Source organism: Miniopterus natalensis, chromosome 5, assembly GCF_054644295.1.
Source record: "Miniopterus natalensis isolate mMinNat1 chromosome 5, mMinNat1.hap1, whole genome shotgun sequence".
NCBI classification, from domain to species: domain Eukaryota; kingdom Metazoa; phylum Chordata; class Mammalia; order Chiroptera; family Miniopteridae; genus Miniopterus; species Miniopterus natalensis.
The window spans coordinates 60,873,161-61,011,446 of NC_142085.1; positions in this window are offsets into that span (position 1 = coordinate 60,873,161).

Consider the following 138,286-nt stretch of genomic DNA (forward strand, 5'->3'; position numbering starts at 1 on the left):
GGGACCTCGGGTTAGGGTTATGTTGAGGGCCAGGGTTAGAGAGGCGGTTAGGTTTCGGATGGGACCTAGGGTTAGGGTTATGTTGAGGCCTAGGGTTAGAGAGGCGGTTAGGGTTCGGATGGGACCTAGGGTTAGGGTTATGTTGAGGGCCAGGGTTAGAGAGACGATTAGGGTTCGGATGGGACCTAGGGTTAGGGTTATGTTGAGGGCCAGGGTTAGCGAGACGGTTAGGGTTCGGATGGGACCTAGGGTTAGGGTTATGTTGAGGGCCAGGGTCAGAGAGGCGGTTAGGGTTCGGATAGGACCTAGGGTTAGGATTATGTTGAGGGCCAGGGTTAGAGAGGCGGTTAGGGTTCGGATGGGACCTAGGGTTAGGGTTATGTTGAGGGCTAGGGTTAGAGAGACTATTACGGTTCGGATGGGACCTAGGGTTAGGGTTATGTTGAGGGCTAGGGTTAGAGAGGAGGTTAGGGTTCAGATGCGACCTAGGGTTAGGGTTATGTTGAGGGCTAGGGTTAGAGAGGCGGTTAGGGTTCGGATGGGACCTAGGGTTAGGGTTATGTTGAGGGCTAGGGTTAGAGAGGCGGTTAGGGTTCGGATGGGACCTAGGGTTAGGGTTATGTTGAGGGCTAGGGTTACAGAGGCGGTTAGGGTTCGGATGGGACCTAGGGTTAGGGTTATGTTGAGGGCTAGGGTTAGAGAGGCGGTTAGGTTTCGGATGGGACCTAGGGTTAGGGTTATGTTGAGGGCCAGGGTTAGAGAGACGGTTAGGGTTCGGATGGGACCTAGGGTTAGGGTTATGTTGAGGGCAAGGGTTAGAGAGGCGGTTAGGGTTCGGATGGGACCTAGGGTTAGGGTTATGTTGAGGGCCAGGGTTAGAGAGGCGGTTAGGGTTCGGATAGGACCTAGGGTTAGGATTATGTTGAGGGCCAGGGTTAGAGAGGCGGTTAGGGTTCGGATGGGACCTAGGGTTAGGGTTATGTTGAGGGCCAAGGATAGAGAGGCGGTTAGGGTTCGGATGGGACCTAGGGTTAGGGTTATGTTGAGGGCTAGGGTTAGAGAGACGGTTAGGGTTCGGATGGGACCTAGGGTTAGGGTTATGTTGAGGGCTAGGGTTAGAGAGGCGGTTAGGGTTCGGATGGGACCTAGGGTTAGGGTTATGTTGAGGGCTAGGGTTAGAGAGACTATTAGGGTTCGGATGGGACCTAGGGTTAGGGTTATGTTGAGGGCTAGGGTTAGAGAGGAGGTTAGGGTTCGGATGGGACCTAGGGTTAGGGTTATGTTGAGGGCTAGGGTTAGAGAGGCGGTTAGGGTTCGGATGGGACCTAGGGTTAGGGTTATGTTGAGGGCTAGGGTTAGAGAGGCGGTTAGGGTTCGGATGGGATCTAGGGTTAGGGTTATGTTGAGGGCAGGGGTTAGAGAGAGGGTTAGGGTTCGGATGGGACCTAGGGTTAGGGTTATGTTGAGGGCTAGGGTTAGAGAGACGGTTAGGGTTCGGATGGGACCTAGGGTTAGGGTTATGTTGAGGGCTAGGGTTAGAGAGGCGGTTAGGGTTCGAATGGGACCTAGGGTTAGGGTTATGTTGAGGGCTACGGTTAGAGAGGGGGTTAGGGTTCGGATGGGACCTAGGGTTAGGATTATGTTGAGGGCAGGGGTTAGAGAGAGGGTTAGGGTTCGGATGGGACCTAGGGTTAGGGTTATGCTGAGGGCTAGGGTTAGAGAGGCGGTTAGGGTTCGGATGGGACCTAGGGTTAGGGTTATGTTGAGGGCTACGGTTAGAGAGGGGGTTAGGGTTCGGATGGGACCTAGGGTTAGGGTTATGTTGAGGGCAGGGGTTAGAGAGAGGGTTAGGGTTCGGATGGGACCTAGGGTTAGGGTTATGTTGAGGGCTAGGGTTAGAGAGACGGTTAGAGTTCGGATGAGACCTAGGGTTAGGGTTATGTTGAGGTCTAGGGTTAGAGAGGCGGTTAGGGTTCGGATGGGACCTAGGGTTAGGGTTATGTGGAGGGCTAGGGTTAGAGAGGCGGTTAGGTTTCGGATGGGACCTAGGGTTAGGGTTATGTTGAGGGCCAGGGTTAGAGAGACGGTTAGGGTTCGGATGGGACCTAGGGTTAGGGTTATGTTGAGGGCCAGGGTTAGAGAGGCGGTTAGGGTTCGGATAGGACCTAGGGTTAGGGTTATGTTGAGGGCCAGGGTTAGAGAGGCGGTTAGGGTTCGGATAGGACCCAGGGTTAGGATTATGTTGAGAGCCAGGGTTAGAGAGGCGGTTAGGGTTCGGATGGGACCTAGGGTTTGGGTTATGTTGAGGGCTAGGGTTAGAGAGGCTGTTAGGGTTCGGATGGGACCTAGGGTTAGGGTTATGTTGAGGGCTAGGGTTAGAGAGGCGGTTAGGGTTCGGATAGGACCCAGGGTTAGGATTATGTTGAGAGCCAGGGTTAGAGAGGCGGTTAGGGTTCGGATGGGACCTAGGGTTAGGGTTATGTTGAGAGCTAGGGTTAGAGAGGCGGTTAGGGTTCGGATGGGACCTAGGGTTAGGGTTATTTTGAGGGCTAGGGTTAGAGAGGCGGTTAGGGTTCGGATGGGACCTAGGGTTAGGGTTATGTTGAGGGCTACGGTTAGAGAGGGGGTTAGGGTTCGGATGGGACCTAGGGTTAGGGTTATGTTGAGGGCAGGGGTTAGAGAGAGGGTTAGGGTTCGGATGGGACCTAGGGTTAGGGTGATGTTGAGGGCTAGGGTTAGAGAGACGGTTAGAGTTCGGATGGGACCTAGGGTTAGGGTTATGTTGAGGGCTAGGGTTAGAGAGGCGGTTAGGGTTCGGATGGGACCTAGGGTTAGGGTTATGTTGAGGGCTAGGGTTAGAGAGGCGGTTAGGGTTCGGATGGGACCTAGGGTTAGGGTTATGTTGAGGGCTAGGGTTAGAGAGGCGGTTAGGTTTCGGATGGGACCTAGGGTTAGGGTTATGTTGAGGGCCAGGGTCAGAGAGACGGTTAGGGTTCGGATGGGACCTAGGGTTAGGGTTATGTTGAGGGCAAGGGTTAGAGAGGCGGTTAGGGTTCGGATGGGACCTAGGGTTAGGGTTATGTTGAGGGCCAGGGTTAGAGTTGCGTTTAGGGTTCGGATAGGACCTAGGGTTAGGATTATGTTGAGGGCCAGGGTTAGAGAGTCGGTTAGGGTTCGGATGGGACCTAGGGTTAGGGTTATGTTGAGGGCCAAGGATAGAGAGGAGGTTAGGGTTCGGATGGGACCTAGGGTTAGGGTTATGTTGAGGGCTAGGGTTAGAGAGACGGTTAGGGTTCGGATGGGACCTAGGGTTAGGGTTATGTTGAGGGCTAGGGTTAGAGAGGCGGTTAGGGTTCGGATGGGACCTAGGGTTAGGGTTATGTTGAGGGCTAGGGTTAGAGAGACTATTAGGGTTCGGATGGGACCTAGGGTTAGGGTTATGTTGAGGGCTAGGGTTAGAGAGGAGGTTAGGGTTCGGATGGAACCTAGGGTTAGGGTTATGTTGACGGCTAGGGTTAGAGAGGCGGTTAGGGTTCGGATGGGACCTAGGGTTAGGGTTATGTTGAGGGCTAGGGTTAGAGAGGCGGTTAAGGTTCGGATGGGACCTAGGGTTAGGGTTATGTTGAGGGCAGGGGTTAGAGAGAGGGTTAGGGTTCGGATGGGACCTAGGGTTAGGGTTATGTTGACGGCTAGGGTTAGAGAGGCGGTTAGGGTTCGGATGGGACCTAGGGTTAGGGTTATGTTGAGGGCTAGGGTTAGAGAGGCAGTTAGGGTTCGGATGGGACCTAGGGTTAGGGTTATGTTGAGGGCAGGGGTTAGAGAGAGGGTTAGGGTTCGGATGGGACCTAGGGTTAGGGTTATGTTGAGGGCTAGGGTTAGAGAGACGGTTAGGGTTCGGATGGGACCTAGGGTTAGGGTTATGTTGAGGGCTAGGGTTAGAGAGGCGGTTAGGGTTCGGATGGGACTTAGGGTTAGGGTTATGTTGAGTGCTACGGTTAGAGAGGGGGTTAGGGTTCGGATGGGACCTAGGGTTAGGGTTATGTTGAGGGCCAGGGTTAGAGAGACGATTAGGGTTCGGATGGGACCTAGGGTTAGGGTTATGTTGAGGGCCAGGGTTAGCGAGACGGTTAGGGTTCGGATGGGACCTAGGGTTAGGGTTATGTTGAGGGCCAGGGTCAGAGAGGCGGTTAGGGTTCGGATAGGACCTAGGGTTAGGATTATGTTGAGGGCCAGGGTTAGAGAGGCGGTTAGGGTTCGGATGGGACCTAGGGTTAGGGTTATGTTGAGGGCTAGGGTTAGAGAGACTATTACGGTTCGGATGGGACCTAGGGTTAGGGTTATGTTGAGGGCTAGGGTTAGAGAGGAGGTTAGGGTTCGGATGCGACCTAGGGTTAGGGTTATGTTGAGGGCTAGGGTTAGAGAGGCGGTTAGGGTTCGGATGGGACCTAGGGTTAGGGTTATGTTGAGGGCTAGGGTTAGAGAGGCGGTTAGGGTTCGGATGGGACCTAGGGTTAGGGTTATGTTGAGGGCTAGGGTTACAGAGGCGGTTAGGGTTCGGATGGGACCTAGGGTTAGGGTTATGTTGAGGGCTAGGGTTAGAGAGGCGGTTAGGTTTCGGATGGGACCTAGGGTTAGGGTTATGTTGAGGGCCAGGGTTAGAGAGACGGTTAGGGTTCGGATGGGACCTAGGGTTAGGGTTATGTTGAGGGCAAGGGTTAGAGAGGCGGTTAGGGTTCGGATGGGACCTAGGGTTAGGGTTATGTTGAGGGCCAGGGTTAGAGAGGCTGTTAGGGTTCGGATAGGACCTAGGGTTAGGGTTATGTTGAGGGCCAGGGTTAGAGAGGCGGTTAGGGTTCGGATGGGACCTAGGGTTAGGGTTATGTTGAGGGCCAAGGATAGAGAGGCGGTTAGGGTTCGGATGGGACCTAGGGTTAGGGTTATGTTGAGGGCTAGGGTTAGAGAGACGGTTAGGGTTCGGATGGGACCTAGGGTTAGGGTTATGTTGAGGGCTAGGCTTAGAGAGGCGGTTAGGGTTCGGATGGGACCTAGGGTTAGGGTTATGTTGAGGGCTAGGGTTAGAGAGACTATTAGGGTTCGGATGGGACCTAGGGTTGGGGTTATGTTGAGGGCTAGGGTTAGAGAGGAGGTTAGGGTTCGGATGGGACCTAGGGTTAGGGTTATGTTGAGGGCTAGGGTTAGAGAGGCGGTTAGGGTTCGGATGGGACCTAGGGTTAGGGTTATGTTGAGGGCTAGGGTTAGAGAGGCGGTTAGGGTTCGGATGGGATCTAGGGTTAGGGTTATGTTGAGGGCAGGGGTTAGAGAGAGGGTTAGGGTTCGGATGGGACCTAGGGTTAGGGTTATGTTGAGGGCTAGGGTTAGAGAGACGGTTAGGGTTCGGATGGGACCTAGGGTTAGGGTTATGTTGAGGGCTAGGGTTAGAGAGGCGGTTAGGGTTCGAATGGGACCTAGGGTTAGGGTTATGTTGAGGGCTACGGTTAGAGAGGGGGTTAGGGTTCGGATGGGACCTAGGGTTAGGATTATGTTGAGGGCAGGGGTTAGAGAGAGGGTTAGGGTTCGGATGGGACCTAGGGTTAGGGTTATGTTGAGGGCTAGGGTTAGAGAGACGGTTAGAGTTCGGATGAGACCTAGGGTTAGGGTTATGTTGAGGTCTAGGGTTAGAGAGGCGGTTAGGGTTCGGATGGGACCTAGGGTTAGGGTTATGTGGAGGGCTAGGGTTAGAGAGGCGGTTAGGTTTCGGATGGGACCTAGGGTTAGGGTTATGTTGAGGGCCAGGGTTAGAGAGACGGTTAGGGTTCGGATGGGACCTAGGGTTAGGGTTATGTTGAGGGCCAGGGTTAGAGAGGCGGTTAGGGTTCGGATAGGACCTAGGGTTAGGGTTATGTTGAGGGCCAGGGTTAGAGAGGCGGTTAGGGTTCGGATAGGACCCAGGGTTAGGATTATGTTGAGAGCCAGGGTTAGAGAGGCGGTTAGGGTTCGGATGGGACCTAGGGTTTGGGTTATGTTGAGGGCTAGGGTTAGAGAGGCTGTTAGGGTTCGGATGGGACCTAGGGTTAGGGTTATGTTGAGGGCTAGGGTTAGAGAGGCGGTTAGGGTTCGGATAGGACCCAGGGTTAGGATTATGTTGAGAGCCAGGGTTAGAGAGGCGGTTAGGGTTCGGATGGGACCTAGGGTTAGGGTTATGTTGAGAGCTAGGGTTAGAGAGGCGGTTAGGGTTCGGATGGGACCTAGGGTTAGGGTTATGTTGAGGGCTAGGTTTAGAGAGGCGGTTAGGGTTCGGATGGGACCTAGGGTTAGGGTTATGTTGAGGGCTACGGTTAGAGAGGGGGTTAGGGTTCGGATGGGACCTAGGGTTAGGGTTATGTTGAGGGCAGGGGTTAGAGAGAGGGTTAGGGTTCGGATGGGACCTAGGGTTAGGGTGATGTTGAGGGCTAGGGTTAGAGAGACGGTTAGAGTTCGGATGGGACCTAGGGTTAGGGTTATGTTGAGGGCTAGGGTTAGAGAGGCGGTTAGGGTTCGGATGGGACCTAGGGTTAGGGTTATGTTGAGGGCTAGGGTTAGAGAGGCGGTTAGGGTTCGGATGGGACCTAGGGTTAGGGTTATGTTGAGGGCTAGGGTTAGAGAGGCGGTTAGGTTTCGGATGGGACCTAGGGTTAGGGTTATGTTGAGGGCCAGGGTCAGAGAGACGGTTAGGGTTCGGATGGGACCTAGGGTTAGGGTTATGTTGAGGGCAAGGGTTAGAGAGGCGGTTAGGGTTCGGATGGGACCTAGGGTTAGGGTTATGTTGAGGGCCAGGGTTAGAGTTGCGTTTAGGGTTCGGATAGGACCTAGGGTTAGGATTATGTTGAGGGCCAGGGTTAGAGAGTCGGTTAGGGTTCGGATGGGACCTAGGGTTAGGGTTATGTTGAGGGCCAAGGATAGAGAGGAGGTTAGGGTTCGGATGGGACCTAGGGTTAGGGTTATGTTGAGGGCTAGGGTTAGAGAGACGGTTAGGGTTCGGATGGGACCTAGGGTTAGGGTTATGTTGAGGGCTAGGGTTAGAGAGGCGGTTAGGGTTCGGATGGGACCTAGGGTTAGGGTTATGTTGAGGGCTAGGGTTAGAGAGACTATTAGGGTTCGGATGGGACCTAGGGTTAGGGTTATGTTGAGGGCTAGGGTTAGAGAGGAGGTTAGGGTTCGGATGGAACCTAGGGTTAGGGTTATGTTGACGGCTAGGGTTAGAGAGGCGGTTAGGGTTCGGATGGGACCTAGGGTTAGGGTTATGTTGAGGGCTAGGGTTAGAGAGGCGGTTAGGGTTCGGATGGGACCTAGGGTTAGGGTTATGTTGAGGGCAGGGGTTAGAGAGAGGGTTAGGGTTCGGATGGGACCTAGGGTTAGGGTTATGTTGACGGCTAGGGTTAGAGAGGCGGTTAGGGTTCGGATGGGACCTAGGGTTAGGGTTATGTTGAGGGCTAGGGTTAGAGAGGCAGTTAGGGTTCGGATGGGACCTAGGGTTAGGGTTATGTTGAGGGCAGGGGTTAGAGAGAGGGTTAGGGTTCGGATGGGACCTAGGGTTAGGGTTATGTTGAGGGCTAGGGTTAGAGAGACGGTTAGGGTTCGGATGGGACCTAGGGTTAGGGTTATGTTGAGGGCTAGGGTTAGAGAGGCGGTTAGGGTTCGGATGGGACTTAGGGTTAGGGTTATGTTGAGTGCTACGGTTAGAGAGGGGGTTAGGGTTCGGATGGGACCTAGGGTTAGGGTTATGTTGAGGGCAGGGGTTAGAGAGAGGGTTAGGTTTCGGATGGGACCTAGGGTTAGGGTTATGTTGAGGGCTAGGGTTACAGAGGCGGTTAGGGTTCGGATGGGACCTAGGGTTAGGGTTATGTTGAGGGCTACGGTTAGAGAGGGGGTTAGGGTTCGGATGGGACCTAGGGTTAGGGTTATGTTGAGGGCAGGGGTTAGAGAGAGGGTTAGGGTTCGGATGGGACCTAGGGTTAGGGTTATGTTGAGGGCTAGGGTTAGAGAGACGGTTAGAGTTCGGATGAGACCTAGGGTTAGGGTTATGTTGAGGGCTAGGGTTAGAGAGGCGGTTAGGGTTCGGATGGGACCTAGGGTTAGGGTTATGTGGAGGGCTAGGGATAGAGAGGCGGTTAGGTTTCGGATGGGACCTAGGGTTAGGGTTATGTTGAGGGCCAGGGTTAGAGAGACGGTTAGGGTTCGGATAGGACCTAGGGTTAGGGTTATGTTGAGGGCCAGGGTTAGAGAGGCGGTTAGGGTTCGGATAGGACCTAGGGTTAGGGTTATGTTGAGGGCCAGGGTTAGAGAGGCGGTTAGGGTTCGGATAGGACCCAGGGTTAGGATTATGTTGAGAGCCAGGGTTAGAGAGGCGGTTAGGGTTCGGATGGGACCTAGGGTTAGGGTTATGTTGAGGGCCAAGGTTAGAGAGGCGGTTAGGGTTCGGATGGGACCTAGGGTTAGGGTTATGTTGAGGGCTAGGGTTAGAGAGACTGTTAGGGTTCGGATGGGACCTAGGGTTAGGGTTATGTTGAGGGCTAGGGTTAGAGAGGCGGTTAGGGTTCGGATGGGACCTAGGGTTAGGATTACGTTGAGGGCTAGGGTTAGAGAGACTATTAGGGTTCGGATGGGACCTAGGGTTAGGGTTATGTTGAGGGCTAGGGTTAGAGAGGAGGTTAGGGTTCGGATGGGACCTAGGGTTAGGGTTATGTTGAGGGCTAGGGTTAGAGAGGTGGTTAGGGTTCGGATGGGACCTAGGGTTAGGGTTATGTTGAGGGCTAGGGTTAGAGAGGCGGTTAGGGTTCGGATGGGACCTAGGGTTAGGGTTATGTTGAGGGCTAGGGTTAGAGAGGGGGTTAGGGTTCGGATGGGACCTAGGGTTAGGGTTATGTTGAGGGCTACGGTTAGAGAGGGGGTTAGGGTTCGAATGGGACCTAGGGTTAGGGTTATGTTGAGGGCAGGGGTTAGAGAGAGGGTTAGGGTTCGGATGGGACCTAGGGTTAGGGTTATGTTGAGGGCTAGGGTTAGAGAGACGGTTAGAGTTCGGATGGGACCTAGGGTTAGGGTTATGTTGAGGGCTAGGGTTAGAGAGGCGGTTAGGGTTCGGATGGGACATAGGGTTAGGGTTATGTTGAGGGCTAGGGTTAGAGAGGCGGTTAGGGTTCGGATGGGACCTAGGGTTAGGGTTATGTTGAGGGCTAGGGTTAGAGAGGCGGTTAGGGTTCGGATGGGACCTAGGGTTAGGGTTATGTTGAGGGCTACGGTTAGAGAGGGGGTTAGGGTTCGGATGGGACCTAGGGTTAGGGTTATGTTGAGGGCAGGGGTTAGAGAGAGGGTTAGGGTTCGGATGGGACCTAGGGTTAGGGTTATGTTGAGGGCTAGGGTTAGAGAGACGGTTAGAGTTCGGATGGGACCTAGGGTTAGGGTTATGTTGAGGGCTAGGGTTAGAGAGGCGGTTAGGGTTCGGATGGGACCTAGGGTTAGGGTTATGTTGAGGGCTAGGGTTAGAGAGGCGGTTAGGGTTCGGATGGGACCTAGGGTTAGGGTTATGTTGAGGGCTAGGGTTAGAGAGGCGGTTAGGGTTCGGATGGGACCTAGGGTTAGGGTTATGTTGAGGGCTACGGTTAGAGAGGGGGTTAGGGTTCAGATGGGACCTAGGGTTATGGTTACGTTGAGGGCAGGGGTTAGAGAGAGGGTTAGGGTTCGGATGGGACCTAGGGTTAGGGTTATGTTGAGGGCTAGGGTTAGAGAGACGGTTAGGGTTCGGATGGGACCTATGGTTAGGGTTATGTTGAGGGCTATGGTTAGACAGGCGGTTAGGGTTCGGATGGGACCTAGGGTTAGGGTTATGTTGAGGGCTAGGGTTAGAGAGGCGGTTAGGGTTCGGATGGGACCTAGGGTTAGGGTTATGTTGAGGGCTAGGGTTAGAGAGGCGGTTAGGGTTCGGATGGGACCTAGGGTTAGGGTTATGTTGAGGGCTTCGGTTAGGGAGGGGGTTAGGGTTCGGATGGGACCTAGGGTTAGGGTTATGTTGAGGGCAGGGGTTAGAGAGAGGGTTAGGGTTCGGATGGGACCTAGGGTTAGGGTTATGTTGAGGGCTAGGGTTAGAGAGACGGTTAGAGTTCGGGTGGGACCTAGGGTTAGGGTTATGTTGAGGGCTAGGGTTAGAGAGGGGGTTAGGGTTCGGATGGGACCTAGGGTTAGGGTTATGTTGAGGGCCAGGGTTAGAGAGGCGGTTAGGGTTCGGATAGGACCTAGGGTTAGGATTATGTTGAGGGCCAGGGTTAGAGAGGCGGTTAGGGTTCGGATGGGACCTAGAGTTAGGGTTATGTTGAGGGCCAAGGATAGAGAGGCGGTTAGGGTTCGGATGAGACCTAGGGTTAGGGTTATGTTGAGGGCTAGGGTTAGAGAGGCGGTTAGGGTTCGGATGGGAAGTAGGGTTAGGGTTATATTGAGGGCTAGGGTTAGAGAGGCGGTTAGGGTTCGGATGGGACCTAGGGTTAGGGTTATGTTGAGGGCTAGGGTTAGAGAGGCGGTTAGGGTTCGGATGGGACCTAGGGTTAGGGTTATGTTGAGGGCTAGGGTTAGAGAGGCGGTTAGGGTTCGGATGGGACCTAGGGTTAGGGTTATGTTGAGGGCAGGGGTTAGAGAGAGGGTAAGGGTTCGGATGGGACCTAGGGTTAGGGTTATGTTGAGGGCTAGGGTTAGAGAGACGGTTAGAGTTCGGATGGGACCTAGGGTTAGGGTTATGTTGAGGGCTAGGGTTAGAGAGGCGGTTAGGGTTCGGATGGAACCTAGGGTTAGGGTTATGTTGAGGGCCAGGGTTAGAGAGACGGTTAGGGTTCGGATAGGACCTAGGGTTAGGATTATGTTGAGGGCCAGGGTTAGAGAGGCGGTTAGGGTTCGGATGGGACCTAGAGTTAGGGTTATGTTGAGGGCCAAGGATAGAGAGGCGGTTAGGGTACGGATGGGACCTAGGGTTAGGGTTATGTGGAGGGCTAGGGTTAGAGAGACGGTTAGGGTTCGGATGGGACCTAGGGTTAGGGTTATGTTGAGGGCTATGGTTAGAGAGGAGGTTAGGGTTCGGATGGGACCTAGGGTTAGGGTTATGCTGAGGGCTAGGGTTAGAGAGACTATTACGGTTCGGATGGGACCTAGGGTTAGGGATATGTTGAGGGCTAGGGTTAGAGAGGAGGTTAGGGTTCGGATGGGACCTAGGGTTAGGGTTAAGTTGAGGGCTAGGGTTAGAGAGGCGGTTAGGGTTCGGATGGGACCTAGGGTTAGGGTTATGTTGAGGGCTAGGGTTAGAGAGACGGTTAGGGTTCGGATGGGACCTAGGGTTAGGGTTATGTTGAGGGCTAGGTTTAGAGAGGCGGTTAGGGTTCGGATGGGACCTAGGGTTAGGGTTATGTTGAGGGCTAGGGTTAGAGAGACGGTTAGGGTTCGGATGGGACCTAGGCTTAGGGTTATGTTGAGGGCAGGGGTTAGAGAGAGGGTTAGGGTTCGGATGGGACCTAGGGTTAGGGTTATGTTGAGGGCTAGGGTTAGAGAGGCGGTTAGGGTTCGGATGGGACCTAGGGTTAGGGTTATGTTGAGGGCTATGGTTAGAGAGGGGGTTAGGGTTCGGATGGGACCTAGGGTTAGGGTTATGTTGAGGGCAGGGGTTAGAGAGAGGGTTAGGGTTCGGATGGGACCAAGGGTTAGGGTTATGTTGAGGGCTAGGGTTAGAGAGACGGTTAGAGTTCGGATGGGACCTAGGGTTAGGGTTATGTTGAGGGCTAGGGTTAGAGAGGCGGTTAGGGTTCGGATGGGACCTAGGGTTAGGGTTATGTGGAGGGCTAGGGTTAGAGAGGCGGTTAGGTTTCGGATGGGACCTAAGGTTAGGTTTATGTTGAGGGCCAGGGTTAGAGAGACGGTTAGGGTTCGGATGGGACCTAGGGTTAGGGTTATGTTGAGGGCCAGGGTTAGAGAGGCGGTTAGGGTTCGGATGGGACCTAGGGTTAGGGTTATGTTGACGGCTAGGGTTAGAGAGGCGGTTAGGGTTCGGATGGGACCTAGGGTTAGGGTTATGTTGAGGGCTAGGGTTAGAGAGGCAGTTAGGGTTCGGATGGGACCTAGGGTTAGGCTTATGTTGAGGGCAGGGGTTAGAGAGAGGGTTAGGGTTCGGATGGGACCTAGGGTTAGGGTTATGTTGAGGGCTAGGGTTAGAGAGACGGTTAGGGTTCGGATGGGACCTAGGGTTAGGGTTATGTTGAGGGCTAGGGTTAGAGAGGCGGTTAGGGTTCGGATGGGACTTAGGGTTAGGGTTATGTTGAGTGCTACGGTTAGAGAGGGGGTTAGGGTTCGGATGGGACCTAGGGTTAGGGTTATGTTGAGGGCAGGGATTAGAGAGAGGGTTAGGGTTCGGATGGGACCTAGGGTTAGGGTTATGTTGAGGGCTAGGGTTAGAGAGGCGGTTAGGGTTCGGATGGGACCTAGGGTTAGGGTTATGTTGAGGGCTACGGTTAGAGAGGGGGTTAGGGTTCGGATGGGACCTAGGGTTAGGGTTATGTTGAGGGCAGGGGTTAGAGAGAGGGTTAGGGTTCGGATGGGACCTAGGGTTAGGGTTATGTTGAGGGCTAGGGTTAGAGAGACGGTTAGAGTTCGGATGAGACCTAGGGTTAGGGTTATGTTGAGGGCTAGGGTTAGAGAGGCGGTTAGGGTTCGGATGGGACCTAGGGTTAGGGTTATGTGGAGGGCTAGGGATAGAGAGGCGGTTAGGTTTCGGATGGGACCTAGGGATAGGGTTATGTTGAGGGCCAGGGTTAGAGAGACGGTTAGGGTTCGGTTAGGACCTAGGGTTAGGGTTATGTTGAGGGCCAGGGTTAGAGAGGCGGTTAGGGTTCGGATAGGACCTAGGGTTAGGGTTATGTTGAGGGCCAGGGTTAGAGAGGCGGTTAGGGTTCGGATAGGACCCAGGGTTAGGATTATGTTGAGAGCCAGGGTTAGAGAGGCGGTTAGGGTTCGGATGGGACCTAGGGTTAGGGTTATGTTGAGGGCCAAGGTTAGAGAGGCGGTTAGGATTCGGATGGGACCTAGGGTTAGGGTTATGTTGAGGGCTAGGGTTAGAGAGACTGTTAGGGTTCGGATGGGACCTAGGGTTAGGGTTATGTTGAGGGCTAGTGTTAGAGAGGCGGTTAGGGTTCGGATGGGACCTAGGGTTAGGGTTACGTTGAGGGCTAGGGTTAGAGAGACTATTAGGGTTCGGATGGGACCTAGGGTTAGGGTTATGTTGAGGGCTAGGGTTAGAGAGGAGGTTAGGGTTCGGATGGGACCTAGGGTTAGGGTTATGTTGAGGGCTAGGGTTAGAGAGGTGGTTAGGGTTCGGATGGGACCTAGGGTTAGGGTTATGTTGAGGGCTAGGGTTAGAGAGGCGGTTAGGGTTCGGATGGGACCTAGGGTTAGGGTTATGTTGAGGGCTAGGGTTAGAGAGGGGGTTAGGGTTCGGATGGGACCTAGGGTTAGGGTTATGTTGAGGGCTACGGTTAGAGAGGCGGTTAGGGTTCGGATGGGACCTAGGGTTAGGGTTATGTTGAGGGCAGGGGTTAGAGAGAGGGTTAGGGTTCGGATGGGACCTAGGGTTAGGGTTATGTTGAGGGCTAGGGTTAGAGAGACGGTTAGAGTTCGGATGGGACCTAGGGTTAGGGTTATGTTGAGGGCTAGGGTTAGAGAGGCGGTTAGGGTTCGGATGGGACCTAGGGTTAGGGTTATGTTGAGGGCTAGGGTTAGAGAGGCGGTTAGGGTTCGGATGGGACCTAGGGTTAGGGTTATGTTGAGGGCTAGGGTTAGAGAGGCGGTTAGGGTTCGGATGGGACCTAGGGTTAGGGTTATGTTGAGGGCTACGGTTAGAGAGGGGGTTAGGGTTCGGATGGGACCTAGGGTTAGGGTTATGTTGAGGGCAGGGGTTAGAGAGAGGGTTAGGGTTCGGATGGGACCTAGGGTTAGGGTTATGTTGAGGGCTAGGGTTAGAGAGACGGTTAGAGTTCGGATGGGACCTAGGGTTAGGGTTATGTTGAGGGCTAGGGTTAGAGAGGCGGTTAGGGTTCGGATGGGACCTAGGGTTAGGGTTATGTTGAGGGCTAGGGTTAGAGAGGCGGTTAGGGTTCGGATGGGACCTAGGGTTAGGGTGATGTTGAGGGCTAGGGTTAGAGAGGCGGTTAGGGTTCGGATGGGACCTAGGGTTAGGGTTATGTTGAGGGCTACGGTTAGAGAGGGGGTTAGGGTTCAGATGGGACCTAGGGTTATGGTTATGTTGAGGGCAGGGGTTAGAGAGAGGGTTAGGGTTCGGATGGGACCTAGGGTTAGGGTTATGTTGAGGGCTAGGGTTAGAGAGACGGTTAGGGTTCGGATGGGACCTAGGGTTAGGGTTATGTTGAGGGCTAGGGTTAGACAGGCGGTTAGGGTTCGGATGGGACCTAGGGTTAGGGTTATGTTGAGGGCTAGGGTTAGAGAGGCGGTTAGGGTTCGGATGGGACCTAGGGTTAGGGTTATGTTGAGGGCTAGGGTTAGAGAGGCGGTTAGGGTTCGGATGGGACCTAGGGTTAGGGTTATGTTGAGGGCTACGGTTAGAGAGGGGGTTAGGGTTCGGATGGGACCTTCGGGTTAGGGTTATGTTGAGGGCAGGGGTTAGAGAGAGGGTTAGGGTTCGGATGAGACCTAGGGTTAGGGTTATGTTGAGGGCTAGGGTTAGAGAGGCGGTTAGGGTTCGGATGGGACCTAGGGTTAGGGTTATGTTGAGGGCCAGGGTTAGAGAGGCGGTTAGGGTTCGGATAGGACCTAGGGTTAGGATTATGTTGAGGGCCAGGGTTAGAGAGGCGGTTAGGGTTCGGATGGGACCTAGAGTTAGGGTTATGTTGAGGGCCAAAGATAGAGAGGCGGTTAGGGTTCGGATGAGACCTAGGGTTAGGGTTATGTTGAGGGCTAGGGTTAGAGAGGCGGTTAGGGTTCGGATGGGACGTAGGGTTAGGGTTATGTTGAGGGCTAGGGTTAGAGAGGCGGTTAGGGTTCGGATGGGACCTAGGGTTAGGGTTATGTTGAGGGCTAGGGTTAGAGAGGCGGTTAGGGTTCGGATAGGACCTAGGGTTAGGATTATGTTGAGGGCCAGGGTTAGAGAGGCGGTTAGGGTTCGGATGGGACCTAGAGTTAGGGTTATGTTGAGGGCCAAGGATAGAGAGGCGGTTAGGGTTCGGATGAGACCTAGGGTTAGGGTTATGTTGAGGGCTAGGGTTAGAGAGGCGGTTAGGGTTCGGATGGGACGTAGGGTTAGGGTTATGTTGAGGGCCAGGGTTAGAGAGGCGGTTAGGGTTCGGATGGGACCTAGGGTTAGGGTTATGTTGACGGCTAGGGTTAGAGAGGCGGTTAGGGTTCGGATGGGACCTAGGGTTAGGGTTATGTTGAGGGCTAGGGTTAGAGAGGCAGTTAGGGTTCGGATGGGACCTAGGGTTAGGCTTATGTTGAGGGCAGGGGTTAGAGAGAGGGTTAGGGTTCGGATGGGACCTAGGGTTAGGGTTATGTTGAGGGCTAGGGTTAGAGAGACGGTTAGGGTTCGGATGGGACCTAGGGTTAGGGTTATGTTGAGGGCTAGGGTTAGAGAGGCGGTTAGGGTTCGGATGGGACTTAGGGTTAGGGTTATGTTGAGTGCTACGGTTAGAGAGGGGGTTAGGGTTCGGATGGGACCTAGGGTTAGGGTTATGTTGAGGGCAGGGATTAGAGAGAGGGTTAGGGTTCGGATGGGACCTAGGGTTAGGGTTATGTTGAGGGCTAGGGTTAGAGAGGCGGTTAGGGTTCGGATGGGACCTAGGGTTAGGGTTATGTTGAGGGCTACGGTTAGAGAGGGGGTTAGGGTTCGGATGGGACCTAGGGTTAGGGTTATGTTGAGGGCAGGGGTTAGAGAGAGGGTTAGGGTTCGGATGGGACCTAGGGTTAGGGTTATGTTGAGGGCTAGGGTTAGAGAGACGGTTAGAGTTCGGATGAGACCTAGGGTTAGGGTTATGTTGAGGGCTAGGGTTAGAGAGGCGGTTAGGGTTCGGATGGGACCTAGGGTTAGGGTTATGTGGAGGGCTAGGGATAGAGAGGCGGTTAGGTTTCGGATGGGACCTAGGGATAGGGTTATGTTGAGGGCCAGGGTTAGAGAGACGGTTAGGGTTCGGTTAGGACCTAGGGTTAGGGTTATGTTGAGGGCCAGGGTTAGAGAGGCGGTTAGGGTTCGGATAGGACCTAGGGTTAGGGTTATGTTGAGGGCCAGGGTTAGAGAGGCGGTTAGGGTTCGGATAGGACCCAGGGTTAGGATTATGTTGAGAGCCAGGGTTAGAGAGGCGGTTAGGGTTCGGATGGGACCTAGGGTTAGGGTTATGTTGAGGGCCAAGGTTAGAGAGGCGGTTAGGATTCGGATGGGACCTAGGGTTAGGGTTATGTTGAGGGCTAGGGTTAGAGAGACTGTTAGGGTTCGGATGGGACCTAGGGTTAGGGTTATGTTGAGGGCTAGTGTTAGAGAGGCGGTTAGGGTTCGGATGGGACCTAGGGTTAGGGTTACGTTGAGGGCTAGGGTTAGAGAGACTATTAGGGTTCGGATGGGACCTAGGGTTAGGGTTATGTTGAGGGCTAGGGTTAGAGAGGAGGTTAGGGTTCGGATGGGACCTAGGGTTAGGGTTATGTTGAGGGCTAGGGTTAGAGAGGTGGTTAGGGTTCGGATGGGACCTAGGGTTAGGGTTATGTTGAGGGCTAGGGTTAGAGAGGCGGTTAGGGTTCGGATGGGACCTAGGGTTAGGGTTATGTTGAGGGCCAGGGTTAGAGAGGGGGTTAGGGTTCGGATGGGACCTAGGGTTAGGGTTATGTTGAGGGCTACGGTTAGAGAGGCGGTTAGGGTTCGGATGGGACCTAGGGTTAGGGTTATGTTGAGGGCAGGGGTTAGAGAGAGGGTTAGGGTTCGGATGGGACCTAGGGTTAGGGTTATGTTGAGGGCTAGGGTTAGAGAGACGGTTAGAGTTCGGATGGGACCTAGGGTTAGGGTTATGTTGAGGGCTAGGGTTAGAGAGGCGGTTAGGGTTCGGATGGGACCTAGGGTTAGGGTTATGTTGAGGGCTAGGGTTAGAGAGGCGGTTAGGGTTCGGATGGGACCTAGGGTTAGGGTTATGTTGAGGGCTAGGGTTAGAGAGGCGGTTAGGGTTCGGATGGGACCTAGGGTTAGGGTTATGTTGAGGGCTACGGTTAGAGAGGGGGTTAGGGTTCGGATGGGACCTAGGGTTAGGGTTATGTTGAGGGCAGGGGTTAGAGAGAGGGTTAGGGTTCGGATGGGACCTAGGGTTAGGGTTATGTTGAGGGCTAGGGTTAGAGAGACGGTTAGAGTTCGGATGGGACCTAGGGTTAGGGTTATGTTGAGGGCTAGGGTTAGAGAGGCGGTTAGGGTTCGGATGGGACCTAGGGTTAGGGTTATGTTGAGGGCTAGGGTTAGAGAGGCGGTTAGGGTTCGGATGGGACCTAGGGTTAGGGTGATGTTGAGGGCTAGGGTTAGAGAGGCGGTTAGGGTTCGGATGGGACCTAGGGTTAGGGTTATGTTGAGGGCTACGGTTAGAGAGGGGGTTAGGGTTCAGATGGGACCTAGGGTTATGGTTATGTTGAGGGCAGGGGTTAGAGAGAGGGTTAGGGTTCGGATGGGACCTAGGGTTAGGGTTATGTTGAGGGCTAGGGTTAGAGAGACGGTTAGGGTTCGGATGGGACCTAGGGTTAGGGTTATGTTGAGGGCTAGGGTTAGACAGGCGGTTAGGGTTCGGATGGGACCTAGGGTTAGGGTTATGTTGAGGGCTAGGGTTAGAGAGGCGGTTAGGGTTCGGATGGGACCTAGGGTTAGGGTTATGTTGAGGGCTAGGGTTAGAGAGGCGGTTAGGGTTCGGATGGGACCTAGGGTTAGGGTTATGTTGAGGGCTACGGTTAGAGAGGGGGTTAGGGTTCGGATGGGACCTTCGGGTTAGGGTTATGTTGAGGGCAGGGGTTAGAGAGAGGGTTAGGGTTCGGATGAGACCTAGGGTTAGGGTTATGTTGAGGGCTAGGGTTAGAGAGGCGGTTAGGGTTCGGATGGGACCTAGGGTTAGGGTTATGTTGAGGGCCAGGGTTAGAGAGGCGGTTAGGGTTCGGATAGGACCTAGGGTTAGGATTATGTTGAGGGCCAGGGTTAGAGAGGCGGTTAGGGTTCGGATGGGACCTAGAGTTAGGGTTATGTTGAGGGCCAAAGATAGAGAGGCGGTTAGGGTTCGGATGAGACCTAGGGTTAGGGTTATGTTGAGGGCTAGGGTTAGAGAGGCGGTTAGGGTTCGGATGGGACGTAGGGTTAGGGTTATGTTGAGGGCTAGGGTTAGAGAGGCGGTTAGGGTTCGGATGGGACCTAGGGTTAGGGTTATGTTGAGGGCTAGGGTTAGAGAGGCGGTTAGGGTTCGGATAGGACCTAGGGTTAGGATTATGTTGAGGGCCAGGGTTAGAGAGGCGGTTAGGGTTCGGATGGGACCTAGAGTTAGGGTTATGTTGAGGGCCAAGGATAGAGAGGCGGTTAGGGTTCGGATGAGACCTAGGGTTAGGGTTATGTTGAGGGCTAGGGTTAGAGAGGCGGTTAGGGTTCGGATGGGACGTAGGGTTAGGGTTATGTTGAGGGCTAGGGTTAGAGAGGCGGTTAGGGTTCGGATGGGACCTAGGGTTAGGGTTATGTTGAGGGCTAGGGTTAGAGAGGCGGTTAGGGTTCGGATGGGACCTAGGGTTAGGGTTATGTTGAGGGCTAGGGTTAGAGAGGCGTTTAGGGTTCGGATGGGACCTAGGGTTAGGGTTATGTTGAGGGCTACGGTTAGAGAGGGGGTTAGGGTTCGGATGGGACCTAGGGTTAGGGTTATGTTGAGGGCAGGGGTTAGAGAGAGGGTTAGGGTTCGGATGGGACCTAGGGTTAGGGTTATGTTGAGGGCTAGGGTTAGAGAGACGGTTAGAGTTCGGATGGGACCTAGGGTTAGGGTTATGTTGAGGGCTAGGGTTAGAGAGGCGGTTAGGGTTCGGATGGAACCTAGGGTTAGGGTTATGTTGAGGGCCAGGGTTAGAGAGGCGGTTAGGGTTCGGATAGGACCTAGGGTTAGGGTTATGTTGAGAGCCAAGGATAGAGAGGCGGTTAGGGTTCGGATGGGACCTAGGGTTAGGGTTATGTTGAGGGCTAGGGTTAGAGACACGGTTAGGGTTCGGATGGGACCTAGGGTTAGGGTTATGTTGAGGGCTATGGTTAGAGAGGAGGTTAGGGTTCGGATGGGACCTAGGGTTAGGGTTATGTTGAGGGCTAGGGTTAGAGAGACTATTACGGTTCGGATGGGACCTAGGGTTAGGGATATGTTGAGGGCTAGGGTTAGAGAGGAGGTTAGGGTTCGGATGGGACCTAGGTTTAGGGTTATGTTGAGGGCTAGGGTTAGAGAGGCGGTTAGGGTTCGGATGGGACCTAGGGTTAGGGTTATGTTGAGGGCTAGGGTTAGAGAGGCGGTTAGGGTTCGGATGGGACCTAGGGTTAGGGTTATGTTGAGGGCAGGGGTTAGAGAGAGGGTTAGGGTTCGGATGGGACCTAGGGTTAGGGTTATGTTGAGGGCTAGGGTTAGAGAGACGGTTAGGGTTCGGATGGGACCTAGGGTTAGGGTTATGTTGAGGGCTAGGTTTAGAGAGGCGGTTAGGGTTCGGATGGGACCTAGGGTTAGGGTTATGTTGAGGGCTAGGGTTAGAGAGACGGTTAGGGTTCGGATGGGACCTAGGCTTAGGGTTATGTTGAGGGCTAGGGTTAGAGAGGCGGTTAGGGTTCGGATGGGACCTAGGGTTAGGGTTATGTTTAGGGCTATGGTTAGAGAGGGGGTTAGGGTTCGGTTGGGACCTAGGGTTAGGGTTATGTTGAGGGCAGGGGTTAGAGAGAGTGTTAGGGTTCGGATGGGACCAAGGGTTAGGGTTATGTTGAGGGCTAGGGTTAGAGAGACGGTTAGAGCTCGGATGGGACCTAGGGTTAGGGTTATGTTGAGGGCTAGGGTTAGAGAGGCGGTTAGGGTTCGGATGGGACCTAGGGTTAGGGTTATGTGGAGGGCTAGGGTTAGAGAGGCGGTTAGGTTTCGGATGGGACCTAAGGTTAGGGTTATGTTGAGGGCCAGGGTTAGAGAGACGGTTAGGGTTCGGATGGGACCTAGGGTTAGGGTTATGTTGAGGGCCAGGGTTAGAGAGGCGGTTAGGGTTCGGATGGGACCTAGGGTTAGGGTTATGTTGAGGGCCAGGGTTAGAGAGGCGGTTAGGGTTCGGATAGGACCCAGGGTTAGGATTATGTTGAGGGCCAGGGTTAGAGAGGCGGTTAGGGTTCGGATGGGACCTAGGGTTAGGGTTATGTTGAGGGCCAAGGATAGAGAGGAGGTTAGGGTTCGGATGGGACCTAGGGTTAGGGTTATGTTGAGGGCTAGGGTTAGAGAGGCGGTTAGGGTTCGGATGGGACCTAGGGTTAGGGTTATGTTGAGGGCTAGGGTTAGAGAGGCGGTTAGGGTTCGGATGGGACCTAGGGTTAGGGTTATGTTGAGGGCTAGGGTTAGAGAGGCGGTTAGGGTTCGGATGGGACCTAGGGTTAGGGTTATGTTGAGGGCTAGTGTTAGAGAGGCGGTTAGGTTTCGGATGGGACATAGGGTTAGGGTTATTTTGAGGGCTAGGGTTAGAGAGGCGGTTAGGTTTCGGATGGGACCTAGGGTTAGGGTTATGTTGAGGGCCAGGGATAGAGAGACGGTTAGGGTTCAGATGGGACCTAGAGTTAGGGTTATGTTGAGGGCAGGGGTTAGAGAGAGGGTTAGGGTTCGGATGGGACCTAGGGTTAGGGTTATGTTGAGGGCTAGGGTTAGAGAGACGGTTAGAGTACGGATGGGACCTAGGGTTAGGGTTATGTTGAGGGCAGGGGTTAGAGAGAGGGTTAGGGTTCGGATGGGACCTAGGGTTAGGGTTATGTTGAGGGCTACGGTTAGAGAGGGGGTTAGGGTTCGGATGGGACCTAGGGTTAGGGTTATGTTGAGGGCAGGGGTTAGAGAGAGGGTTAGGGTTCGGATGGGACCTAGGGTTAGGGTTATGTTGAGGGCAGGGGTTAGAGAGACGGATAGGGTTCGGATGGGACCTAGGGTTAGGGTTATGTTGAGGGCTAGGGTTAGAGAGACGGTTAGGGTTCGGATGGGACCTAGGGTTAGGGTTATGTTGAGGGCTAGGGTTAGAGAGGCGGTTAGGGTTCGGATGGGACCTAGGGTTAGGGTTATGTTGAGGGCTAGGGTTAGAGAGACTATTAGGGTTCGGATGGGACCTAGGGTTAGGGTTATGTTGAGGGCTAGGGTTAGAGAGGAGGTTAGGGTTCGGATGGGACCTAGGGTTAGGGTTATGTTGAGGGCTAGGGTTAGAGAGGCGGTTAGGGTTCTGATGTGACCTAGTGTTAGGGTTATGTTGAGGGCTAGTGTTAGAGATGCGGTTAGGGTTCGAATGGAACCTAGGGTTAGGGTTATGTTGAGGGCTAGGGTGAGAGAGAGGGTTAGGGTTCTGATGGGACCTAGGGTTAGGGTTATGTTGAGGGCAGGGGTTAGAGAGAGGGTTAGGGTTCAGATGGGACCTAGAGTTAGGGTTATGTTGAGGGCTAGGGTTAGAGAGGCGGTTAGGGTTCGGATGGCACCTAGGGTTAGAGTTATGTTGAGGGCTGGGGTTAGAGAGACGGTTAGGGTTCGGATGGGACCTAGGGTTAGGGTTATGTTGAGGGCTAGGGTTAGAGAGGCGGTTAGGGTTCGGATGGGACCTAGGGTTAGGGTTATGTTGAGGGCTAGGGTTAGAGAGGCGGTTAGGTTTCGGATGGGACCTAGGGTTAGGGTTATGTTGAGGGCCAGGGTTAGAGAGACGGTTAGGGTTCGGATGGGACCTAGGGTTAGGGTTATGTTGAGGGCCAGGGTTAGAGAGGCGGTTAGGGTTCGGATGGGACCTAGGGTTAGGGTTATGCTGAGGGCCAGGGTTAGAGAGACGGTTAGGGTTCGGATGGGACCTAGGGTTAGGGTTATGTTGAGGGCTAGGGTTAGAGAGGCGGTTAGGTTTCGGATGGGACCTAGGGTTAGGGTTATGCTGAGGGCCAGGGTTAGAGAGACGGTTAGGGTTCGGATGGGACCTAGGGTTAGGGTTATGTTGAGGGCTAGGGTTAGAGAGGCGGTTAGGGTTCGGATGGGACCTAGGGTTAGGGTTATGTTGAGGGCTAGGGTTAGAGAGACGGTTAGAGTTCGGATGGGACCTAGGGTTAGGGTTATGTTGAGGGCTAGGGTTAGAGAGGTGGTTAGGGTTCGGATGGGACCTCGGGTTAGGGTTATGTTGAGGGCCAGGGTTAGAGAGGCGGTTAGGGTTCGGATGGGACCTAGGGTTAGGGTTATGTTGAGGGCTAAGGTTAGAGAGACGGTTAGAGTTCGGATGGGACCTAGGGTTAGGGTTATGTTGAGGGCTAGGGTTAGAGAGGTGGTTACGGTTCGGATGGGACCTCGGGTTAGGGTTATGTTGAGGGCCAGGGTTAGAGAGGCGGTTAGGTTTCGGATGGGACCTAGGGTTAGGGTTATGTTGAGGGCCAGGGTTAGAGAGACGATTAGGGTTCGGATGGGACCTAGGGTTAGGGTTATGTTGAGGGCCAGGGTTAGCGAGACGGTTAGGGTTCGGATGGGACCTAGGGTTAGGGTTATGTTGAGGGCCAGGGTCAGAGAGGCGGTTAGGGTTCGGATAGGACCTAGGGTTAGGATTATGTTGAGGGCCAGGGTTAGAGAGGCGGTTAGGGTTCGGATGGGACCTAGGGTTAGGGTTATGTTGAGGGCTAGGGTTAGAGAGACTATTAGGGTTCGGATGGGACCTAGGGTTAGGGTTATGTTGAGGGCTAGGGTTAGAGAGGAGGTTAGGGTTCGGATGGGACCTAGGATTAGGGTTATGTTGAGGGCTAGGGTGAGAGAGGCGGTTAGGGTTCGGATGGGACCTAGGGTGAGGGTTATGTTGAGGGCTAGGGTTAGAGAGGCGGTTAGGTTTCAGATGGGACCTAGGGTTAGGGTTATGTTGAGGGCTAAGGTTAGAGAGACGGTTAGGGTTCGGATGGGACCTAGGGTTAGGGTTATGTTGAGGGCAGGGGTTAGAGAGAGGGTTAGGGTTCGGATGGGACCTAGGGTTAGGGTTATGTTGAGGGCTAGGGTTAGAGAGACGGTTAGGGATCGGATGGGACCTAGGGTTAGGGTTATGTTGAGGGCTAGGGTTAGACAGGCGGTTAGGGTTCGGATGGGACCTAGGGTTAGGGTTATGTTGAGGGCTAGGGTTAGAGAGGCGGTTAGGGTTCGGATGGGACCTAGGGTTAGGGTTATGTTGAGGGCTACGGTTAGAGAGGGGGTTAGGGTTCGGATGGGACCTAGGGTTAGGGTTATGTTGAGGGCAGGGGTTAGAGAGAGGGTTAGGGTTCGGATGGGACCTAGGGTTAGGGTTATGTTGAGGGCTAGGGTTAGAGAGACGGTTAGAGTTCGGATGGAACCTAGGGTTACGGTTATGTTGAGGGCTAGGGTTAGAGAGGCGGTTAGGGTTCGGATGGGACCTAGGGTTAGGTTTATGTGGAGGGCTAGGGTTAGAGAGGCGGTTAGGTTTCGGATGGGACCTAGGGTTAGGGTTATGTTGAGGGCCAGGGTTAGAGAGACGGTTAGGGTTCGGATGGTACCTAGGGTTAGGGTTATGTTGAGGGCGAGGGTTAGAGAGGCGGTTAGGGTTCCGATGGGACCTAGGGTTAGGGTTATGTTGAGGGCCAGGGTTAGAGAGGCGGTTAGGGTTCGGATGGGACCTAAGGTTAGGGTTATGTTGAGGGCTAGGGTTAGAGAGGCAGTTAGGGTTCGGATGGGACCTAGGGTTAGGGTTATGTTGAGGGCTAGGGTTAGAGAGACTATTAGGGTTCGGATGGGACCTAGGGTTAGGGTTATGTTGAGGGCTAGGGTTAGAGAGGAGGTTAGGGTTCGGATGGGACCTAGGGTTAGGGTTATGTTGAGGGCTAGGGTTAGAGAGGCGGTTAGGGTTCGGATGGGACCTAGGGTTAGGGTTATGTTGAGGACTAGGGTTAGAGAGGAGGTTAGGGTTCGGATGGGACCTTGGGTTAGGGTTATGTTGAGGGCTAGGGTTAGAGAGGCGGTTATGGTTCGGATGGGACCTAGGGTTAGGGTTATGTTGAGGGCAGGGGTTAGAGAGAGGGTTAGGGTTCGGATGGGACCTAGGGTTAGGGTTATGTTGAGGGCTACGGTTAGAGAGGGGGTTAGGGTTCGGATGGGACCTAGGGTTAGGGTTATGTTGAGGGCAGGGGTTAGAGAGAGGGTTAGGGTTCGGATGGGACCTAGGGTTAGGGTTATGTTGAGGGCAGGGGTTAGAGAGACGGATAGGGTTCGGATGGGACCTAGGGTTAGGGTTATGTTGAGGGCTAGGGTTAGAGAGACGGTTAGGGTTCGGATGGGACCTAGGGTTAGGGTTATGTTGAGGGCTAGGGTTAGAGAGGCGGTTAGGGTTCGGATGGGACCTAGGGTTAGGGTTATGTTGAGGGCTAGGGTTAGAGAGACTATTAGGGTTCGGATGGGACCTAGGGTTAGGGTTATGTTGAGGGCTAGGGTTAGAGAGGAGGTTAGGGTTCGGATGGGACCTAGGGTTAGGGTTATGTTGAGGGCTAGGGTTAGAGAGGCGGTTAGGGTTCTGATGTGACCTAGTGTTAGGGTTATGTTGAGGGCTAGTGTTAGAGATGCGGTTAGGGTTCGAATGGAACCTAGGGTTAGGGTTATGTTGAGGGCTAGGGTGAGAGAGAGGGTTAGGGTTCTGATGGGACCTAGGGTTAGGGTTATGTTGAGGGCAGGGGTTAGAGAGAGGGTTAGGGTTCAGATGGGACCTAGAGTTAGGGTTATGTTGAGGGCTAGGGTTAGAGAGGCGGTTAGGGTTCGGATGGCACCTAGGGTTAGAGTTATGTTGAGGGCTGGGGTTAGAGAGACGGTTAGGGTTCGGATGGGACCTAGGGTTAGGGTTATGTTGAGGGCTAGGGTTAGAGAGGCGGTTAGGGTTCGGATGGGACCTAGGGTTAGGGTTATGTTGAGGGCTAGGGTTAGAGAGGCGGTTAGGTTTCGGATGGGACCTAGGGTTAGGGTTATGTTGAGGGCCAGGGTTAGAGAGACGGTTAGGGTTCGGATGGGACCTAGGGTTAGGGTTATGTTGAGGGCCAGGGTTAGAGAGGCGGTTAGGGTTCGGATGGGACCTAGGGTTAGGGTTATGCTGAGGGCCAGGGTTAGAGAGACGGTTAGGGTTCGGATGGGACCTAGGGTTAGGGTTATGTTGAGGGCTAGGGTTAGAGAGGCGGTTAGGTTTCGGATGGGACCTAGGGTTAGGGTTATGTTGAGGGCCAGGGTTAGAGAGACGGTTAGGGTTCGGATGGGACCTAGGGTTAGGGTTATGTTGAGGGCCAGGGTTAGAGAGGCGGTTAGGGTTCGGATGGGACCTAGGGTTAGGGTTATGCTGAGGGCCAGGGTTAGAGAGACGGTTAGGGTTCGGATGGGACCTAGGGTTAGGGTTATGTTGAGGGCTAGGGTTAGAGAGGCGGTTAGGTTTCGGATGGGACCTAGGGTTAGGGTTATGTTGAGGGCCAGGGTTAGAGAGACGGTTAGGGTTCGGATGGTACCTAGGGTTAGGGTTATGTTGAGGGCGAGGGTTAGAGAGGCGGTTAGGGTTCCGATGGGACCTAGGGTTAGGGTTATGTTGAGGGCCAGGGTTAGAGAGGCGGTTAGGGTTCGGATAGGACCCAGGGTTAGGGTTATGTTGAGGGCTAGGGTTAGAGAGACTGTTAGGGTTCGGATGGGACCTAGGGTTAGGGTTATGTTGAGGGCTAGGGTTAGAGAGGCGGTTAGGGTTCGGATGGGACCTAGGGTTAGGGTTATGTTGAGGGCTAGGGTTAGAGAGACGGTTAGAGTTCGGATGGGACCTAGGGTTAGGGTTATGTTGAGGGCTAGGGTTAGAGAGGTGGTTAGGGTTCGGATGGGACCTCGGGTTAGGGTTATGTTGAGGGCCAGGGTTAGAGAGGCGGTTAGGGTTCGGATGGGACCTAGGGTTAGGGTTATGTTGAGGGCTAAGGTTAGAGAGACGGTTAGAGTTCGGATGGGACCTAGGGTTAGGGTTATGTTGAGGGCTAGGGTTAGAGAGGTGGTTACGGTTCGGATGGGACCTCGGGTTAGGGTTATGTTGAGGGCCAGGGTTAGAGAGGCGGTTAGGTTTCGGATGGGACCTAGGGTTAGGGTTATGTTGAGGGCCAGGGTTAGAGAGACGATTAGGGTTCGGATGGGACCTAGGGTTAGGGTTATGTTGAGGGCCAGGGTTAGCGAGACGGTTAGGGTTCGGATGGGACCTAGGGTTAGGGTTATGTTGAGGGCCAGGGTCAGAGAGGCGGTTAGGGTTCGGATAGGACCTAGGGTTAGGATTATGTTGAGGGCCAGGGTTAGAGAGGCGGTTAGGGTTCGGATGGGACCTAGGGTTAGGGTTATGTTGAGGGCTAGGGTTAGAGAGACTATTAGGGTTCGGATGGGACCTAGGGTTAGGGTTATGTTGAGGGCTAGGGTTAGAGAGGAGGTTAGGGTTCGGATGGGACCTAGGATTAGGGTTATGTTGAGGGCTAGGGTGAGAGAGGCGGTTAGGGTTCGGATGGGACCTAGGGTTAGGGTTATGTTGAGGGCTAGGGTTAGAGAGGCGGTTAGGTTTCAGATGGGACCTAGGGTTAGGGTTATGTTGAGGGCTAAGGTTAGAGAGACGGTTAGGGTTCGGATGGGACCTAGGGTTAGGGTTATGTTGAGGGCAGGGGTTAGAGAGAGGGTTAGGGTTCGGATGGGACCTAGGGTTAGGGTTATGTTGAGGGCTAGGGTTAGAGAGACGGTTAGGGATCGGATGGGACCTAGGGTTAGGGTTATGTTGAGGGCTAGGGTTAGACAGGCGGTTAGGGTTCGGATGGGACCTAGGGTTAGGGTTATGTTGAGGGCTAGGGTTAGAGAGGCGGTTAGGGTTCGGATGGGACCTAGGGTTAGGGTTATGTTGAGGGCTACGGTTAGAGAGGGGGTTAGGGTTCGGATGGGACCTAGGGTTAGGGTTATGTTGAGGGCAGGGGTTAGAGAGAGGGTTAGGGTTCGGATGGGACCTAGGGTTAGGGTTATGTTGAGGGCTAGGGTTAGAGAGACGGTTAGAGTTCGGATGGAACCTAGGGTTACGGTTATGTTGAGGGCTAGGGTTAGAGAGGCGGTTAGGGTTCGGATGGGACCTAGGGTTAGGTTTATGTGGAGGGCTAGGGTTAGAGAGGCGGTTAGGTTTCGGATGGGACCTAGGGTTAGGGTTATGTTGAGGGCCAGGGTTAGAGAGACGGTTAGGGTTCGGATGGTACCTAGGGTTAGGGTTATGTTGAGGGCGAGGGTTAGAGAGGCGGTTAGGGTTCCGATGGGACCTAGGGTTAGGGTTATGTTGAGGGCCAGGGTTAGAGAGGCGGTTAGGGTTCGGATGGGACCTAAGGTTAGGGTTATGTTGAGGGCTAGGGTTAGAGAGGCAGTTAGGGTTCGGATGGGACCTAGGGTTAGGGTTATGTTGAGGGCTAGGGTTAGAGAGACTATTAGGGTTCGGATGGGACCTAGGGTTAGGGTTATGTTGAGGGCTAGGGTTAGAGAGGAGGTTAGGGTTCGGATGGGACCTAGGGTTAGGGTTATGTTGAGGGCTAGGGTTAGAGAGGCGGTTAGGGTTCGGATGGGACCTAGGGTTAGGGTTATGTTGAGGACTAGGGTTAGAGAGGAGGTTAGGGTTCGGATGGGACCTTGGGTTAGGGTTATGTTGAGGGCTAGGGTTAGAGAGGCGGTTATGGTTCGGATGGGACCTAGGGTTAGGGTTATGTTGAGGGCTAGGGTTAGAGAGGAGGTTAGGGTTCGGATGGGACCTAGGGTTAGGGTTATGTTGAGGGCTAGGGTTAGAGAGGCGGTTAGGGTTCGGATGGGACCTAGGGTTAGTGTTATGTTGAGGGCTAGGGTTAGAGAGGCGGTTAGGGTTCGGATGGGACCTAGGGTTAGGGTTATGTTGAGGGCAGGTGTTAGAGAGAGGGTTAGGGTTCGGATGGGACCTAGGGTTAGGGTTATGTTGAGGGCTAGGGTTAGAGAGACGGTTAGAGTTCGGATGGGACCTAGGGTTAGGGTTATGTTGAGGGCTAGGGTTAGAGAGACGGTTAGGGTTCGGATGGGACCTAGGGTTAGGGTTATGTTGAGGGCTAGGGTTAGAGAGGCGGTTAGGGTTCGGATGGGACCTAGGGTTAGGGTTATGTTGAGGGCTAGGGTTAGAGAGACTATTAGGGTTCGGATGGGACCTAGGGTTAGGGTTATGTTGAGGGCTAGGGTTAGAGAGGAGGTTAGGGTTCGGATGGGACCTAGGGTTAGGGTTATGTTGAGGGCTAGGGTTAGAGAGGCGGTTAGGGTTCGGATGGGACCTAGGGTTAGGGTTATGTTGAGGGCTAGGGTTAGAGAGGAGGTTAGGGTTCGGATGGGACCTAGGGTTAGGGTTATGTTGAGGGCTAGGGTTAGAGAGGAGGTTAGGGTTCGGATGGGACCTAGGGTTAGGGTTATGTTGAGGGCTAGGTTTAGAGAGGCGGTTAGGGTTCGGATGGGACCTAGGGTAAGGGTTATGTTGAGGGCTACGGTTATAGAGGGGGTTAGGGTTCGGATGGGACCTAGGGTTAGGGTTATGTTGAGGGCAGGTGTTAGAGAGAGGGTTAGGGTTCGGATGGGACCTAGGGTTAGGGTTATGTTGAGGGCTAGGGTTAGAGAGACGGTTAGAGTTCGGATGGGACCTAGGGTTAGGGTTATGTTGAGGGCTAGGGTTAGAGAGGCGGTTAGGGTTCGGATGGGACCTAGGGTTAGGGTTATGTTGAGGGCTAGGGTTAGAGAGGCGGTTAGGGTTCGGATGGGACCTAGGGTTTGGGTTATGTTGAGGGCTAGGGTTAGAGTGGCGGTTAGGTTTCGGATGGGACCTAGGGTTAGGGTTATGTTGAGGGCAGGGGTTAGAGAGAGGGTTAGGGTTCGCATGGGACCTAGGGTTAGGGTTATGTTGAGGGCAGGGGTAGAGAGACGGTTAGGGTTCGGATGGGACCTAGGGTTAGGGTTATGTTGAGGGCTAGGGTTAGAGAGACGGTTAGGGTTCGGATGGGACCCAGGGTTAGGGTTATGAGGGGGCTAGGGTTAGAAAGGCGGTTAGGGTTCGGATGGGACCTAGGTTTAGGGTTATGTTGAGGGCTAGGGTTAGAGAGACTATTAGGGTTCGGATGGGACCTAGGGTTAGGGTTATGTTGAGGGCTAGGGTTAGAGAGGAGGTTAGGGTTCGGATGGGACCTAGGGTTAGGGTTATGTTGAGGGCTAGGGTTATAGAGGCGGTTAGGGTTCGGATGTGACCTAGTGTTAGGGTTATGTTGAGGGCTAGTGTTAGAGATGCGGTTAGGGTTCAAATGGAACCTAGGGTTAGGGTTATGTTGAGGGCTAGGGTGAGAGAGAGGGTTAGGGTTCAGATGGGACCTAGGGTTAGGGTTATGTTGAGGGCAGGGGTTAGAGAGAGGGTTAGGGTTCAGATGGGACCTAGGGTTAGGGTTATGTTGAGGGCTAGGGTTAGAGAGGCGGTTAGGGTTCGGATGGGACCTAGGGTTAGGGTTATGTTGAGGGCTAGGGTTAGAGAGACTATTAGGGTTCGGATGGGACCTAGGGTTAGGGTTATGTTGAGGGCTATGGTTAAAGAGGAGGTTAGGGTTCGGATGGGACCTAGGGTTAGGGTTATGTTGAGGGCTAGGGTTAGAGAGGCGGTTAGGGTTCGGATGGGACCTAGGGTTAGGGTTATGTTGAGGGCTAGGGTTAGAGAGGCGGTTAGGGTTCGGATGGGACCTAGGGTTAGGGTTATGTTGAGGGCTACGGTTAGAGAGGGGCTTAGGGTTCGGATGGGACCTAGGGTTAGGGTTATGTTGAGGGCAGGGGTAGAGAGACGGTTAGGGTTCGGATGGGACCTAGGGTTAGGGTTATGTTGAGGGCTAGGGTTAGAGAGGGGGTTAGGGTTCGGATGGGACCTAGGGTTAGGGTTATGTTGAGGGCAGGTGTTAGAGAGAGGGTTAGGGTTCGGATGGGACCTAGGGTTAGGGTTATGTTGAGGGCTAGGGTTAGAGAGACGGTAAGAGTTCGGATGGGACCTAGGGTTAGGGTTATGTTGAGGGCTAGGGTTAGAGAGGCGGTTAGGGTTCGGATGGGACCTAGGGTTAGGGTTATGTTGAGGGCTAGGGTTAGAGAGGCGGTTATGGTTCGGATGGGACCTAGGGTTAGGGTTATGTTGAGGGCTAGGGTTAGAGAGGAGGTTAGGGTTCGGATGGGACCTAGGGTTAGGGTTATGTTGAGGGCTAGGGTTAGAGAGGAGGTTAGGGTTCGGATGGGACCTAGGGTTAGGGTTATGTTGAGGGCTAGGGTTAGAGAGGCGGTTAGGGTTCGGATGGGACCTAGGGTTAGGGTTATGTTGAGGGCTAGGGTTAGAGAGGCGGTTAGGGTTCGGATGGGACCTAGGGTTAGGGTTATGTTGAGGACTAGGGTTAGAGAGGAGGTTAGGGTTCGGATGGGACCTAGGGTTAGGGTTATGTTGAGGGCTAGGGTTAGAGAGGCGGTTAGGGTTCGGATGGGACCTAGGGTTAGGGTTATGTTGAGGGCTAGGGTTAGAGAGGCGGTTAGGGTTCGGATGGGACCTAGGGTTAGGGTTATGTTGAGGGCTAGGGTTAGAGAGGAGGTTAGGGTTCGGATGGGACCTAGGGTTAGGGTTATGTTGAGGGCTAGGGTTAGAGAGGCGGTTAGGGTTCGGATGGGACCTAGGGTTAGGGTTATGTTGAGGGCTAGGGTTAGAGAGGAGGTTAGGGTTCGGATGGGACCTAGGGTTAGGGTTATGTTGAGGGCTAGGGTTAGAGAGGAGGTTAGGGTTCGGATGGGACCTAGGGTTAGGGTTATGTTGAGGGCTAGGGTTAGAGAGGCGGTTAGGGTTCAGATGGGACCTAGGGTTAGGGTTATGTTGAGGGCTAGGGTTAGAGAGGAGGTTAGGGTTCGGATGGGACCTAGGGTTAGGGTTATGTTGAGGGCTAGGGTTAGAGAGGCGGTTAGGGTTCGGATGGGACCTAGGGTTGGGGTTATGTTGAGGGCTAGGGTTAGAGAGGAGGTTAGGGTTCGGATGGGACCTAGGGTTAGGGTTATGTTGAGGGCTAGGGTTAGAGAGGAGGTTAGGGTTCGGATGGGACCTAGGGTTAGGGTTATGTTGAGGGCTAGGGTTAGAGAGGCGGTTAGGGTTCGGATGGGACCTAGGGTTAGGGTTATGTTGAGGGCTAGGGTTAGAGAGGCGGTTAGGGTTCGGATGGGACCTAGGGTTAGGGTTATGTTGAGGGCTACGGTTAGAGAGGGGGTTAGGGTTCGGATGGGACCTAGGGTTAGGGTTATGTTGAGGGCAGGTGTTAGAGAGAGGGTTAGGGTTCGGATGGGACCTAGGGTTAGGGTTATGTTGAGGGCTAGGGTTAGAGAGACGGTTAGAGTTCGGATGGGAACTAGGGTTAGGGTTATGTTGAGGGCTAGGGTTAGAGAGGAGGTTAGGGTTCGGATGGGACCTAGGGTTAGGGTTATGTTGAGGGCTAGGGTTAGAGAGGCGGTTAGGGTACGGATGGGACCTAGGGTTAGGGTTATGTTGAGGGCTACGGTTAGAGAGGAGGTTAGGGTTCGGATGGGACCTAGGGTTAGGGTTATGTTGAGGGCTAGGGTTAGAGAGGAGGTTAGGGTTCGGATGGGACCTAGGGTTAGGGTTATGTTGAGGGCTAGGGTTAGAGAGGCGGTTAGGGTTCGGATGGGACCTAGGGTTAGGGTTATGTTGAGGGCTAGGGTTAGAGAGGCGGTTAGGGTTCGGATGGGACCTAGGGTTAGGGTTATGTTGAGGACTAGGGTTAGAGAGGAGGTTAGGGTTCGGATGGGACCTAGGGTTAGGGTTATGTTGAGGGCTAGGGTTAGAGAGGCGGTTATGGTTCGGATGGGACCTAGGGTTAGGGTTATGTTGAGGGCTAGGGTTAGAGAGGAGGTTAGGGTTCGGATGGGACCTAGGGTTAGGGTTATGTTGAGGGCTAGGGTTAGAGAGGCGGTTAGGGTTCGGATGGGACCTAGGGTTAGTGTTATGTTGAGGGCTAGGGTTAGAGAGGCGGTTAGGGTTCGGATGGGACCTAGGGTTAGGGTTATGTTGAGGGCAGGTGTTAGAGAGAGGGTTAGGGTTCGGATGGGACCTAGGGTTAGGGTTATGTTGAGGGCTAGGGTTAGAGAGACGGTTAGAGTTCGGATGGGACCTAGGGTTAGGGTTATGTTGAGGGCTAGGGTTAGAGAGACGGTTAGGGTTCGGATGGGACCTAGGGTTAGGGTTATGTTGAGGGCTAGGGTTAGAGAGGCGGTTAGGGTTCGGATGGGACCTAGGGTTAGGGTTATGTTGAGGGCTAGGGTTAGACAGACTATTAGGGTTCGGATGGGACCTAGGGTTAGGGTTATGTTGAGGGCTAGGGTTAGAGAGGAGGTTAGGGTTCGGATGGGACCTAGGGTTAGGGTTATGTTGAGGGCTAGGGTTAGAGAGGCGGTTAGGGTTCGGATGGGACCTAGGGTTAGGGTTATGTTGAGGGCTAGGGTTAGAGAGGAGGTTAGGGTTCGGATGGGACCTAGGGTTAGGGTTATGTTGAGGGCTAGGGTTAGAGAGGAGGTTAGGGTTCGGATGGGACCTAGGGTTAGGGTTATGTTGAGGGCTAGGTTTAGAGAGGCGGTTAGGGTTCGGATGGGACCTAGGGTTAGGGTTATGTTGAGGGCTAGGGTTAGAGAGGCGGTTAGGCTTCGGATGGGACCTAGGGTAAGGGTTATGTTGAGGGCTACGGTTATAGAGGGGGTTAGGGTTCGGATGGGACCTAGGGTTAGGGTTATGTTGAGGGCAGGTGTTAGAGAGAGGGTTAGGGTTCGGATGGGACCTAGGGTTAGGGTTATGTTGAGGGCTAGGGTTAGAGAGACGGTTAGAGTTCGGATGGGACCTAGGGTTAGGGTTATGTTGAGGGCTAGGGTTAGAGAGGCGGTTAGGGTTCGGATGGGACCTAGGGTTAGGGTTATGTTGAGGGCTAGGGTTAGAGAGGCGGTTAGGGTTCGGATGGGACCTAGGGTTTGGGTTATGTTGAGGGCTAGGGTTAGAGTGGCGGTTAGGTTTCGGATGGGACCGAGGGTTAGGGTTATGTTGAGGGCAGGGGTTAGAGAGAGGGTTAGGGTTCGCATGGGACCTAGGGTTAGGGTTATGTTGAGGGCAGGGGTAGAGAGACGGTTAGGGTTCGGATGGGACCTAGGGTTAGGGTTATGTTGAGGGCTAGGGTTAGAGAGACGGTTAGGGTTCGGATGGGACCCAGGGTTAGGGTTATGAGGGGGCTAGGGTTAGAAAGGCGGTTAGGGTTCGGATGGGACCTAGGTTTAGGGTTATGTTGAGGGCTAGGGTTAGAGAGACTATTAGGGTTCGGATGGGACCTAGGGTTAGGGTTATGTTGAGGGCTAGGGTTAGAGAGGAGGTTAGGGTTCGGATGGGACCTAGGGTTAGGGTTATGTTGAGGGCTAGGGTTATAGAGGCGGTTAGGGTTCGGATGTGACCTAGTGTTAGGGTTATGTTGAGGGCTAGTGTTAGAGATGCGGTTAGGGTTCGAATGGAACCTAGGGTTAGGGTTATGTTGAGGGCTAGGGTGAGAGAGAGGGTTAGGGTTCAGATGGGACCTAGGGTTAGGGTTATGTTGAGGGCAGGGGTTAGAGAGAGGGTTAGGGTTCAGATGGGACCTAGGGTTAGCGTTATGTTGAGGGCTAGGGTTAGAGAGGCGGTTAGGGTTCGGATGGGACCTAGGGTTAGGGTTATGTTGAGGGCTAGGGTTAGAGAGACTATTAGGGTTCGGATGGGACCTAGGGTTAGGGTTATGTTGAGGGCTAGGGTTAAAGAGGAGGTTAGGGTTCGGATGGGACCTAGGGTTAGGGTTATGTTGAGGGCTAGGGTTAGAGAGGCGGTTAGGGTTCGGATGGGACCTAGGGTTAGGGTTATGTTGAGGGCTAGGGTTAGAGAGGCGGTTAGGGTTCGGATGGGACCTAGGGTTAGGGTTATGTTGAGGGCTACGGTTAGAGAGGGGCTTAGGGTTCGGATGGGACCTAGGGTTAGGGTTATGTTGAGGGCAGGGGTAGAGAGACGGTTAGGGTTCGGATGGGACCTAGGGTTAGGGTTATGTTGAGGGCTAGGGTTAGAGAGGGGGTTAGGGTTCGGATGGGACCTAGGGTTAGGGTTATGTTGAGGGCAGGTGTTAGAGAGAGGGTTAGGGTTCGGATGGGACCTAGGGTTAGGGTTATGTTGAGGGCTAGGGTTAGAGAGACGGTAAGAGTTCGGATGGGACCTAGGGTTAGGGTTATGTTGAGGGCTAGGGTTAGAGAGGCGGTTAGGGTTCGGATGGGACCTAGGGTTAGGGTTATGTTGAGGGCTAGGGTTAGAGAGGCGGTTATGGTTCGGATGGGACCTAGGGTTAGGGTTATGTTGAGGGCTAGGGTTAGAGAGGAGGTTAGGGTTCGGATGGGACCTAGGGTTAGGGTTATGTTGAGGGCTAGGGTTAGAGAGGAGGTTAGGGTTCGGATGGGACCTAGGGTTAGGGTTATGTTGAGGGCTAGGGTTAGAGAGGCGGTTAGGGTTCGGATGGGACCTAGGGTTAGGGTTATGTTGAGGGCTAGGGTTAGAGAGGCGGTTAGGGTTCGGATGGGACCTAGGGTTAGGGTTATGTTGAGGGCTAGGGTTAGAGAGGAGGTTAGGGTTCGGATGGGACCTAGGGTTAGGGTTATGTTGAGGGCTAGGGTTAGAGAGGCGGTTAGGGTTCGGATGGGACCTAGGGTTAGGGTTATGTTGAGGGCTAGTGTTAGAGATGCGGTTAGGGTTCGAATGGAACCTAGGGTTAGGGTTATGTTGAGGGCTAGGGTGAGAGAGAGGGTTAGGGTTCAGATGGGACCTAGGGTTAGGGTTATGTTGAGGGCAGGGGTTAGAGAGAGGGTTAGGGTTCAGATGGGACCTAGGGTTAGCGTTATGTTGAGGGCTAGGGTTAGAGAGGCGGTTAGGGTTCGGATGGGACCTAGGGTTAGGGTTATGTTGAGGGCTAGGGTTAGAGAGACTATTAGGGTTCGGATGGGACCTAGGGTTAGGGTTATGTTGAGGGCTAGGGTTAAAGAGGAGGTTAGGGTTCGGATGGGACCTAGGGTTAGGGTTATGTTGAGGGCTAGGGTTAGAGAGGCGGTTAGGGTTCGGATGGGACCTAGGGTTAGGGTTATGTTGAGGGCTAGGGTTAGAGAGGCGGTTAGGGTTCGGATGGGACCTAGGGTTAGGGTTATGTTGAGGGCTACGGTTAGAGAGGGGCTTAGGGTTCGGATGGGACCTAGGGTTAGGGTTATGTTGAGGGCAGGGGTAGAGAGACGGTTAGGGTTCGGATGGGACCTAGGGTTAGGGTTATGTTGAGGGCTAGGGTTAGAGAGGCGGTTAGGGTTCGGATGGGACCTAGGGTTAGGGTTATGTTGAGGGCTAGGGTTAGAGAGGCGGTTAGGGTTCGGATGGGACCTAGGGTTAGGGTTATGTTGAGGGCTAGGGTTAGAGAGGCGGTTAGGGTTCGGATGGGACCTAGGGTTAGGGTTATGTTGAGGACTAGGGTTAGAGAGGAGGTTAGGGTTCGGATGGGACCTAGGGTTAGGGTTATGTTGAGGGCTAGGGTTAGAGAGGCGGTTAGGGTTCGGATGGGACCTAGGGTTAGGGTTATGTTGAGGGCTAGGGTTAGAGAGGCGGTTAGGGTTCGGATGGGACCTAGGGTTAGGGTTATGTTGAGGGCTAGGGTTAGAGAGGAGGTTAGGGTTCGGATGGGACCTAGGGTTAGGGTTATGTTGAGGGCTAGGGTTAGAGAGGCGGTTAGGGTTCGGATGGGACCTAGGGTTAGGGTTATGTTGAGGGCTAGTGTTAGAGATGCGGTTAGGGTTCGAATGGAACCTAGGGTTAGGGTTATGTTGAGGGCTAGGGTGAGAGAGAGGGTTAGGGTTCAGATGGGACCTAGGGTTAGGGTTATGTTGAGGGCAGGGGTTAGAGAGAGGGTTAGGGTTCAGATGGGACCTAGGGTTAGCGTTATGTTGAGGGCTAGGGTTAGAGAGGCGGTTAGGGTTCGGATGGGACCTAGGGTTAGGGTTATGTTGAGGGCTAGGGTTAGAGAGACTATTAGGGTTCGGATGGGACCTAGGGTTAGGGTTATGTTGAGGGCTAGGGTTAAAGAGGAGGTTAGGGTTCGGATGGGACCTAGGGTTAGGGTTATGTTGAGGGCTAGGGTTAGAGAGGCGGTTAGGGTTCGGATGGGACCTAGGGTTAGGGTTATGTTGAGGGCTAGGGTTAGAGAGGCGGTTAGGGTTCGGATGGGACCTAGGGTTAGGGTTATGTTGAGGGCTACGGTTAGAGAGGGGCTTAGGGTTCGGATGGGACCTAGGGTTAGGGTTATGTTGAGGGCAGGGGTAGAGAGACGGTTAGGGTTCGGATGGGACCTAGGGTTAGGGTTATGTTGAGGGCTAGGGTTAGAGAGGGGGTTAGGGTTCGGATGGGACCTAGGGTTAGGGTTATGTTGAGGGCAGGTGTTAGAGAGAGGGTTAGGGTTCGGATGGGACCTAGGGTTAGGGTTATGTTGAGGGCTAGGGTTAGAGAGACGGTAAGAGTTCGGATGGGACCTAGGGTTAGGGTTATGTTGAGGGCTAGGGTTAGAGAGGCGGTTAGGGTTCGGATGGGACCTAGGGTTAGGGTTATGTTGAGGGCTAGGGTTAGAGAGGCGGTTATGGTTCGGATGGGACCTAGGGTTAGGGTTATGTTGAGGGCTAGGGTTAGAGAGGAGGTTAGGGTTCGGATGGGACCTAGGGTTAGGGTTATGTTGAGGGCTAGGGTTAGAGAGGAGGTTAGGGTTCGGATGGGACCTAGGGTTAGGGTTATGTTGAGGGCTAGGGTTAGAGAGGCGGTTAGGGTTCGGATGGGACCTAGGGTTAGGGTTATGTTGAGGGCTAGGGTTAGAGAGGCGGTTAGGGTTCGGATGGGACCTAGGGTTAGGGTTATGTTGAGGACTAGGGTTAGAGAGGAGGTTAGGGTTCGGATGGGACCTAGGGTTAGGGTTATGTTGAGGGCTAGGGTTAGAGAGGCGGTTAGGGTTCGGATGGGACCTAGGGTTAGGGTTATGTTGAGGGCTAGGGTTAGAGAGGCGGTTAGGGTTCGGATGGGACCTAGGGTTAGGGTTATGTTGAGGGCTAGGGTTAGAGAGGAGGTTAGGGTTCGGATGGGACCTAGGGTTAGGGTTATGTTGAGGGCTAGGGTTAGAGAGGCGGTTAGGGTTCGGATGGGACCTAGGGTTAGGGTTATGTTGAGGGCTAGGGTTAGAGAGGAGGTTAGGGTTCGGATGGGACCTAGGGTTAGGGTTATGTTGAGGGCTAGGGTTAGAGAGGAGGTTAGGGTTCGGATGGGACCTAGGGTTAGGGTTATGTTGAGGGCTAGGGTTAGAGAGGCGGTTAGGGTTCGGATGGGACCTAGGGTTAGGGTTATGTTGAGGGCTAGGGTTAGAGAGGAGGTTAGGGTTCGGATGGGACCTAGGGTTAGGGTTATGTTGAGGGCTAGGGTTAGAGAGGCGGTTAGGGTTCGGATGGGACCTAGGGTTAGGGTTACGTTGAGGGCTAGGGTTAGAGAGGAGGTTAGGGTTCGGATGGGACCTAGGGTTAGGGTTATGTTGAGGGCTAGGGTTAGAGAGGAGGTTAGGGTTCGGATGGGACCTAGGGTTAGGGTTATGTTGAGGGCTAGGGTTAGAGAGGCGGTTAGGGTTCGGATGGGACCTAGGGTTAGGGTTATGTTGAGGGCTAGGGTTAGAGAGGCGGTTAGGGTTCGGATGGGACCTAGGGTTAGGGTTATGTTGAGGGCTACGGTTAGAGAGGGGGTTAGGGTTCGGATGGGACCTAGGGTTAGGGTTATGTTGAGGGCAGGTGTTAGAGAGAGGGTTAGGGTTCGGATGGGACCTAGGGTTAGGGTTATGTTGAGGGCTAGGGTTAGAGAGACGGTTAGAGTTCGGATGGGAACTAGGGTTAGGGTTATGTTGGGGGCTAGGGTTAGAGAGGCGGTTAGGGTTCGGATGGGACCTAGGGTTAGGGTTATGTTGAGGGCTAGGGTTAGAGAGGCGGTTAGGGTTCGGATGGGACCTAGGATTTGGGTTATGTTGAGGGCTAGGGTTAGAGAGGCGGTTAGGTTTCGGATGGGACCTAGGGTTAGGGTTATGTTGAGGGCAGGGGTTAGAGAGAGGGTTAGGGTTCGGATGGGACCTAGGGTTAGGGTTATGTTGAGGGCAGGGGTAGAGAGACGGTTAGGGTTCGGATGGGACCTAGGGTTAGGGTTATGTTGAGGCCTAGGGTTAGAGAGACGGTTAGGGTTCGGATGGGACCTAGGGTTAGGGTTATGAGGGGGCTAGGGTTAGAAAGGCGGTTAGGGTTCGGATGGGACCTAGGTTTAGGGTTATGTTGAGGGCTAGGGTTAGAGAGACTATTAGGGTTCGGATGGGACCTAGGGTTAGGGTTATGTTGAGGGCTAGGGTTAGAGAGGAGGTTAGGGTTCGGATGGGACCTAGGGTTAGGGTTATGTTGAGGGCTAGGGTTATAGAGGCCGTTAGGGTTCGGATGTGACCTAGTGTTAGGGTTATGTTGAGGGCTAGTGTTAGAGATGCGGTTAGGGTTCGAATGGAACCTAGGGTTAGGGTTATGTTGAGGGCTAGGGTGAGAGAGAGGGTTAGGGTTCAGATGGGACCTAGGGTTAGGGTTATGTTGAGGGCAGGGGTTAGAGAGAGGGTTAGGGTTCAGATGGGACCTAGGGTTAGGGTTATGTTGAGGGCTAGGGTTAGAGAGGCGGTTAGGGTTCGGATGGGACCTAGGGTTAGTGTTATGTTGAGGGCTAGGGTTAGAGAGACTATTAGGGTTCGGATGGGACCTAGGGTTAGGGTTATGTTGAGGGCTAGATTTAGAGAGGAGGTTAGGGTTCGGATGGGACCTAGGGTTAAGGTTATGTTGAGGGCTAGGGTTAGAGAGGCGGTTAGGGTTCGGATGGGACCTAGGGTTAGGGTTATGTTGAGGGCTAGGGTTAGAGAGGCGGTTAGGGTTCGGATGGGACCTAGGGTTAGGGTTATGTTGAGGGCTACGGTTAGAGAGGGGGTTAGGGTTCGGATGGGACCTAGGGTTAGGGTTATGTTGAGGGCAGGGGTAGAGAGACGGTTAGGGTTCGGATGGGACCTAGGGTTAGGGTTATGTTGAGGGCTACGGTTAGAGAGGGGGTTAGGGTTCGGATGGGACCTAGGGTTAGGGTTATGTTGAGGGCAGGTGTTAGAGAGAGGGTTAGGGTTCGGATGGGACCTAGGGTTAGGGTTATGTTGAGGGCTAGGGTTAGAGAGGCGGTTAGGGTTCGGATGGGACCTAGGGTTAGGGTTATGTTGAGGGCTAGGGTTAGAGAGGCGGTTAGGGTTCGGATGGGACCTAGGGTTAGGGTTATGTTGAGGCCTAGGGTTAGAGAGACTATTAGGGTTCGGATGGGACCTAGGGTTAGGGTTATGTTGAGGGCTAGGGTTAGAGAGGAGGTTAGGGTTCGGATGGGACCTAGGGTTAGGGTTATGTTGAGGGCTAGGGTTAGAGAGGCGGTTAGGGTTCGGATGGGACCTAGGGTTAGGGTTATGTTGAGGGCTAGGGTTAGAGAGGAGGTTAGGGTTCGGATGGCACCTAGGGTTAGGGTTATGTTGAGGGCTAGGGTTAGAGAGGAGGTTAGGGTTCGGATGGGACCTAGGGTTAGGGTTATGTTGAGGGCTAGGGTTAGAGAGGCGGTTAGGGTTCGGATGGGACCTAGGGTTAGGGTTATGTTGAGGGCTAGGGTTAGAGAGGCGGTTAGGGTTCGAATGGGACCTAGGGTTAGGGTTATGTTGAGGGCTACGGTTAGAGAGGGGGTTAGGGTTCGGATGGGACCTAGGGTTAGGGTTATGTTGAGGGCAGGTGTTAGAGAGAGGGTTAGGGTTCGGATGGGACCTAGGGTTAGGGTTATGTTGAGGGCTAGGGTTAGAGAGACGGTTAGAGTTCGGATGGGACCTAGGGTTAGGGTTATGTTGAGGGCTAGGGTTAGAGAGGCGGTTAGGGTTCGGATGGGACCTAGGGTTAGGGTTATGTTGAGGGCTAGGGTTAGAGAGGCGGTTAGGGTTCGGATGGGACCTAGGGTTAGGGTTATGTTGAGGGCTAGGGTTAGAGAGACTATTAGGGTTCGGATGGGACCTAGGGTTAGGGTTATGTTGAGGGCTAGGGTTAGAGAGGAGGTTAGGGTTCGGATGGGACCTAGGGTTAGGGTTATGTTGAGGGCTAGGGTTAGAGAGGCGGTTAGGGTTCGGATGGGACCTAGGGTTAGGGTTATGTTGAGGGCTAGGGTTAGAGAGGAGGTTAGGGTTCGGATGGGACCTAGGGTTAGGGTTATGTTGAGGGCTAGGGTTAGAGAGGAGGTTAGGGTTCGGATGGGACCTAGGGTTAGGGTTATGTTGAGGGCTAGGGTTAGAGAGGCGGTTAGGGTTCGGATGGGACCTAGGGTTAGGGTTATGTTGAGGGCTAGGGTTAGAGAGGCGGTTAGGGTTCGGATGGGACCTAGGGTTAGGGTTATGTTGAGGGCTAGGGTTAGAGAGGCGGTTAGGGTTCGGATGGGACCTAGGGTTAGGGTTATGTTGAGGGCTAGGGTTAGAGAGGCGGTTAGGGTTCGGATGGGACCTAGGGTTAGGGTTATGTTGAGGACTAGGGTTAGAGAGGAGGTTAGGGTTCGGATGGGACCTAGGGTTAGGGTTATGTTGAGGGCTAGGGTTAGAGAGGCGGTTAGGGTTCGGATGGGACCTAGGGTTAGGGTTATGTTGAGGGCTAGGGTTAGAGAGGCGGTTAGGGTTCGGATGGGACCTAGGGTTAGGGTTATTTTGAGGGCAGGTGTTAGAGAGAGGGTTAGGGTTCGGATGGGACCTAGGGTTAGGGTTATGTTGAGGGCTAGGGTTAGAGAGACGGTAAGGGTTCGGATGGGACCTAGGGTTAGGGTTATGTTGAGGGCTAGGGTTAGAGAGGCGGTTAGGGTTCGGATGGGACCTAGGGTTAGGGTTATGTTGAGGGCTAGGGTTAGAGAGGTGGTTATGGTTCGGATGGGACCTAGGGTTAGGGTTATGTTGAGGGCTAGGGTTAGAGAGGAGGTTAGGGTTCGGATGGGACCTAGGGTTAGGGTTATGTTGAGGGCTAGGGTTAGAGAGGAGGTTAGGGTTCGGATGGGACCTAGGGTTAGGGTTATGTTGAGGGCTAGGGTTAGAGAGGCGGTTAGGGTTCGGATGGGACCTAGGGTTAGGGTTATGTTGAGGGCTAGGGTTAGAGAGGAGGTTAGGGTTCGGATGGGACCTAGGGTTAGGGTTATGTTGAGGGCTAGGATTAGAGAGGAGGTTAGGGTTCGGATGGGACCTAGGGTTAGGGTTATGTTGAGGGCTAGGGTTAGAGAGGCGGTTAGGGTTCGGATGGGACCTAGGGTTAGGGTTATGTTGAGGGCTAGGATTAGAGAGGAGGTTAGGGTTCGGATGGGACCTAGGGTTAGGGTTATGTTGAGGGCTAGGGTTAGAGAGGCGGTTAGGGTTCGGATGGGACCTAGGGTTAGGGTTATGTTGAGGGCTAGGGTTAGAGAGGAGGTTAGGGTTCGGATGGGACCTAGGGTTAGGGTTATGTTGAGGGCTAGGGTTAGAGAGGCGGTTAGGGTTCGGATGGGACCTAGGGTTAGGGTTATGTTGAGGGCTAGGGTTAGAGAGGCGGTTAGGGTTCGGATGGGACCTAGGGTTAGGGTTATGTTGAGGGCTACGGTTAGAGAGGGGGTTAGGGTTCGGATGGGACCTAGGGTTAGGGTTATGTTGAGGGCAGGTGTTAGAGAGAGGGTTAGGGTTCGGATGGGACCTAGGGTTAGGGTTATGTTGAGGGCTAGGGTTAGAGAGACGGTTAGAGTTCGGATGGGAACTAGGGTTAGGGTTATGTTGAGGGCTAGGGTTAGAGAGGCGGTTAGGGTTCGGATGGGACCTAGGGTTAGGGTTATGTTGAGGGCTAGGGTTAGAGAGGCGGTTAGGGTTCGGATGGGACCTAGGATTTGGGTTATGTTGAGGGCTAGGGTTAGAGAGGCGGTTAGGTTTCGGATGGGACCTAGGGTTAGGGTTATGTTGAGGGCAGGGGTTAGAGAGAGGGTTAGGGTTCGGATGGGACCTAGGGTTAGGGTTATGTTGAGGGCAGGGGTAGAGAGACGGTTAGGGTTCGGATGGGACCTAGGGTTAGGGTTATGTTGAGGCCTAGGGTTAGAGAGACGGTTAGGGTTCGGATGGGACCTAGGGTTAGGGTTATGAGGGGGCTAGGGTTAGAAAGGCGGTTAGGGTTCGGATGGGACCTAGGTTTAGGGTTATGTTGAGGGCTAGGGTTAGAGAGACTATTAGGGTTCGGATGGGACCTAGGGTTAGGTTTATGTTGAGGGCTAGGGTTAGAGAGGAGGTTAGGGTTCGGATGGGACCTAGGGTTAGGGTTATGTTGAGGGCTAGGGTTATAGAGGCCGTTAGGGTTCGGATGTGACCTAGTGTTAGGGTTATGTTGAGGGCTAGTGTTAGAGATGCGGTTAGGGTTCGAATGGAACCTAGGGTTAGGGTTATGTTGAGGGCTAGGGTGAGAGAGAGGGTTAGGGTTCAGATGGGACCTAGGGTTAGGGTTATGTTGAGGGCAGGGGTTAGAGAGAGGGTTAGGGTTCAGATGGGACCTAGGGTTAGGGTTATGTTGAGGGCTAGGGTTAGAGAGGCGGTTAGGGTTCGGATGGGACCTAGGGTTAGTGTTATGTTGAGGGCTAGGGTTAGAGAGACTATTAGGGTTCGGATGGGACCTAGGGTTAGGGTTATGTTGAGGGCTAGGGTTAGAGAGGAGGTTAGGGTTCGGATGGGACCTAGGGTTAGGGTTATGTTGAGGGCTAGGGTTAGAGAGACGGTTAGGGTTCGGATGGGACCTAGGGTTAGGGTTATGTTGAGGGCTAGGGTTAGAGAGGCGGTTAGGGTTCGGATGGGACCTAGGGTTAGGGTTATGTTGAGGGCTAGGGTTAGAGAGACTATTAGGGTTCGGATGGGACCTAGGGTTAGGGTTATGTTGAGGGCCAGGGTTAGACAGGCGGTTAGGGTTCGGATAGGACCTAGGGTTAGGATTATGTTGAGGGCCAAGGATAGAGAGGCGGTTAGGGTTCGGATGGGACCTAGGGTTAGGGTTATGTTGAGGGCTAGGTTTAGAGAGGAGGTTAGGGTTCGGATGGGACCTAGGTTTAGGGTTATGTTGAGGGCTAGGGTTAGAGAGGCGGTTAGGGTTCGGATGTGACCTAGGGTTAGGGTTATGTTGAGGGCTAGGTTTAGAGAGACTATTAGGGTTCGGATGGGACCTAGGGTTAGGGTTATGTTGAGGGCTAGGGTTAGAGAGACTATTAGGGTTCGGATGGGACCTAGGGTTAGGGTTATGTTGAGGGCTAGGGTTAGAGAGGAGGTTAAGGTTCGGATGGGACCTAGGGTTAGGGTTATGTTGAGGGCTAGGGTTAGAGAGGCGGTTAGGGTTCGGATGGGACCTAGGGTTAGGGTTATGTTGAGGGCTAGGGTTAGAGAGGCGGTTAGGTTTCGGATGGGACATAGGGTTAGGGTTATGTTGAGGGCTAGGGTTAGAGAGGCGGTTAGGTTTCGGATGGGACCTAGGGTTAGGGTTATGTTGAGGGCCAGGGTTAGAGAGACGGTTAGGGTTCGGATGGGACCTAGGGTTAGGGTTATGTTGAGGGCTAGGGTTAGAGAGACGGTTAGAGTACGGATGGGACCTAGGGTTAGGGTTATGTTGAGGGCAGGGGTTAGAGAGAGGGTTAGGGTTCGGATGGGACCTAGGGTTAGGGTTATGTTGAGGGCTACGGTTAGAGAGGGGGTTAGGGTTCGGATGGGACCTAGGGTTAGGGTTATGTTGAGGGCAGGGGTTAGAGAGAGGGTTAGGGTTCGGATGGGACCTAGGGTTAGGGTTATGTTGAGGGCAGGGGTTAGAGAGAGGGTTAGGGTTCAGATGGGACCTAGAGTTAGGGTTATGTTGAGAGCTAGGGTTAGAGAGGCGGTTAGGGTTCGGATGGCACCTAGGGTTAGAGTTATGTTGAGGGCTGGGGTTAGAGAGACGGTTAGGGTTCGGATGGGACCTAGGGTTAGTGTTATGTTGAGGGCTAGGGTTAGAGAGGCGGTTAGGGTTCGGATGGGACCTAGGGTTAGGGTTATGTTGAGGGCTAGGGTTAGAGAGACTATTAGTGTTCGGATGGGACCTAGGGTTAGGGTTATGTTGAGCGCTAGGGTTAGAGAGGTGGTTAGGGTTCGGATGGGACCTAGGGTTAGGGTTATGTTGAGGGCTAGGGTTAGAGAGGCGGTTAGGGTTCGGATGGGACCTAGGGTTAGGGTTATGTTGAGGGCTAGGGTTAGAGAGACTGTTAGGGTTCGGATGGGACCTAGGGTTAGGGTTATGTTGAGGGCTAGGGTTAGAGAGGCGGTTAGGGTTCGGATGGGACCTAGGGTTAGGGTTATGTTGAGGGCTAGGGTTAGAGAGACGGTTAGAGTTCGGATGGGACCTAGGGTTAGGTTTATGTTGAGGGCTAGGGTTAGAGAGGTGGTTAGGGTTCGGATGGGACCTCGGGTTAGGGTTATGTTGAGGGCCAGGGTTAGAGAGGCGGTTAGGTTTCGGATGGGACCTAGGGTTACGGTTATGTTGAGGGCCAGGGTTAGAGAGACGATTAGGGTTCGGATGGGACCTAGGGTTAGGGTTATGTTGAGGGCCAGGGTTAGAGAGGCGGTTAGGTTTCGGATGGGACCTAGGGTTAGGGTTATGTTGAGGGCAGGGGTTAGAGAGAGGGTTAGGGTTCGGATGGGACCTAGGGTTAGGGTTATGTTGAGGGCAGGGGTAGAGAGACGGTTAGGGTTCGGATGGGACCTAGGGTTAGGGTTATGTTGAGGCCTAGGTTTAGAGAGACGGTTAGGGTTCGGGTGGGACCTAGGGTTAGGGTTATGAGGGGGCTAGGGTTAGAAAGGCGGTTAGGGTTCGGATGGGACCTAGGTTTAGGGTTATGTTGAGGGCTAGGGTTAGAGAGACTATTAGGGTTCGGATGGGACCTAGGGTTAGGTTTATGTTGAGGGCTAGGGTTAGAGAGACGGTTAGGGTTCGGATGGGACCTAGGGTTAGGGTTATGTTGAGGGCTAGGGTTAGAGAGGCGGTTAGGGTTCGGATGGGACCTAGGGTTAGGGTTATGTTGAGGGCTAGGGTTAGAGAGACTATTAGGGTTCGGATGGGACCTAGGGTTAGGGTTATGTTGAGGGCCAGGGTTAGACAGGCGGTTAGGGTTCGGATAGGACCTAGGGTTAGGATTATGTTGAGGGCCAAGGATAGAGAGGCGGTTAGGGTTCGGATGGGACCTAGGGTTAGGGTTATGTTGAGGGCTAGGTTTAGAGAGGAGGTTAGGGTTCGGATGGGACCTAGGTTTAGGGTTATGTTGAGGGCTAGGGTTAGAGAGGCGGTTAGGGTTCGGATGTGACCTAGGGTTAGGGTTATGTTGAGGGCTAGGGTTAGAGAGACTATTAGGGTTCGGATGGGACCTAGGGTTAGGGTTATGTTGAGGGCTAGGGTTAGAGAGACTATTAGGGTTCGGATGGGACCTAGGGTTAGGGTTATGTTGAGGGCTAGGGTTAGAGAGGAGGTTAAGGTTCGGATGGGACCTAGGGTTAGGGTTATGTTGAGGGCTAGGGTTAGAGAGGCGGTTAGGGTTCGGATGGGACCTAGGGTTAGGGTTATGTTGAGGGCTAGGGTTAGAGAGGCGGTTAGGTTTCGGATGGGACATAGGGTTAGGGTTATGTTGAGGGCTAGGGTTAGAGAGGCGGTTAGGTTTCGGATGGGACCTAGGGTTAGGGTTATGTTGAGGGCCAGGGTTAGAGAGACGGTTAGGGTTCGGATGGGACCTAGGGTTAGGGTTATGTTGAGGGCTAGGGTTAGAGAGACGGTTAGAGTACGGATGGGACCTAGGGTTAGGGTTATGTTGAGGGCAGGGGTTAGAGAGAGGGTTAGGGTTCGGATGGGACCTAGGGTTAGGGTTATGTTGAGGGCTACGGTTAGAGAGGGGGTTAGGGTTCGGATGGGACCTAGGGTTAGGGTTATGTTGAGGGCAGGGGTTAGAGAGAGGGTTAGGGTTCGGATGGGACCTAGGGTTAGGGTTATGTTGAGGGCAGGGGTTAGAGAGAGGGTTAGGGTTCAGATGGGACCTAGAGTTAGGGTTATGTTGAGAGCTAGGGTTAGAGAGGCGGTTAGGGTTCGGATGGCACCTAGGGTTAGAGTTATGTTGAGGGCTGGGGTTAGAGAGACGGTTAGGGTTCGGATGGGACCTAGGGTTAGTGTTATGTTGAGGGCTAGGGTTAGAGAGGCGGTTAGGGTTCGGATGGGACCTAGGGTTAGGGTTATGTTGAGGGCTAGGGTTAGAGAGACTATTAGTGTTCGGATGGGACCTAGGGTTAGGGTTATGTTGAGCGCTAGGGTTAGAGAGGTGGTTAGGGTTCGGATGGGACCTAGGGTTAGGGTTATGTTGAGGGCTAGGGTTAGAGAGGCGGTTAGGGTTCGGATGGGACCTAGGGTTAGGGTTATGTTGAGGGCTAGGGTTAGAGAGACTGTTAGGGTTCGGATGGGACCTAGGGTTAGGGTTATGTTGAGGGCTAGGGTTAGAGAGGCGGTTAGGGTTCGGATGGGACCTAGGGTTAGGGTTATGTTGAGGGCTAGGGTTAGAGAGACGGTTAGAGTTCGGATGGGACCTAGGGTTAGGGTGATGTTGAGGGCTAGGGTTAGAGAGGTGGTTAGGGTTCGGATGGGACCTCGGGTTAGGGTTATGTTGAGGGCCAGGGTTAGAGAGGCGGTTAGGTTTCGGATGGGACCTAGGGTTACGGTTATGTTGAGGGCCAGGGTTAGAGAGACGATTAGGGTTCGGATGGGACCTAGGGTTAGGGTTCTGTTGAGGGCCAGGGTTAGAGAGGCGGTTAGGTTTCGGATGGGACCTAGGGTTAGGGTTATGTTGAGGGCAGGGGTTAGAGAGAGGGTTAGGGTTCGGATGGGACCTAGGGTTAGGGTTATGTTGAGGGCAGGGGTAGAGAGACGGTTAGGGTTCGGATGGGACCTAGGGTTAGGGTTATGTTGAGGCCTAGGTTTAGAGAGACGGTTAGGGTTCGGGTGGGACCTAGGGTTAGGGTTATGAGGGGGCTAGGGTTAGAAAGGCGGTTAGGGTTCGGATGGGACCTAGGTTTAGGGTTATGTTGAGGGCTAGGGTTAGAGAGACTATTAGGGTTCGGATGGGACCTAGGGTTAGGTTTATGTTGAGGGCTAGGGTTAGAGAGGAGGTTAGGGTTCGGATGGGACCTAGGGTTAGGGTTATGTTGAGGGCTAGGGTTATAGAGGCCGTTAGGGTTCGGATGTGACCTAGTGTTAGGGTTATGTTGAGGGCTAGTGTTAGAGATGCGGTTAGGGTTCGAATGGAACCTAGGGTTAGGGTTATGTTGAGGGCTAGGGTGAGAGAGAGGGTTAGGGTTCAGATGGGACCTAGGGTTAGGGTTATGTTGAGGGCAGGGGTTAGAGAGAGGGTTAGGGTTCAGATGGGACCTAGGGTTAGGGTTATGTTGAGGGCTAGGGTTAGAGAGGCGGTTAGGGTTCGGATGGGACCTAGGGTTAGTGTTATGTTGAGGGCTAGGGTTAGAGAGACTATTAGGGTTCGGATGGGACCTAGGGTTAGGGTTATGTTGAGGGCTAGGGTTAGAGAGGAGGTTAGGGTTCGGATGGGACCTAGGGTTAGGGTTATGTTGAGGGCTAGGGTTAGAGAGACGGTTAGGGTTCGGATGGGACCTAGGGTTAGGGTTATGTTGAGGGCTAGGGTTAGAGAAGCGGTTAGGGTTCGGATGGGACCTAGGGTTAGGGTTATGTTGAGGGCTAGGGTTAGAGAGACTATTAGGGTTCGGATGGGACCTAGGGTTAGGGTTATGTTGAGGGCCAGGGTTAGACAGGCGGTTAGGGTTCGGATAGGACCTAGGGTTAGGATTATGTTGAGGGCCAAGGATAGAGAGGCGGTTAGGGTTCGGATGGGACCTAGGGTTAGGGTTATGTTGAGGGCTAGGGTTAGAGAGGAGGTTAGGGTTCGGATGGGACCTAGGTTTAGGGTTATGTTGAGGGCTAGGGTTAGAGAGGCGGTTAGGGTTCGGATGTGACCTAGGGTTAGGGTTATGTTGAGAGCTAGGGTTAGAGAGACTATTAGGGTTCGGATGGGACCTAGGGTTAGGGTTATGTTGAGGGCTAGGGTTAGAGAGACTATTAGGGTTCGGATGGGACCTAGGGTTAGGGTTATGTTGAGGGCTAGGGTTAGAGAGGAGGTTAGGGTTCGGATGGGACCTAGGGTTAGGGTTATGTTGAGGGCTAGGGTTAGAGAGGCGGTTAGGGTTCGGATGGGACCTAGGGTTAGGGTTATGTTGAGGGCTAGGGTTAGAGAGGCGGTTAGGTTTCGGATGGGACATAGGGTTAGGGTTATGTTGAGGGCTAGGGTTAGAGAGGCGGTTAGGTTTCGGATGGGACCTAGGGTTAGGGTTATGTTGAGGGCCAGGGTTAGAGAGACGGTTAGGGTTCGGATGGGACCTAGGGTTAAGGTTATGTTGAGGGCTAGGGTTAGAGAGACGGTTAGAGTACGGATGGGACCTAGGGTTAGGGTTATGTTGAGGGCAGGGGTTAGAGAGAGGGTTAGGGTTCGGATGGGACCTAGGGTTAGGGTTATGTTGAGGGCTACGGTTAGAGAGGGGGTTAGGGTTCGGATGGGACCTAGGGTTAGGGTTATGTTGAGGGCAGGGGTTAGAGAGAGGGTTAGGGTTCGGATGGGACCTAGGGTTAGGGTTATGTTGAGGGCAGGGGTTAGAGAGAGGGTTAGGGTTCAGATGGGACCTAGAGTTAGGGTTATGTTGAGGGCTAGGGTTAGAGAGGCGGTTAGGGTTCGGATGGCACCTAGGGTTAGAGTTATGTTGAGGGCTAGGGTTAGAGAGGCGGTTAGGGTTCGGATGGGACCTAGGGTTAGGGTTATGTTGAGGGCTAGGGTTAGAGAGACTATTAGTGTTCGGATGGGACCTAGGGTTAGGGTTATGTTGAGCGCTAGGGTTAGAGAGGTGGTTAGGGTTCGGATGGGACCTAGGGTTAGGGTTATGTTGAGGGCTAGGGTTAGAGAGGCGGTTAGGGTTCGGATGGGACCTAGGGTTAGGGTTATGTTGAGGGCTAGGGTTAGAGAGACTGTTAGGGTTCGGATGGGACCTAGGGTTAGGGTTATGTTGAGGGCTAGGGTTAGAGAGGCGGTTAGGGTTCGGATGGGACCTAGGGTTAGGGTTATGTTGAGGGCTAGGGTTAGAGAGGTGGTTAGGGTTCGGATGGGACCTCGGGTTAGGGTTATGTTGAGGGCCAGGGTTAGAGAGGCGGTTAGGTTTCGGATGGGACCTAGGGTTACGGTTATGTTGAGGGCCAGGGTTAGAGAGACGATTAGGGTTCGGATGGGACCTAGGGTTAGGGTTATGTTGAGGGCCAGGGTTAGCGAGACGGTTAGGGTTCGGATGGGACCTAGGGTTAGGGTTATGTTGAGGGCCAGGGTCAGAGAGGCGGTTAGGGTTCGGATAGGACCTAGGGTTAGGATTATGTTGAGGGCCAGGGTTAGAGAGGTGGTTAGGGTTCGGATGGGACCTAGGGTTAGGGTTATGTTGAGGGCTAGGGTTAGAGAGACTGTTAGGGTTCGGATGGGACCTAGGGTTAGGGTTATGTTGAGGGCTAGGGTTAGAGAGGCGGTTAGGGTTCGGATGGGACCTAGGGTTAGGGTTATGTTGAGGGCTAGGGTTAGAGAGACGGTTAGAGTTCGGATGGGACCTAGGGTTAGGGTTATGTTGAGGGCTAGGGTTAGAGAGGTGGTTAGGGTTCGGATGGGACCTCGGGTTAGGGTTATGTTGAGGGCCAGGGTTAGAGAGGCGGTTAGGTTTCGGATGGGACCTAGGGTTACGGTTATGTTGAGGGCCAGGGTTAGAGAGACGATTAGGGTTCGGATGGGACCTAGGGTTAGGGTTATGTTGAGGGCCAGGGTTAGCGAGACGGTTAGGGTTCGGATGGGACCTAGGGTTAGGGTTATGTTGAGGGCCAGGGTCAGAGAGGCGGTTAGGGTTCGGATAGGACCTAGGGTTAGGATTATGTTGAGGGCCAGGGTTAGAGAGGCGGTTAGGGTTCGGATGGGACCTAGGGTTAGGGTTATGTTGAGGGCTAGGGTTAGAGAGACTATTAGGGTTCGGATGGGACCTAGGGTTAGGGTTATGTTGAGGGCTAGTGTTAGAGAGGAGGTTAGGGTTCGGATGGGACCTAGGATTAGGGTTATGTTGAGGGCTAGGGTTAGAGAGGCGGTTAGGGTTCGGATGGGACCTAGGGTTAGGGTTATGTTGAGGGCTAGGGTTAGAGAGGCGGTTAGGTTTCAGATGGGACCTAGGGTTAGGGTTATGTTGAGGGCTACGGTTAGAGAGACGGTTAGGGTTCGGATGGGACCTAGGGTTAGGGTTATGTTGAGGGCAGGGGTTAGAGAGAGGGTTAGGGTTCGGATGGGACCTAGGGTTAGGGTTATGTTGAGGGCTAGGGTTAGAGAGACGGTTAGGGTTCGGATGGGACCTAGGGTTAGGGTTATGTTGAGGGCTAGGGTTAGACAGGCGGTTAGGGTTCGGATGGGACCTAGGGTTAGGGTTATGTTGAGGGCTAGGGTTAGAGAGGCGGTTAGGGTTCGGATGGGACCTAGGGTTAGGGTTATGTTGAGGGCTACGGTTAGAGAGGGGGTTAGGGTTCGGATGGGACCTAGGGTTAGGGTTATGTTGAGGGCAGGGGTTAGAGAGAGGGTTAGGGTTCGGACGGGACCTAGGGTTAGGGTTATGTTGAGGGCTAGGGTTAGAGAGACGGTTAGAGTTCGGATGGGACCTAGGGTTACGGTTATGTTGAGGGCTAGGGTTAGAGAGGCGGTTAGGGTTCGGATGGGACCTAGGGTTAGGTTTATGTGGAGGGCTAGGGTTAGAGAGGCTGTTAGGTTTCGGATGGGACCTAGGGTTAGGGTTATGTTGAGGGCCAGGGTTAGAGAGACGGTTAGGGTTCGGATGGTACCTAGGGTTAGGGTTATGTTGAGGGCGAGGGTTAGAGAGGCGGTTAGGGTTCCGATGGGACCTAGGGTTAGGGTTATGTTGAGGGCCAGGGTTAGAGAGGCGGTTAGGGTTCGGATAGGACCCAGGGTTAGGGTTATGTTGAGGGCTAGGGTTAGAGAGACTGTTAGGGTTCGGATGGGACCTAGGGTTAGGGTTATGTTGAGGGCTAGGGTTAGAGAGGCGGTTAGGGTTCGGATGGGACCTAGGGTTAGGGTTATGTTGAGGGCTAGGGTTAGAGAGACGGTTAGAGTTCGGATGGGACCTAGGGTTAGGGTTATGTTGAGGGCTAGGGTTAGAGAGGTGGTTAGGGTTCGGATGGGACCTCGGGTTAGGGTTATGTTGAGGGCCAGGGTTAGAGAGGCGGTTAGGGTTCGGATGGGACCTAGGGTTAGGGTTATGTTGAGGGCTAAGGTTAGAGAGACGGTTAGAGTTCGGATGGGACCTAGGGTTAGGGTTATGTTGAGGGCTAGGGTTAGAGAGGTGGTTACGGTTCGGATGGGACCTCGGGTTAGGGTTATGTTGAGGGCCAGGGTTAGAGAGGCGGTTAGGTTTCGGATGGGACCTAGGGTTAGGGTTATGTTGAGGGCCAGGGTTAGAGAGACGATTAGGGTTCGGATGGGACCTAGGGTTAGGGTTATGTTGAGGGCCAGGGTTAGCGAGACGGTTAGGGTTCGGATGGGACCTAGGGTTAGGGTTATGTTGAGGGCCAGGGTCAGAGAGGCGGTTAGGGTTCGGATAGGACCTAGGGTTAGGATTATGTTGAGGGCCAGGGTTAGAGAGGCGGTTAGGGTTCGGATGGGACCTAGGGTTAGGGTTATGTTGAGGGCTAGGGTTAGAGAGACTATTAGGGTTCGGATGGGACCTAGGGTTAGGGTTATGTTGAGGGCTAGTGTTAGAGAGGAGGTTAGGGTTCGGATGGGACCTAGGATTAGGGTTATGTTGAGGGCTAGGGTTAGAGAGGCGGTTAGGGTTCGGATGGGACCTAGGGTTAGGGTTATGTTGAGGGCTAGGGTTAGAGAGGCGGTTAGGTTTCAGATGGGACCTAGGGTTAGGGTTATGTTGAGGGCTACGGTTAGAGAGACGGTTAGGGTTCGGATGGGACCTAGGGTTAGGGTTATGTTGAGGGCAGGGGTTAGAGAGAGGGTTAGGGTTCGGATGGGACCTAGGGTTAGGGTTATGTTGAGGGCTAGGGTTAGAGAGACGGTTAGGGATCGGATGGGACCTAGGGTTAGGGTTATGTTGAGGGCTAGGGTTAGACAGGCGGTTAGGGTTCGGATGGGACCTAGGGTTAGGGTTATGTTGAGGGCTAGGGTTAGAGAGGCGGTTAGGGTTCGGATGGGACCTAGGGTTAGGGTTATGTTGAGGGCTACGGTTAGAGAGGGGGTTAGGGTTCGGATGGGACCTAGGGTTAGGGTTATGTTGAGGGCAGGGGTTAGAGAGAGGGTTAGGGTTCGGATGGGACCTAGGGTTAGGGTTATGTTGAGGGCCAGGGTTAGAGAGACGATTAGGGTTCGGATGGGACCTAGGGTTAGGGTTCTGTTGAGGGCCAGGGTTAGAGAGGCGGTTAGGTTTCGGATGGGACCTAGGGTTAGGGTTATGTTGAGGGCAGGGGTTAGAGAGAGGGTTAGGGTTCGGATGGGACCTAGGGTTAGGGTTATGTTGAGGGCAGGGGTAGAGAGACGGTTAGGGTTCGGATGGGACCTAGGGTTAGGGTTATGTTGAGGCCTAGGTTTAGAGAGACGGTTAGGGTTCGGGTGGGACCTAGGGTTAGGGTTATGAGGGGGCTAGGGTTAGAAAGGCGGTTAGGGTTCGGATGGGACCTAGGTTTAGGGTTATGTTGAGGGCTAGGGTTAGAGAGACTATTAGGGTTCGGATGGGACCTAGGGTTAGGTTTATGTTGAGGGCTAGGGTTAGAGAGGAGGTTAGGGTTCGGATGGGACCTAGGGTTAGGGTTATGTTGAGGGCTAGGGTTATAGAGGCCGTTAGGGTTCGGATGTGACCTAGTGTTAGGGTTATGTTGAGGGCTAGTGTTAGAGATGCGGTTAGGGTTCGAATGGAACCTAGGGTTAGGGTTATGTTGAGGGCTAGGGTGAGAGAGAGGGTTAGGGTTCAGATGGGACCTAGGGTTAGGGTTATGTTGAGGGCAGGGGTTAGAGAGAGGGTTAGGGTTCAGATGGGACCTAGGGTTAGGGTTATGTTGAGGGCTAGGGTTAGAGAGGCGGTTAGGGTTCGGATGGGACCTAGGGTTAGTGTTATGTTGAGGGCTAGGGTTAGAGAGACTATTAGGGTTCGGATGGGACCTAGGGTTAGGGTTATGTTGAGGGCTAGGGTTAGAGAGGAGGTTAGGGTTCGGATGGGACCTAGGGTTAGGGTTATGTTGAGGGCTAGGGTTAGAGAGACGGTTAGGGTTCGGATGGGACCTAGGGTTAGGGTTATGTTGAGGGCTAGGGTTAGAGAAGCGGTTAGGGTTCGGATGGGACCTAGGGTTAGGGTTATGTTGAGGGCTAGGGTTAGAGAGACTATTAGGGTTCGGATGGGACCTAGGGTTAGGGTTATGTTGAGGGCCAGGGTTAGACAGGCGGTTAGGGTTCGGATAGGACCTAGGGTTAGGATTATGTTGAGGGCCAAGGATAGAGAGGCGGTTAGGGTTCGGATGGGACCTAGGGTTAGGGTTATGTTGAGGGCTAGGGTTAGAGAGGAGGTTAGGGTTCGGATGGGACCTAGGTTTAGGGTTATGTTGAGGGCTAGGGTTAGAGAGGCGGTTAGGGTTCGGATGTGACCTAGGGTTAGGGTTATGTTGAGAGCTAGGGTTAGAGAGACTATTAGGGTTCGGATGGGACCTAGGGTTAGGGTTATGTTGAGGGCTAGGGTTAGAGAGACTATTAGGGTTCGGATGGGACCTAGGGTTAGGGTTATGTTGAGGGCTAGGGTTAGAGAGGAGGTTAGGGTTCGGATGGGACCTAGGGTTAGGGTTATGTTGAGGGCTAGGGTTAGAGAGGCGGTTAGGGTTCGGATGGGACCTAGGGTTAGGGTTATGTTGAGGGCTAGGGTTAGAGAGGCGGTTAGGTTTCGGATGGGACATAGGGTTAGGGTTATGTTGAGGGCTAGGGTTAGAGAGGCGGTTAGGTTTCGGATGGGACCTAGGGTTAGGGTTATGTTGAGGGCCAGGGTTAGAGAGACGGTTAGGGTTCGGATGGGACCTAGGGTTAAGGTTATGTTGAGGGCTAGGGTTAGAGAGACGGTTAGAGTACGGATGGGACCTAGGGTTAGGGTTATGTTGAGGGCAGGGGTTAGAGAGAGGGTTAGGGTTCGGATGGGACCTAGGGTTAGGGTTATGTTGAGGGCTACGGTTAGAGAGGGGGTTAGGGTTCGGATGGGACCTAGGGTTAGGGTTATGTTGAGGGCAGGGGTTAGAGAGAGGGTTAGGGTTCGGATGGGACCTAGGGTTAGGGTTATGTTGAGGGCAGGGGTTAGAGAGAGGGTTAGGGTTCAGATGGGACCTAGAGTTAGGGTTATGTTGAGGGCTAGGGTTAGAGAGGCGGTTAGGGTTCGGATGGCACCTAGGGTTAGAGTTATGTTGAGGGCTAGGGTTAGAGAGGCGGTTAGGGTTCGGATGGGACCTAGGGTTAGGGTTATGTTGAGGGCTAGGGTTAGAGAGACTATTAGTGTTCGGATGGGACCTAGGGTTAGGGTTATGTTGAGCGCTAGGGTTAGAGAGGTGGTTAGGGTTCGGATGGGACCTAGGGTTAGGGTTATGTTGAGGGCTAGGGTTAGAGAGGCGGTTAGGGTTCGGATGGGACCTAGGGTTAGGGTTATGTTGAGGGCTAGGGTTAGAGAGACTGTTAGGGTTCGGATGGGACCTAGGGTTAGGGTTATGTTGAGGGCTAGGGTTAGAGAGGCGGTTAGGGTTCGGATGGGACCTAGGGTTAGGGTTATGTTGAGGGCTAGGGTTAGAGAGGTGGTTAGGGTTCGGATGGGACCTCGGGTTAGGGTTATGTTGAGGGCCAGGGTTAGAGAGGCGGTTAGGTTTCGGATGGGACCTAGGGTTACGGTTATGTTGAGGGCCAGGGTTAGAGAGACGATTAGGGTTCGGATGGGACCTAGGGTTAGGGTTATGTTGAGGGCCAGGGTTAGCGAGACGGTTAGGGTTCGGATGGGACCTAGGGTTAGGGTTATGTTGAGGGCCAGGGTCAGAGAGGCGGTTAGGGTTCGGATAGGACCTAGGGTTAGGATTATGTTGAGGGCCAGGGTTAGAGAGGTGGTTAGGGTTCGGATGGGACCTAGGGTTAGGGTTATGTTGAGGGCTAGGGTTAGAGAGACTGTTAGGGTTCGGATGGGACCTAGGGTTAGGGTTATGTTGAGGGCTAGGGTTAGAGAGGCGGTTAGGGTTCGGATGGGACCTAGGGTTAGGGTTATGTTGAGGGCTAGGGTTAGAGAGACGGTTAGAGTTCGGATGGGACCTAGGGTTAGGGTTATGTTGAGGGCTAGGGTTAGAGAGGTGGTTAGGGTTCGGATGGGACCTCGGGTTAGGGTTATGTTGAGGGCCAGGGTTAGAGAGGCGGTTAGGTTTCGGATGGGACCTAGGGTTACGGTTATGTTGAGGGCCAGGGTTAGAGAGACGATTAGGGTTCGGATGGGACCTAGGGTTAGGGTTATGTTGAGGGCCAGGGTTAGCGAGACGGTTAGGGTTCGGATGGGACCTAGGGTTAGGGTTATGTTGAGGGCCAGGGTCAGAGAGGCGGTTAGGGTTCGGATAGGACCTAGGGTTAGGATTATGTTGAGGGCCAGGGTTAGAGAGGCGGTTAGGGTTCGGATGGGACCTAGGGTTAGGGTTATGTTGAGGGCTAGGGTTAGAGAGACTATTAGGGTTCGGATGGGACCTAGGGTTAGGGTTATGTTGAGGGCTAGTGTTAGAGAGGAGGTTAGGGTTCGGATGGGACCTAGGATTAGGGTTATGTTGAGGGCTAGGGTTAGAGAGGCGGTTAGGGTTCGGATGGGACCTAGGGTTAGGGTTATGTTGAGGGCTAGGGTTAGAGAGGCGGTTAGGTTTCAGATGGGACCTAGGGTTAGGGTTATGTTGAGGGCTACGGTTAGAGAGACGGTTAGGGTTCGGATGGGACCTAGGGTTAGGGTTATGTTGAGGGCAGGGGTTAGAGAGAGGGTTAGGGTTCGGATGGGACCTAGGGTTAGGGTTATGTTGAGGGCTAGGGTTAGAGAGACGGTTAGGGTTCGGATGGGGCCTAGGGTTAGGGTTATGTTGAGGGCTAGGGTTAGACAGGCGGTTAGGGTTCGGATGGGACCTAGGGTTAGGGTTATGTTGAGGGCTAGGGTTAGAGAGGCGGTTAGGGTTCGGATGGGACCTAGGGTTAGGGTTATGTTGAGGGCTACGGTTAGAGAGGGGGTTAGGGTTCGGATGGGACCTAGGGTTAGGGTTATGTTGAGGGCAGGGGTTAGAGAGAGGGTTAGGGTTCGGACGGGACCTAGGGTTAGGGTTATGTTGAGGGCTAGGGTTAGAGAGACGGTTAGAGTTCGGATGGGACCTAGGGTTACGGTTATGTTGAGGGCTAGGGTTAGAGAGGCGGTTAGGGTTCGGATGGGACCTAGGGTTAGGTTTATGTGGAGGGCTAGGGTTAGAGAGGCTGTTAGGTTTCGGATGGGACCTAGGGTTAGGGTTATGTTGAGGGCCAGGGTTAGAGAGACGGTTAGGGTTCGGATGGTACCTAGGGTTAGGGTTATGTTGAGGGCGAGGGTTAGAGAGGCGGTTAGGGTTCCGATGGGACCTAGGGTTAGGGTTATGTTGAGGGCCAGGGTTAGAGAGGCGGTTAGGGTTCGGATAGGACCCAGGGTTAGGGTTATGTTGAGGGCTAGGGTTAGAGAGACTGTTAGGGTTCGGATGGGACCTAGGGTTAGGGTTATGTTGAGGGCTAGGGTTAGAGAGGCGGTTAGGGTTCGGATGGGACCTAGGGTTAGGGTTATGTTGAGGGCTAGGGTTAGAGAGACGGTTAGAGTTCGGATGGGACCTAGGGTTAGGGTTATGTTGAGGGCTAGGGTTAGAGAGGTGGTTAGGGTTCGGATGGGACCTCGGGTTAGGGTTATGTTGAGGGCCAGGGTTAGAGAGGCGGTTAGGGTTCGGATGGGACCTAGGGTTAGGGTTATGTTGAGGGCTAAGGTTAGAGAGACGGTTAGAGTTCGGATGGGACCTAGGGTTAGGGTTATGTTGAGGGCTAGGGTTAGAGAGGTGGTTACGGTTCGGATGGGACCTCGGGTTAGGGTTATGTTGAGGGCCAGGGTTAGAGAGGCGGTTAGGTTTCGGATGGGACCTAGGGTTAGGGTTATGTTGAGGGCCAGGGTTAGAGAGACGATTAGGGTTCGGATGGGACCTAGGGTTAGGGTTATGTTGAGGGCCAGGGTTAGCGAGACGGTTAGGGTTCGGATGGGACCTAGGGTTAGGGTTATGTTGAGGGCCAGGGTCAGAGAGGCGGTTAGGGTTCGGATAGGACCTAGGGTTAGGATTATGTTGAGGGCCAGGGTTAGAGAGGCGGTTAGGGTTCGGATGGGACCTAGGGTTAGGGTTATGTTGAGGGCTAGGGTTAGAGAGACTATTAGGGTTCGGATGGGACCTAGGGTTAGGGTTATGTTGAGGGCTAGTGTTAGAGAGGAGGTTAGGGTTCGGATGGGACCTAGGATTAGGGTTATGTTGAGGGCTAGGGTTAGAGAGGCGGTTAGGGTTCGGATGGGACCTAGGGTTAGGGTTATGTTGAGGGCTAGGGTTAGAGAGGCGGTTAGGTTTCAGATGGGACCTAGGGTTAGGGTTATGTTGAGGGCTACGGTTAGAGAGACGGTTAGGGTTCGGATGGGACCTAGGGTTAGGGTTATGTTGAGGGCAGGGGTTAGAGAGAGGGTTAGGGTTCGGATGGGACCTAGGGTTAGGGTTATGTTGAGGGCTAGGGTTAGAGAGACGGTTAGGGATCGGATGGGACCTAGGGTTAGGGTTATGTTGAGGGCTAGGGTTAGACAGGCGGTTAGGGTTCGGATGGGACCTAGGGTTAGGGTTATGTTGAGGGCTAGGGTTAGAGAGGCGGTTAGGGTTCGGATGGGACCTAGGGTTAGGGTTATGTTGAGGGCTACGGTTAGAGAGGGGGTTAGGGTTCGGATGGGACCTAGGGTTAGGGTTATGTTGAGGGCAGGGGTTAGAGAGAGGGTTAGGGTTCGGATGGGACCTAGGGTTAGGGTTATGTTGAGGGCTAGGGTTAGAGAGACGGTTAGAGTTCGGATGGAACCTAGGGTTACGGTTATGTTGAGGGCTAGGGTTAGAGAGGCGGTTAGGGTTCGGATGGGACCTAGGGTTAGGTTTATGTGGAGGGCTAGGGTTAGAGAGGCGGTTAGGTTTCGGATGGGACCTAGGGTTAGGGTTATGTTGAGGGCCAGGGTTAGAGAGACGGTTAGGGTTCGGATGGTACCTAGGGTTAGGGTTATGTTGAGGGCGAGGGTTAGAGAGGCGGTTAGGGTTCCGATGGGACCTAGGGTTAGGGTTATGTTGAGGGCCAGGGTTAGAAAGGCGGTTAGGGTTCGGATAGGACCCAGGGTTAGGATTATGTTGAGGGCCAGGGTTAGAGAGGCGGTTAGGGTTCGGATGGGACCTAGGGTTAGGGTTATGTTGAGGGCCAAGGTTAGAGAGGCGGTTAGGGTTCGGATGGGACCTAGGGTTAGGGTTATGTTGAGGGCTAGGGTTAGAGAGATGGTTAGGGTTCGGATGGGACCTAGGATTAGGGTTATGTTGAGGGCTACGATTAGAGAGGGGGTTAGGGTTCGGATGGGACCTAGGGTTAGGGTTATGTTGAGGGCAGGTGTTAGAGAGAGGGTTAGGGTTCGGATGGGACCTAGGGTTAGGGTTATGTTGAGGGCTAGGGTTAGAGAGGCGGTTAGGGTTCGGATGGGACCTAAGGTTAGGGTTATGTTGAGGGCTAGGGTTAGAGAGGCAGTTAGGGTTCGGATGGGACCTAGGGTTAGGGTTATGTTGAGGGCTAGGGTTAGAGAGACTATTAGGGTTCGGATGGGACCTAGGGTTAGGGTTATGTTGAGGGCTAGGGTTAGAGAGGAGGTTAGGGTTCGGATGGGACCTAGGGTTAGGGTTATGTTGAGGGCTAGGGTTAGAGAGGCGGTTAGGGTACGGATGGGACCTAGGGTTAGGGTTATGTTGAGGGCTAGGGTTAGAGAGGAGGTTAGGGTTCGGATGGGACCTAGGGTTAGGGTTATGTTGAGGGCTAGGGTTAGAGAGGAGGTTAGGGTTCGGATGGGACCTAGGGTTAGGGTTATGTTGAGGGCTAGGGTTAGAGAGGCGGTTAGGGTTCGGATGGGACCTAGGGTTAGGGTTATGTTGAGGGCTAGGGTTAGAGAGGCGGTTAGGGTTCGGATGGGACCTAGGGTTAGGGTTATGTTGAGGACTAGGGTTAGAGAGGAGGTTAGGGTTCGGATGGGACCTAGGGTTAGGGTTATGTTGAGGGCTAGGGTTAGAGAGGCGGTTATGGTTCGGATGGGACCTAGGGTTAGGGTTATGTTGAGGGCTAGGGTTAGAGAGGAGGTTAGGGTTCGGATGGGACCTAGGGTTAGGGTTATGTTGAGGGCTAGGGTTAGAGAGGCGGTTAGGGTTCGGATGGGACCTAGGGTTAGTGTTATGTTGAGGGCTAGGGTTAGAGAGGCGGTTAGGGTTCGGATGGGACCTAGGGTTAGGGTTATGTTGAGGGCAGGTGTTAGAGAGAGGGTTAGGGTTCGGATGGGACCTAGGGTTAGGGTTATGTTGAGGGCTAGGGTTAGAGAGACGGTTAGAGTTCGGATGGGACCTAGGGTTAGGGTTATGTTGAGGGCTAGGGTTAGAGAGACGGTTAGGGTTCGGATGGGACCTAGGGTTAGGGTTATGTTGAGGGCTAGGGTTAGAGAGGCGGTTAGGGTTCGGATGGGACCTAGGGTTAGGGTTATGTTGAGGGCTAGGGTTAGAGAGACTATTAGGGTTCGGATGGGACCTAGGGTTAGGGTTATGTTGAGGGCTAGGGTTAGAGAGGAGGTTAGGGTTCGGATGGGACCTAGGGTTAGGGTTATGTTGAGGGCTAGGGTTAGAGAGGCGGTTAGGGTTCGGATGGGACCTAGGGTTAGGGTTATGTTGAGGGCTAGGGTTAGAGAGGAGGTTAGGGTTCGGATGGGACCTAGGGTTAGGGTTATGTTGAGGGCTAGGGTTAGAGAGGAGGTTAGGGTTCGGATGGGACCTAGGGTTAGGGTTATGTTGAGGGCTAGGTTTAGAGAGGCGGTTAGGGTTCGGATGGGTCCTAGGGTTAGGGTTATGTTGAGGGCTAGGGTTAGAGAGGCGGTTAGGCTTCGGATGGGACCTAGGGTTAGGGTTATGTTGAGGGCTACGGTTAGAGAGGGGGTTAGGGTTCGGATGGGACCTAGGGTTAGGGTTATGTTGAGGGCAGGTGTTAGAGAGAGGGTTAGGGTTCGGATGGGACCTAGGGTTAGGGTTATGTTGAGGGCTAGGGTTAGAGAGACGGTTAGAGTTCGGATGGGACCTAGGGTTAGGGTTATGTTGAGGGCTAGGGTTAGAGAGGCGGTTAGGGTTCGGATGGGACCTAGGGTTAGGGTTATGTTGAGGGCAGGGGTTAGAGAGAGGGTTAGGGTTCGCATGGGACCTAGGGTTAGGGTTATGTTGAGGGCAGGGGTAGAGAGACGGTTAGGGTTCGGATGGGACCTAGGGTTAGGGTTATGTTGAGGGCTAGGGTTAGAGAGACGGTTAGGGTTCGGATGGGACCCAGGGTTAGGGTTATGAGGGGGCTAGGGTTAGAAAGGCGGTTAGGGTTCGGATGGGACCTAGGTTTAGGGTTATGTTGAGGGCTAGGGTTAGAGAGACTATTAGGGTTCGGATGGGACCTAGGGTTAGGGTTATGTTGAGGGCTAGGGTTAGAGAGGAGGTTAGGGTTCGGATGGGACCTAGGGTTAGGGTTATGTTGAGGGCTAGGGTTATAGAGGCGGTTAGGGTTCGGATGTGACCTAGTGTTAGGGTTATGTTGAGGGCTAGTGTTAGAGATGCGGTTAGGGTTCGAATGGAACCTAGGGTTAGGGTTATGTTGAGGGCTAGGGTGAGAGAGAGGGTTAGGGTTCAGATGGGACCTAGGGTTAGGGTTATGTTGAGGGCAGGGGTTAGAGAGAGGGTTAGGGTTCAGATGGGACCTAGGGTTAGGGTTATGTTGAGGGCTAGGGTTAGAGAGGCGGTTAGGGTTCGGATGGGACCTAGGGTTAGGGTTATGTTGAGGGCTAGGGTTAGAGAGACTATTAGGGTTCGGATGGGACCTAGGGTTAGGGTTATGTTGAGGGCTAGGGTTAAAGAGGAGGTTAGGGTTCGGATGGGACCTAGGGTTAGGGTTATGTTGAGGGCTAGGGTTAGAGAGGCGGTTAGGGTTCGGATGGGACCAGGGTTAGGGTTATGTTGAGGGCTAGGGTTAGAGAGGCGGTTAGGGTTCGGATGGGACCTAGGGTTAGGGTTATGTTGAGGGCTACGGTTAGAGAGGGGCTTAGGGTTCGGATGGGACCTAGGGTTAGGGTTATGTTGAGGGCAGGGGTAGAGAGACGGTTAGGGTTCGGATGGGACCTAGGGTTAGGGTTATGTTGAGGGCTACGGTTAGAGAGGGGGTTAGGGTTCGGATGGGACCTAGGGTTAGGGTTATGTTGAGGGCAGGTGTTAGAGAGAGGGTTAGGGTTCGGATGGTACCTAGGGTTAGGGTTATGTTGAGGGCTAGGGTTAGAGAGGCGGTTAGGGTTCGGATGGGACCTAGGGTTAGGGTTATGTTGAGGGCTAGGGTTAGAGAGGCGGTTAGGGTTCGGATGGGACCTAGGGTTAGGGTTATGTTGAGGGCTAGGGTTAGAGAGGCGGTTATGGTTCGGATGGGACCTAGGGTTAGGGTTATGTTGAGGGCTAGGGTTAGAGAGGAGGTTAGGGTTCGGATGGGACCTAGGGTTAGGGTTATGTTGAGGGCTAGGGTTAGAGAGGAGGTTAGGGTTCGGATGGGACCTAGGGTTAGGGTTATGTTGAGGGCTAGGGTTAGAGAGGCGGTTAGGGTTCGGATGGGACCTAGGGTTAGGGTTATGTTGAGGGCTAGGGTTAGAGAGGCGGTTAGGGTTCGGATGGGACCTAGGGTTAGGGTTATGTTGAGGACTAGGGTTAGAGAGGAGGTTAGGGTTCGGATGGGACCTAGGGTTAGGGTTATGTTGAGGGCTAGGGTTAGAGAGGCGGTTAGGGTTCGGATGGGACCTAGGGTTAGGGTTATGTTGAGGGCTAGGGTTAGAGAGGCGGTTAGGGTTCGGATGGGACCTAGGGTTAGGGTTATGTTGAGGGCTAGGGTTAGAGAGGAGGTTAGGGTTCGGATGGGACCTAGGGTTAGGGTTATGTTGAGGGCTAGGGTTAGAGAGGCGGTTAGGGTTCGGATGGGACCTAGGGTTAGGGTTATGTTGAGGGCTAGGGTTAGAGAGGAGGTTAGGGTTCGGATGGGACCTAGGGTTAGGGTTATGTTGAGGGCTAGGGTTAGAGAGGAGGTTAGGGTTCGGATGGGACCTAGGGTTAGGGTTATGTTGAGGGCTAGGGTTAGAGAGGCGGTTAGGGTTCGGATGGGACCTAGGGTTAGGGTTATGTTGAGGGCTAGGGTTAGAGAGGAGGTTAGGGTTCGGATGGGACCTAGGGTTAGGGTTATGTTGAGGGCTAGGGTTAGAGAGGCGGTTAGGGTTCGGATGGGACCTAGGGTTAGGGTTATGTTGAGGGCTAGGGTTAGAGAGGAGGTTAGGGTTCGGATGGGACCTAGGGTTAGGGTTATGTTGAGGGCTAGGGTTAGAGAGGAGGTTAGGGTTCGGATGGGACCTAGGGTTAGGGTTATGTTGAGGGCTAGGGTTAGAGAGGCGGTTAGGGTTCGGATGGGACCTAGGGTTAGGGTTATGTTGAGGGCTAGGGTTAGAGAGGCGGTTAGGGTTCGGATGGGACCTAGGGTTAGGGTTATGTTGAGGGCTACGGTTAGAGAGGGGGTTAGGGTTCGGATGGGACCTAGGGTTAGGGTTATGTTGAGGGCAGGTGTTAGAGAGAGGGTTAGGGTTCGGATGGGACCTAGGGTTAGGGTTATGTTGAGGGCTAGGGTTAGAGAGACGGTTAGAGTTCGGATGGGAACTAGGGTTAGGGTTATGTTGAGGGCTAGGGTTAGAGAGGCGGTTAGGGTTCGGATGGGACCTAGGGTTAGGGTTATGTTGAGGGCTAGGGTTAGAGAGGCGGTTAGGGTTCGGATGGGACCTAGGATTTGGGTTATGTTGAGGGCTAGGGTTAGAGAGGCGGTTAGGTTTCGGATGGGACCTAGGGTTAGGGTTATGTTGAGGGCAGGGGTTAGAGAGAGGGTTAGGGTTCGGATGGGACCTAGGGTTAGGGTTATGTTGAGGGCAGGGGTAGAGAGACGGTTAGGGTTCGGATGGGACCTAGGGTTAGGGTTATGTTGAGGCCTAGGGTTAGAGAGACGGTTAGGGTTCGGATGGGACCTAGGGTTAGGGTTATGAGGGGGCTAGGGTTAGAAAGGCGGTTAGGGTTCGGATGGGACCTAGGTTTAGGGTTATGTTGAGGGCTAGGGTTAGAGAGACTATTAGGGTTCGGATGGGACCTAGGGTTAGGGTTATGTTGAGGGCTAGGTTTAGAGAGGAGGTTAGGGTTCGGATGGGACCTAGGGTTAGGGTTATGTTGAGGGCTAGGGTTATAGAGGCAGTTAGGGTTCGGATGTGACCTAGTGTTAGGGTTATGTTGAGGGCTAGTGTTAGAGATGCGGTTAGGGTTCGAATGGAACCTAGGGTTAGGGTTATGTTGAGGGCTAGGGTGAGAGAGAGGGTTAGGGTTCAGATGGGACCTAGGGTTAGGGTTATGTTGAGGGCAGGGGTTAGAGAGAGGGTTAGGGTTCGGATGGGACCTAGGGTTAGGGTTATGTTGAGGGCTACGGTTAGAGAGGGGGTTAGGGTTCGGATGGGACCTAGGGTTAGGGTTATGTTGAGGGCAGGGGTAGAGAGACGGTTAGGGTTCGGATGGGACCTAGGGTTAGGGTTATGTTGAGGGCTACGGTTAGAGAGGGGGTTAGGGTTCGGATGGGACCTAGGGTTAGGGTTATGTTGAGGGCAGGTGTTAGAGAGAGGGTTAGGGTTCGGATGGGACCTAGGGTTAGGGTTATGTTGAGGGCTAGGGTTAGAGAGGCGGTTAGGGTTCGGATGGGACCTAGGGTTAGGGTTATGTTGAGGGCTAGGGTTAGAGAGGCGGTTAGGGTTCGGATGGGACCTAGGGTTAGGGTTATGTTGAGGCCTAGGGTTAGAGAGACTATTAGGGTTCGGATGGGACCTAGGGTTAGGGTTATGTTGAGGGCTAGGGTTAGAGAGGAGGTTAGGGTTCGGATGGGACCTAGGGTTAGGGTTATGTTGAGGGCTAGGGTTAGAGAGGCGGTTAGGGTTCGGATGGGACCTAGGGTTAGGGTTATGTTGAGGGCTAGGGTTAGAGAGGAGGTTAGGGTTCGGATGGGACCTAGGGTTAGGGTTATGTTGAGGGCTAGGGTTAGAGAGGAGGTTAGGGTTCGGATGGGACCTAGGGTTAGGGTTATGTTGAGGGCTAGGGTTAGAGAGGCGGTTAGGGTTCGGATGGGACCTAGGGTTAGGGTTATGTTGAGGGCTAGGGTTAGAGAGGCGGTTAGGGTTCGGATGGGACCTAGGGTTAGGGTTATGTTGAGGGCTAGGATTAGAGAGACTATTAGGGTTCGGATGGGACCTAGGGTTAGGGTTATGTTGAGGGCTACGGTTAGAGAGGGGGTTAGGGTTCGGATGGGACCTAGGGTTAGGGTTATGTTGAGGGCAGGTGTTAGAGAGAGGGTTAGGGTTCGGATGGGACCTAGGGTTAGGGTTATGTTGAGGGCTAGGGTTAGAGAGACGGTTAGAGTTCGGATGGGACCTAGGGTTAGGGTTATGTTGAGGGCTAGGGTTAGAGAGGCGGTTAGGGTTCGGATGGGACCTAGGGTTAGGGTTATGTTGAGGGCTAGGGTTAGAGAGGCGGTTAGGGTTCGGATGGGACCTAGGGTTTGGGTTATGTTGAGGGCTAGGGTTAGAGTGGCGGTTAGGTTTCGGATGGGACCTAGGGTTAGGGTTATGTTGAGGGCAGGGGTTAGAGAGAGGGTTAGGGTTCGCATGGGACCTAGGGTTAGGGTTATGTTGAGGGCAGGGGTAGAGAGACGGTTAGGGTTCGGATGGGACCTAGGGTTAGGGTTATGTTGAGGGCTAGGGTTAGAGAGACGGTTAGGGTTCGGATGGGACCCAGGGTTAGGGTTATGAGGGGGCTAGGGTTAGAAAGGCGGTTAGGGTTCGGATGGGACCTAGGTTTAGGGTTATGTTGAGGGCTAGGGTTAGAGAGACTATTAGGGTTCGGATGGGACCTAGGGTTAGGGTTATGTTGAGGGCTAGGGTTAGAGAGGAGGTTAGGGTTCGGATGGGACCTAGGGTTAGGGTTATGTTGAGGGCTAGGGTTATAGAGGCGGTTAGGGTTCGGATGTGACCTAGTGTTAGGGTTATGTTGAGGGCTAGTGTTAGAGATGCGGTTAGGGTTCGAATGGAACCTAGGGTTAGGGTTATGTTGAGGGCTAGGGTGAGAGAGAGGGTTAGGGTTCAGATGGGACCTAGGGTTAGGGTTATGTTGAGGGCAGGGGTTAGAGAGAGGGTTAGGGTTCAGATGGGACCTAGGGTTAGGGTTATGTTGAGGGCTAGGGTTAGAGAGGCGGTTAGGGTTCGGATGGGACCTAGGGTTAGGGTTATGTTGAGGGCTAGGGTTAGAGAGACTATTAGGGTTCGGATGGGACCTAGGGTTAGGGTTATGTTGAGGGCTAGGGTTAAAGAGGAGGTTAGGGTTCGGATGGGACCTAGGGTTAGGGTTATGTTGAGGGCTAGGGTTAGAGAGGCGGTTAGGGTTCGGATGGGACCAGGGTTAGGGTTATGTTGAGGGCTAGGGTTAGAGAGGCGGTTAGGGTTCGGATGGGACCTAGGGTTAGGGTTATGTTGAGGGCTACGGTTAGAGAGGGGCTTAGGGTTCGGATGGGACCTAGGGTTAGGGTTATGTTGAGGGCAGGGGTAGAGAGACGGTTAGGGTTCGGATGGGACCTAGGGTTAGGGTTATGTTGAGGGCTACGGTTAGAGAGGGGGTTAGGGTTCGGATGGGACCTAGGGTTAGGGTTATGTTGAGGGCAGGTGTTAGAGAGAGGGTTAGGGTTCGGATGGGACCTAGGGTTAGGGTTATGTTGAGGGCTAGGGTTAGAGAGGCGGTTAGGGTTCGGATGGGACCTAGGGTTAGGGTTATGTTGAGGGCTAGGGTTAGAGAGGCGGTTAGGGTTCGGATGGGACCTAGGGTTAGGGTTATGTTGAGGGCTAGGGTTAGAGAGGCGGTTATGGTTCGGATGGGACCTAGGGTTAGGGTTATGTTGAGGGCTAGGGTTAGAGAGGAGGTTAGGGTTCGGATGGGACCTAGGGTTAGGGTTATGTTGAGGGCTAGGGTTAGAGAGGAGGTTAGGGTTCGGATGGGACCTAGGGTTAGGGTTATGTTGAGGGCTAGGGTTAGAGAGGCGGTTAGGGTTCGGATGGGACCTAGGGTTAGGGTTATGTTGAGGGCTAGGGTTAGAGAGGCGGTTAGGGTTCGGATGGGACCTAGGGTTAGGGTTATGTTGAGGACTAGGGTTAGAGAGGAGGTTAGGGTTCGGATGGGACCTAGGGTTAGGGTTATGTTGAGGGCTAGGGTTAGAGAGGCGGTTAGGGTTCGGATGGGACCTAGGGTTAGGGTTATGTTGAGGGCTAGGGTTAGAGAGGCGGTTAGGGTTCGGATGGGACCTAGGGTTAGGGTTATGTTGAGGGCTAGGGTTAGAGAGGAGGTTAGGGTTCGGATGGGACCTAGGGTTAGGGTTATGTTGAGGGCTAGGGTTAGAGAGGAGGTTAGGGTTCGGATGGGACCTAGGGTTAGGGTTATGTTGAGGGCTAGGGTTAGAGAGGAGGTTAGGGTTCGGATGGGACCTAGGGTTAGGGTTATGTTGAGGGCTAGGGTTAGAGAGGCGGTTAGGGTTCGGATGGGACCTAGGGTTAGGGTTATGTTGAGGGCTAGGGTTAGAGAGGCGGTTAGGGTTCGGATGGGACCTAGGGTTAGGGTTATGTTGAGGGCTAGGGTTAGAGAGGAGGTTAGGGTTCGGATGGGACCTAGGGTTAGGGTTATGTTGAGGGCTAGGGTTAGAGAGGAGGTTAGGGTTCGGATGGGACCTAGGGTTAGGGTTATGTTGAGGGCTAGGGTTAGAGAGGAGGTTAGGGTTCGGATGGGACCTAGGGTTAGGGTTATGTTGAGGGCTAGGGTTAGAGAGGAGGTTAGGGTTCGGATGGGACCTAGGGTTAGGGTTATGTTGAGGGCTAGGGTTAGAGAGGAGGTTAGGGTTCGGATGGGACCTAGGGTTAGGGTTATGTTGAGGGCTAGGGTTAGAGAGGCGGTTAGGGTTCGGATGGGACCTAGGGTTAGGGTTATGTTCAGGGCCAGGGTTAGAGAGACGGTTAGGGTTCGGATGGGACCTAATGTTAGGGTTATGTTGAGGGCCAGGGTTAGAGAGGCGGTTAGGGTTCGGATGGGACCTAGGGTTAGGGTTATGTTGAGGGCCAGGGTTAGAGAGGCGGTTAGGGTTCGGATAGGACCTAGGGTTAGGATTATGTTGAGGGCCAGGGTTAGAGAGGCGGTTAGGGTTCGGATGGGACCTAGGGTTAGGGTTATGTTGAGGGCCAAGGATAGAGAGGCGGTTAGGGTTCGGATGGGACCTAGGGTTAGGGTTATGTTGAGGGCTATGGTTAGAGAGACGGTTAGGGTTCGGATGGGGCCTAGGGTTAGGGTTATGTCGAGGGCTAGGGTTAGAGTGGCGGTTAGGGTTCCGATGGGACCTAGGGTTAGGGTTATGTTGAGGGCTAGGGTTAGAGAGGTGGTTAGGGTTCGGATGGGACCTAGGGTTAGGGTTATGTTGAGGGCCAGGGTTAGAGAGACGGTTAGGGTTCGGATGGGACCTAGGGTTAGGGTTATGTTGAGGGCCAGGTTTAGAGAGGCGGTTAGGGTTCGGATGGGACCTAGGGTTAGGGTTATGAGGGGGCTAGGGTTAGAAAGGCGGTTAGGGTTCGGATGGGACCTAGGTTTAGGGTTATGTTGAGGGCTAGGGTTAGAGAGACTATTAGGGTTCGGATGGGACCTAGGGTTAGGGTTATGTTGAGGGCTAGGGTTAGAGAGGAGGTTAGGGTTCGGATGGGACCTAGGGTTAGGGTTATGTTGAGGGCTAGGGTTATAGAGGCGGTTAGGGTTCGGATGTGACCTAGTGTTAGGGTTATGTTGAGGGCTAGTGTTAGAGATGCGGTTAGGGTTCGAATGGAACCTAGGGTTAGGGTTATGTTGAGGGCTAGGGTGAGAGAGAGGGTTAGGGTTCAGATGGGACCTAGGGTTAGGGTTATGTTGAGGGCAGGGGTTAGAGAGAGGGTTAGGGTTCAGATGGGACCTAGGGTTAGGGTTATGTTGAGGGCTAGGGTTAGAGAGGCGGTTAGGGTTCGGATGGGACCTAGGGTTAGTGTTATGTTGAGGGCTAGGGTTAGAGAGACTATTAGGGTTCGGATGGGACCTAGGGTTAGGGTTATGTTGAGGGCTAGGGTTAGAGAGGAGGTTAGGGTTCGGATGGGACCTAGGGTTAGGGTTATGTTGAGGGCTAGGGTTAGAGAGGCGGTTAGGGTTCGGATGGGACCTAGGGTTAGGGTTATGTTGAGGGCTAGGGTTAGAGAGGAGGTTAGGGTTCGGATGGGACCTAGGGTTAGGGTTATGTTGAGGGCTAGGGTTAGAGAGGAGGTTAGGGTTCGGATGGGACCTAGGGTTAGGGTTATGTTGAGGGCTAGGTTTAGAGAGGCGGTTAGGGTTCGGATGGGACCTAGGGTTAGGGTTATGTTGAGGGCTAGGGTTAGAGAGGCGGTTAGGGTTCGGATGGGACCTAGGGTTAGGGTTATGTTGAGGGCTAGGGTTAGAGAGGCGGTTAGGGTTCGAATGGGACCTAGGGTTAGGGTTATGTTGAGGACTAGGGTTAGAGAGGAGGTTAGGGTTCGGATGGTACCTAGGGTTAGGGTTATGTTGAGGGCTAGGGTTAGAGAGGCGGTTAGGGTTCGGATGGGACCTAGGGTTAGGGTTATGTTGAGGGCTAGGGTTAGAGAGGCGGTTAGGGTTCGGATGGGACCTAGGGTTAGGGTTATGTTGAGGGCTAGGGTTAGAGAGGAGGTTAGGGTTCGGATGGGACCTAGGGTTAGGGTTATGTTGAGGGCTAGGGTTAGAGAGGCGGTTAGGGTTCGGATGGGACCTAGGGTTAGGGTTATGTTGAGGGCTAGGGTTAGAGAGGCGGTTAGGGTTCGAATGGGACCTAGGGTTAGGGTTATGTTGAGGGCTACGGTTAGAGAGGGGGTTAGGGTTCGGATGGGACCTAGGGTTAGGGTTATGTTGAGGGCAGGTGTTAGAGAGAGGGTTAGGGTTCGGATGGGACCTAGGGTTAGGGTTATGTTGAGGGCTAGGGTTAGAGAGACGGTTAGAGTTCGGATAGGACCTAGGGTTAGGGTTATGTTGAGGGCTAGGGTTAGAGGGGCGGTTAGGGTTCGGATGGGACCTAGGGTTAGGGTTATGTTGAGGGCTAGGGTTAGAGAGGCGGTTAGGGTTCGGATGGGACCTAGGGTTAGGGTTATGTTGAGGGCTAGGGTTAGAGAGACTATTAGGGTTCGGATGGGACCTAGGGTTAGGGTTATGTTGAGGGCTACGGTTAGAGAGGGGGTTAGGGTTCGGATGGGACCTAGGGTTAGGGTTATGTTGAGGGCAGGTGTTAGAGAGAGGGTTAGGGTTCGGATGGGACCTAGGGTTAGGGTTATGTTGAGGGCTAGGGTTAGAGAGACGGTTAGAGTTCGGATGGGACCTAGGGTTAGGGTTATGTTGAGGGCTAGGGTTAGAGAGGCGGTTAGGGTTCGGATGGGACCTAGGGTTAGGGTTATGTTGAGGGCTAGGGTTAGAGAGGCGGTTAGGGTTCGGATGGGACCTAGGGTTTGGGTTATGTTGAGGGCTAGGGTTAGAGTGGCGGTTAGGTTTCGGATGGGACCTAGGGTTAGGGTTATGTTGAGGGCAGGGGTTAGAGACAGGGTTAGGGTTCGCATGGGACCTAGGGTTAGGGTTATGTTGAGGGCAGGGGTAGAGAGACGGTTAGGGTTCGGATGGGACCTAGGGTTAGGGTTATGTTGAGGGCTAGGGTTAGAGAGACGGTTAGGGTTCGGATGGGACCCAGGGTTAGGGTTATGAGGGGGCTAGGGTTAGAAAGGCGGTTAGGGTTCGGATGGGACCTAGGTTTAGGGTTATGTTGAGGGCTAGGGTTAGAGAGACTATTAGGGTTCGGATGGGACCTAGGGTTAGGGTTATGTTGAGGGCTAGGGTTAGAGAGGAGGTTAGGGTTCGGATGGGACCTAGGGTTAGGGTTATGTTGAGGGCTAGGGTTATAGAGGCGGTTAGGGTTCGGATGTGACCTAGTGTTAGGGTTATGTTGAGGGCTAGTGTTAGAGATGCGGTTAGGGTTCGAATGGAACCTAGGGTTAGGGTTATGTTGAGGGCTAGGGTGAGAGAGAGGGTTAGGGTTCAGATGGGACCTAGGGTTAGGGTTATGTTGAGGGCAGGGGTTAGAGGGAGGGTTAGGGTTCAGATGGGACCTAGGGTTAGGGTTATGTTGAGGGCTAGGGTTAGAGAGGCGGTTAGGGTTCGGATGGGACCTAGGGTTAGGGTTATGTTGAGGGCTAGGGTTAGAGAGACTATTAGGGTTCGGATGGGACCTAGGGTTAGGGTTATGTTGAGGGCTAGGGTTAAAAAGGAGGTTAGGGTTCGGATGGGACCTAGGGTTAGGGTTATGTTGAGGGCTAGGGTTAGAGAGGCGGTTAGGGTTCGGATGGGACCAGGGTTAGGGTTATGTTGAGGGCTAGGGTTAGAGAGGCGGTTAGGGTTCGGATGGGACCTAGGGTTAGGGTTATGTTGAGGGCTACGGTTAGAGAGGGGCTTAGGGTTCGGATGGGACCTAGGGTTAGGGTTATGTTGAGGGCAGGGGTAGAGAGACGGTTAGGGTTCGGATGGGACCTAGGGTTAGGGTTATGTTGAGGGCTACGGTTAGAGAGGGGGTTAGGGTTCGGATGGGACCTAGGGTTAGGGTTATGTTGAGGGCAGGTGTTAGAGAGAGGGTTAGGGTTCGGATGGGACCTAGGGTTAGGGTTATGTTGAGGGCTAGGGTTAGAGAGGCGGTTAGGGTTCGGATGGGACCTAGGGTTAGGGTTATGTTGAGGGCTAGTGTTAGAGAGGCGGTTAGGGTTCGGATGGGACCTAGGGTTAGGGTTATGTTGAGGGCTAGGGTTAGAGAGGCGGTTATGGTTCGGATGGGACCTAGGGTTAGGGTTATGTTGAGGGCTAGGGTTAGAGAGGAGGTTAGGGTTCGGATGGGACCTAGGGTTAGGGTTATGTTGAGGGCTAGGGTTAGAGAGGAGGTTAGGCTTCGGATGGGACCTAGGGTTAGGGTTATGTTGAGGGCTAGGGTTAGAGAGGCGGTTAGGGTTCGGATGGGACCTAGGGTTAGGGTTATGTTGAGGGGTAGGGTTAGAGAGGAGGTTAGGGTTCGGATGGGACCTAGGGTTAGGGTTATGTTGAGGGCTAGGGTTAGAAAGGCGGTTAGGGTTCGGATGGGACCTAGGGTTAGGGTTATGTTGAGGGCTAGGGTTAGAGAGGCGGTTAGGGTTCGGATGGGACCTAGGGTTAGGGTTATGTTGAGGGCTAGGGTTAGAGAGGAGGTTAGGGTTCGGATGGGACCTAGGGTTAGGGTTATGTTGAGGGCTAGGGTTAGAGAGGAGGTTAGGGTTCGGATGGGACCTAGGGTTAGGGGTATGTTGAGGGCTAGGGTTAGAGAGGAGGTTAGGGTTCGGATGGGACCTAGGGTTAGGGTTATGTTGAGGGCTAGGGTTAGAGAGGAGGTTAGGGTTCGGATGGGACCTAGGGTTAGGGTTATGTTCAGGGCTAGGGTTAGAGAGGCGGTTAGGGTTCGGATGGGACCTAATGTTAGGGTTATGTTCAGGGCCAGGGTTAGAGAGACGGTTAGGGTTCGGATGGGACCTAATGTTAGGGTTATGTTGAGGGCCAGGGTTAGAGAGGCGGTTAGGGTTCGGATGGGACCTAGGGTTAGGGTTATGTTGAGGGCCAGGGTTAGAGAGGAGGTTAGGGTTCGGATGGGACCTAGGGTTAGGGTTATGTTGAGGGCCAGGGTTAGAGAGGCGGTTAGGGTTCGGATGGGACCTAGGGTTAGGGTTATGTTGAGGGCCAAGGATAGAGAGGCGGTTAGGGTTCGGATGGGGCCTAGGGTTAGGGTTATGTTGAGGGCTATGGTTAGAGAGACGGTTAGGGTTCGGATGGGGCCTAGGGTTAGGGTTATGTTGAGGGCTAGGGTTAGAGTGGCGGTTAGGGTTCCGATGGGACCTAGGGTTAGGGTTATGTTGAGGGCTAGGGTTAGAGAGGCGGTTAGGGTTCGGATGGGACCTAGGGTTAGGGTTATGTTGAGGGCTAGGGTTAGAGAGGCGGTTAGGGTTCGGATGGGACCTAGGGTTAGGGTTATGTTGAGGGCCAGGGTTAGAGAGGCGGTTAGGTTTCGGATGGGACCTAGGGTTAGGGTTATGTTGAGGGCCAGGGTTATAGAGACGGTTAGGGTTCGGATGGGACCTAGGGTTAGGGTTATGTTGAGGGCCAGGTTTAGAGAGGCGGTTAGGGTTCGGATGGGACCTAGGGTTAGGGTTATGAGGGGGCTAGGGTTAGAAAGGCGGTTAGGGTTCGGATGGGACCTAGGTTTAGGGTTATGTTGAGGGCTAGGGTTAGAGAGACTATTAGGGTTCGGATGGGACCTAGGGTTAGGGTTATGTTGAGGGCTAGGGTTAGAGAGGAGGTTAGGGTTCGGATGGGACCTAGGGTTAGGGTTATGTTGAGGGCTAGGGTTATAGAGGCGGTTAGGGTTCGGATGTGACCTAGTGTTAGGGTTATGTTGAGGGCTAGTGTTAGAGATGCGGTTAGGGTTCGAATGGAACCTAGGGTTAGGGTTATGTTGAGGGCTAGGGTGAGAGAGAGGGTTAGGGTTCAGATGGGACCTAGGGTTAGGGTTATGTTGAGGGCAGGGGTTAGAGAGAGGGTTAGGGTTCAGATGGGACCTAGGGTTAGGGTTATGTTGAGGGCTAGGGTTAGAGAGGCGGTTAGGGTTCGGATGGGACCTAGGGTTAGTGTTATGTTGAGGGCTAGGGTTAGAGAGACTATTAGGGTTCGGATGGGACCTAGGGTTAGGGTTATGTTGAGGGCTAGGGTTAGAGAGGAGGTTAGGGTTCGGATGGGACCTAGGGTTAGGGTTATGTTGAGGGCTAGGGTTAGAGAGGAGGTTAGGGTTCGGATGGGACCTAGGGTTAGGGTTATGTTGAGGGCTAGGGTTAGAGAGGCGGTTAGGGTTCGGATGGGACCTAGGGTTAGGGTTATGTTGAGGGCTAGGGTTAGAGAGGAGGTTAGGGTTCGGATGGGACCTAGGGTTAGGGTTATGTTGAGGGCTAGGGTTAGAGAGGAGGTTAGGGTTCGGATGGGACCTAGGGTTAGGGTTATGTTGAGGGCTAGGTTTAGAGAGGCGGTTAGGGTTCGGATGGGACCTAGGGTTAGGGTTATGTTGAGGGCTAGGGTTAGAGAGGCGGTTAGGGTTCGGATGGGACCTAGGGTTAGGGTTATGTTGAGGGCTAGGGTTAGAGAGGCGGTTAGGGTTCGAATGGGACCTAGGGTTAGGGTTATGTTGAGGACTAGGGTTAGAGAGGAGGTTAGGGTTCGGATGGTACCTAGGGTTAGGGTTATGTTGAGGGCTAGGGTTAGAGAGGCGGTTAGGGTTCGGATGGGACCTAGGGTTAGGGTTATGTTGAGGGCTAGGGTTAGAGAGGCGGTTAGGGTTCGGATGGGACCTAGGGTTAGGGTTATGTTGAGGGCTAGGGTTAGAGAGGAGGTTAGGGTTCGGATGGGACCTAGGGTTAGGGTTATGTTGAGGGCTAGGGTTAGAGAGGCGGTTAGGGTTCGGATGGGACCTAGGGTTAGGGTTATGTTGAGGGCTAGGGTTAGAGAGGCGGTTAGGGTTCGAATGGGACCTAGGGTTAGGGTTATGTTGAGGGCTACGGTTAGAGAGGGGGTTAGGGTTCGGATGGGACCTAGGGTTAGGGTTATGTTGAGGGCAGGTGTTAGAGAGAGGGTTAGGGTTCGGATGGGACCTAGGGTTAGGGTTATGTTGAGGGCTAGGGTTAGAGAGACGGTTAGAGTTCGGATGGGACCTAGGGTTAGGGTTATGTTGAGGGCTAGGGTTAGAGGGGCGGTTAGGGTTCGGATGGGACCTAGGGTTAGGGTTATGTTGAGGGCTAGGGTTAGAGAGGCGGTTAGGGTTCGGATGGGACCTAGGGTTAGGGTTATGTTGAGGGCTAGGGTTAGAGAGACTATTAGGGTTCGGATGGGACCTAGGGTTAGGGTTATGTTGAGGGCTACGGTTAGAGAGGGGGTTAGGGTTCGGATGGGACCTAGGGTTAGGGTTATGTTGAGGGCAGGTGTTAGAGAGAGGGTTAGGGTTCGGATGGGACCTAGGGTTAGGGTTATGTTGAGGGCTAGGGTTAGAGAGACGGTTAGAGTTCGGATGGGACCTAGGGTTAGGGTTATGTTGAGGGCTAGGGTTAGAGAGGCGGTTAGGGTTCGGATGGGACCTAGGGTTAGGGTTATGTTGAGGGCTAGGGTTAGAGAGGCGGTTAGGGTTCGGATGGGACCTAGGGTTTGGGTTATGTTGAGGGCTAGGGTTAGAGTGGCGGTTAGGTTTCGGATGGGACCTAGGGTTAGGGTTATGTTGAGGGCAGGGGTTAGAGAGAGGGTTAGGGTTCGCATGGGACCTAGGGTTAGGGTTATGTTGAGGGCAGGGGTAGAGAGACGGTTAGGGTTCGGATGGGACCTAGGGTTAGGGTTATGTTGAGGGCTAGGGTTAGAGAGACGGTTAGGGTTCGGATGGGACCCAGGGTTAGGGTTATGAGGGGGCTAGGGTTAGAAAGGCGGTTAGGGTTCGGATGGGACCTAGGTTTAGGGTTATGTTGAGGGCTAGGGTTAGAGAGACTATTAGGGTTCGGATGGGACCTAGGGTTAGGGTTATGTTGAGGGCTAGGGTTAGAGAGGAGGTTAGGGTTCGGATGGGACCTAGGGTTAGGGTTATGTTGAGGGCTAGGGTTATAGAGGCGGTTAGGGTTCGGATGTGACCTAGTGTTAGGGTTATGTTGAGGGCTAGTGTTAGAGATGCGGTTAGGGTTCGAATGGAACCTAGGGTTAGGGTTATGTTGAGGGCTAGGGTGAGAGAGAGGGTTAGGGTTCAGATGGGACCTAGGGTTAGGGTTATGTTGAGGGCAGGGGTTAGAGAGAGGGTTAGGGTTCAGATGGGACCTAGGGTTAGGGTTATGTTGAGGGCTAGGGTTAGAGAGGCGGTTAGGGTTCGGATGGGACCTAGGGTTAGGGTTATGTTGAGGGCTAGGGTTAGAGAGACTATTAGGGTTCGGATGGGACCTAGGGTTAGGGTTATGTTGAGGGCTAGGGTTAAAGAGGAGGTTAGGGTTCGGATGGGACCTAGGGTTAGGGTTATGTTGAGGGCTAGGGTTAGAGAGGCGGTTAGGGTTCGGATGGGACCAGGGTTAGGGTTATGTTGAGGGCTAGGGTTAGAGAGGCGGTTAGGGTTCGGATGGGACCTAGGGTTAGGGTTATGTTGAGGGCTACGGTTAGAGAGGGGCTTAGGGTTCGGATGGGACCTAGGGTTAGGGTTATGTTGAGGGCAGGGGTAGAGAGACGGTTAGGGTTCGGATGGGACCTAGGGTTAGGGTTATGTTGAGGGCTACGGTTAGAGAGGGGGTTAGGGTTCGGATGGGACCTAGGGTTAGGGTTATGTTGAGGGCAGGTGTTAGAGAGAGGGTTAGGGTTCGGATGGGACCTAGGGTTAGGGTTATGTTGAGGGCTAGGGTTAGAGAGGCGGTTAGGGTTCGGATGGGACCTAGGGTTAGGGTTATGTTGAGGGCTAGGGTTAGAGAGGCGGTTAGGGTTCGGATGGGACCTAGGGTTAGGGTTATGTTGAGGGCTAGGGTTAGAGAGGCGGTTATGGTTCGGATGGGACCTAGGGTTAGGGTTATGTTGAGGGCTAGGGTTAGAGAGGAGGTTAGGGTTCGGATGGGACCTAGGGTTAGGGTTATGTTGAGGGCTAGGGTTAGAGAGGAGGTTAGGGTTCGGATGGGACCTAGGGTTAGGGTTATGTTGAGGGCTAGGGTTAGAGAGGCGGTTAGGGTTCGGATGGGACCTAGGGTTAGGGTTATGTTGAGGGCTAGGGTTAGAGAGGCGGTTAGGGTTCGGATGGGACCTAGGGTTAGGGTTATGTTGAGGACTAGGGTTAGAGAGGAGGTTAGGGTTCGGATGGGACCTAGGGTTAGGGTTATGTTGAGGGCTAGGGTTAGAGAGGCGGTTAGGGTTCGGATGGGACCTAGGGTTAGGGTTATGTTGAGGGCTAGGGTTAGAGAGGCGGTTAGGGTTCGGATGGGACCTAGGGTTAGGGTTATGTTGAGGGCTAGGGTTAGAGAGGAGGTTAGGGTTCGGATGGGACCTAGGGTTAGGGTTATGTTGAGGGCTAGGGTTAGAGAGGCGGTTAGGGTTCGGATGGGACCTAGGGTTAGGGTTATGTTGAGGGCTAGGGTTAGAGAGGAGGTTAGGGTTCGGATGGGACCTAGGGTTAGGGTTATGTTGAGGGCTAGGGTTAGAGAGGAGGTTAGGGTTCGGATGGGACCTAGGGTTAGGGTTATGTTGAGGGCTAGGGTTAGAGAGGCGGTTAGGGTTCGGATGGGACCTAGGGTTAGGGTTATGTTCAGGGCCAGGGTTAGAGAGACGGTTAGGGTTCCGATGGGACCTAATGTTAGGGTTATGTTGAGGGCCAGGGTTAGAGAGGCGGTTAGGGTTCGGATGGGACCTAGGGTTAGGGTTATGTTGAGGGCCAGGGTTAGAGAGGCGGTTAGGGTTCGGATAGGACCTAGGGTTAGGATTATGTTGAGGGCCAGGGTTAGAGAGGCGGTTAGGGTTCGGATGGGACCTAGGGTTAGGGTTATGTTGAGGGCCAAGGATAGAGAGGCGGTTAGGGTTCGGATAGGACCTAGGGTTAGGGTTATGTTGAGGGCCAGGTTTAGAGAGGCGGTTAGGGTTCGGATGGGACCTAGGGTTAGGGTTATGAGGGGGCTAGGGTTAGAAAGGCGGTTAGGGTTCGGATGGGACCTAGGTTTAGGGTTATGTTGAGGGCTAGGGTTAGAGAGACTATTAGGGTTCGGATGGGACCTAGGGTTAGGGTTATGTTGAGGGCTAGGGTTAGAGAGGAGGTTAGGGTTCGGATGGGACCTAGGGTTAGGGTTATGTTGAGGGCTAGGGTTATAGAGGCGGTTAGGGTTCAGATGTGACCTAGTGTTAGGGTTATGTTGAGGGCTAGTGTTAGAGATGCGGTTAGGGTTCGAATGGAACCTAGGGTTAGGGTTATGTTGAGGGCTAGGGTGAGAGAGAGGGTTAGGGTTCAGATGGGACCTAGGGTTAGGGTTATGTTGAGGGCAGGGGTTAGAGAGAGGGTTAGGGTTCAGATGGGACCTAGGGTTAGGGTTATGTTGAGGGCTAGGGTTAGAGAGGCGGTTAGGGTTCGGATGGGACCTAGGGTTAGTGTTATGTTGAGGGCTAGGGTTAGAGAGACTATTAGGGTTCGGATGGGACCTAGGGTTAGGGTTATGTTGAGGGCTAGGGTTAGAGAGGAGGTTAGGGTTCGGATGGGACCTAGGGTTAGGGTTATGTTGAGGGCTAGGGTTAGAGAGGCGGTTAGGGTTCGGATGGGACCTAGGGTTAGGGTTATGTTGAGGGCTAGGGTTAGAGAGGAGGTTAGGGTTCGGATGGGACCTAGGGTTAGGGTTATGTTGAGGGCTAGGGTTAGAGAGGAGGTTAGGGTTCGGATGGGACCTAGGGTTAGGGTTATGTTGAGGGCTAGGTTTAGAGAGGCGGTTAGGGTTCGGATGGGACCTAGGGTTAGGGTTATGTTGAGGGCTAGGGTTAGAGAGGCGGTTAGGGTTCGGATGGGACCTAGGGTTAGGGTTATGTTGAGGGCTAGGGTTAGAGAGGCGGTTAGGGTTCGAATGGGACCTAGGGTTAGGGTTATGTTGAGGACTAGGGTTAGAGAGGAGGTTAGGGTTCGGATGGTACCTAGGGTTAGGGTTATGTTGAGGGCTAGGGTTAGAGAGGCGGTTAGGGTTCGGATGGGACCTAGGGTTAGGGTTATGTTGAGGGCTAGGGTTAGAGAGGCGGTTAGGGTTCGGATGGGACCTAGGGTTAGGGTTATGTTGAGGGCTAGGGTTAGAGAGGAGGTTAGGGTTCGGATGGGACCTAGGGTTAGGGTTATGTTGAGGGCTAGGGTTAGAGAGGCGGTTAGGGTTCGGATGGGACCTAGGGTTAGGGTTATGTTGAGGGCTAGGGTTAGAGAGGCGGTTAGGGTTCGAATGGGACCTAGGGTTAGGGTTATGTTGAGGGCTACGGTTAGAGAGGGGGTTAGGGTTCGGATGGGACCTAGGGTTAGGGTTATGTTGAGGGCAGGTGTTAGAGAGAGGGTTAGGGTTCGGATGGGACCTAGGGTTAGGGTTATGTTGAGGGCTAGGGTTAGAGAGACGGTTAGAGTTCGGATGGGACCTAGGGTTAGGGTTATGTTGAGGGCTAGGGTTAGAGGGGCGGTTAGGGTTCGGATGGGACCTAGGGTTAGGGTTATGTTGAGGGCTAGGGTTAGAGAGGCGGTTAGGGTTCGGATGGGACCTAGGGTTAGGGTTATGTTGAGGGCTAGGGTTAGAGAGACTATTAGGGTTCGGATGGGACCTAGGGTTAGGGTTATGTTGAGGGCTACGGTTAGAGAGGGGGTTAGGGTTCGGATGGGACCTAGGGTTAGGGTTATGTTGAGGGCAGGTGTTAGAGAGAGGGTTAGGGTTCGGATGGGACCTAGGGTTAGGGTTATGTTGAGGGCTAGGGTTAGAGAGACGGTTAGAGTTCGGATGGGACCTAGGGTTAGGGTTATGTTGAGGGCTAGGGTTAGAGAGGCGGTTAGGGTTCGGATGGGACCTAGGGTTAGGGTTATGTTGAGGGCTAGGGTTAGAGAGGCGGTTAGGGTTCGGATGGGACCTAGGGTTTGGGTTATGTTGAGGGCTAGGGTTAGAGTGGCGGTTAGGTTTCGGATGGGACCTAGGGTTAGGGTTATGTTGAGGGCAGGGGTTAGAGAGAGGGTTAGGGTTCGCATGGGACCTAGGGTTAGGGTTATGTTGAGGGCAGGGGTAGAGAGACGGTTAGGGTTCGGATGGGACCTAGGGTTAGGGTTATGTTGAGGGCTAGGGTTAGAGAGACGGTTAGGGTTCGGATGGGACCCAGGGTTAGGGTTATGAGGAGGCTAGGGTTAGAAAGGCGGTTAGGGTTCGGATGGGACCTAGGTTTAGGGTTATGTTGAGGGCTAGGGTTAGAGAGACTATTAGGGTTCGGATGGGACCTAGGGTTAGGGTTATGTTGAGGGCTAGGGTTAGAGAGGAGGTTAGGGTTCGGATGGGACCTAGGGTTAGGGTTATGTTGAGGGCTAGGGTTATAGAGGCGGTTAGGGTTCGGATGTGACCTAGTGTTAGGGTTATGTTGAGGGCTAGTGTTAGAGATGCGGTTAGGGTTCGAATGGAACCTAGGGTTAGGGTTATGTTGAGGGCTAGGGTGAGAGAGAGGGTTAGGGTTCAGATGGGACCTAGGGTTAGGGTTATGTTGAGGGCAGGGGTTAGAGAGAGGGTTAGGGTTCAGATGGGACCTAGGGTTAGGGTTATGTTGAGGGCTAGGGTTAGAGAGGCGGTTATGGTTCGGATGGGACCTAGGGTTAGGGTTATGTTGAGGGCTAGGGTTAGAGAGACTATTAGGGTTCGGATGGGACCTAGGGTTAGGGTTATGTTGAGGGCTAGGGTTAAAGAGGAGGTTAGGGTTCGGATGGGACCTAGGGTTAGGGTTATGTTGAGGGCTAGGGTTAGAGAGGCGGTTAGGGTTCGGATGGGACCAGGGTTAGGGTTATGTTGAGGGCTAGGGTTAGAGAGGCGGTTAGGGTTCGGATGGGACCTAGGGTTAGGGTTATGTTGAGGGCTACGGTTAGAGAGGGGCTTAGGGTTCGGATGGGACCTAGGGTTAGGGTTATGTTGAGGGCAGGGGTAGAGAGACGGTTAGGGTTCGGATGGGACCTAGGGTTAGGGTTATGTTGAGGGCTACGGTTAGAGAGGGGGTTAGGGTTCGGATGGGACCTAGGGTTAGGGTTATGTTGAGGGCAGGTGTTAGAGAGAGGGTTAGGGTTCGGATGGGACCTAGGGTTAGGGTTATGTTGAGGGCTAGGGTTAGAGAGGCGGTTAGGGTTCGGATGGGACCTAGGGTTAGGGTTATGTTGAGGGCTAGGGTTAGAGAGGCGGTTAGGGTTCGGATGGGACCTAGGGTTAGGGTTATGTTGAGGGCTAGGGTTAGAGAGGCGGTTATGGTTCGGATGGGACCTAGGGTTAGGGTTATGTTGAGGGCTAGGGTTAGAGAGGAGGTTAGGGTTCGGATGGGACCTAGGGTTAGGGTTATGTTGAGGGCTAGGGTTAGAGAGGAGGTTAGGGTTCGGATGGGACCTAGGGTTAGGGTTATGTTGAGGGCTAGGGTTAGAGAGGCGGTTAGGGTTCGGATGGGACCTAGGGTTAGGGTTATGTTGAGGGCGAGGGTTAGAGAGGCGGTTAGGGTTCGGATGGGACCTAGGGTTAGGGTTATGTTGAGGACTAGGGTTAGAGAGGAGGTTAGGGTTCGGATGGGACCTAGGGTTAGGGTTATGTTGAGGGCTAGGGTTAGAGAGGCGGTTAGGGTTCGGATGGGACCTAGGGTTAGGGTTATGTTGAGGGCTAGGGTTAGAGAGGCGGTTAGGGTTCGGATGGGACCTAGGGTTAGGGTTATGTTGAGGGCTAGGGTTAGAGAGGAGGTTAGGGTTCGGATGGGACCTAGGGTTAGGGTTATGTTGAGGGCTAGGGTTAGAGAGGCGGTTAGGGTTCGGATGGGACCTAGGGTTAGGGTTATGTTGAGGGCTAGGGTTAGAGAGGAGGTTAGGGTTCGGATGGGACCTAGGGTTAGGGTTATGTTGAGGGCTAGGGTTAGAGAGGAGGTTAGGGTTCGGATGGGACCTAGGGTTAGGGTTATGTTGAGGGCTAGGGTTAGAGAGGCGGTTAGGGTTCGGATGGGACCTAGGGTTAGGGTTATGTTGAGGGCTAGGGTTAGAGAGGAGGTTAGGGTTCGGATGGGACCTAGGGTTAGGGTTATGTTGAGGGCTAGGGTTAGAGAGGCGGTTAGGGTTCGGATGGGACCTAGGGTTAGGGTTATGTTGAGGGCTAGGGTTAGAGAGGAGGTTAGGGTTCGGATGGGACCTAGGGTTAGGGTTATGTTGAGGGCTAGGGTTAGAGAGGAGGTTAGGGTTCGGATGGGACCTAGGGTTAGGGTTATGTTGAGGGCTAGGGTTAGAGAGGCGGTTAGGGTTCGGATGGGACCTAGGGTTAGGGTTATGTTGAGGGCTAGGGTTAGAGAGGCGGTTAGGGTTCGGATGGGACCTAGGGTTAGGGTTATGTTGAGGGCTACGGTTAGAGAGGGGGTTAGGGTTCGGATGGGACCTAGGGTTAGGGTTATGTTGAGGGCAGGTGTTAGAGAGAGGGTTAGGGTTCGGATGGGACCTAGGGTTAGGGTTATGTTGAGGGCTAGGGTTAGAGAGACGGTTAGAGTTCGGATGGGAACTAGGGTTAGGGTTATGTTGAGGGCTAGGGTTAGAGAGGCGTTTAGGGTTCGGATGGGACCTAGGGTTAGGGTTATGTTGAGGGCTAGGGTTAGAGAGGCGGTTAGGGTTCGGATGGGACCTAGGATTTGGGTTATGTTGAGGGCTAGGGTTAGAGAGGCGGTTAGGTTTCGGATGGGACCTAGGGTTAGGGTTATGTTGAGGGCAGGGGTTAGAGAGAGGGTTAGGGTTCGGATGGGACCTAGGGTTAGGGTTATGTTGAGGGCAGGGGTAGAGAGACGGTTAGGGTTCGGATGGGACCTAGGGTTAGGGTTATGTTGAGGCCAAGGGTTAGAGAGACGGTTAGGGTTCGGATGGGACCTAGGGTTAGGGTTATGAGGGGGCTAGGGTTAGAAAGGCGGTTAGGGTTCGGATGGGACCTAGGTTTAGGGTTATGTTGAGGGCTAGGGTTAGAGAGACTATTAGGGTTCGGATGGGACCTAGGGTTAGGGTTATGTTGAGGGCTAGGGTTAGAGAGGAGGTTAGGGTTCGGATGGGACCTAGGGTTAGGGTTATGTTGAGGGCTAGGGTTATAGAGGCCGTTAGGGTTCGGATGTGACCTAGTGTTAGGGTTATGTTGAGGGCTAGTGTTAGAGATGCGGTTAGGGTTCGAATGGAACCTAGGGTTAGGGTTATGTTGAGGGCTAGGGTGAGAGAGAGGGTTAGGGTTCAGATGGGACCTAGGGTTAGGGTTATGTTGAGGGCAGGGGTTAGAGAGAGGGTTAGGGTTCAGATGGGACCTAGGGTTAGGGTTATGTTGAGGGCTAGGGTTAGAGAGGCGGTTAGGGTTCGGATGGGACCTAGGGTTAGTGTTATGTTGAGGGCTAGGGTTAGAGAGACTATTAGGGTTCGGATGGGACCTAGGGTTAGGGTTATGTTGAGGGCTAGGGTTAGAGAGGAGGTTAGGGTTCGGATGGGACCTAGGGTTAGGGTTATGTTGAGGGCTACGGTTAGAGAGGGGGTTAGGGTTCGGATGGGACCTAGGGTTAGGGTTATGTTGAGGGCAGGTGTTAGAGAGAGGGTTAGGGTTCGGATGGGACCTAGGGTTAGGGTTATGTTGAGGGCTAGGGTTAGAGAGGGGGTTAGGGTTCGGATGGGACCTAGGGTTAGGGTTATGTTGAGGGCAGGTGTTAGAGAGAGGGTTAGGGTTCGGATGGGACCTAGGGTTAGGGTTATGTTGAGGGCTAGGGTTAGAGAGACGGTTAGAGTTCGGATGGGAACTAGGGTTAGGGTTATGTTGAGGGCTAGGGTTAGAGAGGCGGTTAGGGTTCGGATGGGACCTAGGGTTAGGGTTATGTTGAGGGCTAGGGTTAGAGAGGCGGTTAGGGTTCGGATGGGACCTAGGATTTGGGTTATGTTGAGGGCTAGGGTTAGAGAGGCGGTTAGGTTTCGGATGGGACCTAGGGTTAGGGTTATGTTGAGGGCAGGGGTTAGAGAGAGGGTTAGGGTTCGGATGGGACCTAGGGTTAGGGTTATGTTGAGGGCAGGGGTAGAGAGACGGTTAGGGTTCGGATGGGACCTAGGGTTAGGGTTATGTTGAGGCCTAGGGTTAGAGAGACGGTTAGGGTTCGGATGGGACCTAGGGTTAGGGTTATGAGGGGGCTAGGGTTAGAAAGGCGGTTAGGGTTCGGATGGGACCTAGGTTTAGGGTTATGTTGAGGGCTAGGGTTAGAGAGACTATTAGGGTTCGGATGTGACCTAGTGTTAGGGTTATGTTGAGGGCTAGTGTTAGAGATGCGGTTAGGGTTCGAATGGAACCTAGGGTTAGGGTTATGTTGAGGGCTAGGGTGAGAGAGAGGGTTAGGGTTCAGATGGGACCTAGGGTTAGGGTTATGTTGAGGGCAGGGGTTAGAGAGAGGGTTAGGGTTCAGATGGGACCTAGGGTTAGGGTTATGTTGAGGGCTAGGGTTAGAGAGGCGGTTAGGGTTCGGATGGGACCTAGGGTTAGTGTTATGTTGAGGGCTAGGGTTAGAGAGACTATTAGGGTTCGGATGGGACCTAGGGTTAGGGTTATGTTGAGGGCTAGGGTTAGAGAGGAGGTTAGGGTTCGGATGGGACCTAGGGTTAGGGTTATGTTGAGGGCTAGGGTTAGAGAGGCGGTTAGGGTTCGGATGGGACCTAGGGTTAGGGTTATGTTGAGGGCTAGGGTTAGAGAGGCGGTTAGGGTTCGGATGGGACCTAGGGTTAGGGTTATGTTGAGGGCTACGGTTAGAGAGGGGGTTAGGGTTCGGATGGGACCTAGGGTTAGGGTTATGTTGAGGGCAGGGGTAGAGAGACGGTTAGGGTTCGGATGGGACCTAGGGTTAGGGTTATGTTGAGGGCTACGGTTAGAGAGGGGGTTAGGGTTCGGATGGGACCTAGGGTTAGGGTTATGTTGAGGGCAGGTGTTAGAGAGAGGGTTAGGGTTCGGATGGGACCTAGGGTTAGGGTTATGTTGAGGGCTAGGGTTAGAGAGGCGGTTAGGGTTCGGATGGGACCTAGGGTTAGGGTTATGTTGAGGGCTAGGGTTAGAGAGGCGGTTAGGGTTCGGATGGGACCTAGGGTTAGGGTTATGTTGAGGCCTAGGGTTAGAGAGACTATTAGGGTTCGGATGGGACCTAGGGTTAGGGTTATGTTGAGGGCTAGGGTTAGAGAGGAGGTTAGGGTTCGGATGGGACCTAGGGTTAGGGTTATGTTGAGGGCTAGGGTTAGAGAGGCGGTTAGGGTTCGAATGGGACCTAGGGTTAGGGTTATGTTGAGGCCTAGGGTTAGAGAGACTATTAGGGTTCGGATGGGACCTAGGGTTAGGGTTATGTTGAGGGCTAGGGTTAGAGAGGCGGTTAGGGTTCGGATGGGACCTAGGGTTAGGGTTATGTTGAGGCCTAGGGTTAGAGAGACTATTAGGGTTCGGATGGGACCTAGGGTTAGGGTTATGTTGAGGGCTAGGGTTAGAGAGGAGGTTAGGGTTCGGATGGGACCTAGGGTTAGGGTTATGTTGAGGGCTAGGGTTAGAGAGGCGGTTAGGGTTCGAATGGGACCTAGGGTTAGGGTTATGTTGAGGACTAGGGTTAGAGAGGAGGTTAGGGTTCGGATGGGACCTAGGGTTAGGGTTATGTTGAGGGCTAGGGTTAGAGAGGCGGTTAGGGTTCGGATGGGACCTAGGGTTAGGGTTATGTTGAGGGCTAGGGTTAGAGAGGCGGTTAGGGTTCGGATGGGACCTAGGGTTAGGGTTATGTTGAGGGCTAGGGTTAGAGAGGAGGTTAGGGTTCGGATGGGACCTAGGGTTAGGGTTATGTTGAGGGCTAGGGTTAGAGAGGAGGTTAGGGTTCGGATGGGACCTAGGGTTAGGGTTATGTTGAGGGCTAGGGTTAGAGAGGCGGTTAGGGTTCGGATGGGACCTAGGGTTAGGGTTATGTTGAGGGCTAGGGTTAGAGAGGCGGTTAGGGTTCGGATGGGACCTAGGGTTAGGGTTATGTTGAGGGCTAGGGTTAGAGAGGCGGTTAGGGTTCGAATGGGACCTAGGGTTAGGGTTATGTTGAGGACTAGGGTAGAGAGGAGGTTAGGGTTCGGATGGGACCTAGGGTTAGGGTTATGTTGAGGGCTAGGGTTAGAGAGGCGGTTAGGGTTCGGATGGGACCTAGGGTTAGGGTTATGTTGAGGGCTAGGGTTAGAGAGGCGGTTAGGGTTCGGATGGGACCTAGGGTTAGGGTTATGTTGAGGGCAGGTGTTAGAGAGAGGGTTCGGGTTCGGATGGGACCTAGGGTTAGGGTTATGTTGAGGGCTAGGGTTAGAGAGACGGTAAGAGTTCGGATGGGACCTAGGGTTAGGGTTATGTTGAGGGCAGGGTTAGAGAGGCGGTTAGGGTTCGGATGGGACCTAGGGTTAGGGTTATGTTGAGGGCTAGGGTTAGAGAGGCGGTTATGGTTCGGATGGGACCTAGGGTTAGGGTTATGTTGAGGGCTAGGGTTAGAGAGGAGGTTAGGGTTCGGATGGGACCTAGGGTTAGGGTTATGTTGAGGGCTAGGGTTAGAGAGGAGGTTAGGGTTCGGATGGGACCTAGGGTTAGGGTTATGTTGAGGGCTAGGGTTAGAGAGGCGGTTAGGGTTCGGATGGGACCTAGGGTTAGGGTTATGTTGAGGGCTAGGGTTAGAGAGGCGGTTAGGGTTCGGATGGGACCTAGGGTTAGGGTTATGTTGAGGACTAGGGTTAGAGAGGAGGTTAGGGTTCGGATGGGACCTAGGGTTAGGGTTATGTTGAGGGCTAGGGTTAGAGAGGCGGTTAGGGTTCGGATGGGACCTAGGGTTAGGGTTATGTTGAGGGCTAGGGTTAGAGAGGCGGTTAGGGTTCGGATGGGACCTAGGGTTAGGGTTATGTTGAGGGCTAGGGTTAGAGAGGAGGTTAGGGTTCGGATGGGACCTAGGGTTAGGGTTATGTTGAGGGCTAGGGTTAGAGAGGCGGTTAGGGTTCGGATGGGACCTAGGTTTAGGGTTATGTTGAGGGCTAGGGTTAGAGAGGAGGTTAGGGTTTGGATGGGACCTAGGGTTAGGGTTATGTTGAGGGCTAGGGTTAGAGAGGAGGTTAGGGTTCGGATGGGACCTAGGGTTAGGGTTATGTTGAGGGCTAGGGTTAGAGAGGCGGTTAGGGTTCGGATGGGACCTAGGGTTAGGGTTATGTTGAGGGCTAGGGTTAGAGAGGAGGTTAGGGTTCGGATGGGACCTAGGGTTAGGGTTATGTTGAGGGCTAGGGTTAGAGAGGCGGTTAGGGTTCGGATGGGACCTAGGGTTAGGGTTATGTTGAGGGCTAGGGTTAGAGAGGAGGTTAGGGTTCGGATGGGACCTAGGGTTAGGGTTATGTTGAGGGCTAGGGTTAGAGAGGAGGTTAGGGTTCGGATGGGACCTAGGGTTAGGGTTATGTTGAGGGCTAGGGTTAGAGAGGCGGTTAGGGTTCGGATGGGACCTAGGGTTAGGGTTATGTTGAGGGCTAGGGTTAGAGAGGAGGTTAGGGTTCGGATGGGACCTAGGGTTAGGGTTATGTTGAGGGCTAGGGTTAGAGAGGCGGTTAGGGTTCGGATGGGACCTAGGGTTAGGGTTATGTTGAGGGCTAGGGTTAGAGAGGCGGTTAGGGTTCGAATGGGACCTAGGGTTAGGGTTATGTTGAGGGCTACGGTTAGAGAGGGGGTTAGGGTTCGGATGGGACCTAGGGTTAGGGTTATGTTGAGGGCAGGTGTTAGAGAGAGGGTTAGGGTTCGGATGGGACCTAGGGTTAGGGTTATGTTGAGGGCTAGGGTTAGAGAGACGGTTAGAGTTCGGATAGGACCTAGGGTTAGGGTTATGTTGAGGGCTAGGGTTAGAGGGGCGGTTAGGGTTCGGATGGGACCTAGGGTTAGGGTTATGTTGAGGGCTAGGGTTAGAGAGGCGGTTAGGGTTCGAATGGGACCTAGGGTTAGGGTTATGTTGAGGGCTACGGTTAGAGAGGGGGTTAGGGTTCGGATGGGACCTAGGGTTAGGGTTATGTTGAGGGCAGGTGTTAGAGAGAGGGTTAGGGTTCGGATGGGACCTAGGGTTAGGGTTATGTTGAGGGCTAGGGTTAGAGAGACGGTTAGAGTTCGGATAGGACCTAGGGTTAGGGTTATGTTGAGGGCTAGGGTTAGAGGGGCGGTTAGGGTTCGGATGGGACCTAGGGTTAGGGTTATGTTGAGGGCTAGGGTTAGAGAGGCGGTTAGGGTTCGGATGGGACCTAGGGTTAGGGTTATGTTGAGGGCTAGGGTTAGAGAGACTATTAGGGTTCGGATGGGACCTAGGGTTAGGGTTATGTTGAGGGCTACGGTTAGAGAGGGGGTTAGGGTTCGGATGGGACCTAGGGTTAGGGTTATGTTGAGGGCAGGTGTTAGAGAGAGGGTTAGGGTTCGGATGGGACCTAGGGTTAGGGTTATGTTGAGGGCTAGGGTTAGAGAGACGGTTAGAGTTCGGATGGGACCTAGGGTTAGGGTTATGTTGAGGGCTAGGGTTAGAGAGGCGGTTAGGGTTCGGATGGGACCTAGGGTTAGGGTTATGTTGAGGGCTAGGGTTAGAGAGGCGGTTAGGGTTCGGATGGGACCTAGGGTTTGGGTTATGTTGAGGGCTAGGGTTAGAGTGGCGGTTAGGTTTCGGATGGGACCTAGGGTTAGGGTTATGTTGAGGGCAGGGGTTAGAGACAGGGTTAGGGTTCGCATGGGACCTAGGGTTAGGGTTATGTTGAGGGCAGGGGTAGAGAGACGGTTAGGGTTCGGATGGGACCTAGGGTTAGGGTTATGTTGAGGGCTAGGGTTAGAGAGACGGTTAGGGTTCGGATGGGACCCAGGGTTAGGGTTATGAGGGGGCTAGGGTTAGAAAGGCGGTTAGGGTTCGGATGGGACCTAGGTTTAGGGTTATGTTGAGGGCTAGGGTTAGAGAGACTATTAGGGTTCGGATGGGACCTAGGGTTAGGGTTATGTTGAGGGCTAGGGTTAGAGAGGAGGTTAGGGTTCGGATGGGACCTAGGGTTAGGGTTATGTTGAGGGCTAGGGTTATAGAGGCGGTTAGGGTTCGGATGTGACCTAGTGTTAGGGTTATGTTGAGGGCTAGTGTTAGAGATGCGGTTAGGGTTCGAATGGAACCTAGGGTTAGGGTTATGTTGAGGGCTAGGGTGAGAGAGAGGGTTAGGGTTCAGATGGGACCTAGGGTTAGGGTTATGTTGAGGGCAGGGGTTAGAGGGAGGGTTAGGGTTCAGATGGGACCTAGGGTTAGGGTTATGTTGAGGGCTAGGGTTAGAGAGGCGGTTAGGGTTCGGATGGGACCTAGGGTTAGGGTTATGTTGAGGGCTAGGGTTAGAGAGACTATTAGGGTTCGGATGGGACCTAGGGTTAGGGTTATGTTGAGGGCTAGGGTTAAAGAGGAGGTTAGGGTTCGGATGGGACCTAGGGTTAGGGTTATGTTGAGGGCTAGGGTTAGAGAGGCGGTTAGGGTTCGGATGGGACCAGGGTTAGGGTTATGTTGAGGGCTAGGGTTAGAGAGGCGGTTAGGGTTCGGATGGGACCTAGGGTTAGGGTTATGTTGAGGGCTACGGTTAGAGAGGGGCTTAGGGTTCGGATGGGACCTAGGGTTAGGGTTATGTTGAGGGCAGGGGTAGAGAGACGGTTAGGGTTCGGATGGGACCTAGGGTTAGGGTTATGTTGAGGGCTACGGTTAGAGAGGGGGTTAGGGTTCGGATGGGACCTAGGGTTAGGGTTATGTTGAGGGCAGGTGTTAGAGAGAGGGTTAGGGTTCGGATGGGACCTAGGGTTAGGGTTATGTTGAGGGCTAGGGTTAGAGAGGCGGTTAGGGTTCGGATGGGACCTAGGGTTAGGGTTATGTTGAGGGCTAGGGTTAGAGAGGCGGTTAGGGTTCGGATGGGTCCTAGGGTTAGGGTTATGTTGAGGGCTAGGGTTAGAGAGGCGGTTATGGTTCGGATGGGACCTAGGGTTAGGGTTATGTTGAGGGCTAGGGTTAGAGAGGAGGTTAGGGTTCGGATGGGACCTAGGGTTAGGGTTATGTTGAGGGCTAGGGTTAGAGAGGAGGTTAGGCTTCGGATGGGACCTAGGGTTAGGGTTATGTTGAGGGCTAGGGTTAGAGAGGCGGTTAGGGTTCGGATGGGACCTAGGGTTAGGGTTATGTTGAGGGGTAGGGTTAGAGAGGAGGTTAGGGTTCGGATGGGACCTAGGGTTAGGGTTATGTTGAGGGCTAGGGTTAGAGAGGCGGTTAGGGTTCGGATGGGACCTAGGGTTAGGGTTATGTTGAGGGCTAGGGTTAGAGAGGCGGTTAGGGTTCGGATGGGACCTAGGGTTAGGGTTATGTTGAGGGCTAGGGTTAGAGAGGAGGTTAGGGTTCGGATGGGACCTAGGGTTAGGGTTATGTTGAGGGCTAGGGTTAGAGAGGAGGTTAGGGTTCGGATGGGACCTAGGGTTAGGGGTATGTTGAGGGCTAGGGTTAGAGAGGAGGTTAGGGTTCGGATGGGACCTAGGGTTAGGGTTATGTTGAGGGCTAGGGTTAGAGAGGAGGTTAGGGTTCGGATGGGACCTAGGGTTAGGGTTATGTTCAGGGCTAGGGTTAGAGAGGCGGTTAGGGTTCGGATGGGACCTAATGTTAGGGTTATGTTCAGGGCCAGGGTTAGAGAGACGGTTAGGGTTCGGATGGGACCTAATGTTAGGGTTATGTTGAGGGCCAGGGTTAGAGAGGCGGTTAGGGTTCGGATGGGACCTAGGGTTAGGGTTATGTTGAGGGCCAGGGTTAGAGAGGAGGTTAGGGTTCGGATGGGACCTAGGGTTAGGGTTATGTTGAGGGCCAGGGTTAGAGAGGCGGTTAGGGTTCGGATGGGACCTAGGGTTAGGGTTATGTTGAGGGCCAATGATAGAGAGGCGGTTAGGGTTCGGATGGGGCCTAGGGTTAGGGTTATGTTGAGGGCTATGGTTAGAGAGACGGTTAGGGTTCGGATGGGGCCTAGGGTTAGGGTTATGTTGAGGGCTAGGGTTAGAGTGGCGGTTAGGGTTCCGATGGGACCTAGGGTTAGGGTTATGTTGAGGGCTAGGGTTAGAGAGGCGGTTAGGGTTCGGATGGGACCTAGGGTTAGGGTTATGTTGAGGGCTAGGGTTAGAGAGGCGGTTAGGGTTCGGATGGGACCTAGGGTTAGGGTTATGTTGAGGGCCAGGGTTAGAGAGGCGGTTAGGTTTCGGATGGGACCTAGGGTTAGGGTTATGTTGAGGGCCAGGGTTATAGAGACGGTTAGGGTTCGGATGGGACCTAGGGTTAGGGTTATGTTGAGGGCCAGGTTTAGAGAGGCGGTTAGGGTTCGGATGGGACCTAGGGTTAGGGTTATGAGGGGGCTAGGGTTAGAAAGGCGGTTAGGGTTCGGATGGGACCTAGGTTTAGGGTTATGTTGAGGGCTAGGGTTAGAGAGACTATTAGGGTTCGGATGGGACCTAGGGTTAGGGTTATGTTGAGGGCTAGGGTTAGAGAGGAGGTTAGGGTTCGGATGGGACCTAGGGTTAGGGTTATGTTGAGGGCTAGGGTTATAGAGGCGGTTAGGGTTCGGATGTGACCTAGTGTTAGGGTTATGTTGAGGGCTAGTGTTAGAGATGCGGTTAGGGTTCGAATGGAACCTAGGGTTAGGGTTATGTTGAGGGCTAGGGTGAGAGAGAGGGTTAGGGTTCAGATGGGACCTAGGGTTAGGGTTATGTTGAGGGCAGGGGTTAGAGAGAGGGTTAGGGTTCAGATGGGACCTAGGGTTAGGGTTATGTTGAGGGCTAGGGTTAGAGAGGCGGTTAGGGTTCGGATGGGACCTAGGGTTAGTGTTATGTTGAGGGCTAGGGTTAGAGAGACTATTAGGGTTCGGATGGGACCTAGGGTTAGGGTTATGTTGAGGGCTAGGGTTAGAGAGGAGGTTAGGGTTCGGATGGGACCTAGGGTTAGGGTTATGTTGAGGGCTAGGGTTAGAGAGGCGGTTAGGGTTCGGATGGGACCTAGGGTTAGGGTTATGTTGAGGGCTAGGGTTAGAGAGGAGGTTAGGGTTCGGATGGGACCTAGGGTTAGGGTTATGTTGAGGGCTAGGGTTAGAGAGGAGGTTAGGGTTCGGATGGGACCTAGGGTTAGGGTTATGTTGAGGGCTAGGTTTAGAGAGGCGGTTAGGGTTCGGATGGGACCTAGGGTTAGGGTTATGTTGAGGGCTAGGGTTAGAGAGGCGGTTAGGGTTCGGATGGGACCTAGGGTTAGGGTTATGTTGAGGGCTAGGGTTAGAGAGGCGGTTAGGGTTCGAATGGGACCTAGGGTTAGGGTTATGTTGAGGACTAGGGTTAGAGAGGAGGTTAGGGTTCGGATGGTACCTAGGGTTAGGGTTATGTTGAGGGCTAGGGTTAGAGAGGCGGTTAGGGTTCGGATGGGACCTAGGGTTAGGGTTATGTTGAGGGCTAGGGTTAGAGAGGCGGTTAGGGTTCGGATGGGACCTAGGGTTAGGGTTATGTTGAGGGCTAGGGTTAGAGAGGAGGTTAGGGTTCGGATGGGACCTAGGGTTAGGGTTATGTTGAGGGCTAGGGTTAGAGAGGCGGTTAGGGTTCGGATGGGACCTAGGGTTAGGGTTATGTTGAGGGCTAGGGTTAGAGAGGCGGTTAGGGTTCGAATGGGACCTAGGGTTAGGGTTATGTTGAGGGCTACGGTTAGAGAGGGGGTTAGGGTTCGGATGGGACCTAGGGTTAGGGTTATGTTGAGGGCAGGTGTTAGAGAGAGGGTTAGGGTTCGGATGGGACCTAGGGTTAGGGTTATGTTGAGGGCTAGGGTTAGAGAGACGGTTAGAGTTCGGATGGGACCTAGGGTTAGGGTTATGTTGAGGGCTAGGGTTAGAGGGGCGGTTAGGGTTCGGATGGGACCTAGGGTTAGGGTTATGTTGAGGGCTAGGGTTAGAGAGGCGGTTAGGGTTCGGATGGGACCTAGGGTTAGGGTTATGTTGAGGGCTAGGGTTAGAGAGACTATTAGGGTTCGGATGGGACCTAGGGTTAGGGTTATGTTGAGGGCTACGGTTAGAGAGGGTGTTAGGGTTCGGATGGGACCTAGGGTTAGGGTTATGTTGAGGGCAGGTGTTAGAGAGAGGGTTAGGGTTCGGATGGGACCTAGGGTTAGGGTTATGTTGAGGGCTAGGGTTAGAGAGACGGTTAGAGTTCGGATGGGACCTAGGGTTAGGGTTATGTTGAGGGCTAGGGTTAGAGAGGCGGTTAGGGTTCGGATGGGACCTAGGGTTAGGGTTATGTTGAGGGCTAGGGTTAGAGAGGCGGTTAGGGTTCGGATGGGACCTAGGGTTTGGGTTATGTTGAGGGCTAGGGTTAGAGTGGCGGTTAGGTTTCGGATGGGACCTAGGGTTAGGGTTATGTTGAGGGCAGGGGTTAGAGAGAGGGTTAGGGTTCGCATGGGACCTAGGGTTAGGGTTATGTTGAGGGCAGGGGTAGAGAGACGGTTAGGGTTCGGATGGGACCTAGGGTTAGGGTTATGTTGAGGGCTAGGGTTAGAGAGACGGTTAGGGTTCGGATGGGACCCAGGGTTAGGGTTATGAGGGGGCTAGGGTTAGAAAGGCGGTTAGGGTTCGGATGGGACCTAGGTTTAGGGTTATGTTGAGGGCTAGGGTTAGAGAGACTATTAGGGTTCGGATGGGACCTAGGGTTAGGGTTATGTTGAGGGCTAGGGTTAGAGAGGAGGTTAGGGTTCGGATGGGACCTAGGGTTAGGGTTATGTTGAGGGCTAGGGTTATAGAGGCGGTTAGGGTTCGGATGTGACCTAGTGTTAGGGTTATGTTGAGGGCTAGTGTTAGAGATGCGGTTAGGGTTCGAATGGAACCTAGGGTTAGGGTTATGTTGAGGGCTAGGGTGAGAGAGAGGGTTAGGGTTCAGATGGGACCTAGGGTTAGGGTTATGTTGAGGGCAGGGGTTAGAGAGAGGGTTAGGGTTCAGATGGGACCTAGGGTTAGGGTTATGTTGAGGGCTAGGGTTAGAGAGGCGGTTAGGGTTCGGATGGGACCTAGGGTTAGGGTTATGTTGAGGGCTAGGGTTAGAGAGACTATTAGGGTTCGGATGGGACCTAGGGTTAGGGTTATGTTGAGGGCTAGGGTTAAAGAGGAGGTTAGGGTTCGGATGGGACCTAGGGTTAGGGTTATGTTGAGGGCTAGGGTTAGAGAGGCGGTTAGGGTTCGGATGGGACCAGGGTTAGGGTTATGTTGAGGGCTAGGGTTAGAGAGGCGGTTAGGGTTCGGATGGGACCTAGGGTTAGGGTTATGTTGAGGGCTACGGTTAGAGAGGGGCTTAGGGTTCGGATGGGACCTAGGGTTAGGGTTATGTTGAGGGCAGGGGTAGAGAGACGGTTAGGGTTCGGATGGGACCTAGGGTTAGGGTTATGTTGAGGGCTACGGTTAGAGAGGGGGTTAGGGTTCGGATGGGACCTAGGGTTAGGGTTATGTTGAGGGCAGGTGTTAGAGAGAGGGTTAGGGTTCGGATGGGACCTAGGGTTAGGGTTATGTTGAGGGCTAGGGTTAGAGAGGCGGTTAGGGTTCGGATGGGACCTAGGGTTAGGGTTATGTTGAGGGCTAGGGTTAGAGAGGCGGTTAGGGTTCGGATGGGACCTAGGGTTAGGGTTATGTTGAGGGCTAGGGTTAGAGAGGCGGTTATGGTTCGGATGGGACCTAGGGTTAGGGTTATGTTGAGGGCTAGGGTTAGAGAGGAGGTTAGGGTTCGGATGGGACCTAGGGTTAGGGTTATGTTGAGGGCTAGGGTTAGAGAGGAGGTTAGGGTTCGGATGGGACCTAGGGTTAGGGTTATGTTGAGGGCTAGGGTTAGAGAGGCGGTTAGGGTTCGGATGGGACCTAGGGTTAGGGTTATGTTGAGGGCTAGGGTTAGAGAGGCGGTTAGGGTTCGGATGGGACCTAGGGTTAGGGTTATGTTGAGGACTAGGGTTAGAGAGGAGGTTAGGGTTCGGATGGGACCTAGGGTTAGGGTTATGTTGAGGGCTAGGGTTAGAGAGGCGGTTAGGGTTCGGATGGGACCTAGGGTTAGGGTTATGTTGAGGGCTAGGGTTAGAGAGGCGGTTAGGGTTCGGATGGGACCTAGGGTTAGGGTTATGTTGAGGGCTAGGGTTAGAGAGGAGGTTAGGGTTCGGATGGGACCTAGGGTTAGGGTTATGTTGAGGGCTAGGGTTAGAGAGGCGGTTAGGGTTCGGATGGGACCTAGGGTTAGGGTTATGTTGAGGGCTAGGGTTAGAGAGGAGGTTAGGGTTCGGATGGGACCTAGGGTTAGGGTTATGTTGAGGGCTAGGGTTAGAGAGGAGGTTAGGGTTCGGATGGGACCTAGGGTTAGGGTTATGTTGAGGGCTAGGGTTAGAGAGGCGGTTAGGGTTCGGATGGGACCTAGGGTTAGGGTTATGTTCAGGGCCAGGGTTAGAGAGACGGTTAGGGTTCGGATGGGACCTAATGTTAGGGTTATGTTGAGGGCCAGGGTTAGAGAGGCGGTTAGGGTTCGGATGGGACCTAGGGTTAGGGTTATGTTGAGGGCCAGGGTTAGAGAGGCGGTTAGGGTTCGGATAGGACCTAGGGTTAGGATTATGTTGAGGGCCAGGGTTAGAGAGGCGGTTAGGGTTCGGATGGGACCTAGGGTTAGGGTTATGTTGAGGGCCAAGGATAGAGAGGCGGTTAGGGTTCGGATGGGACCTAGGGTTAGGGTTATGTTGAGGGCTATGGTTAGAGAGACGGTTAGGGTTCGGATGGGGCCTAGGGTTAGGGTTATGTTGAGGGCTAGGGTTAGAGTGGCGGTTAGGGTTCCGATGGGACCTAGGGTTAGGGTTATGTTGAGGGCTAGGGTTAGAGAGGTGGTTAGGGTTCGGATGGGACCTAGGGTTAGGGTTATGTTGAGGGCTAGGGTTAGAGAGGCGGTTAGGGTTCGGATGGGACCTAGGGTTAGGGTTATGTTGAGGGCCAGGGTTAGAGAGGCGGTTAGGTTTCGGATGGGACCTAGGGTTAGGGTTATGTTGAGGGCCAGGGTTAGAGAGACGGTTAGGGTTCGGATGGGACCTAGGGTTAGGGTTATGTTGAGGGCCAGGTTTAGAGAGGCGGTTAGGGTTCGGATGGGACCTAGGGTTAGGGTTATGAGGGGGCTAGGGTTAGAAAGGCGGTTAGGGTTCGGATGGGACCTAGGTTTAGGGTTATGTTGAGGGCTAGGGTTAGAGAGACTATTAGGGTTCGGATGGGACCTAGGGTTAGGGTTATGTTGAGGGCTAGGGTTAGAGAGGAGGTTAGGGTTCGGATGGGACCTAGGGTTAGGGTTATGTTGAGGGCTAGGGTTATAGAGGCGGTTAGGGTTCAGATGTGACCTAGTGTTAGGGTTATGTTGAGGGCTAGTGTTAGAGATGCGGTTAGGGTTCGAATGGAACCTAGGGTTAGGGTTATGTTGAGGGCTAGGGTGAGAGAGAGGGTTAGGGTTCAGATGGGACCTAGGGTTAGGGTTATGTTGAGGGCAGGGGTTAGAGAGAGGGTTAGGGTTCAGATGGGACCTAGGGTTAGGGTTATGTTGAGGGCTAGGGTTAGAGAGGCGGTTAGGGTTCGGATGGGACCTAGGGTTAGTGTTATGTTGAGGGCTAGGGTTAGAGAGACTATTAGGGTTCGGATGGGACCTAGGGTTAGGGTTATGTTGAGGGCTAGGGTTAGAGAGGAGGTTAGGGTTCGGATGGGACCTAGGGTTAGGGTTATGTTGAGGGCTAGGGTTAGAGAGGCGGTTAGGGTTCGGATGGGACCTAGGGTTAGGGTTATGTTGAGGGCTAGGGTTAGAGAGGAGGTTAGGGTTCGGATGGGACCTAGGGTTAGGGTTATGTTGAGGGCTAGGGTTAGAGAGGAGGTTAGGGTTCGGATGGGACCTAGGGTTAGGGTTATGTTGAGGGCTAGGTTTAGAGAGGCGGTTAGGGTTCGGATGGGACCTAGGGTTAGGGTTATGTTGAGGGCTAGGGTTAGAGAGGCGGTTAGGGTTCGGATGGGACCTAGGGTTAGGGTTATGTTGAGGGCTAGGGTTAGAGAGGCGGTTAGGGTTCGAATGGGACCTAGGGTTAGGGTTATGTTGAGGACTAGGGTTAGAGAGGAGGTTAGGGTTCGGATGGTACCTAGGGTTAGGGTTATGTTGAGGGCTAGGGTTAGAGAGGCGGTTAGGGTTCGGATGGGACCTAGGGTTAGGGTTATGTTGAGGGCTAGGGTTAGAGAGGCGGTTAGGGTTCGGATGGGACCTAGGGTTAGGGTTATGTTGAGGGCTAGGGTTAGAGAGGAGGTTAGGGTTCGGATGGGACCTAGGGTTAGGGTTATGTTGAGGGCTAGGGTTAGAGAGGCGGTTAGGGTTCGGATGGGACCTAGGGTTAGGGTTATGTTGAGGGCTAGGGTTAGAGAGGCGGTTAGGGTTCGAATGGGACCTAGGGTTAGGGTTATGTTGAGGGCTACGGTTAGAGAGGGGGTTAGGGTTCGGATGGGACCTAGGGTTAGGGTTATGTTGAGGGCAGGTGTTAGAGAGAGGGTTAGGGTTCGGATGGGACCTAGGGTTAGGGTTATGTTGAGGGCTAGGGTTAGAGAGACGGTTAGAGTTCGGATGGGACCTAGGGTTAGGGTTATGTTGAGGGCTAGGGTTAGAGGGGCGGTTAGGGTTCGGATGGGACCTAGGGTTAGGGTTATGTTGAGGGCTAGGGTTAGAGAGGCGGTTAGGGTTCGGATGGGACCTAGGGTTAGGGTTATGTTGAGGGCTAGGGTTAGAGAGACTATTAGGGTTCGGATGGGACCTAGGGTTAGGGTTATGTTGAGGGCTACGGTTAGAGAGGGGGTTAGGGTTCGGATGGGACCTAGGGTTAGGGTTATGTTGAGGGCAGGTGTTAGAGAGAGGGTTAGGGTTCGGATGGGACCTAGGGTTAGGGTTATGTTGAGGGCTAGGGTTAGAGAGACGGTTAGAGTTCGGATGGGACCTAGGGTTAGGGTTATGTTGAGGGCTAGGGTTAGAGAGGCGGTTAGGGTTCGGATGGGACCTAGGGTTAGGGTTATGTTGAGGGCTAGGGTTAGAGAGGCGGTTAGGGTTCGGATGGGACCTAGGGTTTGGGTTATGTTGAGGGCTAGGGTTAGAGTGGCGGTTAGGTTTCGGATGGGACCTAGGGTTAGGGTTATGTTGAGGGCAGGGGTTAGAGAGAGGGTTAGGGTTCGCATGGGACCTAGGGTTAGGGTTATGTTGAGGGCAGGGGTAGAGAGACGGTTAGGGTTCGGATGGGACCTAGGGTTAGGGTTATGTTGAGGGCTAGGGTTAGAGAGACGGTTAGGGTTCGGATGGGACCCAGGGTTAGGGTTATGAGGAGGCTAGGGTTAGAAAGGCGGTTAGGGTTCGGATGGGACCTAGGTTTAGGGTTATGTTGAGGGCTAGGGTTAGAGAGACTATTAGGGTTCGGATGGGACCTAGGGTTAGGGTTATGTTGAGGGCTAGGGTTAGAGAGGAGGTTAGGGTTCGGATGGGACCTAGGGTTAGGGTTATGTTGAGGGCTAGGGTTATAGAGGCGGTTAGGGTTCGGATGTGACCTAGTGTTAGGGTTATGTTGAGGGCTAGTGTTAGAGATGCGGTTAGGGTTCGAATGGAACCTAGGGTTAGGGTTATGTTGAGGGCTAGGGTGAGAGAGAGGGTTAGGGTTCAGATGGGACCTAGGGTTAGGGTTATGTTGAGGGCAGGGGTTAGAGAGAGGGTTAGGGTTCAGATGGGACCTAGGGTTAGGGTTATGTTGAGGGCTAGGGTTAGAGAGGCGGTTAGGGTTCGGATGGGACCTAGGGTTAGGGTTATGTTGAGGGCTAGGGTTAGAGAGACTATTAGGGTTCGGATGGGACCTAGGGTTAGGGTTATGTTGAGGGCTAGGGTTAAAGAGGAGGTTAGGGTTCGGATGGGACCTAGGGTTAGGGTTATGTTGAGGGCTAGGGTTAGAGAGGCGGTTAGGGTTCGGATGGGACCAGGGTTAGGGTTATGTTGAGGGCTAGGGTTAGAGAGGCGGTTAGGGTTCGGATGGGACCTAGGGTTAGGGTTATGTTGAGGGCTACGGTTAGAGAGGGGCTTAGGGTTCGGATGGGACCTAGGGTTAGGGTTATGTTGAGGGCAGGGGTAGAGAGACGGTTAGGGTTCGGATGGGACCTAGGGTTAGGGTTATGTTGAGGGCTACGGTTAGAGAGGGGGTTAGGGTTCGGATGGGACCTAGGGTTAGGGTTATGTTGAGGGCAGGTGTTAGAGAGAGGGTTAGGGTTCGGATGGGACCTAGGGTTAGGGTTATGTTGAGGGCTAGGGTTAGAGAGGCGGTTAGGGTTCGGATGGGACCTAGGGTTAGGGTTATGTTGAGGGCTAGGGTTAGAGAGGCGGTTAGGGTTCGGATGGGACCTAGGGTTAGGGTTATGTTGAGGGCTAGGGTTAGAGAGGCGGTTATGGTTCGGATGGGACCTAGGGTTAGGGTTATGTTGAGGGCTAGGGTTAGAGAGGAGGTTAGGGTTCGGATGGGACCTAGGGTTAGGGTTATGTTGAGGGCTAGGGTTAGAGAGGAGGTTAGGGTTCGGATGGGACCTAGGGTTAGGGTTATGTTGAGGGCTAGGGTTAGAGAGGCGGTTAGGGTTCGGATGGGACCTAGGGTTAGGGTTATGTTGAGGGCGAGGGTTAGAGAGGCGGTTAGGGTTCGGATGGGACCTAGGGTTAGGGTTATGTTGAGGACTAGGGTTAGAGAGGAGGTTAGGGTTCGGATGGGACCTAGGGTTAGGGTTATGTTGAGGGCTAGGGTTAGAGAGGCGGTTAGGGTTCGGATGGGACCTAGGGTTAGGGTTATGTTGAGGGCTAGGGTTAGAGAGGCGGTTAGGGTTCGGATGGGACCTAGGGTTAGGGTTATGTTGAGGGCTAGGGTTAGAGAGGAGGTTAGGGTTCGGATGGGACCTAGGGTTAGGGTTATGTTGAGGGCTAGGGTTAGAGAGGCGGTTAGGGTTCGGATGGGACCTAGGGTTAGGGTTATGTTGAGGGCTAGGGTTAGAGAGGAGGTTAGGGTTCGGATGGGACCTAGGGTTAGGGTTATGTTGAGGGCTAGGGTTAGAGAGGAGGTTAGGGTTCGGATGGGACCTAGGGTTAGGGTTATGTTGAGGGCTAGGGTTAGAGAGGCGGTTAGGGTTCGGATGGGACCTAGGGTTAGGGTTATGTTGAGGGCTAGGGTTAGAGAGGAGGTTAGGGTTCGGATGGGACCTAGGGTTAGGGTTATGTTGAGGGCTAGGGTTAGAGAGGCGGTTAGGGTTCGGATGGGACCTAGGGTTAGGGTTATGTTGAGGGCTAGGGTTAGAGAGGAGGTTAGGGTTCGGATGGGACCTAGGGTTAGGGTTATGTTGAGGGCTAGGGTTAGAGAGGAGGTTAGGGTTCGGATGGGACCTAGGGTTAGGGTTATGTTGAGGGCTAGGGTTAGAGAGGCGGTTAGGGTTCGGATGGGACCTAGGGTTAGGATTATGTTGAGGGCTAGGGTTAGAGAGGCGGTTAGGGTTCGGATGGGACCTAGGGTTAGGGTTATGTTGAGGGCTACGGTTAGAGAGGGGGTTAGGGTTCGGATGGGACCTAGGGTTAGGGTTATGTTGAGGGCAGGTGTTAGAGAGAGGGTTAGGGTTCGGATGGGACCTAGGGTTAGGGTTATGTTGAGGGCTAGGGTTAGAGAGACGGTTAGAGTTCGGATGGGAACTAGGGTTAGGGTTATGTTGAGGGCTAGGGTTAGAGAGGCGTTTAGGGTTCGGATGGGACCTAGGGTTAGGGTTATGTTGAGGGCTAGGGTTAGAGAGGCGGTTAGGGTTCGGATGGGACCTAGGATTTGGGTTATGTTGAGGGCTAGGGTTAGAGAGGCGGTTAGGTTTCGGATGGGACCTAGGGTTAGGGTTATGTTGAGGGCAGGGGTTAGAGAGAGGGTTAGGGTTCGGATGGGACCTAGGGTTAGGGTTATGTTGAGGGCAGGGGTAGAGAGACGGTTAGGGTTCGGATGGGACCTAGGGTTAGGGTTATGTTGAGGCCAAGGGTTAGAGAGACGGTTAGGGTTCGGATGGGACCTAGGGTTAGGGTTATGAGGGGGCTAGGGTTAGAAAGGCGGTTAGGGTTCGGATGGGACCTAGGTTTAGGGTTATGTTGAGGGCTAGGGTTAGAGAGACTATTAGGGTTCGGATGGGACCTAGGGTTAGGGTTATGTTGAGGGCTAGGGTTAGAGAGGAGGTTAGGGTTCGGATGGGACCTAGGGTTAGGGTTATGTTGAGGGCTAGGGTTATAGAGGCCGTTAGGGTTCGGATGTGACCTAGTGTTAGGGTTATGTTGAGGGCTAGTGTTAGAGATGCGGTTAGGGTTCGAATGGAACCTAGGGTTAGGGTTATGTTGAGGGCTAGGGTGAGAGAGAGGGTTAGGGTTCAGATGGGACCTAGGGTTAGGGTTATGTTGAGGGCAGGGGTTAGAGAGAGGGTTAGGGTTCAGATGGGACCTAGGGTTAGGGTTATGTTGAGGGCTAGGGTTAGAGAGGCGGTTAGGGTTCGGATGGGACCTAGGGTTAGTGTTATGTTGAGGGCTAGGGTTAGAGAGACTATTAGGGTTCGGATGGGACCTAGGGTTAGGGTTATGTTGAGGGCTAGGGTTAGAGAGGAGGTTAGGGTTCGGATGGGACCTAGGGTTAGGGTTATGTTGAGGGCTAGGGTTAGAGAGGCGGTTAGGGTTCGGATGGGACCTAGGGTTAGGGTTATGTTGAGGGCTAGGGTTAGAGAGGCGGTTAGGGTTCGGATGGGACCTAGGGTTAGGGTTATGTTGAGGGCTACGGTTAGAGAGGGGGTTAGGGTTCGGATGGGACCTAGGGTTAGGGTTATGTTGAGGGCAGGGGTAGAGAGACGGTTAGGGTTCGGATGGGACCTAGGGTTAGGGTTATGTTGAGGGCTACGGTTAGGGAGGGGGTTAGGGTTCGGATGGGACCTAGGGTTAGGGTTATGTTGAGGGCAGGTGTTAGAGAGAGGGTTAGGGTTCGGATGGGACCTAGGGTTAGGGTTATGTTGAGGGCTAGGGTTAGAGAGGCGGTTAGGGTTCGGATGGGACCTAGGGTTAGGGTTATGTTGAGGGCTAGGGTTAGAGAGGCGGTTAGGGTTCGGATGGGACCTAGGGTTAGGGTTATGTTGAGGCCTAGGGTTAGAGAGACTATTAGGGTTCGGATGGGACCTAGGGTTAGGGTTATGTTGAGGGCTAGGGTTAGAGAGGAGGTTAGGGTTCGGATGGGACCTAGGGTTAGGGTTATGTTGAGGGCTAGGGTTAGAGAGGAGGTTAGGGTTCGGATGGGACCTAGGGTTAGGGTTATGTTGAGGGCTAGGGTTAGAGAGGCGGTTAGGGTTCGGATGGGACCTAGGGTTAGGGTTATGTTGAGGGCTAGGGTTAGAGAGGCGGTTAGGGTTCGGATGGGACCTAGGGTTAGGGTTATGTTGAGGGCTACGGTTAGAGAGGGAGTTAGGGTTCGGATGGGACCTAGGGTTAGGGTTATGTTGAGGGCAGGTGTTAGAGAGAGGGTTAGGGTTCGGATGGGACCTAGGGTTAGGGTTATGTTGAGGGCTAGGGTTAGAGAGACGGTTAGAGTTCGGATGGGAACTAGGGTTAGGGTTATGTTGAGGGCTAGGGTTAGAGAGGCGGTTAGGGTTCGGATGGGACCTAGGGTTAGGGTTATGTTGAGGGCTAGGGTTAGAGAGGCGGTTAGGGTTCGGATGGGACCTAGGATTTGGGTTATGTTGAGGGCTAGGGTTAGAGAGGCGGTTAGGTTTCGGATGGGACCTAGGGTTAGGGTTATGTTGAGGGCAGGGGTTAGAGAGAGGGTTAGGGTTCGGATGGGACCTAGGGTTAGGGTTATGTTGAGGGCAGGGGTAGAGAGACGGTTAGGGTTCGGATGGGACCTAGGGTTAGGGTTATGTTGAGGCCTAGGGTTAGAGAGACGGTTAGGGTTCGGATGGGACCTAGGGTTAGGGTTATGAGGGGGCTAGGGTTAGAAAGGCGGTTAGGGTTCGGATGGGACCTAGGTTTAGGGTTATGTTGAGGGCTAGGGTTAGAGAGACTATTAGGGTTCGGATGGGACCTAGGGTTAGGGTTATGTTGAGGGCTAGGGTTAGAGAGGAGGTTAGGGTTCGGATGGGACCTAGGGTTAGGGTTATGTTGAGGGCTAGGGTTATAGAGGCCGTTAGGGTTCGGATGTGACCTAGTGTTAGGGTTATGTTGAGGGCTAGTGTTAGAGATGCGGTTAGGGTTCGAATGGAACCTAGGGTTAGGGTTATGTTGAGGGCTAGGGTGAGAGAGAGGGTTAGGGTTCAGATGGGACCTAGGGTTAGGGTTATGTTGAGGGCAGGGGTTAGAGAGAGGGTTAGGGTTCAGATGGGACCTAGGGTTAGGGTTATGTTGAGGGCTAGGGTTAGAGAGGCGGTTAGGGTTCGGATGGGACCTAGGGTTAGGGTTATGTTGAGGGCTAGGGTTAGAGAGACTATTAGGGTTCGGATGGGACCTAGGGTTAGGGTTATGTTGAGGGCTAGGGTTAGAGAGGAGGTTAGGGTTCGGATGGGACCTAGGGTTAGGGTTATGTTGAGGGCTAGGGTTAGAGAGGCGGTTAGGGTTCGGATGGGACCTAGGGTTAGGGTTATGTTGAGGGCTAGGGTTAGAGAGGCGGTTAGGGTTCGGATGGGACCTAGGGTTAGGGTTATGTTGAGGGCTACGGTTAGAGGGGGGGTTAGGGTTCGGATGGGACCTAGGGTTAGGGTTATGTTGAGGGCAGGGGTAGAGAGACGGTTAGGGTTCGGATGGGACCTAGGGTTAGGGTTATGTTGAGGGCTACGGTTAGAGAGGGGGTTAGGGTTCGGATGGGACCTAGGGTTAGGGTTATGTTGAGGGCAGGTGTTAGAGAGAGGGTTAGGGTTCGGATGGGACCTAGGGTTAGGGTTATGTTGAGGGCTAGGGTTAGAGAGGCGGTTAGGGTTCGGATGGGACCTAGGGTTAGGGTTATGTTGAGGGCTAGGGTTAGAGAGGCGGTTAGGGTTCGGATGGGACCTAGGGTTAGGGTTATGTTGAGGCCTAGGGTTAGAGAGACTATTAGGGTTCGGATGGGACCTAGGGTTAGGGTTATGTTGAGGGCTAGGGTTAGAGAGGAGGTTAGGGTTCGGATGGGACCTAGGGTTAGGGTTATGTTGAGGGCTAGGGTTAGAGAGGAGGTTAGGGTTCGGATGGGACCTAGGGTTAGGGTTATGTTGAGGGCTAGGGTTAGAGAGGCGGTTAGGGTTCGGATGGGACCTAGGGTTAGGGTTATGTTGAGGGCTAGGGTTAGAGAGGCGGTTAGGGTTCGGATGGGACCTAGGGTTAGGGTTATGTTGAGGGCTACGGTTAGAGAGGGGGTTAGGGTTCGGATGGGACCTAGGGTTAGGGTTATGTTGAGGGCAGGTGTTAGAGAGAGGGTTAGGGTTCGGATGGGACCTAGGGTTAGGGTTATGTTGAGGGCTAGGGTTAGAGAGACGGTTAGAGTTCGGATGGGAACTAGGGTTAGGGTTATGTTGAGGGCTAGGGTTAGAGAGGCGGTTAGGGTTCGGATGGGACCTAGGGTTAGGGTTATGTTGAGGGCTAGGGTTAGAGAGGCGGTTAGGGTTCGGATGGGACCTAGGATTTGGGTTATGTTGAGGGCTAGGGTTAGAGAGGCGGTTAGGTTTCGGATGGGACCTAGGGTTAGGGTTATGTTGAGGGCAGGGGTTAGAGAGAGGGTTAGGGTTCGGATGGGACCTAGGGTTAGGGTTATGTTGAGGGCAGGGGTAGAGAGACGGTTAGGGTTCGGATGGGACCTAGGGTTAGGGTTATGTTGAGGCCTAGGGTTAGAGAGACGGTTAGGGTTCGGATGGGACCTAGGGTTAGGGTTATGAGGGGGCTAGGGTTAGAAAGGCGGTTAGGGTTCGGATGGGACCTAGGTTTAGGGTTATGTTGAGGGCTAGGGTTAGAGAGACTATTAGGGTTCGGATGTGACCTAGTGTTAGGGTTATGTTGAGGGCTAGTGTTAGAGATGCGGTTAGGGTTCGAATGGAACCTAGGGTTAGGGTTATGTTGAGGGCTAGGGTGAGAGAGAGGGTTAGGGTTCAGATGGGACCTAGGGTTAGGGTTATGTTGAGGGCAGGGGTTAGAGAGAGGGTTAGGGTTCAGATGGGACCTAGGGTTAGGGTTATGTTGAGGGCTAGGGTTAGAGAGGCGGTTAGGGTTCGGATGGGACCTAGGGTTAGTGTTATGTTGAGGGCTAGGGTTAGAGAGACTATTAGGGTTCGGATGGGACCTAGGGTTAGGGTTATGTTGAGGGCTAGGGTTAGAGAGGAGGTTAGGGTTCGGATGGGACCTAGGGTTAGGGTTATGTTGAGGGCTAGGGTTAGAGAGGCGGTTAGGGTTCGGATGGGACCTAGGGTTAGGGTTATGTTGAGGGCTAGGGTTAGAGAGGCGGTTAGGGTTCGGATGGGACCTAGGGTTAGGGTTATGTTGAGGGCTACGGTTAGAGAGGGGGTTAGGGTTCGGATGGGACCTAGGGTTAGGGTTATGTTGAGGGCAGGGGTAGAGAGACGGTTAGGGTTCGGATGGGACCTAGGGTTAGGGTTATGTTGAGGGCTACGGTTAGAGAGGGGGTTAGGGTTCGGATGGGACCTAGGGTTAGGGTTATGTTGAGGGCAGGTGTTAGAGAGAGGGTTAGGGTTCGGATGGGACCTAGGGTTAGGGTTATGTTGAGGGCTAGGGTTAGAGAGGCGGTTAGGGTTCGGATGGGACCTAGGGTTAGGGTTATGTTGAGGGCTAGGGTTAGAGAGGCGGTTAGGGTTCGGATGGGACCTAGGGTTAGGGTTATGTTGAGGCCTAGGGTTAGAGAGACTATTAGGGTTCGGATGGGACCTAGGGTTAGGGTTATGTTGAGGGCTAGGGTTAGAGAGGAGGTTAGGGTTCGGATGGGACCTAGGGTTAGGGTTATGTTGAGGGCTAGGGTTAGAGAGGCGGTTAGGGTTCGAATGGGACCTAGGGTTAGGGTTATGTTGAGGCCTAGGGTTAGAGAGACTATTAGGGTTCGGATGGGACCTAGGGTTAGGGTTATGTTGAGGGCTAGGGTTAGAGAGGGGGTTAGGGATCGGATGGGACCTAGGGTTAGGGTTATGTTGAGGCCTAGGGTTAGAGAGACTATTAGGGTTCGGATGGGACCTAGGGTTAGGGTTATGTTGAGGGCTAGGGTTAGAGAGGAGGTTAGGGTTCGGATGGGACCTAGGGTTAGGGTTATGTTGAGGGCTAGGGTTAGAGAGGCGGTTAGGGTTCGAATGGGACCTAGGGTTAGGGTTATGTTGAGGACTAGGGTTAGAGAGGAGGTTAGGGTTCGGATGGGACCTAGGGTTAGGGTTATGTTGAGGGCTAGGGTTAGAGAGGCGGTTAGGGTTCGGATGGGACCTAGGGTTAGGGTTATGTTGAGGGCTAGGGTTAGAGAGGCGGTTAGGGTTCGGATGGGACCTAGGGTTAGGGTTATGTTGAGGGCTAGGGTTAGAGAGGAGGTTAGGGTTCGGATGGGACCTAGGGTTAGGGTTATGTTGAGGGCTAGGGTTAGAGAGGAGGTTAGGGTTCGGATGGGACCTAGGGTTAGGGTTATGTTGAGGGCTAGGGTTAGAGAGGCGGTTAGGGTTCGGATGGGACCTAGGGTTAGGGTTATGTTGAGGGCTAGGGTTAGAGAGGCGGTTAGGGTTCGGATGGGACCTAGGGTTAGGGTTATGTTGAGGGCTAGGGTTAGAGAGGCGGTTAGGGTTCGAATGGGACCTAGGGTTAGGGTTATGTTGAGGACTAGGGTAGAGAGGAGGTTAGGGTTCGGATGGGACCTAGGGTTAGGGTTATGTTGAGGGCTAGGGTTAGAGAGGCGGTTAGGGTTCGGATGGGACCTAGGGTTAGGGTTATGTTGAGGGCTAGGGTTAGAGAGGCGGTTAGGGTTCGGATGGGACCTAGGGTTAGGGTTATGTTGAGGGCAGGTGTTAGAGAGAGGGTTCGGGTTCGGATGGGACCTAGGGTTAGGGTTATGTTGAGGGCTAGGGTTAGAGAGACGGTAAGAGTTCGGATGGGACCTAGGGTTAGGGTTATGTTGAGGGCAGGGTTAGAGAGGCGGTTAGGGTTCGGATGGGACCTAGGGTTAGGGTTATGTTGAGGGCTAGGGTTAGAGAGGCGGTTATGGTTCGGATGGGACCTAGGGTTAGGGTTATGTTGAGGGCTAGGGTTAGAGAGGAGGTTAGGGTTCGGATGGGACCTAGGGTTAGGGTTATGTTGAGGGCTAGGGTTAGAGAGGAGGTTAGGGTTCGGATGGGACCTAGGGTTAGGGTTATGTTGAGGGCTAGGGTTAGAGAGGCGGTTAGGGTTCGGATGGGACCTAGGGTTAGGGTTATGTTGAGGGCTAGGGTTAGAGAGGCGGTTAGGGTTCGGATGGGACCTAGGGTTAGGGTTATGTTGAGGACTAGGGTTAGAGAGGAGGTTAGGGTTCGGATGGGACCTAGGGTTAGGGTTATGTTGAGGGCTAGGGTTAGAGAGGCGGTTAGGGTTCGGATGGGACCTAGGGTTAGGGTTATGTTGAGGGCTAGGGTTAGAGAGGCGGTTAGGGTTCGGATGGGACCTAGGGTTAGGGTTATGTTGAGGGCTAGGGTTAGAGAGGAGGTTAGGGTTCGGATGGGACCTAGGGTTAGGGTTATGTTGAGGGCTAGGGTTAGAGAGGCGGTTAGGGTTCGGATGGGACCTAGGGTTAGGGTTATGTTGAGGGCTAGGGTTAGAGAGGAGGTTAGGGTTTGGATGGGACCTAGGGTTAGGGTTATGTTGAGGGCTAGGGTTAGAGAGGAGGTTAGGGTTCGGATGGGACCTAGGGTTAGGGTTATGTTGAGGGCTAGGGTTAGAGAGGCGGTTAGGGTTCGGATGGGACCTAGGGTTAGGGTTATGTTGAGGGCTAGGGTTAGAGAGGAGGTTAGGGTTCGGATGGGACCTAGGGTTAGGGTTATGTTGAGGGCTAGGGTTAGAGAGGCGGTTAGGGTTCGGATGGGACCTAGGGTTAGGGTTATGTTGAGGGCTAGGGTTAGAGAGGAGGTTAGGGTTCGGATGGGACCTAGGGTTAGGGTTATGTTGAGGGCTAGGGTTAGAGAGGAGGTTAGGGTTCGGATGGGACCTAGGGTTAGGGTTATGTTGAGGGCTAGGGTTAGAGAGGCGGTTAGGGTTCGGATGGGACCTAGGGTTAGGGTTATGTTGAGGGCTAGGGTTAGAGAGGCGGTTAGGGTTCGGATGGGACCTAGGGTTAGGGTTATGTTGAGGGCTACGGTTAGAGAGGGGGTTAGGGTTCGGATGGGACCTAGGGTTAGGGTTATGTTGAGGGCAGGTGTTAGAGAGAGGGTTAGGGTTCGGATGGGACCTAGGGTTAGGGTTATGTTGAGGGCTAGGGTTAGAGAGACGGTTAGAGTTCGGATGGGAACTAGGGTTAGGGTTATGTTGAGGGCTAGGGTTAGAGAGGCGGTTAGGGTTCGGATGGGACCTAGGGTTAGGGTTATGTTGAGGGCTAGGGTTAGAGAGGCGGTTAGGGTTCGGATGGGACCTAGGATTTGGGTTATGTTGAGGGCTAGGGTTAGAGAGGCGGTTAGGTTTCGGATGGGACCTAGGGTTAGGGTTATGTTGAGGGCAGGGTTAGAGAGAGGGTTAGGGTTCGGATGGGACCTAGGGTTAGGGTTATGTTGAGGGCAGGGGTAGAGAGACGGTTAGGGTTCGGATGGGACCTAGGGTTAGGGTTATGTTGAGGCCTAGGGTTAGAGAGACGGTTAGGGTTCGGATGGGACCTAGGGTTAGGGTTATGAGGGGGCTAGGGTTAGAAAGGCGGTTAGGGTTCGGATGGGACCTAGGTTTAGGGTTATGTTGAGGGCTAGGGTTAGAGAGACTATTAGGGTTCGGATGGGACCTAGGGTTAGGGTTATGTTGAGGGCTAGGGGTAGAGAGGAGGTTAGGGTTCGGATGGGACCTAGGGTTAGGGTTATGTTGAGGGCTAGGGTTATAGAGGCTGTTAGGGTTCGGATGTGACCTAGTGTTAGGGTTATGTTGAGGGCTAGTGTTAGAGATGCGGTTAGGGTTCGAATGGAACCTAGGGTTAGGGTTATGTTGAGGGCTAGGGTGAGAGAGAGGGTTAGGGTTCAGATGGGACCTAGGGTTAGGGTTATGTTGAGGGCAGGGGTTATTGAGAGGGTTAGGGTTCAGATGGGACCTAGGGTTACGGTTATGTTGAGGGCTAGGGTTAGAGAGGCGGTTAGGGTTCGGATGGGACCTAGGGTTAGTGTTATGTTGAGGGCTAGGGTTAGAGAGACTATTAGGGTTCGGATGGGACCTAGGGTTAGGGTTATGTTGAGGGCTAGGGTTAGAGAGGAGGTTAGGGTTCGGATGGGACCTAGGGTTAGGGTTATGTTGAGGGCTAGGGTTAGAGAGGCGGTTAGGGTTCGGATGGGACCTAGGGTTAGGGTTATGTTGAGGGCTAGGGTTAGAGAGGCGGTTAGGGTTCGGATGGGACCTAGGGTTAGGGTTATGTTGAGGGCTACGGTTAGAGAGGGGGTTAGGGTTCGGATGGGACCTAGGGTTAGGGTTATGTTGAGGGCAGGGGTAGAGAGACGGTTAGGGTTCGGATGGGACCTAGGGTTAGGGTTATGTTGAGGGATACGGTTAGAGCGGGGGTTAGGGTTCGGATGGGACCTAGGGTTAGGGTTATGTTGAGGGCAGGTGTTAGAGAGAGGGTTAGGGTTCGGATGGGACCTAGGGTTAGGGTTATGTTGAGGGCTAGGGTTAGAGAGGCGGTTAGGGTTCGGATGGGACCTAGGGTTAGGGTTATGTTGAGGCCTAGGGTTAGAGAGACTATTAGGGTTCGGATGGGACCTAGGGTTAGGGTTATGTTGAGGGCTAGGGTTAGAGAGGAGGTTAGGGTTCGGATGGGACCTAGGGTTAGGGTTATGTTGAGGGCTAGGGTTAGAGAGGCGGTTAGGGTTCGGATGGGACCTAGGGTTAGGGTTATGTTGAGGGCTAGGGTTAGAGAGGCGGTTAGGGTTCGAATGGGACCTAGGGTTAGGGTTATGTTGAGGACTAGGGTTAGAGAGGAGGTTAGGGTTCGGATGGGACATAGGGTTAGGGTTATGTTGAGGGCTAGGGTTAGAGAGGCGGTTAGGGTTCGGATGGGACCTAGGGTTAGGGTTATGTTGAGGGCTAGGGTTAGAGAGGCGGTTAGGGTTCGGATGGGACCTAGGGTTAGGGTTATGTTGAGGGCTAGGGTTAGAGAGGAGGTTAGGGTTCGGATGGGACCTAGGGTTAGGGTTATGTTGAGGGCTAGGGTTAGAGAGGCGGTTAGGGTTCGGATGGGACCTAGGGTTAGGGTTATGTTGAGGGCTAGGGTTAGAGAGGCGGTTAGGGTTCGAATGGGACCTAGGGTTAGGGTTATGTTGAGGGCTACGGTTAGAGAGGGGGTTAGGGTTCGGATGGGACCTAGGGTTAGGGTTATGTTGAGGGCAGGTGTTAGAGAGAGGGTTAGGGTTCGGATGGGACCTAGGGTTAGGGTTATGTTGAGGGCTAGGGTTAGAGAGACGGTTAGAGTTCGGATGGGACCTAGGGTTAGGGTTATGTTGAGGGCTAGGGTTAGAGAGGCGGTTAGGGTTCGGATGGGACCTAGGGTTAGGGTTATGTTGAGGGCTAGGGTTAGAGAGGCGGTTAGGGTTCGGATGGGACCTAGGGTTAGGGTTATGTTGAGGGCTAGGGTTAGAGAGACTATTAGGGTTCGGATGGGACCTAGGGTTAGGGTTATGTTGAGGGCTAGGGTTAGAGAGGAGGTTAGGGTTCGGATGGGACCTAGGGTTAGGGTTATGTTGAGGGCTAGGGTTAGAGAGGCGGTTAGGGTTCGGATGGGACCTAGGGTTAGGGTTATGTTGAGGGCTAGGGTTAGAGAGGAGGTTAGGGTTCGGATGGGACTTAGGGTTAGGGTTATGTTGAGGGCTAGGGTTAGAGAGGAGGTTAGGGTTCGGATGGGACCTAGGGTTAGGGTTATGTTGAGGGCTAGGGTTAGAGAGGCGGTTAGGGTTCGGATGGGACCTAGGGTTAGGGTTATGTTGAGGGCTAGGGTTAGAGAGGCGGTTAGGGTTCGGATGGGACCTAGGGTTAGGGTTATGTTGAGGGCTAGGGTTAGAGAGGCGGTTAGGGTTCGAATGGGACCCAGGGTTAGGGTTATGTTGAGGACTAGGGTTAGAGAGGAGGTTAGGGTTCGGATGGGACCTAGGGTTACGGTTATGTTGAGGGCTAGGGTTAGAGAGGCGGTTAGGGTTCGGATGGGACCTAGGGTTAGGGTTATGTTGAGGGCTAGGGTTAGAGAGGCGGTTAGGGTTCGGATGGGACCTAGGGTTAGGGTTATGTTGAGGGCTAGGGTTAGAGAGGAGGTTAGGGTTCGGATGGGACCTAGGGTTAGGGTTATGTTGAGGGCTAGGGTTAGAGAGGCGGTTAGGGTTCGGATGGGACCTAGGGTTAGGGTTATGTTGAGGGCTAGGGTTAGAGAGGCGGTTAGGGTTCGAATGGGACCTAGGGTTAGGGTTATGTTGAGGGCTACGGTTAGAGAGGGGGTTAGGGTTCGGATGGGACCTAGGGTTAGGGTTATGTTGAGGGCAGGTGTTAGAGAGAGGGTTAGGGTTCGGATGGGACCTAGGGTTAGGGTTATGTTGAGGGCTAGGGTTAGAGAGACGGTTAGAGTTCGGATGGGACCTAGGGTTAGGGTTATGTTGAGGGCTAGGGTTAGAGAGGCGGTTAGGGTTCGGATGGGACCTAGGGTTAGGGTTATGTTGAGGGCTAGGGTTAGAGAGGCGGTTAGGGTTCGGATGGGACCTAGGGTTAGGGTTATGTTGAGGGCTAGGGTTAGAGAGACTATTAGGGTTCGGATGGGACCTAGGGTTAGGGTTATGTTGAGGGCTAGGGTTAGAGAGGAGGTTAGGGTTCGGATGGGACCTAGGGTTAGGGTTATGTTGAGGGCTAGGGTTAGAGAGGCGGTTAGGGTTCGGATGGGACCTAGGGTTAGGGTTATGTTGAGGGCTAGGGTTAGAGAGGAGGTTAGGGTTCGGATGGGACCTAGGGTTAGGGTTATGTTGAGGGCTAGGGTTAGAGAGGAGGTTAGGGTTCGGATGGGACCTAGGGTTAGGGTTATGTTGAGGGCTAGGGTTAGAGAGGCGGTTAGGGTTCGGATGGGACCTAGGGTTAGGGTTATGTTGAGGGCTAGGGTTAGAGAGGCGGTTAGGGTTCGGATGGGACCTAGGGTTAGGGTTATGTTGAGGGCTACGGTTAGAGAGGGGTTAGGGTTCGGATGGGACCTAGGGTTAGGGTTATGTTGAGGGCAGGTGTTAGAGAGAGGGTTAGGGTTCGGATGGGACCTAGAGTTAGGGTTATGTTGAGGGCTAGGGTTAGAGAGACGGTTAGAGTTCGGATGGGACCTAGGGTTAGGGTTATGTTGAGGGCTAGGGTTAGAGAGGCGGTTAGGGTTCGGATGGGACCTAGGGTTAGGGTTATGTTGAGGGCTAGGGTTAGAGAGGCGGTTAGGGTTCGGATGGGACCTAGGGTTAGGGTTATGTTGAGGGCTAGGGTTAGAGAGGCGGTTAGGTTTCGGATGGGACCTAGGGTTAGGGTTATGTTTAGGGCCAGGGTTAGAGAGACGGTTAGGGTTCGGATGGGACCTAATGTTAGGGTTATGTTGAGGGCCAGGGTTAGAGAGGCGGTTAGGGTTCGGATGGGACCTAGGGTTAGGGTTATGTTGAGGGCCAGGGTTAGAGAGGCGGTTAGGGTTCGGATAGGACCTAGGGTTAGGATTATGTTGAGGGCCAGGGTTAGAGAGGCGGTTAGGGTTCGGATGGGACCTAGGGTTAGGGTTATGTTGAGGGCCAAGGATAGAGAGGCGGTTAGGGTTCGGATGGGACCTAGGGTTAGGGTTATGTTGAGGGCTATGGTTAGAGAGACGGTTAGGGTTCGGATGGGGCCTAGGGTTAGGGTTATGTTGAGGGCTAGGGTTAGAGTGGCGGTTAGGGTTCCGATGGGACCTAGGGTTAGGGTTATGTTGAGGGCTAGGGTTAGAGAGGTGGTTAGGGTTCGGATGGGACCTAGGGTTAGGGTTATGTTGAGGGCTAGGGTTAGAGAGGCGGTTAGGGTTCGGATGGGACCTAGGGTTAGGGTTATGTTGAGGGCCAGGGTTAGAGAGGCGGTTAGGTTTCGGATGGGACCTAGGGTTAGGGTTATGTTGAGGGCCAGGGTTAGAGAGACGGTTAGGGTTCGGATGGGACCTAGGGTTAGGGTTATGTTGAGGGCCAGGTTTAGAGAGGCGGTTAGGGTTCGGATGGGACCTAGGGTTAGGGTTATGAGGGGGCTAGGGTTAGAAAGGCGGTTAGGGTTCGGATGGGACCTAGGTTTAGGGTTATGTTGAGGGCTAGGGTTAGAGAGACTATTAGGGTTCGGATGGGACCTAGGGTTAGGGTTATGTTGAGGGCTAGGGTTAGAGAGGAGGTTAGGGTTCGGATGGGACCTAGGGTTAGGGTTATGTTGAGGGCTAGGGTTATAGAGGCGGTTAGGGTTCGGATGTGACCTAGTGTTAGGGTTATGTTGAGGGCTAGTGTTAGAGATGCGGTTAGGGTTCGAATGGAACCTAGGGTTAGGGTTATGTTGAGGGCTAGGGTGAGAGAGAGGGTTAGGGTTCAGATGGGACCTAGGGTTAGGGTTATGTTGAGGGCAGGGGTTAGAGAGAGGGTTAGGGTTCAGATGGGACCTAGGGTTAGGGTTATGTTGAGGGCTAGGGTTAGAGAGGCGGTTAGGGTTCGGATGGGACCTAGGGTTAGTGTTATGTTGAGGGCTAGGGTTAGAGAGACTATTAGGGTTCGGATGGGACCTAGGGTTAGGGTTATGTTGAGGGCTAGGGTTAGAGAGGAGGTTAGGGTTCGGATGGGACCTAGGGTTAGGGTTATGTTGAGGGCTAGGGTTAGAGAGGCGGTTAGGGTTCGGATGGGACCTAGGGTTAGGGTTATGTTGAGGGCTAGGGTTAGAGAGGAGGTTAGGGTTCGGATGGGACCTAGGGTTAGGGTTATGTTGAGGGCTAGGGTTAGAGAGGAGGTTAGGGTTCGGATGGGACCTAGGGTTAGGGTTATGTTGAGGGCTAGGTTTAGAGAGGCGGTTAGGGTTCGGATGGGACCTAGGGTTAGGGTTATGTTGAGGGCTAGGGTTAGAGAGGCGGTTAGGGTTCGGATGGGACCTAGGGTTAGGGTTATGTTGAGGGCTAGGGTTAGAGAGGCGGTTAGGGTTCGAATGGGACCTAGGGTTAGGGTTATGTTGAGGACTAGGGTTAGAGAGGAGGTTAGGGTTCGGATGGTACCTAGGGTTAGGGTTATGTTGAGGGCTAGGGTTAGAGAGGCGGTTAGGGTTCGGATGGGACCTAGGGTTAGGGTTATGTTGAGGGCTAGGGTTAGAGAGGCGGTTAGGGTTCGGATGGGACCTAGGGTTAGGGTTATGTTGAGGGCTAGGGTTAGAGAGGAGGTTAGGGTTCGGATGGGACCTAGGGTTAGGGTTATGTTGAGGGCTAGGGTTAGAGAGGCGGTTAGGGTTCGGATGGGACCTAGGGTTAGGGTTATGTTGAGGGCTAGGGTTAGAGAGGCGGTTAGGGTTCGAATGGGACCTAGGGTTAGGGTTATGTTGAGGGCTACGGTTAGAGAGGGGGTTAGGGTTCGGATGGGACCTAGGGTTAGGGTTATGTTGAGGGCAGGTGTTAGAGAGAGGGTTAGGGTTCGGATGGGACCTAGGGTTAGGGTTATGTTGAGGGCTAGGGTTAGAGAGACGGTTAGAGTTCGGATGGGACCTAGGGTTAGGGTTATGTTGAGGGCTAGGGTTAGAGGGGCGGTTAGGGTTCGGATGGGACCTAGGGTTAGGGTTATGTTGAGGGCTAGGGTTAGAGAGGCGGTTGGGGTTCGGATGGGACCTAGGGTTAGGGTTATGTTGAGGGCTAGGGTTAGAGAGACTATTAGGGTTCGGATGGGACCTAGGGTTAGGGTTATGTTGAGGGCTAGGGTTAGAGAGGAGGTTAGGGTTCGGATGGGACCTAGGGTTAGGGTTATGTTGAGGGCTAGGGTTAGAGAGGCGGTTAGGGTTCGGATGGGACCTAGGGTTAGGGTTATGTTGAGGGCTAGGGTTAGAGAGGAGGTTAGGGTTCGGATGGGACCTAGGGTTAGGGTTATGTTGAGGGCTAGGGTTAGAGAGGAGGTTAGGGTTCGGATGGGACCTAGGGTTAGGGTTATGTTGAGGGCTAGGGTTAGAGAGGCGGTTAGGGTTCGGATGGGACCTAGGGTTAGGGTTATGTTGAGGGCTAGGGTTAGAGAGGCGGTTAGGGTTCGGATGGGACCTAGGGTTAGGGTTATGTTGAGGGCTACGGTTAGAGAGGGGGTTAGGGATCGGATGGGACCTAGGGTTAGGGTTATGTTGAGGGCAGGTGTTAGAGAGAGGGTTAGGGTTCGGATGGGACCTAGAGTTAGGGTTATGTTGAGGGCTAGGGTTAGAGAGACGGTTAGAGTTCGGATGGGACCTAGGGTTAGGGTTATGTTGAGGGCTAGGGTTAGAGAGGCGGTTAGGGTTCGGATGGGACCTAGGGTTAGGGTTATGTTGAGGGCTAGGGTTAGAGAGGCGGTTAGGGTTCGGATGGGACCTAGGGTTAGGGTTATGTTGAGGGCTAGGGTTAGAGAGGCGGTTAGGTTTCGGATGGGACCTAGGGTTAGGGTTATGTTCAGGGCCAGGGTTAGAGAGACGGTTAGGGTTCGGATGGGACCTAATGTTAGGGTTATGTTGAGGGCCAGGGTTAGAGAGGCGGTTAGGGTTCGGATGGGACCTAGGGTTAGGGTTATGTTGAGGGCCAGGGTTAGAGAGGCGGTTAGGGTTCGGATAGGACCTAGGGTTAGGATTATGTTGAGGGCCAGGGTTAGAGAGGCGGTTAGGGTTCGGATGGGACCTAGGGTTAGGGTTATGTTGAGGGCCAAGGATAGAGAGGCGGTTAGGGTTCGGATGGGACCTAGGGTTAGGGGTATGTTGAGGGCTATGGTTAGAGAGACGGTTAGGGTTCAGATGGGGCCTAGGGTTAGGGTTATGTTGAGGGCTAGGGTTAGAGTGGCGGTTAGGGTTCCGATGGGACCTAGGGTTAGGGTTATGTTGAGGGCTAGGGTTAGAGATGTGGTTAGGGTTCGGATGGGACCTAGGGTTAGGGTTATGTTGAGGACTAGGGTTAGAGAGGCGGTTAGGGTTCGGATGGGACCTAGGGTTAGGGTTATGTTGAGGGCCAGGGTTAGAGAGGCGGTTAGGTTTCGGATGGGACCTAGGGTTAGGGTTATGTTGAGGGCCAGGGTTAGAGAGACGGTTAGGGTTCGGATGGGACCTAGGGTTAGGGTTATGTTGAGGGCCAGGTTTAGAGAGGCGGTTAGGGTTCGGATGGGACCTAGGGTTAGGGTTATGAGGGGGCTAGGGTTAGAAAGGCGGTTAGGGTTCGGATGGGACCTAGGGTTAGTGTTATGTTGAGGGCTAGGGTTAGAGAGACTATTAGGGTTCGGATGGGACCTAGGGTTAGGGTTATGTTGAGGGCTAGGGTTAGAGAGGAGGTTAGGGTTCGGATGGGACCTAGGGTTAGGGTTATGTTGAGGGCTAGGGTTAGAGAGGCGGTTAGGGTTCGGATGGGACCTAGGGTTAGGGTTATGTTGAGGGCTAGGGTTAGAGAGGCGGTTAGGGTTCGGATGGGACCTAGGGTTAGGGTTATGTTGAGGGCTACGGTTAGAGAGGGGGTTAGGGTTCGGATGGGACCTAGGGTTAGGGTTATGTTGAGGGCAGGGGTAGAGAGGCGGTTAGGGTTCGGATGGGACCTAGGGTTAGGGTTATGTTGAGGGCTACGGTTAGAGAGGGGGTTAGGGTTCGGATGGGACCTAGGGTTAGGGTTATGTTGAGGGCAGGTGTTAGAGAGAGGGTTAGGGTTCGGATGGGACCTAGGGTTAGGGTTATGTTGAGGGCTAGGGTTAGAGAGACGGTAAGAGTTCGGATGGGACCTAGGGTTAGGGTTATGTTGAGGGCTACGGTTAGAGAGGCGGTTAGGGTTCGGATGGGACCTAGGGTTAGGGTTATGTTGAGGGCTAGGGTTAGAGAGGCGGTTAGGGTTCGGATGGGACCTAGGGTTAGGGTTATGTTGAGGGCTAGGGTTAGAGAGACTATTAGGGTTCGGATGGGACCTAGGGTTAGGGTTATGTTGAGGGCTAGGGTTAGAGAGGAGGTTAGGGTTCGGATGGGACCTAGGGTTAGGGTTATGTTGAGGGCTAGGGTTAGAGAGGCGGTTAGGGTTCGGATGGGACCTAGGGTTAGGGTTATGTTGAGGGCTAGGGTTAGAGAGCCGGTTAGGTTTCGGATGGGACCTAGGGTTAGGGTTATGTTGAGGGCTACGGTTAGAGAGACGGTTAGGGTTCGGATGGGACCTAGGGTTAGGGTTATGTTGAGGGCAGGGGTTAGAGAGAGGGTTAGGGTTCGGATGGGACCTAGGGTTAGGGTTATGTTGAGGGCTAGGGTTAGAGAGACGGTTAGGGTTCGGATGGGACCTAGGGTTAGGGTTATGTTGAGGGCTAGGGTTAGAGAGGCGGTTAGGGTTCGGATGGGACCTAGGGTTAGGGTTATGTTGAGGGCAGGGGTTAGAGAGAGGGTTAGGGTTCGGATGGGACCTAGGGTTAAGGTTATGTTGAGGGCAGGGGTTAGAGAGAGGGTTAGGGTTCGGATGGGACCTAGGGTTAGGGTTATGTTGAGGGCTACGGTTAGAGAGGGGGTTAGGGTTCGGATGGGACCTAGGGTTAGGGTTATGTTGAGGGCAGGGGTTAGAGAGAGGGTTAGGGTTCGGATGGGACCTAGGGTTAGGGTTATGTTGAGGGCAGGGGTTAGAGAGACGGTAAGGGTTCGGATGGGACCTAGGGTTAGGGTTATGTTGAGGGCTAGGGTTAGAGAGACGGTTAGGGTTCGGATGGGACCTAGGGTTAGGGTTATGTTGAGGACTAGGGTTAGAGAGGAGGTTAGGGTTCGGATGGTACCTAGGGTTAGGGTTATGTTGAGGGCTAGGGTTAGAGAGGCGGTTAGGGTTCGGATGGGACCTAGGGTTAGGGTTATGTTGAGGGCTAGGGTTAGAGAGGCGGTTAGGGTTCGGATGGGACCTAGGGTTAGGGTTATGTTGAGGGCTAGGGTTAGAGAGGAGGTTAGGGTTCGGATGGGACCTAGGGTTAGGGTTATGTTGAGGGCTAGGGTTAGAGAGGCGGTTAGGGTTCGGATGGGACCTAGGGTTAGGGTTATGTTGAGGGCTAGGGTTAGAGAGGCGGTTAGGGTTCGAATGGGACCTAGGGTTAGGGTTATGTTGAGGGCTACGGTTAGAGAGGGGGTTAGGGTTCGGATGGGACCTAGGGTTAGGGTTATGTTGAGGGCAGGTGTTAGAGAGAGGGTTAGGGTTCGGATGGGACCTAGGGTTAGGGTTATGTTGAGGGCTAGGGTTAGAGAGACGGTTAGGGTTCGGATGGGACCTAGGGTTAGGGTTATGTTGAGGGCTAGGGTTAGAGAGGCGGTTAGGGTTCGGATGGGACCTAGGGTTAGGGTTATGTTGAGGGCTAGGGTTAGAGAGGCGGTTAGGGTTCGGATGGGACCTAGGGTTAGGGTTATGTTGAGGGCTAGGGTTAGAGAGACTATTAGGGTTCGGATGGGACCTAGGGTTAGGGTTATGTTGAGGGCTAGGGTTAGAGAGGAGGTTAGGGTTCGGATGGGACCTAGGGTTAGGGTTATGTTGAGGGCTAGGGTTAGAGAGGCGGTTAGGGTTCGGATGGGACCTAGGGTTAGGGTTATGTTGAGGGCTAGGGTTAGAGAGGAGGTTAGGGTTCGGATGGGACCTAGGGTTAGGGTTATGTTGAGGGCTAGGGTTAGAGAGGAGGTTAGGGTTCGGATGGGACCTAGGGTTAGGGTTATGTTGAGGGCTAGGGTTAGAGAGGCGGTTAGGGTTCGGATTGGACCTAGGGTTAGGGTTATGTTGAGGGCTAGGGTTAGAGAGGCGGTTAGGGTTCGGATGGGACCTAGGGTTAGGGTTATGTTGAGGGCTACGGTTAGAGAGGGGGTTAGGGTTCGGATGGGACCTAGGGTTAGGGTTATGTTGAGGGCAGGTGTTAGAGAGAAGGTTAGGGTTCGGATGGGACCTAGAGTTAGGGTTATGTTGAGGGCTAGGGTTAGAGAGACGGTTAGAGTTCGGATGGGACCTAGGGTTAGGGTTATGTTGAGGGCTAGGGTTAGAGAGGCGGTTAGGGTTCGGATGGGACCTAGGGTTAGGGTTATGTTGAGGGCTAGGGTTAGAGAGGCGGTTAGGGTTCGGATGGGACCTAGGGTTAGGGTTATGTTGAGGGCTAGGGTTAGAGAGGCGGTTAGGTTTCGGATGGGACCTAGGGTTAGGGTTATGTTCAGGGCCAGGGTTAGAGAGACGGTTAGGGTTCGGATGGGACCTAATGTTAGGGTTATGTTGAGGGCCAGGGTTAGAGAGGCGGTTAGGGTTCGGATGGGACCTAGGGTTAGGGTTATGTTGAGGGCCAGGGTTAGAGAGGCGGTTAGGGTTCGGATAGGACCTAGGGTTAGGATTATGTTGAGGGCCAGGGTTAGAGAGGCGGTTAGGGTTCGGATGGGACCTAGGGTTAGGGTTATGTTGAGGGCCAAGGATAGAGAGGCGGTTAGGGTTCGGATGGGACCTAGGGTTAGGGGTATGTTGAGGGCTATGGTTAGAGAGACGGTTAGGGTACGGATGGGGCCTAGGGTTAGGGTTATGTTGAGGGCTAGGGTTAGAGTGGCGGTTAGGGTTCCGATGGGACCTAGGGTTAGGGTTATGTTGAGGGCTAGGGTTAGAGAGGTGGTTAGGGTTCGGATGGGACCTAGGGTTAGGGTTATGTTGAGGACTAGGGTTAGAGAGGCGGTTAGGGTTCGGATGGGACCTAGGGTTAGGGTTATGTTGAGGGCCAGGGTTAGAGAGGCGGTTAGGTTTCGGATGGGACCTAGGGTTAGGGTTATGTTGAGGGCCAGGGTTAGAGAGACGGTTAGGGTTCGGATGGGACCTAGGGTTAGGGTTATGTTGAGGGCCAGGTTTAGAGAGGCGGTTAGGGTTCGGATGGGACCTAGGGTTAGGGTTATGAGGGGGCTAGGGTTAGAAAGGCGGTTAGGGTTCGGATGGGACCTAGGTTTAGGGTTATGTTGAGGGCTAGGGTTAGAGAGACTATTAGGGTTCGGATGGGACCTAGGGTTAGGGTTATGTTGAGGGCTAGGGTTAGAGAGGAGGTTAGGGTTCGGATGGGACCTAGGGTTAGGGTTATGTTGAGGGCTAGGGTTATAGAGGCGGTTAGGGTTCGGATGTGACCTAGTGTTAGGGTTATGTTGAGGGCTAGTGTTAGAGATGCGGTTAGGGTTCGAATGGAACCTAGGGTTAGGGTTATGTTGAGGGCTAGGGTGAGAGAGAGGGTTAGGGTTCAGATGGGACCTAGGGTTAGGGTTATGTTGAGGGCAGGGGTTAGAGAGAGGGTTAGGGTTCAGATGGGACCTAGGGTTAGGGTTATGTTGAGGGCTAGGGTTAGAGAGGCGGTTAGGGTTCGGATGGGACCTAGGGTTAGTGTTATGTTGAGGGCTAGGGTTAGAGAGACTATTAGGGTTCGGATGGGACCTAGGGTTAGGGTTATGTTGAGGGCTAGGGTTAGAGAGGCGGTTAGGGTTCGGATGGGACCTAGGGTTAGGGTTATGTTGAGGGCTAGGGTTAGAGAGGCGGTTAGGGTTCGGATGGGACCCAGGGTTAGGGTTATGTTGAGGGCTACGGTTAGAGAGGGGGTTAGGGTTCGGATGGGACCTAGGGTTAGGGTTATGTTGAGGGCAGGGGTAGAGAGACGGTTAGGGTTCGGATGGGACCTAGGGTTAGGGTTATGTTGAGGGCTACGGTTAGAGAGGGGGTTAGGGTTCGGATGGGACCTAGGGTTAGGGTTATGTTGAGGGCAGGTGTTAGAGAGAGGGTTAGGGTTCGGATGGGACCTAGGGTTAGGGTTATGTTGAGGGCTAGGGTTAGAGAGACGGTAAGAGTTCGGATGGGACCTAGGGTTAGGGTTATGTTGAGGGCTAGGGTTAGAGAGGCGGTTAGGGTTCGGATGGGACCTAGGGTTAGGGTTATGTTGAGGGCTAGGGTTAGAGAGGCGGTTAGGGTTCGGATGGGACCTAGGGTTAGGGTTATGTTGAGGGCTAGGGTTAGAGAGACTATTAGGGTTCGGATGGGACCTAGGGTTAGGGTTATGTTGAGGGCTAGGGTTAGAGAGGAGGTTAGGGTTCGGATGGGACCTAGGGTTAGGGTTATGTTGAGGGCTAGGGTTAGAGAGGCGGTTAGGGTTCGGATGGGACCTAGGGTTAGGGTTATGTTGAGGGCTAGGGTTAGAAAGCCGGTTAGGTTTCGGATGGGACCTAGGGTTAGGGTTATGTTGAGGGCTACGGTTAGAGAGACGGTTAGGGTTCGGATGGGACCTAGGGTTAGGGTTATGTTGAGGGCAGGGGTTAGAGAGAGGGTTAGGGTTCGGATGGGACCTAGGGTTAGGGTTATGTTGAGGGCTAGGGTTAGAGAGACGGTTAGGGTTCGGATGGGACCTAGGGTTAGGGTTATGTTGAGGGCTAGGGTTAGAGAGGCGGTTAGGGTTCGGATGGGACCTAGGGTTAGGGTTATGTTGAGGGCAGGGGTTAGAGAGAGGGTTAGGGTTCGGATGGGACCTAGGGTTAAGGTTATGTTGAGGGCAGGGGTTAGAGAGAGGGTTAGGGTTCGGATGGGACCTAGGGTTAGGGTTATGTTGAGGGCTACGGTTAGAGAGGGGGTTAGGGTTCGGATGGGACCTAGGGTTAGGGTTATGTTGAGGGCAGGGGTTAGAGAGAGGGTTAGGGTTCGGATGGGACCTAGGGTTAGGGTTATGTTGAGGGCAGGGGTTAGAGAGACGGTAAGGGTTCGGATGGGACCTAGGGTTAGGGTTATGTTGAGGGCTAGGGTTAGAGAGACGGTTAGGGTTCGGATGGGACCTAGGGTTAGGGTTATGTTGAGGGCTAGGGTTATTGAGGCGGTTAGGGTTCGGATGGGACCTAGGGTTAGGGTTATGTTGAGGGCTAGGTTTAGAGAGACTATTAGGGTTCGGATGGGACCTAGGGTTAGGGTTATGTTGAGGGCTAGGGTTAGAGAGGAGGTTAGGGTTCGGATGGGACCTAGGGTTAGGGTTATGTTGAGGGCTAGGGTTAGAGAGGCGGTTAGGGTTCGGATGGGACCTAGGGTTAGGGTTATGTTGAGGGCTAGGGTTAGAGAGCCGGTTAGGTTTCGGATGGGTCCTAGGGTTAGGGTTATGTTGAGGGCTACGGTTAGAGAGACGGTTAGGGTTCGGATGGGACCTAGGGTTAGGGTTATGTTGAGGGCAGGGGTTAGAGAGAGGGTTAGGGTTCGGATGGGACCTAGGGTTAGGGTTATGTTGAGGGCTAGGGTTAGAGAGACGGTTAGGGTTCGGATGGGACCTAGGGTTAGGGTTATGTTGAGGGCTAGGGTTAGAGAGGCGGTTAGGGTTCGGATGGGACCTAGGGTTAGGGTTATGTTGAGGGCAGGGGTTAGAGAGAGGGTTAGGGTTCGGATGGGACCTAGGGTTAAGGTTATGTTGAGGGCAGGGGTTAGAGAGAGGGTTAGGGTTCGGATGGGACCTAGGGTTAGGGTTATGTTGAGGGCTACGGTTAGAGAGGGGGTTAGGGTTCGGATGGGACCTAGGGTTAGGGTTATGTTGAGGGCAGGGGTTAGAGAGAGGGTTAGGGTTCGGATGGGACCTAGGGTTAGGGTTATGTTGAGGGCAGGGGTTAGAGAGACGGTAAGGGTTCGGATGGGACCTAGGGTTAGGGTTATGTTGAGGGCTAGGGTTAGAGAGACGGTTAGGGTTCGGATGGGACCTAGGGTTAGGGTTATGTTGAGGGCTAGGGTTATTGAGGCGGTTAGGGTTCGGATGGGACCTAGGGTTAGGGTTATGTTGAGGGCTAGGTTTAGAGAGACTATTAGGGTTCGGATGGGACCTAGGGTTAGGGTTATGTTGAGGGCTAGGGTTAGAGAGGAGGTTAGGGTTCGGATGGGACGTAGAGTTAGGGTTGTGTTGAGTGCTAGGGTTAGAGAGGCGCTTAGGGTTCGGATGTGACCTAGTGTTAGGGTTATGTTGAGGGCTAGTGTTAGAGATGCGGTTAGGGTTCGAATGGAACCTAGGGTTAGGGTTATGTTGAGGGCTAGGGTGAGAGAGAGGGTTAGGGTTCAGATGGGACCTAGGGTTAGGGTTATGTTGAGGGCAGGGGTTAGAGAGAGGGTTAGGTTTCAGATGGGACCTAGAGTTAGGGTTATGTTGAGGGCTAGGGTTAGAGAGGCGGTTAGGGTTCGGATGGCACCTAGGGTTAGGGTTATGTTGAGGGCTGGGGTTAGAGAGACGGTTAGGGTTCGGATGGGACCTAGGATTAAGGTTATGTTGAGGGCTGGGGTTCGAGAGACGGTTAGGGTTCGGATGGGACCTAGGGTTAAGGTTATGTTGAGGGCTAGGGTTAGAGAGACGGTTAGGGTTTGGATGGGACCTAGGGTAAAGGTTATGTTGAGGGCTAGGGTTAGAGAGAGGGTTAGGGTTAGGATGGCACCTAGGGTTAGGGTTATGTTGAGGGCAAGGGTTAGAGAGACGGTTAGGGTTCGGATGGGACCTAGGGTTAGGGTTATGTTGAGGGCTAGGGTTAGACAGACGGTTAGGGTTAGGATGGGACCTAGGGTTAGGGTTATGTTGAGGGCTAGGGTTAGCCAGACGGTTAGGGTTAGGATCGGACCTAGGGTTAGGGTTATGTTGAGGGCTAGGGTTAGAGAGACGGTTAGGGTTAATATCGGAGCTAGGTTTAGGGTTATGTTGAGGGCTAGGGTTAGAGAGACGGTTAGGGTTAATATCGGAGCTAAGGTTAGGGTTATGTTGAGGGCTAGGGTTTGAGAGACGGTTAGGGTTAAGATCGGACCTAGGGTTAGGGTTATGTTGAGGTCTAGGGTTACAGAGACGGTTAGGGTTAGGATCGGACCTAGGGTTAGGGTTATGTTGAGGGCTAGGGTTAGAGAGACGGTTAGGGATAGGATGGGACCTAGGGTTAGGGTTATGTTGAGGGCTAGGGTTAGAGAGACGGTTAGGGTTAAGTTCGGACCTATGGTTAGGGTTATGTTGAGGACTAGGGTTAGAGAAACGGTTAGGGTTAGGATGGGACCTAGGGTTAGGGTTATGTTGAGGGCTAGGGTTAGAGAGAGGGTTAGGGTTAGGATGGGACCTAGGGTTACGGTTATGTTGAGGGCTGGGGTTAGAGAGACGGTTAGGGTTTGGATGGGACCTAGGGTTAGGGTTATGTTGAGGCCTAGGGTTAGAGAGACGGTTAGGGTTCGGATGGGACCTAGGGTTAGGGTTATGTTGAGGGTTAGGTTTAGAGAGATGGTTAGGGTTAGGATGGGACCTAGGGTTAGGGTTATGTTGAGGGCTAGGGTTAGAGAGAGTGTTAGGGTTCAGATGGGACCTAGGGTTAGGGTTATGTTGAGGCTTAGGGTTAGAGAGACGGTTAGGGTTAGGATGGGCCCTAGGGTTAGGGTTATGTTGAGTTCTAGGGTTAGAGAGACGGTTAGGTTTCGGATGGGACCTAGGGTTAGGGTTATGTTGAGGGCTAGGTTTAGAGAGAGTGTTAGGGTTAGGATGGGACCTAGGGTTAGGGTTATGTTGAGGGCTAGGTTTAGAGAGACGGTTAGGGTTAGGATGGGACCTAGGGTTAGGGTTATGTTGAGGGCAGGGGTTAGAGAGACGGTTAGGGTTCGGATGGGACCTAGGGTTAGGGTTATGTTGAGGGTTAGGTTTAGAGAGATGGTTAGGGTTAGGATGGGACCTAGGGTTAGGGTTATGTTGAGGGCTAGGGTTAGAGAGAGTGTTAGGGTTCAGATGGGACCTAGGGTTAGGGTTATGTTGAGGCTTAGGGTTAGAGAGACGGTTAGGGTTAGGATGGGCCCTAGGGTTAGGGTTATGTTGAGTTCTAGGGTTAGAGAGACGGTTAGGTTTCGGATGGGACCTAGGGTTAGGGTTATGTTGAGGGCTAGGTTTAGAGAGAGTGTTAGGGTTAGGATGGGACCTAGGGTTAGGGTTATGTTGAGGGCTAGGTTTAGAGAGACGGTTAGGGTTAGGATGGGACCTAGGGTTAGGGTTATGTTGAGGGCAGGGGTTAGAGAGACGGTTAGGGTTCGGATGGGACCTAGGGTTAGGGTTATGTTGAGGGTTAGGGTTAGAGAGACGGTCAGGGTTAGGATCGGACCTAGGGTTAGGGTTATGGTGAGGGCTAGGGTTAGAGAGATGGTTAGGGATAGGATGGGACCTAGGGTTAGGGTTATGTTGAGGGCTTGGGTTAGAGAGTCGTTTAGGGTTAGGGTGGGACCTAGGGTTAGGGTTATGTTGAGGGCTAGGGTTAGAGAGACGGTTAGGGTTAATATCGGAGCTAGGGTTAGGGTTATGTTGAGGGCTAGGGTTAGAGAGACGGTTAGGGTTAGGAAGGGACCTAGGGTTAGGGTTATGTTGAGGGCTAGGGTTAGAGAGGCGGTTTGGGTTCGGATGGGACCTAGGGCTAGGGTTATGTTGAGGGCTAGGGTTAGAGAGGCGGTTAGCGTTCGGATGGGACCTAGGGTTAGGGTTATGTTGAGGGCTGGGGTTAGAGAGGCGGTTAGGGTTAGGATGGGACCTAGGGTTAGGGTTATGTTGAGGGCTAGGGTTAGAGAGGCGGTTAGGGTTAGGATGGGACCTAGGGTTAGGGTTATGTTGAAGGCTAGGGGTAGAGAGATGGTTAGGTTTAGGATTGGATCTATGGTTAGCGCTATGTTCAGGGCCAGGTGTAGGACGATGGTTTTGTTTAAGTTTAGTCCTAGGGTTAGGGTTATGTTGAGGTCTAGGTTTGTGGATTTGGTTAGGGTTAGGATGAGACCTAGGGCTAGGGATACGTTGAGGGCTATGGTTGTGGAGATCGTTAGGTTTAGGGTTGTAGGTAGGCTGAAATTTATTTTGAGGGCTAGGTTTCGGGAGATGGTTGCTGTTAGGATTGTACCCAGGGCTAGGCTTATGTTGAGAGGTACGGCTACGGAGATTGTTAGCGTTAGGATTAGACATCGGGTTAGGGTTATGTTAAGGGTTATGTTTAGGGATATGGTTAGGGTTAGGATTAGACCTAGGGTTAGAGTTAGGTTTTGGGATACCCTTAGAGTTAGTATTAAACGTAGGGTTAGAATTAAGTTGAGGGTTAGATTTAGGGATATAGTTTTGGTTAGTTTTAGAAGTATGGTTTTGGAGGATGGGTGAGGGTAGGCGTTGAGGAGGGAGGGGGGTGAGAGGTGTAGGGGGAGGATGCGGAGGGGGATCGGAGTGGTACGCGGGGTAGGGGGATCAAGTTGGGTAGGGGGTTGGATGTGGGAGGGACAGGGTGGGGTGATGGTTAGGGAGTGGGGAGTGAGATGGATCGGGTGGGGGTAAGTGGGAGAGGTGGGGAGTGGGAGTCTGGGGAGTGGCAGGGGGGAGGGGCTGGGAAGGGGAGGGATATCGTGGTGGAAAGGGAGGGGGAGGGTAGTGATAATCGGGATGATCTTGAGGAGGTGGGGGAGGGGTGAATGTTGGGAGGGGTAGGGTGGAGGCGGCAGTGGGGAGGTGTTAGGGGAGGGGTAGAGAAAAGTGGAGAAACAAAGTCAAACTATGTTTTGTTCATATTTCTTTGGGAGAAACAAAAACAAACTAAAGAAAAATGAGCCATATGATGAGAGAATGTAAATTACCTCAATGAATATTGCTTCTGAAGTTATATGACTTTTTCATTGAGCTATTATGCCAGACAATTTTTTCCTCTTTTCATGGCAAATGCTTTAAAAAAATTATAAATTATTAGCACAAAATTCTTCTCTCCTTTAGCCATAAATGACTATTTACATAGAATAGCAAATATTCTGAAAATATACTCTGACTTTTCTGCAGTGGAGGGAAGAGTTTTAAAACTAATTTTAGAAACCAGTTTTTCAAAGTAGCTTTTTTTTGCTAAAATGGAACCACCATCTTTATACATGAAGACACTGGGTTGAAATGATAATCAACTCTACTCCTACATGCCAAAGTACTCATGTATACAGGTTATTTCACTTATTTTTTTGTTAATCCATTTACCTGCTGGGTTAATGCATCTCTAATTGTGTCCTTTCTGAATACATTACTTTTCATGGGTACTACATTCCCATTTCGGTCATTCTAATTCAAGCTCATGAAGAACATGATATTAAAATATTGCTTTATATTTATAAAAATATTTTCAAATTTTAGTTTTTTGGATAAAATATACCAATTTTGAAATACAACTTAAGTTAATAATTATCTACCTCAACAATTTCTTTCACTACTGGAGTCCACAGACCCAAGAGGTTCTAACCGCTCTAAGTAATAACTCATCATTTTAAGAGTGATTCTGAAGAAAATATATCAAAGTCCTAATTCAAATTACAAATATTGAGGAGTTTGGACAGCCCAGGAGAAAATATCACTGTGGTTACAGCTGCTTGTTGTGCGGGCTGCCTGAGCCACAGTGTAGGAACCTTGAGTTGAAGTCATCTCAGTGTCCCCCAAGCTGAGAACAGACGGTGGCCAGACCAACATCAAAGCCCTTGCGTCATTTTGAATTTCTCATTGTGAACTTCAAGTAGAGCTCCAATGACCCACACAGTACTTCAGCTTTAGCCTACAAGATACCTGTGTGTAAAATTTCAGAAGAAAAGATATGGGGAGGAGGTCAGCCACACGAACCGTGACACAATCACTTAAATCATGTACTTTTGTTGCATTGTGTACTACCCTCCTTAGGAGTAAAGTTGTTTGTTGTTCTGTCAGAGAAACTGTTATTTTAAAAACAGTTATAAAAGAGGACGATTTTTTTTCCTTTGAAATTTTATTTTTCTCTCTGCACTCAAGAACTACATGCAATGACAACAAGCCTGAGAAAATCACTGCGGTTCTGGCTAGGTAATGACATCACCGTTACTAGCCCTGCCAGCACAGTTGCCACCAAGATCATCTAATATATGCCAGGCATTGTGTTAGGTAACGTAAATATGTAATATAATTTTGTCATCACGACAAGTGAAAGGGTAATACTGCCTCCAGTTTATAGACAAAGTAATTTAATTTTTCAGCTGGTGTATCTGTCAGTCCCTACATAAAGACCACTAACAGGGTAATGGGAAGGGTTAGAGGGACTAAAAAGAGATGTTGAAACAAGAGGCAGGTGCAATAGCAAGACGTCATCATACCCACACCCAAAAGGAAAAGGGAGGCAGTGTGTTCTGAGCTGTGAGCACTAGGGCCTGAGAAGGAGGAATAGCCACCTGGCAGGAGTCATGACCGATGGGCAAGCCAGGGCCAGGCCTGGGAGTGTGGGCCAAAGCAGGGGAAGCTGCAAATACCAGTGTTCTGCTTGCAAATACCAGTGTTCTGCTTTTTTCATGCTCTAGGCTTCATCTAGTCCCCCCACTGGCCCATCCCAACTGATGTCTCGAGAGCAAGCCTGGTGTTGCAGCCCATGGAGCCTGCACCCCCGGGCGCAGAGAAGGGCGGGGAGGAGGCAAAGAGAATTAGCACCAGAGACGTTTCCATTACATGGGAGTCAGTGGCAGAGCTGGAATTTAGGTAAAGCTCTTTTCTTCCTCCAAAAGCAACACTCTTAACCTCCATATATGCCTTTAAGGCTCATTAGATTAGAGATTTAGGTGCAATGACCTGATAAGAAATTAAAGGTAACAAGAGAAAACCAGAATGGAAAGTACCTTTCTGCTTTTTCCTTCTATGAAGTGGGGACATTTACTATGTTTAAAACTCCTTTTAACTGCAAAAGCTACAATGCTCACAATGATGAGGATTAGATTGATAGATGTCTCCTATCCTATCCACTGTAGGCTACTTCATGCAGATTAAATTTAGATTTCTTAAATGAAGAAAGCGTCTCAGCTGCATGTGCTTTCCAAGAAAGACCTGTTAATTCACACTTGCTGAGTAAAACAGCTGATACCATATGGCCCCTGGAGGGAAGTGTGTGATGCATGGGAAATCTGTGTGGGCTGCCCACAATGTTTGGCAGCTTAAATGCTTAGTTTTTACACACAAATTGGTCTCAAAGTGCTTTTATATCACTGAAGTTCTTTGTTTTTATTTATAAACTCTACATATTTGCGTTCCATACTTTACTAGATCTATTACTATACAAACAATAAACTTTCATTCAAAATTCTTCATATGCAATATTAAAAACAAATTTCCAATTTTATTATTCTTGACAAAATATGTTCTTTATGAATTAAGAAAAATTTATTCATTCAATTAGTATTTATTGACCACCTACTACAGGCCAGGTGGTGTTCTAAGCACTAGTAATCTAGTAGTTAAATCAATGATAAATTGTGGTCCTCATTCTAATGGGACAGACAATAATAAGATAAATAAATAAAATATATAAGACATTATATTGTGATAAATACTAAGGAACAAGAACAAACAGACCAAAAAGAGAAGAGGGGTTAAGAATGTCAGGGGTAAAGTATTTTCATTACTCATTAGTATTAGAAAAAAAAAAAATAGTAATTATGTACTAACTATGAACTAGATATTTCATGATGTATTTTCCAAGCATTATCTAATGAAATATCACCTTTCCTAATCTGTCCTTTTTTAATTTAAATTTTATTTTAAATTAATTTGACATCTTACATTCAATATTATTTTGTGTTAACTTCAAGTGTACAACATAGCAGCCAGCCAATCATATACTTTACAAAGTGTTCCCCCTGATATTTCCAATACCCAATATACACAGTTATTGCAATATTATTGACTATATTCCCTCTGCCACCAGCTGGCAGTTTACAGCCAAACCTGGCCCCCCAGAAGTGTGTTACTTGGGCCACAAAGTGTTTTTGTTCATTCAGACAGCATTAAAAAAACACACACAAAAAAACACCTTGCATTTTATACCCCCATGACTATTTTGTAACTACCAATTTGTAGTTCTTAATTCCTTCACCTTTTTCTGTCCTTCAATAGATATTTGGAACCGAAGACATTATAAATATAAATCCATATGGTCATTGTGCTCCTGAGAAACTCTTCCTGGTTTTTTTCGGCTTTTTTTTTTAAGATTAATCAATTGGAGAATATTTTTTCATGCCACTATGGTATTTTATTTTTTTAATGTTTTTATTGATTTCAGAGAAGGAAGGGAGAGATAGAAATATCAATGATGAGAGTCATTGATCGGCTGCCTCCTGCACACCTCCTACTGGGAATCAAGCCCACAACCTGGGCATGTGCCCTGACTGGTGATCAGGACTGGGAACCGAACCCCGACCTCCTGGTTCATAGGTCGATGCTCAACCACTGAGCCACACCAGCCGGGCAACCACTATGGTGTTTTAAATGCGCAAATTGTAGAAACAAATCTACAGAGTTAATCAACAGAGTTAGGCTAACATTTTTTTCTAACTACAATAATATTATAAATAACAATCAGTATTTGAGTTTATAGTATCTTGGTTTTTAGGATTAGAGTATAAAATTTTATGTTAGCATCAATGCTTTTATTGTATTTATTCTTATTTTCTTTCTCTTTTTGGCATAATTGCCATTATCCTCAAATATATCAGAGGCAAATAATACATATGCCATTAATTAAATGCAATTTTAAAACAAAATCTTTATCCAGTATTTATATGAATAATTTTAGATAATTAAAAAGGCTAAAGAATATTCCTCTTCCCAAACTTATTGGCAAACCCATATCACATGTTTAGAAAATACTTAATTTCCTACTTTTTAATAAATTCTCTCTAGAAATATTGTAAAACCAATGTTTATATTGGACTTTGGTGTAATGTCTAAGAGCAAATCATTCATTCGTAATAAGATCAGTGTTTGAGTCTAAATTTTGATATTTACCACCTGAGTGACTCTGGGTAAAATAATTTTTCCAAGTCAATTTTATCATTATAAAATGGCAGTAAGGGTCCCGACCAAAATGGGCTTAAATTAGGTCAGGCACAGAAGTTACTAAACACAAGTTTTGGCTTATATCAAGTTCCCAATGAGAGTCAGCTCTCATTGTGATGGTTCAAATTGGTGAGGGGCATAGCGTTTTACTAATACTCTTCCCCATATTTCCAGGAGAGAAGGTGAAGCTTTAAAATCAGTCTTTTTTGCACAAATATAACTCTTTGCCAATTGTATCTAGGATCATAGATAGAAAGCATACCTTTGAGAAATACAATTCTCAAGGGATTTATGTAAAATTGTACAAAACCTATATTTTAAATAATTTTAGCATTCCTTCTCTGAGGAAATGTAAATTTTATAAGAAAACAAATTCTTTTTTAGCTAGTGCTCAAAAAGAATAACATCCAAATAAAAATGCCAAGTGCAGTAGTTATGTGCAATTAAGTTTCAAGAAACTTAGAATGATTCATCAGAGTATAATATAATCTCTATGCCTCACATAGTACACTTAAATAAATTCAGTGACAGGCAGCTAAATAGTGCATACACAGCAAAGGAGAATCAGCATGTAAGAGATCTAGGAGAGAAAACACTGAGTAGCACTTGGCTTAGGGACAGGACCCAACAAGGTAGCAATGGGGAGTCAGCCTGTGAATAGCGTGTCAGGACTATGGTTTCTGGCTGTGAGTGTGTCCACAGGAGAGCTGAGTAGAGAACAGATGGATCTGACACTGAAGAAGGGAAGGCGGTGGCTCTGTGAGGTCATCAGGTGGCATCTCCAGGTATGTCTGCAGAGTGGCATCTCTTTGGATTTTGAGTTCAAGGTGCTTTGGATCCTTACCTAGAAGTTTCCACCACCCCCCTGCCCTCGGCTTCTGCTCACATACCTCCGAAGGAGAAGCAGACAGCAAAGATGTAAGAGAAGTGTTCAGAAGTACTATTGTGCAAAGATTTTTTTGTTTTGGGCTGCAACTGAAGTCTTGAGAAAGCTTCTCATACCAGGTTTTTACAGTAAATCTGTAGTTGCTCCTATAATAACAATAACTAATATACTACAGGTCTTTTAATTAAGAAGTTTCAAAACCTTTGGCATTATCTATAAAGGATTTTTACAGCATGATGTTGCTACTAATGTGGAAGAAATGTTCTATAATGATTAATTAGAGGCAATGAAATAATATTTAACTAGCAGTAAGATTTCTGCTCTAAAATTAGAGAGAAAAAGGGACCTGGGGAATCCAGTTGAAAAGCTGCACACACATTTATTTTTACAAGTTTTTATTTCCCAAAGTGCCAAAGTCTCTCGTTTTATGAACCTTCTATAAATACATGGACAATACCTTCACTCAGACTGCTCACAGATCCAAAACATCAATTTGGTATGGAAAAGAAAATTGAGGGAGGGCTTAATGTGGGAAAAAATAGCATTCACTATAAGCTAAAGGTGAAATACATTAAATGCATCATAAAGAGTACATTTTGAAATTTAAAATTTAGCTCCGAGTAATGATAGAAGTTTATTTATTATCTCTTTTTACTGTAGGTATTGAGGGACAGATTTCTTAATCACTGTGAGACTTCTGCTTCCTAGGATAGCACAGTTGAGTAAATATTTGGCCTATAATATACTGAACTGTCAGTATATAGAAGCAATTTGTACTATTTTACTAGGCCGCTAGGTATTTACCTGGCTTCTCCACTAGACAAATAACTACTACAGTAGTTCCGGAGCTGAATCTCTAAAGGCTCCACAACTTCGAGTTTTTCTCCTGGCTCTGAGTAACCTGCCTATTAAGATGTTTCATCAAAACATACAAATAACCAGAGAGAGGGACTGTGCAACAAGGCATTGCTCAGTCATTAAACACTTACAGCTGGGTATGTTTTAGAAGAAACACAAACATGTATTTTATCATCCTCAAGAGGAAATATAACATCATGATCATGAATCAAGCTTTGGAGCCAAATCATTAGGGTTGGAATTCTGGTTCTGTCATTTACTAGCTCTGTGACCTAAAGCAAATTACTTAACTATTCATTGCCTCGGTTTCCTTAATTGTAAAATAGGTAAAGCTATTGAGCATATCTCAAGATCTTAATATGGGATTAAGTTTTAATTTTTAGAACAAGTTTGATACTTTTTGAGACTTTCTGTTTAAATGGTATCTAAAAATCTGGAAAAATAATTCTGCATTTATAAATGGAGACCATACATATATAATGGTTTCTGGTTTTGATATTTACCAGGAGTCAATTCATATGTATTTTAGATGAATTGGTTTAGACTGGCCTGCAAGAGCTGATTGTTAAATTTTCAAGTTTATGAGTCCATTGATGTTAAATTGGTAGCCTATTATTGAGCACAGTGGATTTCATACCACCAAAATCAGAAATTAGCCAATAAATGCTATAAATCAGCCCCTCCTCCAGAGGGCTGGTTGTTAAACATTACCAGCACATCACTGGCTATTTTAGTATTTTATCACTCATTTTTTCAACAAATATTTGTTGAGTACCTGCAATGTTCTACATGCTTCAGACGGATGGATGAACAAGACAGACATGTGTAGTGATTAAGATGGCAGAAAATCCATTGCTGTTTAAAACAAATTTGTTACAGCAGCAGTTAAAAGTAAGCAATTTAAACATGTTTCAGTTTTGTTTATTATCGTTCTCTTTCTTTCATGGCCTTATAATAAATAATAAGTTCTTAAGATGTGATGCAAAAGAGTAAAGGCATCTCTCAGTGGAATTCCCAGAATCTTCATTATATATTCCCAGCCTGAGCACAATGCCTGGAACATCATCAGGTGCATAATAAATGCTCGTTGAATAAAAGAATAAGCACAAGAGGGAGGCGTCCTGCAAAGGCTGGGAGCTCTGAGTTGGTTTAGGAGTTCCTAACATCAGTCTCTTATGACTGGCAGATCACGCTTTACGTTTGTTAAATGTCTGTATGTCTCTGGATACTACCCCAATTATAAAATTTATATACTTAGCAACTAAAGTAAATTTAGAAATCAGAAGTGTTTACATTGTATTAATATAGTTTTAATGTATAACAATAAAATAATGGTCAACATATGTTAGCTACTGTTGTTAGCACTCTGCATGGATCACTTGAAATAAATCTGGTCCCTAAAGTACCAATGAAGGAACAGAAACAAAGGGAGCCTAGCCTGCTCTAAATTACACTTCTAGCAGTGGATTTGGGATTAAGAGTTAGACAGAGCTTAGGTATGCCACTAATAAATTTTCATTGTATTTCTACAACTTGACTTCTTTTACATTTCCCTACATGTTTGTCTTTCAAATTAGGGATTTTTCTCTCCAAAAAGCAAATTAATTACTGCAAGTGAGCTGCTTCCATGTTCAGTTTACAGCATATATTAAGCAACATGTCTTTTACACAAGGCAGCTCATAAAGTAACCCAGTTTTGTTTGAGCAGAGTCAACTCTTCAAAGCTAACTTCAAAGAAAACTGACTCAGATTATCAAGAAATCAAAAAAGAACATTTTCGGAACTTCCCTTTAGGGTTTGAAAACTGCTAAAATCTAGTTGCGGTGGTTAAGTAACATTGTCAGTCAATTGTATGCTGCAAATTACAAGCCTTAGGGATGGGATATTCTTTTGTCTCAAAAACATACTAGGGAAGGAAATGATATAATACAATGTTATTCTACTACTGAAAACTTTAATGACTTTGCTAGTTTCTAGAATAGTATAAATTTATATATATATGTCTGTGTGTATATTATGTGTATATATATATATTTTGTTTTAAACCCACCATCTTTTAATTCACATTTTACATTTTGTTTTATAAATTTAATGATAATTTATTAAGTAATGCTACTACTGTTACTAATAATAGCTAAAGCTAAGTAGATTTACCATTGCCAGTCACAGTTCAAAGAAAATATTTTTCATATATTAAAAATATGTTTCATAACCCCACTGGGTTAGTGTTTTTATAATAATCCATACTAAAAAGAGAATACTGGCAATCCAAAAGGTTAAATAACCTACTGAAGCCAATAAGTGACAGAATCATGTTACATAAACAGAAGTATGCATTGTGGTATAACTTTTTTAGTTGATTAAGGTGCACAATTATAAAGCTTGAAGGTCACTACCTTTGAAAGTAAACTAGCTTCAAACTTGGGGACCGACCATAGGTTATGACAGGAGGGAGGGAGGCAGGAAATATATAAATCAAGAATTATTAGCAAGCATTTATGATTAGCTATGATCCAGCATTCATTTACCATTTTACTGTTATATTTCTTCACATGTGTTCTTCTACTGCCCCATTCACACAAGGTTACACACTCGCATTATTAAAATAAACAAGCAAGCAAGCAAAACAAAACAAATCACCCTATTTCTACCTTTTAAGACGTATTCCCTTCAAACAAACTGGAATGTTTTTCTTTAAACAATATTTTTCAAATCCTGGCCATTCTTTTCAAGGTCTTCACTGTGTGATGCCCAATTCAGGGGGCCTCTCTTTCCTTAGCTGGAAGCTCTGTGGGCTCCATCCCTCCCTCCCCTGGGCTCCTTCGGCATTCTGCTAAGACATGGCCTTCTGACTGCCTGCTACTGCTGTGTTTACAAAACTATGCCCCTTATTAACTTTAACATTTGGAAGTAGGGGAACATAACTTATTGTCTTTTTCTCTCTCAAAGAAGACTTTAGTAAAGCCAAAGATTCATTTTCTAGCAATTAGAGCTGACCAGCAGTGAAAGGCCTGAACTCTGTTTTGCCCAAATTATTTCAGGAAGAACGAGGTTGCTGTCTGCCAGTGACATTTTTTAAAAGAATGACTCCAGATGATCTCTGAAATCCCTTACAACTTCAAAATCATGTGACCATTTGACCTTTGAGGAAAGCAACTTTAATAAACTAGTTTAAATAATTCTATTAAAATATGTGTATCATTTATTTACATGAAAATGGAGCAAGATTGAGAGTAAGGGAGCTTGGGAAACATTCATAAAGGCTCAATAAAGAAGCAAACATCAGGCTGAAAGACTATAAAAAGGGGGGGAAAAGCCAATTCTATACTTTAAAACTATTTTGACATGAAATATGTTATGTTTTATTTTATAATGTTTTCTACCACTGAGCAGTTGTGGTCCAAATAGCATTATAGGAATTCAGTAACTGAAAACAAATACATGTGAATAGAGTAGAAACATCTCATTTTGATTATTACATTTTGGATGTTATGTGTGTTTTTTCTTTAATTTTAATTTTTACAATTTGAAAATGAAAGCATATTTGTGACATCTAATAAACTCAAATTAGTAACTCTTGATCACTAAAGACATCATTAGAAGTGTATATATATATGTAATAACATTCAAAATGGGTTAAAATATACATACAAATAAATTTATATAAATACTAAACGTGTTTGATCATGAGACTCTTAACTTTTTTAACTTTTGAAAAATAACCATGTGAAGTGGAATTAATTTCAGAAATCAGAGAATGTAAAAACTATCTGATGTTTTAGAGACATCCAGCCTTCCTTCTCACTCCACAGGAAACAGGCTCCCAGCTCTTGCTTCCTCAATTTTCATACGGTGAGTCCATGTCCCACAGCCCACTTTGACCTCATCAAGTCAAGGGAGGTTGGGCATATATATCTACATCCCCTTAACTAGAAAATATTAAGTGGGAAGTAAATAATGAGTTGAATACATACCAACTCAATCAATGTTGAGTAAATGAATATGTAAAAGAATGAGAGATGATGCAATTTGACTGGTATTCCACGTTTTTCTGCCCCGTGTTTGTTCTACCGTACTGTTTTGTATGTCTAAGGTTATTGCTGTTGTCTGTTTTCAGGAAAAAAAAAAAAAGACAACTAAGTTTACTCTTGACAATAAATTAATGATTAAAATCTTATGAGTTAATATTATAAACATGAAAAGACATGTCTTTTTTTCTTGTTACACATAAATTAATAGGCCAAAAATATTACTTTATAAAGAAAGCAAATACTATTTCACATAAAATATTTTAACTTTTGGTAAAGCACAAAAATATTGATATTCACCTGTCTGCAAAACATTTTATATACACTTTTTATAGTTGCTTTATTTAACTTAAACATGTTTACTGTATTAAAACAAGAAAATGAATTTCACCTAACCTTAATAATTTAAAACAACCAAAAATATAACAATTGAGAAATCTAACTTACTTGTATATCGTAGTCAATGCATTAGAAGAACAAATTTCCCAACTCTCATTTATAAGAAGTTTAGTGTTTATTAGTCTAAATTGATATTGTTTGACATGTATTTAATACTTTTCACTTATAAGTTATTAGGAAAATCTTTAAAAGATGTGGAATTTTGCTTTGTGTGTTTTCATGGGAGATATAATCTTTTGTTTTATAGAAAAGAAAGATTTATAATGTTTGCCATTGCAGAACGATGAAATAAAATATGAAGGTCTAAAGTAGTTAGAGGCAAACTATGAAGTACATCCAGATGGCCAAAGACCAGACACTATTGAACTGAATTATTAGTGTAGCAACTGTAAATGTGGTTACTGCTTGGTTTGCATTTTTCAAAGAACACGATTATAGAAGCCATTATGTTCTTTATAACACAGGAATGTGGAAGATTACTGGATAACCTTAGCAGCGTTCAGTTTGAAAGGATGTATTCCTGTTAAAAGAAAGCACAGTCCACTAGCTATTCACTAGCTATTCAGTCCACTCTGCAAGAGCTTTGTAATCTACAAACCAGGGCATACCATCTTCTGTATCTCCTGGCTTCCCAAGAAAATACAGGCTAGCAATGTACTTGTGGGCACTTATTTATTAGGGCCTCCTTCTGTCTACATGCCTATGTGTCTTAGCTAGGCTTCCTTCTGAAGAGTATTTCAGTACTTCCTCATAATGTCATTGCCTTTGCTGAGAAGTCAGTCTAGGGCTGTGCTGAAGGTTTGTTTCTTTTTGTGCC